Source organism: Perognathus longimembris, chromosome 8 (assembly GCF_023159225.1).
Source record: "Perognathus longimembris pacificus isolate PPM17 chromosome 8, ASM2315922v1, whole genome shotgun sequence".
NCBI classification, from domain to species: domain Eukaryota; kingdom Metazoa; phylum Chordata; class Mammalia; order Rodentia; family Heteromyidae; genus Perognathus; species Perognathus longimembris.
Window position 1 is genome coordinate 29331482 of NC_063168.1, and position 144179 is coordinate 29475660.

General features: G+C 40.8%; 1 protein-coding gene across 3 annotated transcripts; it reads right to left on the reverse strand.

The window, feature by feature from the left end:
- Positions 1-26881: 26881 nt before the first annotated feature.
- Eva1a (eva-1 homolog A, regulator of programmed cell death) lies at positions 26882-80146 on the reverse strand. Of its 3 annotated transcripts, XM_048352823.1 has the most exons (5): positions 79851-80146; positions 70838-70995; positions 46414-46535; positions 44746-44922; positions 26882-28204 (listed from the first exon to the last, which is right to left on the reverse strand). In XM_048352823.1, the coding sequence occupies exons 4-5, from the start codon at positions 44843-44845 to the stop codon at positions 27831-27833; spliced, it is 474 nt and encodes a 157-aa protein (XP_048208780.1). In that variant the 5' UTR covers positions 44846-44922; positions 46414-46535; positions 70838-70995; positions 79851-80146; the 3' UTR covers positions 26882-27830. The 3 variants fall into 3 exon arrangements, with proteins under 3 accessions (XP_048208780.1, XP_048208779.1, XP_048208781.1); XM_048352822.1 differs by lacking the exon at positions 70838-70995; XM_048352824.1 differs by lacking the exons at positions 46414-46535; positions 70838-70995.
- Positions 80147-144179: the final 64033 nt, after the last annotated feature.

A 144179-nucleotide genomic window follows, 5' to 3' on the forward strand; every position in this document is an offset into this window, starting at 1 on the left:
ATTTCGAGTGGTAGGCAATTGCAATTACATAATACAGGGCAAAGGGTCAATTTCAGAAAAATTTCACATTGAACAATGACATTAATACTGAACAATATTAGCAATACTTATTGTATAAAGTTAGTATAGCAACAGATTAATTATTTATATCACTTCATTTTCCCCTTTTCTGTTTTATCAGGAGTCAAATTTTTAACTCCTAAGGGTCCTCAGCCAGGGGCAGGTATTGAGAGTACCAGAGCATGAGAACATTGACAGATACCAATTCTCTCTTTCTTGCTTTCTGTTATATTTTTTACCAAATGCTAAGGTTTCCCTAATAATTCCTGATTGATTGGCATAAAAACCAGCATCCTTTCCCTAAAGCTATGCATAACCCACCTTGATTCATGAGGAGCAAATCCAGCCCTCACCTATTTTGCAGGATGATCTCAGAGAGGGAATCAAGCAGTTACAGACATTTACATGAGGAAGTCTTTCTGGTTTATATTTAGATGATATCATACAAGTCCCTTAACCCCACAGATACATATATTTTTAAATAAGGCTAGGATTTTCTAGGTAAATAAAGAAGGCTTGGCCTGTAACCATCTGTCACAAGTGCAGTCTCTACTCTTGTACACTTGTTACCACTGTTTTCCATGCCTCTAATTTATCCTACCTCATTTTCCAAAAATGACTCTGGTCTCTTGATTTATTTATATATATATATATATATATATGTATGTATGTATGTATATATATATTTTTTTTTATTATCAAACTGAATTACAGAGAGGTTAGTTTCATACATTAGGCATTGGATACATTTCTTGTACTATTTGTTACCTCCTCCCTCATTCCCCCCCCATGAGTTGTTCAGTTCATTTACACCAGTTTTGCAAGTATTGCTTTTGTAGTTGTTTGTCTTTTTTTACCCTGTGTCTCTCGATTTTGGTATTCGCTTCCAATTTCCTAGTTCTAATACCACTATACCCTGTTTCCAATATACTCAGATAAGATACAGAGAAAGTGTAGGTACAACCACAGGAAGGTGATAGAAGAAGATCATCAATAATAGAGGCTACAGTTACATATGGCACGTTGAAAGTAGTTACAACTGTGATATAACAATCATTTCCATAACATGGAGTTCATTTCACTTAGCATTATCTTATGTGTTCATAAGGGTATAGCTATTGGGCTCCTGTGATCCTCTGCTGTGACTTGCCTAAACCTGTGCTAATTACTCCCTATGAGGTAGTGGTCCCTTGATCTTAAAGGGGAGCTGATGGGTGAAGTTCATCCATCTTCTGTAATTTCTTCAGGCTGATTCAGGGGCATTGACCCTACCTAGCCAAGAAGCTATAACCTTAGCCTACTTTACCAAGGGGCTACCAGGATCAGATGTCCATTAGGAGATATACTCCAAACTAGAAATCACATACAACAGTTAACTTTTAACAACTGCACATACCTTTTCTTGAGCTATAGCACTGTAGCCTTTTTAGCACTTGGTTTGCAAAAGCATTTTCCTAACTGGCAGGGGAAACTGATCTCTGATGGCCTTACAATGCCTAAATTACCTGTGCAGGTCTTAGACAGATCTCAGTATGGACGGGATCTCAGATCCACAAGCTTCCTTTCCTGAACAGCTGTGCCAGCTCAAAATTCACTGCCAGTTAGGGCTTTTAGCAGATGCTCTCTTTGACAAGCTTAGTTTGTTGACTACCCACTATTACAGATGACTAGCAAGTTCCTGCCCAATTACTTAGTAGACAGACATGGGCATTAGAAAGGCATACTTACAGACTATTCTCCAATGACCTCCAGGCTCTGATTAACTTTTGAAGGGCCAAACACAAGTGATTCTAGGATCTGACACCATCTCTTCCATCCAAGCAGTGGCTTACTGCCTCTGGATGCTCCATCACTTTTGTCCCAGGAGTGACTTTTCCATGCTGGGATAAATGCACCTTTTGCATTTCCCTTTTTTGGTCGCTGGACTTGAACTCAAGGTCTGAGTGCTGTCTCTCTGCTTACCAGCCCAAGGCTAGCTCTCTGCCACTTTGGGCCTCAAAGCAACTCAGATTCCCAGCACTCTGCTGGCTGATTAAGGACGAAGATTCTCATAGGGACCTTTCTCTGCCTGGGCTGGTTTCACCACAGATTTCAGATCAAGAGTCTGCATATGAGGCCGTATTACTCCAATTAAAAGCAACAGGTGGTCAACACAGAAGTAGTTTTTAAGCATGATCTTAACTGGAACTTATTAAGAGCCAAAGTTACATCTGACAAACTTGTAAGTATCTGTCCTTCTCTGTGGGTCTGCTGGAATCTGTTACAAAAACATATAGGCAAACTGGAATAGCAATGATTGTTTACAATCATTTTGGCAGCCCTAATGTTTCCTTTTTCCTATTTGAACAACTTTATCTCCAAATCCATTCTTGATTATTTTTAGTAACTTCTGCTTTAACAGTTACACTTTAGCTTTCAACTACATTTGAAGAACTCTGAAACCTAGAGGCACTAGGCACAGCCCCTTGCCTCAGGGTGGCTCGTTTTAAAAGGGCTTTTTTTTTTTTTTGCAGTCTGAGTTACTGCCTAGAACACTACTGAACTCAAACGACTGTTTTTCCTCAATGCAAGAATTACAAACACAAGGGAGAGGGGGGAGGGGGGAATGAGGGACGAGGTAACAGTACAAGAAACGTATCCAATGCCTAATGTATGAAACTGTAACCTCTCTGTAATTCAGTTTGATAATAAATATATATATATGAAAGAATTACAAACACAAGGATTCAGACTTAGCATCTTTGCTTTTTTTTTTAAGAAAATACATCCAAATTGCAAAATAGCATAGAAATCATATTGCATCATACAGATAAACTTTTTAATCCTCTTTTAAAGACTTTTCCAATTTTTAATACATTCCAAAGGGCAGTTTTAGAAATACCAAACAAGTCATCTCATTGCCCATTTTACCATCAGGTTTCCAATGTTCATCTGCAAGAAAAAGACAAAGATAGGCCTCCATTGGCCTGTCCTACTAAATGGGCATATAGCCATCTGACTCTTTAGGGCTTGATGAACTGCCTTTGTGCCAGCTTACTCTTTTTCTATGGACCAGCTAAGCTTCACCTTTGCCAGTTTGCCCCCAACCCTGAAGATAGGCACAGAGGCCCATTCTAAGTTTTCTTGTCCTTGCCTCTTGATCTCTCCCTGAGAAACCCAAAGCTGTTCTTTAACAGTGATAAACATGAATATCCAAATTTCTTACATTTAGTCCCAAATTTTTAAATGGTGGAGGGAAATAAATTTCAAATCCCCAATGCCTTTTGCTAAGCCAGATAACTTGATTACAGTGCAAGCAGCCTAACACATTAAGATACCAATATTTTTCAACTTCAAATTAAAGAAATCTTTTATAACTATAATTCCTCTTTATGCAATGCAATAATCCTTTAAAACATTTGGTAATGCCAAAACTTGATGACCTTTAACTTAAACTCACCCATTTTTATATCATACTGACAGTTTTAATCTTGAACATGCTCACACTCACATGCACACATTCACATACATTCATGAAAAATATCTTAAAGTGTGCAAAATAAATATGGGCCGTACATTTTCCAGTGACAAGAGGTATTTGCCAATCTTACTCTTGCTGATGACCAAGATTTAAGACAAAACTTTTAACAAATGACTTTAGCATTCTCTGCCCTCATTTAACAGGGCTTGCGCTCTCTCTCCCTTCTCTCCGGCCATGGATCATCTTGGCCACAGCCAGCAGTTCTGTAATAAACTTTCTCTCCTGCCTGAATACCACGTGGCGTTCTCCTTTACTGGCTTCCTACTTTAAAAACTTAACATATATGGTGCCTCCACATCCACCTCCACCTCCACACCACTTGTCTACCCTGGTGAGTGAAACTGCTGCTGCTCTGGTTCTCTGCTGCTCAGTCCGCCACTTCTGCCCCGTAAGCTCATCCACTCACCAGGCGCCTCCCTCCCGTGCTTTTTGGGTTTTTGCATCACAGTCACACCCAAGCCAGGAAACTGCTATCACGCCTCTTGACAGTGCAATGAGGCCTGCTCGAAATACTTGCACAAATACAGTTTTTGCCACTGCAATGGTAAATGGTTAGAAGTCACTTATATTCAGGCTCTCTTTCTCTCTTTTCCTCTCTTTCTCTTCCTTTTTCTCCCTCTCTCTCTCATCTTCCTGCTTACTTGCCTACTGTATAAAATTCCCAAGTCGTACCATCCTTGTGTGCCTTGCTCACAAAGCTGCCTCTTTTCACAGATCTCTGAAACTGAGGCTTGACCACCAATGTGCTTTTCAGCAAAGATATCTAAAAGTTCTTTTCTCTAGCATTGACCACGTGGTGGATATTGGGTTTAACAGGCATCAGCTCAGGCGCCATTATGCCATGCCACATGTTCTCTATTAGTGTGTTTGTGTCCTTCTGCCACCCCCCCTCAACATGGCATCCCACTGGAGTTTATCAAAATATGGTTTCTCCATTTTATAATCTGAAAATTGATTTTTGCTAGCAAAATTGTTTTTCTAACCAACCACGTAGTTTTAAAATATTGGGCAAAAAAAAAAGTCATTTACTATCGGAATTCCAAAAGAGTCTACTGCTGAAATTCATTTTTGCATGCTGTAAAACCTATGTGCATGGGGCTGGGGATATGGCCTAGTGGCAAGAGAGCTTGCCTCATATACATGAGGCCCTGGGTTCGATTCCCCAGCACCACATATACAGAAAACAGCCAGAAGTGGCGCTGTGGCTCAAGTGGCAGAGTGCAAGCCTTGAGCAAAAGGAAGCCAGGGACAGTGCTCAGGCTCTGAGTCCAAGGCCCAGGATTGGCCAAAAAAAAAACCAAAAACCTATGTGCACAGTGTGTATGTCTGTGTAGATGTCATTTGTTAGTATGTCCATCTAGTTATATATCTGTGCTAAAAGTCATCACATCTACTGAGTTTTGTCATTGCAGAATTCTGGCAAGTATTTGGTCAGTTCTTGACAAGGTACAGGTAAGCTCTAGTCCCCTTGGTCTCCTTGTTGTTTTAATTGGGAATCAAAAAGGGCTTTTGTGGCAAAGACACCTTGGATTGCAGTTTGAAGCCAGCACGGGCTGAAAATCTCTCTCAAACTCCATCTCCCAATTAATCAGCGAAGAGCCAGGCTGGAAGCATGGCTGAAGAGACTTATCTCTTGCCAGCCAAATGCAGGACGTGTAGCTCAAGTGGTAGAGTGCTAGCCTCAAGCAGAAGTGCTCTCAGGGACAGTGCCAAGGCCCTGAGTTCAAACCCCGTGAATGCCAACAGGGGCAAGCCATCCCAGCAACAAGCACTTAGACCCCTGGGACTCAGCTAGTTAGGGAACAAGGATCATGGAGAGGAGTAAGAGGAGAATTATGTCACATCCTAAATGGAGTCACTTTGTCTCACCCTTTCAAAATTAATCAGATCAAGAGATAGTAGATTGTCATCTAATGTCCATGCTTGAGTATAAGAACTGTCCAAGTCATCCAATTTTTAATTTTGTGCCCTAAACCCTTCCTTTTGCCTTAATTTTTTTTTTCCCAGCCCCTGCCTCATGAGACTTCTTCCAGGCTTCATTCAAGGACTGGCATCTACCACCAAGGGACCCTGCTGCTCGCCTTCTCCAGGAGAGGCCACATTTCTGCCTTTTACCCCTAATGTCAATGCCCCTTGCCAGCAGGAAGCAGCCAGAGAGAGTCTTCGTCCTTTTTCATAACTATTAAAAGGCTGGAATGTAAGGTCCTCTCCCTGAGGGCTACAAGTAGATGTCTCCAACCAGTTACCTGGGTAACCTGCAGACCTGGAGGCAGTTACCTCCCCTTTCCCTGAGGTCACATCCTAATTCACCTGGCCACACCCCTTGCCCCTGCCCTAGATATAAGGCAGGGCTGGGTGGGGGTCTCTCTCTCTCTCTCTCTCTCTCCCTCCCTCCCTCCCTCCCTCTCCCTCTCCCTCCCTCCCTCTCTCTCTCTCTCTCTCTCTCTCTCTCTCTCTCTCTCTCTCTCTCTCTCTCTCTCTCCCTTCTCTCCGGCCTTGGATCATCTTGGCCACAGGCCAGCAGTTATAATGCCTGAAAAAAAGCAAAAAAACAAACAACAACAACAAAAAAAAAACAGGGCTTGCTTGTGTTAGCAAGGCATTAGCACACCAAACATTTTTTGGTTGAAGAAAGCTGGGTGGGGGACCCCTGGAGCTAAACTGAGCCCACCCAATACTTGACTCTAGTCTTTAGCCCAATTTTGACTAGAGCATTTTAAATTCTCACTTAAAAAAAAAAAATACCTTCGGTTGGGGAAAGCTGATCCTTAGCCCGCCAGGTAGCCTGACTGTCTTTAGCCAATTTTAACCAGGAGCATTTTACAATTTCAATTTATTCTGAGACTGAGATTAGCCAATGGTATGAACCAGGCCCTCAGCTGCCTGTACCCTTCCAACTGCCTCCTTCCTGGTCCATTGACATGAATAAAAACATCTTTATCCACTTCAGTTGGACTAATGAGGCTTCTCTATAAACTGTTCTCATATTATTTTTAAATAATGTATTTTCATTTAGCTTGTCAAATTTTGGAGATTAGAAGCCAACTTCCTAAAAATGTGTCACTTTGGCACAAGTGTACTTTGAGTTGAATTGAAAAAAAATCAGGTTCCAGAGAAGCTGTGTTGGCTGGGAGTGTAATTTAGTGGTAGAATTAGTGCCTGTTAAACCCAAAGCCCTGGATTTTTCAACACTGAAGAGAGGGAGCAGCTGGAGGAGAGGGACAAGGGGAAGGAAAGGGGGAGGAACAAAAGGAAAGTGGTGATGACATAGAGAGAGGAGGAGAAGTAGGATCAGAGACAGAGGGAAAGCAGGGCTAGGAATGTAGCTCAGTGGTAGAGCACTTGCCTAGTATTCCTGAAGCCCAGAGTTTGATTCCTCAATTAGGGCTAGGGCAAGGGGAAGAAGGAGGAAAAGGAGAAGGGAGAAAAAGGAGGAAGGAGGAAGGAGAGTCCCAGGCTCCAGCCCCAGGGCCGCCTGCAGACCAGATGGAACCAGGCAGCCCTTCCCAAGGGCCTGGAGAGGAGGAGGCAGGACAGGTACTGAAGCCTGGCCTTTCTTGTCTGGCTGCTTCCATGGAGTGAGTCCAGGCTCACCAGGGCGGTGTCTACTTGTCAGCTCACTTCTGCCTCCGGACTGGGTGAGTTGGGGCTTACACTGCACTGGGCGACTTAATCTCTAATCTCGGAAGAACCTGGTTATCAGAGTGGACTGCAGCCCAGGCCTGAGGTTAGACTTTCCCAGATCTCAAGGCAAAGCATTGCATTAAGGGATTATGATGGCACCTAGCTGTTTTCGAGTACTGTGCTTATAGTGTTTGTGAGCATATGTGTGTGGGGTGTGTGTGTGTGTGTGTGTGTGTGTGTGTGTGTGTGTGTGTGTGTGTGGAAGAGAGAGAGAGAGGGAGAGAGAGAGAAAGAGTGTGCCAGTGCCAGTCCTGAGGCTTGCATTTTTTTTGTTTTGTTTTTTTTACATCAAGGCTGGTCCTCTACCACTTGATCTACAGCTCTACTTCCAGCTTTTTGCTTAGATTCTCCCTGAATACTATTGTGATGCCCAAATAAAAGCTTGCTAGGACCAAAGAAGTGGTTCTGTAACTACAGTCCTAAGCCCAGAGACCCAACTCCAAGTGTTTCAAATCAGCTCTGGCTTCTAGCCCCAATCCACCAAATAAAAAAACAAGTACAGAGAAAGACAAGACAGAGAAAGCAGTCCAGGCTCTCCTAAGAAAGACACTAAGTAAACACTTCCACCTATTTTCTAGGTATTGACATGAGTTTTAGGCTTAAGTAGAGGAAGAATGGTATATATAGCTTATCAGTTCTGGTCAACTTGTGGCCTGGTTTTATAATTTCCTCAGGTCAGAATCTGCAAAGAGGTTGTTACTGCTGTCCTCACTAGGGAAGACTATTGGGATCCCATGAGGCAGCTCAGCCCTGTCCTTCCTAGAACCTAAGTGGATCAGAGAGATTCAACAAGATGTAAAAGCTGAGTTAGAGTTAGGGATGCCAAATTTTTATTCTGCCTTCAGTTAACTCATAAGCCCAAGTAAAGAGTCAAGTTTTTTGTTTTTGTTTTTAACTAAAGCAGTTTCTAAGAACTTCTAAATCTTCTCCCTGGTTCCAACATGCCCTCGCTTTCTAATAATTCTCACAGGGCATTGAGGGGAAGACAAGAAGGTTGTATGGGGAAAATGGTCTTTCTCTTCCCACCCACACCTCACTCAAATCCTAGTGGGAATAGCACGAAAACAAATTAGCTGTCTCTTCGCCCTCATCTTGATGAGTGTATATAGCAGAACAGTTGAAGTAGTATTTGATTCAGGCCTCAGTCCTATCTGGAGAGTATGGCCCACAGCCATATTCTCTGATAACCAAGTGTTTCTGTCAGCAGCGGTGGGCAGCATGGTAGCAGAAGTCTCCCAGGGGCTTAGGACAAGGGGAGCCAGAGATTTTCACTCAGGATAAAAGCAGCCTTACCTGCTTTTGTTATATATTTTTTAATGTTTTCACAGCTCTGAGCTCTGTAGGTCACCTTCTGTGACCTAAACATGAAACCTGAGTCTATTCATCAACATCCTCTTCCCTAGTTCCCCAGCCCCCACCAGGAACCCAAGCAGAGAGTGCTGGTGAGCATTTTCTTCCACTGTGGTCTGTGGACCACCTACAGTGGGGGAGACCCTGTCCCATGCCTTGCATTTCTCAATCTCCCTGAAATGCTTGAAGGCACATTCCGTTTTGAGAACTGCTACAGGAGTGCCTGTCCCTTCTTATTGTTTCAAAATTGATTTTCTCATGACCTTTAGTCATTTTTTTTCAATTCTTTTTTTTCTTATTTATTGTCAAAGTTTCATACGTTAGGCATTGGGTACATTTCTTGTACTGTTTGTTACCTCCTCCCTCATTCCCTCTCCCCCACGAGTTGTTCAGTTGGTTTACACCAGTTTTACAAGTATTGCTTTTGTAGTCATTTGCCTTTTTATCCTTTGTCTCTCGATTTTGGTATTCCCTTTCATTTTCCTAGTTCTAATACCAGTATATACAGTTTCCAGTGTACTCAGATGAGATACAGTGATAGTGCGGGTACAACCACAGGAAGAGGATACAAGAGCATCACCAACAATAGAAGTTACGGTTTCACATGGCATGTTGAAAGTAATTACAACAGTGATATAACACTAGTTTCCATAACATGGAGTTCATTTCACTTTAGTCATTTGCTTACCAAAAACTCATGGGCCAGTCAGATAGACAAGGACATGGGACTTGCCTTATGGTTTACCTGTGTATTTCAAGTACTTTATATAGTGTCATTCATTTGGTAGTTGCTGGCTAAATTAATGAAGTGTCTTTTGAATGTTTACTGTGGGCCAGACACTAGGGCTAAGAACTGGGGATACCATAGCACACTAGAAAGGAAAACGTGATTTCAGTGTATAGTTTCTGGTGCTTGGGGAAAGAGAGGTCATTAGCAGAAGGCTAGACTTAGGAACAATTGCAATAGAGCATGAAGAAATTTGTAAGAAATTGTGGTGGCAATAATACCAGGGTTTTCAAGTATGATTCAGGAGGCCACTAAAAAGAGGGACAAGTCTGACACCCTACTTTTTACCACTCAGGGACAGGTAACATCTCCTGTGGGATGTCTCTCAGAGGATGGGGAAAGCATAAAGCAGGATAAGATTCACCACTGGGATAAAAGGAAGTAAGACAGTATATAGAAAAGCTCAAGACTACCTACAGAATAGGGAGACAGGAAGGGAAGGCTGGAATGATTCATTTCTTTTTTTTTTTTTTTTTTTTTTGGCCAGTCCTGGGCCTTGAACTCAGGGCCTGAACACTGTCCCTGGCTTCCTTTTTTGCTCAAGGCTAGCACTCTGCCACTTGAGCCACAGCGCCACTTCTGGCCGTTTTCTGTATATGTGGTGCTGGGGAATTGAACCCATGGCCTCATGTATACGAGGCAAGCTCTCTTGCCACTAGGCCATATCCCCAGCCCCTGGAATGATTCATATTTCAATCTCACAAAGACACAAAACGTTCCTGGTTTTGATTTTTTTTTTTTTTTTTTTGCTGTTTTGTTCTTGTTTTTGCCAGTCCTGGGACTTGAAATCAGGGTCTGGGCTCTGTCCTTGAGCCTCTCTGTGCTTAAGGCTTAGGGCTGTACCACTTGAGCCACTGTGCCACTTCTGGGTTTTTCTATTTATGTGGTACTGCGGAATCAAACCCAGGGACTCATGCATGCTAGGCAAGCACTCCACCACAATGCCACATTTCCAGCCCCATATTGATTGTTTTATCCATATTAATAATCAGTAGAAGCCAGAAAATTAAATAATAGCATCAACATAAAAGGGTGCAGATGGATAGAGCATGGAGAAGTAATTTTCAGAGGTTTACAAGCCACCATGAAGCCAGTATCCAGGCCAGTGGAAAGAAGGGAGACAGAAGATGAAAATTTTATGGCCAGAGATAAAGATGCATGTTGGGCCACCTTCAGGAAGAGAAAGAGCCAGGATTCCCCCTTTGCCTTCATGCTTACACTTCCCTTTTAGCCTGGTTCTTCATTTTCTCATACAAGCAGATTCTGTTCTCTTTATTTTGTTTGTTTGGTTTTGTTTTTTTTGCCAGTCCTAGGGCTTGAACTCAGGGCCTGAGCACTGTCTCTGGTTTCTTTTTGCTCAAGGCTAGCACTCTACCACTTGAGCCACAGCACCACTTCCGGCCTTTTCTATATATGTGGTGCTGAGGAATGGAACCCAGGGCTTCATGTATACGAGATGAGTACTTTACCACTAGGCCATATTCCCAGCCCTGTTCTCTTTATTTTTATTGACCAAGAGAAGTTTAATCTTGCTGCTTCTTTTACTTGATCAGCTACATATCAAAATTCTCCTCTTTTTCCAGTTGGCTACTAGAAATCAGAGCTAAAGTTAAAATAATGAGATTTTCTTAGGCCTTGATTCTGTTTGTTTACTGCTCTTGTGTTTTTTGTTTTGTTTTGTTTTAAGGCTTACTTCTATTTTGACAGCTGCACTACACTTATTTTTATCCGGAAGAACTGTCATAACTTTGGAGGAAGTTTTGATACAAATATAAGTTGTGATTACATAAAACACGTGTGTCCATTTTCTCCTACCCACTCATCCTTTAACTCTCTCAAAGAACTTCTCATGCAATTGCCTCTTCCTATGGCTTTTCCTTAACTTTTATAATAACCTTTTCTTCTTATTCCTTACAAACATACCAGCATACCTGGGGAGCCTTTCTATTCTTCATTTCTATTTGCTAACCTTGCTGTGGCACCCTGCTTGACCCCTAAAGCTCAGCATTTATTGCTTTTCCCTAATTGTGATACCTCCCTGGAGTTTCAGCCACCATAACACACATGCCACTTGATTGCAATTGGAGTCACCTTTCTTTCCAGGGAGAGAAAGCATTCCACCCTCAGGAAGTCAAGCATTCATTAGGGGTAAACTGGAGTATGGTGGGGAGACATAGAAGGACTTAGCTCAGAGATTCTTGTATCCTACCTCCCCAAATCCTGAGTGCTGAAACAAACCTGACCAAGACCAAGATTTCTTCTTTTGTGTGCTTATGTCCTGCTGCTTGGTGAAATGCATGCTCCCTCATTCATAACTAAAGTGTCAAGCATCACTCATCCTGCTATTTGACAATCCTGTCTCCCTAGCCTTTTGAATCTTGAATTAGTGTCACCACAATATTATGATTCATTGTTTTCTCTCTCCAGAGACTGTGGCTGATTCTGTTAAATAGCTCTTCCATTAAGGTGGAGGAGCCAGCCCAGAACACACATATATGTCACATGTCGCCTCAAACCTCCTACTCTGTGGGTGGTCCACATTTTGTTTCTAGCACAGCCTCTGAGAAAGAGGAGAGGAGAGCTAGTCTTGCTTGCCTTTTCCTCAAACTTCATTTCTAGTGAACATCTGTGCTTCCACACATGGGTTATAAGGGTTCTGGCTTCCTTTCCTTTAATTGAAAGTATGCACACTGAATGTTTTCTAAAGGAATGTAATGTATGTAGGCAGTGATATCTTCTGGGTTCTCCACTCTCAAAGCTGAACTTCAGCTGATCCCTGTTTGGCTAATGCAGAGCATGAAAAACATTCATTCATTCATCCAAAACATGTTTGGTGAAGAAGCTCAGTTTTAGAACTGGGAATACAGTGAGAGAGAAGACAGACAACCAAACATGTACACATGGTGTAATTTTGAATAATACTTCATATTGTAAGGAAAATAGGAAAATAATTTTGGATTGGGAAAGGAAATAAACAGAAAATACTTAAGGACTAGGAAAGGGCCTCTCTCAGGAGTATTATTTGAACAGAGATCTAAACCAAATGAGAAATCCTTCCATCTCCCCTTGTCCATGCAGCCATAAATAATCAATTGATGTCACTAGTTTTTTGTTTGTTTGTTTTGATCAAAGCTGTGCAGTCCCCCTTTTAGAACTCTGGACTGCTCTTGGTATTGAGGCTGGTGTTAACATGCCTGATGTAGGTCTATTTTCCATCCTGATTTAAAAATGCCTTCCTTTCCTAAATGAAAGTAGAAAGCATAAAGTGGAAAATTATCTAGGGACAAACTTTTTATCTGTTACTCTTTACAAGAGCAGTGATATAGGCTCTGCTGTCTTCTTCTTTCTGTTGTAGTAAATACAAAGTGTTTGCCTCCTTTTTTAGCCATTGCTTTGTACATTTGGTATTTATAACCAAGCTCTTGAGCCGCTCAAGATCCATCCAGTCATAGTCTCAAGGATATGACAGTTACCTGAGCTAATCAGTTTCAACTACCAGCTTCAAATTGTGGTTGTTGTTATGCCATGGGCATATTTGAAAATTTCAATGTGAATTCCCTATAACTAGGAGGTTTTCCTTGATAACATATTTATAACTTTAAATTTTATCTTTTCTTCCTCTTTTTCCCTCTTCCTCTCCCTCCTCTTCCCCCTGCTTCTCCTGGCCCTCTTTTTCTTCTAACACCTTCTTCTTCTGGAAGTCTTAGAGTTTAAATTCAAGCCTTTGAGACTACTAGGTGGGTGTTCTATCAGTTGAGCTACATCCCTATCACTTTTTAATTATTATTATTTTTCTTTAAGTTATATTTTGGATAGGGTATCATATATTTTTGCTGAAAGCCTCAAGCTCAGCCTCAGACCATGATTTTCATACCTTTTTGCCTTTTGTATAACTGGGATTACAGAATGTACCACCACATTTAACTTGTTTGTTGAGATAGAAATCTCATTAAATTTTTCCCTTGGCTGGCCTCAAGCTGTGGCATAAGTCACTGTGACTGTTCCCCCACTTCTTTTTTCTACCTTTATTTATTGTCTACTGAGTGTCAGTGTTAAAAATGAAAAATATCCATGGGGACTTGCATGATTCTTATATTAATGCCAATAGAGGATAAGCTAAAATTCTATACATGGACGAAGAGACTTATCTTGTCTTCCTATAATTATTTTTAAAGTCATATGACTCTACCAGTCACGATCACCAATGCCTTCCAGTCTCCAATCCAATGTCATTCCTCATTCTGTTTAATTCCTACTTACCCACTAAACCATTGCTTTTATCTCTACTACGTACAACGTACTCTTTGTTCTCTCACATCTTTCTATACATTCTTTCTTGTGAGGATCTTTGTCATTGCTGGAGATTCAGTCTCACTTTCATGTAGTTAAATCTTCTGCACATGTCCCTGGTTACCAACTCACTTCTGAACAACAGGCCACCATTCTTTACGATCACATTCTGGAACCTGTGATCCCAGTTCATGTTCAGTCAAACATTGCATTTATGTCTTTTTGCTTGCACATTACAGAAATATAGTTTCAACTGGATTACATGGGGAAGAAAAGAGGATTCTATTTTCTTATGTAACCAAACCAAAAAGGACTGAGTTAGATGCAAAGACTCAAATAGTTGTTTTCACAAAATCAAACTTCCCTTGTCTTCTTTTCTTCTCCAACCCCTCCTCCGTTTCCTCCTCTTCCTCCTCTTTTCCTCCTCTTTCTCCTGTTTTTCCTCCTTCTCTTCCTCCTCTTTCTCTTCCTCCTCCTCTTCATCTCCACAGCTCAGACATTCTATGACACAGTGTTCATATTATATTTCCCTACGCAGAAGGCTTATCTTCATTGCCTTAGTAAACCCAGGGGAAAGAGAAAACTTGTCTTTTCCAGTAATCCAATCAAAATTCCACAACAGAATTTCACTGGACTGACTTGGAACACTGATCACCTTGTTACTTTGCACACTGACCAGCCTGTTAACCTATCACATGAATGAAAGGTAGAAAAATGCTGACTACTGAAGTCTTAAGTCCTCAGAAACAATGGATAAGACTCAATCACATGAATAGAGAGCGAACAGGCTTAGACTTTCACAGAAAAAAATTAAGAAAAAAGGAAAGGCATGCTGAATAGGCAAAACCAAAAGGTATCAACTCTAATCCTCCTTCTACCAACTTTCTGGTTTCAGTTGGACAAGATAATATATCAAAAAAACCCATGCACACTGAATTTTATCCCTCTGATATCACTGGCTTTATTACTACACTTTATTCCTATCTCAAATGTAGATAACTCAGGTTTCAGCCTTCAGAGCTTTGGAGGTGGCAGGCTCCTCTCCCTTTCTTCATCCACATTCCAATGTCAATCTTCATTTCTACTTAAATTCCACTGACTTCCCAGGACCATTTCTTTTTTCTCTCCCAACTGCCTCTCTCTTCTTGTTGTTAAACCTTCCTGAAGCAGACATTTGCCAGTCTTCAAACCAGTTGTTTTCTAATCCAGACAGACGTTTTGAGGCACAAATAGAGTTGACCATATTTTGGTTCACAAACCTACCATGATTTTCAGGTCTAACAACGAGCTTTTGCTTATTGCTTCTGAAACTTTAACTCTCTAGGCATTAGCTCCAATCTACCTTTTTAGATTCTCCCCCCCTCCAATACTCATACAGAAACCCCATGACCCTAGTCAATGGGAACTACTCTTTGTTCCCATGTCTCTCCACCTCTGTAGGTTTCCCTACAGCTAGGATATACTTGCTCTCCTCTCTGAGCCCAACTCTAAGACCTCTTGTGGCTATTTCATACATGGATTGCTTTGTAGTTGTTAAAACTAACATTGAATAAAGTGAAAGACTGCATCAGACAGCCATTTTCTGCTAACCTTAGGGTATTTCTTACTAGTTTATCTCATAAATGGTGAGCATGTATTATTCACAAAGGGCTTTGGTAAGTAAGAAATAGCCTGGTGTAATGGAAGGACTTGGAAAAAGTTATACTAAGTGAAGTGAGCCAGACCCAAAGAAACATGGACTCTATGGCCTCCCTTATTGGGAATAATTAGTACAGGTTTAGGCAAGCCATAGCAGAGCATCACAAGGCCCAATAGCTATACCCTTAGGAACACATAAGATGATGCTAAGTGAAATGAACTCCATGTTATGGAAACAATTGATATATCACAGTTGTAACTACTTTAAACGTCCTATGTGTATGTGTAGTTTCTATTATTGATGATGTTCTTGTATCACCTTCCTATGGTTGTACCTACACTATCTCTGTAATCTTATCTGAGTATATTGGAAACCGTTTTTACTGGTATTGGAAGTAGGAAATTCAAAGGGAATACCAAATTTGAGAGACACAGGGTAAAAAAAGAGAAATAACTACAAAAGCAATACTTGCAAAACTGTTTGGTGTAAGTGAACTGAACACCTGGGGGGGGGGAGGGAAAGGGGGGAGGGAGGGGGGCATGAGGGACAAGGCAACAAACAGTACAAGAAATGTATCCAATGCCCAACGTATGATACTGTAACCTCTCTGTACATCAGTTTGATAATAAAAATTTGAGAAAAAAAAAAGAAAAAAGAAATAGCCTGGTGTGCTGGGAATAAAAATGTTCAGAGAAAGCTATTCTTTCCAGAAAAGAAAGCAAATACCATCTACATATGTTGTTCTCAAACCAGCACTAGAGGAATTCTACTTAAGGGAAAATATAGCTAATGGATGCATATTTAATTGTATTTATTTGGACTTCCTTTGCATCACAAAGTCTTCATTTATCCTGAAAGTGAATACTTCAAGTAGCAGCAGTGCCCTCCCTTTTTTTCCCCAGCTGCCAGTTCTCTCTTCCTCCTTAAAGGGTCTAGAATTTTTTTTTATCATTCAGTCACCCTATTATTATATTAAACTTTGCAACATAGGTACACACTATGGCATTAATCTTTGTGCCATCCCAACACAGGAAGCACTCAGTAAACACTTATTGAAATGATGCAGTAGAAATTCCTAAAATCTACGCCAAGAGATCTTGGGGGTAAAGAATTATTTTTAATGCTCCACAAACATTCTATTTTTTTCGTAGGTTTTTCTTAAACTATAGAATCTCTAACTAAACTATAGCTCTTATCAGATGTTATCTTGTTTCTTTTCACCAAAAGAAGGCATTTTTCACTGTGAACAACTTGAAATATCCTTGCAGAAAACCACTACACATATTGCAATTAGCCTCACTTCCTTGAATAGCAACAGCAGTGACTACAAAATTACCTGCAGTTTTCAAAATAGCTTTGGGATGTTAAAACCTAACATTTGGTCATTCTTTGAACACATTTGATGGGCATCAACTATTGAATCATGGTGTTGTGTGTTGAGTGCTGAGTAAGACAAATTCACTGACCCTATCCAACGTACAGTTGGGTGGAAGAAGTTTCCTTCCAAACAGCCATTCAGCAGTGAAGCTCAATTAAAAAATTGCCTGCTTTTTCATGGACAAAATGGCAAGACTGATAATCAAGGCTGTTTCACATTCAACTAGGGAACAGCAGTCGTGTGATTCTTCCTATTTTCAAAGATAGGCAAAGGGGAAGAATTGGCATTTGGTTTGTCAAAAAGTCCCTTAGAAACATCTACTCTCTTCCTGGTCCCTAAAAGAAGCCAGGTCTATCACCCTTATATCAAATAGGAGTTGGTGATGACATTGAGAAAAGGGTATGGGTCAATGCATTTGTTTTGAAGTTGATTCACAAAGTTAACAAAAACTGCTCGGACATTTGGGGAGAACTTCTGACAGAAAATTCTGATTTGGGTGCTTTTAAATCATATTGCTCATAGATAATATAAAAACCAATATTTTATTGTTGGTTCAGATTTCTAAGAAAACTTCAGGAATTCTATGCACTAGAATCTTTTAAAGATCTAGAACACAGGTAGAGTTAACGTTAAATTTCAATCCGCATTTTGCATTGAGTTTAAATGAGAAGGAGAAACAGTTTTCAAACTTTGTCCTATAGACCCCTTACTTTCAAGGGATGGTAACCAGTGATCTATAGAAGAGAATTCGAGAAATGTTTTCTTAAGAGATACTAGTCTGTATAGGAAATGATTTCTGGGGCTAAGAATATTATTTTAAGTTTTGTATCTGCAGCAAATAACTGGTTGTCAGAGATACCACTGGGTACAAACAACAGAAAATATAATGAGCAGATCGATTCTTGGTTGGGGTGGAGAGATAAATAGATCTGAACTTAAGAGCAAGTGGGGATAAATATTCTGATTGGAAAGGAAGCCACGTGGTTTATTTGACTGATTAAAAAAGTTATAATATCATGGGACCTCTCCTTTCTGCCAACAGAAATGTCATTAGTTTTCAGTTATATACCTAGATGGATGCCATTGCAAATCTGAGATTAGCTAAAGTAACCATATCTGATCTCCCAGATTTTTCAGACATCCATCTCCCCATGACTTTCACCTACCTGCATTCCACTTTTCAATTCTCTATGCTACTGAGCTTATAAGCAAGCTCTTCCTTGGGGCATTCCCAAATGCTCTCTAAAACCATCATTGGTTTATCATTGCTATATGTTCTATCCTTCGATATTCCTCTCAGTCTTACCTCTTCCTCTTACCCATAGAGCTGACTGTATTTTGAGAGAATCTGTGATAATATTTGTGATTCTTCTACAATCCTAGGAACACAGACAGTGCAAATATTAGTTTCCTATTATTGCTATAGCAAATGACTATACACTTAGCAGCTTAAAATTATTACCTATGTTAAAGATCTTGAGGTCAGAATCTGAAATCTCGTTTCAGATCCTGACCCAGCTGCATTATCTCTGGAGTTGCTAGACAAGGATCTCTTTTCTTGCCTTTTATAGCTTCTAGAGGCTGCCTGTATTCTGGCTCTTGTTTATATCACTCCAATCTCTGCTTCTGTTGTCATACCTTCTCTAACCATGACCTTCCTTTCAGCATCTTTTAAGGACCTTGTAAACCCAAGAATATCTCCACATCTCAAGATCCCTAATTATATCTGCAAAGCACCTTTGATCGTGTAAGGTCACAGATATACTCACAGATTCTAAGAATTTGAATCTGAACATTTCTGGGGGAGGGACACTCTTCAGCATGCCTCAGTTGGGAGGAGGAGATGGAATTCTGTATCCTTTTCTTTTAACTTAATTTTATTTTATTCTTATTTTCTATTGAAATCTCTGGACCATTACTCAGCAGCAGACAGCAAGGATATATTTCTGGGTCCTAGATATGACAAAGTCTGCCTACAAAGTGTAAAAAACCATCATGTATCTCCTTTCTACAAAAAGTTCCTGATTCATAAATGGACAAAAATTTCACCTGGAAATATCCAGATACTTTCCTGAGTGTCCACACCTTTTCTTCCAAAACATATACCAGTGTTGATGTAATATCAGAGTGTAGGACATCAGATACTCCTCATGAAAAGTATAGGTCCAATGGCTACAAAATTGTAGGCTTACAAAGGAAAGTTTATAGTTAATCCCTTCAATCATTTTTGACTATAGAGCTAGTTTTATAATTCTGAGTTTCCATAGACTCTCTAACATGAACTCAGCCTCAGGCCCAGAAAAATCTTTCTTTTTAGAGCCTCAGAGGTTCCTTGTGTTTTTCAAATGAGAGCTGGAAGCAAAGGTTATGTTTGATTTTCCCGTCATTACCATTACAGTCAAGTCTCTGCCTACTATAGAAGGCAATAAAACAAAAAGAGAGCAGATGGCTAAAAGAAACTCTTATACTGTACTTTCTTGGCTTGGGGACTGAATGATTGGTTTTCCCATAAAAGGGGGGAAAACATGTCTGAGGTCAAAGTTCTCAAGCCAGATGAATGAAACGGAGATTTTCTTGAAGGCAGGAGTAACAAGAGGTACAGGAGCAACTGTTTTGGAGACATACAAGGCTCACTCCCAGAGTTTAAATTTTAGAATTTTTCTTTTGTTTGTTCAACCCTTAAATGACTGGAAATTGGTCATCAATGAGATCAATAATAACCATTGTTAAGAAGAAACACCCATTGCTATTAACACTGTAAGATATCTTTAAAACTCCCAGGCTAAATTGAAATTAGAAGATGAAATGAAAATTCTACCAGCTGGTCACATCTTAGTTGATAATAGAAGAAGGCTAGAAAGACTCTACAGAGTAAAGAGACAAAGAAATGGTTAGTAGTAGAAGGAAGTGTAAAGAAATGAATAAGAGAGATGTTCACAGACTTAAGCAATTATCCTTGAAGCTAGGAGGTGGTGACTCATGCCTGTAACCCTAGCTACTCAAGGGGTTGAAATCTCAGGACCACAGTTCAAAGCCAGCCTGGGCAGGAAAGACTCTTGTCTTATTGGATACTCTTATCTCAATTAAGCACCAAGACAGCTGGAAGTGAAACTGTAGCTCAAGTGGTGGAGTACTAACCCTGAGCAAAAGAGCTCAGGGATAGCACCCAGGCCCTGATTTCAAGCCCAGGCACAAAATGAATGAAGAAAAAAAGAAAGAGATAAGGAAAGAAAGAAAGAGAGAGACAGAGAAAGAGAGAGAGAGGAAGGAAGGAGAGGAGAGGAGAGAAGAGGAAGAGGGAGAGGGAGAGGGAGAGGACGAAAGGAAAGGAGAGGAAAGGAGAGGAAAGGAAAGAAAAGGAAAGGAAAGGAAAGGAAAGGAAAGGAAAGGAAAGGAAAGGAAAGGAAAGGAAAGCAAAGCAAAGGAAAGGAAAGGAAAGGAAAGCAAAGGAAAGCAAAGGAAAGGAAGAAAGAAAAGAAATGAAATAAAATGTCCTTGTGAGGTGCCAGACTTTGAAGTCAGGCCCCACCACGTGAACCCCATTTTAGAATCGAACCCTGAGCCAATCAGATTTGTACCTGTGTTCTAATCTTGCTTGCACAGCTGATTGTTGTAACCTTGTTCTTTGCCTTTATAAGCCCTGTGTAATCACAGCTCGGGGCTTCCTCCTAACCTCCGCTGTGTCGGTGGGTAGGACGAGGCCCGAGTTGGCAGCTCGTTAAATAAAGCCTTGCCTTGCTTTTGCATTTCGGAGTGTCTGAATCTCGGTGGTCTTCTTGGGGGTGGTCTTGCAACTTGGCACAACATTTGGGGTTTCGTCCGGGATAGCCCCAGAGACCCCGAGATCCCAGACTCCGAAGGTAAGAAAACAGCGCTGTTTATTTGTCTTGTCCTGTAATTTGTCTGTTTGTCTGTTTTGCTTTTGCTTATACTTGTAGGGCGCGAGTCAGTTTGGTTTTTGGCCGGAACTGACCAGGAGGGCCTCCTAAACGAGACTCAACCCGCCCACCTTGTACTTGGGTCTGCTCCTTCTGCTTATCTGGCAGGAGGTTGTGGGCCAACTTGGGTCCACTCCTCCTGTACCCTGGCAGGAGGTTGTGGGCCAACTTGGGAGATCTCCAACTCGTAACTCGGGTCCACTCCTTCTGCACCCTTGCAGGAGGTTGTGGGCCAACTCAGGTCCATTCCTTCTGCACCCTTGTAGGAGGTTGTGGGCCAGCTTGGGAGATCTCCAACTCGTAGCTTTTCTTAGGCCTGTGTGTTTTCCTCCTTTTGTATTAATTGTTTGTTTCTTGTAGCCTTTTGGACTGAACATCTGATCAGAGCTATGGATAACGTTCTATCTTGAGGACCTCCATCTAGCCCCCTAGACTTGATCCTAGCTCACTGGAGGGAGGTTAAGGAGATAGCTCATTTTTGTGTGTTTTTTTCTTGCACTGTGCCTGACTGACAAACGGATGATGGGGAACGTTCCTTCCACTCCCCTGGACTTGACTTTAGCTCACCGGAAAGATGTACAGGTGACAGTCCACAATCAGTCAATCAGTGAGAATGTCCGCAAAAAAAGAACTCTAGGGGACCCCCACCCAACCTTCTTAAGCAGAAAATTGTTTGGTGCGCTAAAATGTTTTACTAAGACTAAAAATGTTTTACTAAAACTATCAAGCCCTGGAAAATGAAGCTGGAGAATGCTAAAATCATTTGTTAAAGGTTTTTGTCTTAAAATGTACGGCTGATGCTTATTCAGCGCGCTTTAAGATCTTTTGAAAATGTATGTGTGTGTGCATGTGTGAGTGTGAACATGTTCAAGACTGCAGTATGATGCAAAACTAAGTTTAAATTCAAAGGTCTTCATGCCATGCAGTAACTGGGACTGAAGAAAAAAAAAAAAAAAAAAGAGGCTCTTTTGAAACAAGCAGCCCGTAAGCAAAGGGTGGCACCCGGTTTCAGATTGCCTGTGAGCTTCAGTTTTTCCGATGCAGATAAAAGCTAAAATGTTGTGTTAGTGTTGGGTTAGTAAAAAGGCTTTGGAAATCAAGAATACATTTCTAGATAAGAAATTTGGAAGTAAAATTGTCCTAAATAATTATTGCAAAGTGAGAAAAGAATTATGGCTACCAAAATGTTTAATTGCCATTCCAGCTTCTTTGTAGGTTTTTTTGTAACAGTTTCCAGCAGGCCCACAGAGAAGCACAGGTGATTCCTACAAGTTTGTCAAGATCTAATACTGACCCTTAAGTTCCAGGTAAGAGAGCATGCTTAAAAACTACTCCTGTGTGGACCACCTTGTTGCTTATAATTGGAGTAAAGTGGCCCCTTATAAGACTCATTGATCTGAATCTGCGGTTCGAAGCCAGCCCGGGCAAAGAAAGGTCCCTGTGAGAGACTTGTCTCTAATCAGCCAGCAGAGTGCTGGGAACGGAGTGGTGTGGAGCTCAAAAGTGGTACGGTGCTAGTCTTGAGCTGGAGAGCTGAGGGACAGCACTCAGGCCCTGAGTCCAAGTCGAAAGTCACTCCTCCTGGGACAAAAGTGATGGAGCATCCAGAGGCAGTAAGCCACTGCTTGGATGGCAGAGATGGTGTCAGATCCTAGAGTCACTACTGTTGGCCTTTCAAAAGTTAAAGCCGGGAAGTCCTAGAAGAATAGTTCATAAGCATGCCTTTCCAATGCCCATGTCTGTCTACTGGGCAGGAATTTGCCAGTCATCTGTGATAGTGGTTAGTAAGGGGAAGTTTGTCAAATGAGAGAATAGATTAAAATCTCACCCTCCCCCCCGCATTTACTCAAAAGCTCTGATTGGCAGTAAGAATTTTAAGTTGATACATCTGTTTAGGAAAGAAAGCTTGTAGACCTGAGATTGTGTTGTGTCCTTATTGAGATCTGTTAAAGGCCTGTCAGCTTGCCAATGCCCCCAATCAACAGATTAACCACAGTGGAGGGGACCCTGGACGGCATCGCCACTTGGGTTCATTGCTTCCACGCCAGGCCAGCTGACCCCTTTGCCCTGGATGACAACTACCGTGGTGGAACATGGGAGGTCTCCAAGCACCCAACTCAGCCGCTTCGCCTTCGCCTCAAGAAAAGAAAGTTAGACTGAATATTGTTATAATTTTCTTTTTGCCTTCTTTCCTTACTACCCTGGCTAGTGTTAATGTTATTTTGGCAGCTCACTCCAAAGTGAGGTGAATCCTGCAGTCCCTTGGTAAAGTAGACTAAGGTTATAGGTTCCTGGCTAGGTAAGGTCAACGCCCCTGAGTCAGCCTGAAGAAATTACAGAAGATGGATGATCTTCACCCATCAGCCCCCCTTTAAAACCGAGGGACCAGAGTTATTTTCGGATACTACTTTTGGCCCTACTGGCCCATGCCTTACCTCTATATCATCCCCTAGACATGCAAGCCATTGAAATGGACAGAATGGAGCCATGATTGGCTCCCAAGGTACCAAAAAGAAAAAGGGGGAAATGAGGTGCCAGACTTTGAAGTCAGGCCCCACCACGTGAACCCCATTTTAGAATCGAACCCTGAGCCAATCAGATTTGTACCTGTGTTCTAATCTTGCTTGCACAGCTGATTGTTGTAACCTTGTTCTTTGCCTTTATAAGCCCTGTGTAATCACAGCTCGGGGCTTCCTCCTAACCTCCGCTGTGTCGGTGGGTAGGACGAGGCCCGAGTTGGCAGCTCGTTAAATAAAGCCTTGCCTTGCTTTTGCATTTCGGAGTGTCTGAATCTCGGTGGTCTTCTTGGGGGTGGTCTTGCAACTTGGCACAACACTTGTCACAAGCACTGAACATTTGGGACTCTCTGGATTAGCATACTGCAACAGGCCCTTTTATAGAATCTGAGATTTTATTCATTATTTTATTGGTGCTGGGGTTTGAACACTTGATAAGCACATACTTTATCACTTGATATATATCTCTAGCTATCTATTATTAGCTTTATTCGTGATCAATTATTAGCTTTATTAGTTAAAAAATCTTCAGCTAGGGGCAGTGGCATGTTTTGAGGTTCGAGCCACATGGGAGGCTAAGGCAGACAGGGATTGGTGGAAAAAACACAGACTGTCTCAAGAATTTTTAAAAAGAAGAAAAAAAAACCAAAATGAAAGAGGGAGAAAAAGAAAAAGAGAGAAAATAAGGAAGAAAAGAAGACTCATGCCTATAATCCTATCTTCTCAGGAGGCTGAGGATCATGGTTCAAAGCCAGCCAGGGCAGGAATGTCTGTGAAACTCTTATCTCCAATTAACTACCAGAAAACCAGAAGTAGTGCTAGGGCTCAAAGTGGTAGAGTATGAGCCTTGAGCAAAAGCGCTCAGGAACAGCCACAGGCCCCAAGTTCAAACCCTAGAGAAAGAGAAGGAGAAAAGAATGGAGGAAAGAATGGGGGGATAGGAGCGAGGGACAGAAAGAAGGAAAGGAAGAAAACAAAACTTACAAATATGCTACTATGAGGCACATCTTACATTACACCAATAACATTGAGAAAACAGAAGTGAGTCAAACACATTTCAGCTTCTAGTGGCTCAGAGACTAGGACCTAAAAATACATTTCTTTACCTAAAGGTGCAGAAGAAATGATGGGGATACAATAGAAGTGTTTGAGTCAACCTGGAAAATGAAAGACAGTCATATCCCAGGGTAAAAAAAGCAATTCATATTTTATAAACCTAAAAAAGTCATGAATTTTCAAATCTACAGCAATAAAGTAGGATCATGATACACATTTTCAAGAAGACTTAGAAGCACCATCTATCACTGTGAAGGCTGATACTTTTAATACTGGATAAAATGTTGATTAAACAGGTATTTTGAGGAAGAAAGGAATGTATTCCAATCTATAAAGAGTTACATGGGCTGACAATTAGAAGAGTCCACTTTTCAATTTGTGCAATGGCAATATAGTTTGAAAAGATAAAGAAAAACATTAAAAAAAAAACAAGCCTAATTTTGCTCTTCCCGAAGCAGATTAAGAAGAGCAAGTTTCCCTGCTCAGAACATCCTCTTGAGAAGTGTGATGTTGAAGCTATGACAGGGAGGTGGGGAACGGGGAGGTACTCCCCCATTCACTTTACTTCAATAAAAAAGAATGCAAGAGATGCATACTTAGAGTTATTAATAAAGGACAATGGATAAAAATGCTTTATGAATATAAGGTAACTTTTAAGCAGAAGAACATAAAAGCAGTCAAAGGAAATGGTTAGCAAAATAAAATGTTATTTTCTTCCTTACTCTCTGCTCATCCCAAAGACTTGACATATGTTTTCTCTCTTAGGAAATCTAAGATTTCTTGGGCTGGGCTAAGTATTGTCCCTTTTCCCTTAAATTTACATATTACAATATAATATGTAATTTATAATACATTGTGTATAGTTTATAGTATATAATATATTCATATAAGTTATATAGTATAATGTACATATTAATATATAATTTATATATTATTTAATATTATATAATTTATATACAATATACTATATGTATAAAGCATATCATATCCTGTGGGTTATTCTGACTTAGAGAATCCCTTCTGACTTAGAGAATCCCCTCTGAAGTTTTTATATCGATATTACACATGAACAGTGAGTTAGGAATAAACCTGTTTAGATTTAGGAAGTTGCAAACAGAGACTTCAAAGCCCTCCCAAAACCAGAGTCAAAATTTAGGCTCCTTCCATTTTTTGGCTTTAATAGCCTGTAGGTCCTCAAAATGATAGAGAGAAAGAGAGAGAGAGAGAGAGAGAGAGAGAGAGAGAGAGAGAGAGAGAGAGAGAGAGAGGGCAAAGAGACAGACAGGCAGAGACAGAGACAGAGAGACAGACAGAGAGACAGAAAGCCAAGAGACAGACAGAGGCAGAGAAAGAGAGACAGAGAGGCAGAAGAATACAGAGAGACACAGACACAGACAGAGAGACAGATAGAGGATCAGGTGTAGTTTTTATGAGTCAGACAACATTGAACAGGCAAATGTCAATTATATAGACATGCTACAAACACTGTGCAGAACTTGATCACATGGCTACACCTAACTACAAAAATGGCTGGAAAATGGCACCATCTGTGTCCAGGAAAAAGGAGGAAATAAGGTTTGATAAATACATCATAATCTTGACTGTAGACCAACATGCAAGTTTCTGAAAATACAACATGTGACAAACTGTACATCCTATGGGACTCAAGAAGAACAAGAAAGACTCCTTGCTTTTGAGGAACTGGTAAATGGTTTTACAACAATATGGTAAGAACACTGAGCATAACAAGTGAGGTCATGCTGACTTAACAATTTTTTTACTTTCAAGCAAATTTAATTGGGGCCTGAACAACCAGAAGTTATGACTGTGTAAGTTCTAGGATGGCTCTTTTATCCTCTGTAATTGAAAGTGAAATTATGGAAGCAACAGAGACTTCATAGGAGGATGTCTCTTGACTATTCTGTTACTCAATGTACAGAAGAGATTTAACTGGAAAGTTCTGGTGCAGGCAGATATATGAACTAAGTAACTTTCTCCGTCACAAGAGAAGGGAGTCAACAAATCACACTGCTCTCCCTTTTCATCTAGATGATTTTGCTTCTTCCTCACTGATCCATTTCTACATCTGACAGCCTTGTTGGGTCATTCTCTCTTCTTTCCCAACTTTTTCTTTCCATATGGTGGTTGTCATCTTTATTCTTATGGCTTAGGTCCTTAGGTAAATCTCCTACTCCACTTTGTGTGTGTGTGTGTGTGTGTGTGTGCGCGCGCGCACGCACCAGGCTTGAACCTGGGGCCTGAGTGATGTACCAGAGCTGTTTTTCTTTTCTTACCCCTCCCCCCACCCCAAGTCTTCTACTTGAGCCACAGTTCCAGTTCCAGCTTTTCTTTGGTAGTTAATTGGAGGTAAAAGTCTCATGGACATTCCTGCCCAGGATGAATCTGAATGGCAATCCTCAGATCTCAACCTCCTGAGTTGCCAGCATTACAGTCATGAGCCACTGGCACCTGACTATTCCTCTTCTTAACAATAATTCAATTACTTTGCAACCATGACATATAACCTACAGAAAATGAGAAGCTCCCATAATCACACAGGGACCATTTTCTCATTCTAATCCTTGAGGGACCCAGCAAAAGCCATCTCCATCCATATAGAAGGGTCACCTATATTAAACAGAATCAGATACAAAACAAACAACAAGATTTCATGAAACATTTATTTTTTATTCATCCTAATTTTGGCTTTAATCTTTACCTCCCATCTCCATACTTCTTTTGCAAATCAAGACTTTTTTGAAAAAAACAAAATTGGTTAAAACTCATGATTGTCTGGAATCATAATAAACATTTCTTCTCTCCAAAGAGGGAGGGCACACATTTTTTATTTTTATGCAGCATTTTCAAATATGCATGTCTCTGTGTGTGTATGTATATATACATATATACATACATATATACATATATATATACTATATAAAATAAAAGCCCTTCATCCTTAGAGGTTACTAACATTGTCTGATCCACTAATATACTGCCCTAAATACAGTAATTCTATTCATTTTCATGAATGTGGAGGGGACTATATTAAAAAATAGCATTTTAATCCCTGAGGTACCAGTTAAAATGGAGAGGTTGCCATTGCAACATGAGATCTTTAAAAAATTAGTTTTAAATAATAAGCACAGGTCATGCTATCTGAATCACAATCACCTCCATAGCACAGAGTCATTTAGAAAATTGCATTTCCTGGGTTAAGGTCACCCCATCACCCCAGCTTTCATGCTGAGAATTGTTCCTTTTGTAAAGGAATACCACAGCAATGAAGTCTGCACAAACTTCTGAGATCCTCAGAAATTAAGAGAAACCATCCTCCCGGTTCTCCAATCTCCATCCCCATGATTGGCAATGGAAGCAGAACATCATACCAAGTCCTGAAAAGGTTGATGAGCTGATTTGAGTTTTTTGTCTGTTTGTTTTACTTCTCCATAGAAAACAAGTTAAGAAGGAGATCACAGTCCTGGCTAGAATGCCCTGCTATCCTCTGCCACCACCATATGAGTAGAGCTGGGCTCCTTGTGCCCACCATCCTTGCAGGACTTTTCCCTGTCCATGAAGCTTCCAGGGATTTCAGGGGTTGCTGCTGCTCTCCTAGTAGTAGCGGTTCAGGCTCCTGGTGCCAGGTACCTCGGGCTGGCCGTTCATCCAGATCTCCCTGATGATGCGCTCCCGCTCTTCCAGGCGCTGGGCGCGCTCCAGCTCCTCTGCGGAGGTGAACACATTCTTGTTCAAAGTCCTCTCAAAGCGCCTGTGTCTCCGAAGGGAGAGGTCAGATGCGGTGTCCTCGCTGCCATCCTCACTGTCGCTGCTCTCGCTGCTCTCGCGGTCCTGCAGAAACTTGGACCTCCGAGGATGCCGCTGGCAGTCTGTGTGGCAAGAGATTCTCACCACCAAGGCAGCCAAAGTGAGGAGCAGGCCGATGCACACGCCAGAGACAAAGTACAGGGCTGTCCTCTCAGGGTTTTCTGTAGGAAGAGAAGAAGAAAAGATTACAGACATTGCAACTTCACATGCCCAGGCCAAATGGGGTTGTGGTCCAGTGCCTCTCACTAGGCCCCAATTCTTGGATGGTTACCAATACTGTCGCCCCATGTGGCAAACTTCATGTTTCCAAACTGGTATTACTGGTGAACTGATTCTGCAAAGGGTGGTAAGTATATAGGGGACTCTTTTACTTCTTTTGTTTTTCAACTTTGAAATTATTTCCAAATAAATTCAAAGAACAAAAAAAGCACAGTTACTAGCACCTCCCATAGGCAAACCATGATGCTTAGAATATATCTCATGTTTAAGATGTATCTGCCTAAAGACTCTTCACCTGTACCAACATTTTTTGGGGGTGAGGTGGGCTTGTGAATTTCTCAACCAACACTTGAATTACCTTTAATCAATGTGATAGTCAGCTTGCACAAAGCCCCCACCTCCTGGTATTGGTCCCCTACAGGAAGCTATACTCTTCTCTGAAGCACTGGATCTAATGACTTACTCTTGAGAAAAAGAACATAGCAAACACATTGGGCAATTCTAAGCTTTGTTTGCATAAGGCTATATGACTTCATCTTGCTTGTTCTTCCTCCCTTCTTTCCTCTTCTCTCCCTCCCTCCTTTCCTTCTGTTCTACTTGCCCATTCTGAAGAAACCAACTTGCCTGTGAGAGCTGCTCAAGAGGCCCAAGTGTCAAGGAGCTATAAGAATGGATTCCAGCCAACAGTACCAGCAGCCACCTGGGTGAGCCTGGAAGTGAATCATCCCTTGATGAAGCCTTGGGGTGACCACAAGCCCAACTTTGCAGCAAACAGCCCTGTGGGAGATGTGGACTGCAGCTTCATGAGAGTCCTTGAACTAGGGAAGCGAGCTAAGCCAAAGCCGGGTTTCTGAACCACAGAAACAGACATGTAAGTGTGTGTTGTTCTAAGCCACTATGGTTTTGGAGTAGTTTGTACACAGCAATGGAGAACTTAATCACACATGTAAAGCCAGTACTATATAGGTATTTAGGAATGATCTCATCAAGCTTTACTGAAAGAAGAGTAAGTATGGGAGCTTTTCCTTGGTGAGAGAAGAATCTAATTAGTCTGATAAGCAATATGCTTAGTAAGCTCAATAATGGCTCCTGTGAATGAAAGCCTTTGGGCCACAGGTCTGACCCAAGCTGAGAGATTCAAGATGGACTTAGCCAAATTAATTTCCCATATTTGATATTCACTTGTAAATGTGACTCACAGTAATACTGTTTTGTGGTTTAGAAAAATACAAATAGAATCATAGATGATATATATTTGCTTTCTGAATTTAAGAATATGACTTAGATTTTTGTATCTGTGTATTTAGGTCAACAACATATTTAAAAATTGCTATGAAGTAGAGTTTTGTACCATATGTTTACTGAAGTATTTCTTCTCATTCTTAAAAGCAATTGTTCTATTTACAACTCGAGTGAAAACGATGATAAGTGTACATCACCATCCACACCTTTTTTTTGTTGTTGTTTGAGATAGAGTCTCAGACACATTTTGCCTGGGCTGACCTTGAACAGGTATCAGCTATCAAGCCTGGTTTCCAATCATTTTCTTACCAATACTATATAAATTGTTTCTAATTTTTCATATTTACTATCAATACTATAGACAATGTACCAGTATCTCTTTGTACTTGTGGGATCACTTATGTAGGTTTGTTATTTAGAAATGGAATAGTTGGAGCTGGGGATATGGCCTAGTGGCAAGAGTGCTTGCCCCGTATACATGAGGCCCTGGGTTCAATTCCCCAGCACCACATATGCAGAAAATGGCCAGAAGTGGCGCTGTGGCTCAAGTGGCAGAGTGTTAGCCTTGAGCAAAAAGAAGCCAGAGACATGCTCAGGCCCTGAGTCCAGGCCCCAGGACTGGCCAAAAAAATAATAATAATAAAAAATAAATTAAAAAAAAGAAATGGAACAGTTGCCTCAAAGGACGTGGGCATCTTTAAGTTCATGTACTCTAATCTATACAAAATCAAAGGCGCTATCAGTCTAAATAGAACATGTTGAACCAATGGTATTAAAGATTCCCCCCTTTCTCTGAAATCCCGATCAAAATAAGTCAAGTAAATAAACATATATAAATTATAAGAATAAAGAGTTCAGTGGAGAAGAAAGCAGAAGACAAGCACAGTAGGTGAAGTAGTCATTTATGGAAGCAAGTTCAGGCTGTGACTGGATTCTATCCAGATAATACTGGAAAACACTGAGAGAACTGAGGAAACAGGTCAACCCCCTGCCCCCCCCCCATGCTGCAAAGAAGTAAAAAAAGGAGCTCTGGAAACACACGGTGAATGAAGAATCTAAGAAAGGTGGTGGTCAATCTTGATGGCTAACTGGACTGAGAAGTGCCAAGGTAATATTAGTAAAGCACACGTCTGGTTTGCTGTGAAAGTACATCCAAAAAGCATTAAGTAAGGGAGGCTCAGTCTGAATGTTGGCAGCAGCTGTTTATCAAGATAAAATCTTTCCCACTCATGTCTTGGCTTGTCTGCTTTGTTCTAGGGTCTCTAGGAGGAGTCATTTCACTCTAAAACAGGCTTGACTTGTCCTCAGAAACCTACTCTCAGTTGCTGAGTTGGTTTTCTTCAACGTGTGTGTGTGTGTGTGTGTGTGTGTGTGTGTGTGTGTGTGTGTGTGTATGCATGCCAGTACTAGGGCTTGAATTCAGGACCTTGTGCCCTTAGCTTTTGATGCTCTACCACCTGAGACTACATTTCTAGGTTTTTGCTGTTTAATTAGAGATAAGAATCTCTCAGATTTGTCTTCTGCGGCTTTGAGTTTTGATTCTCAGATCTCAGCCTCCTGAGTACCTAGGATTACAGCCATGATTCACTGGCACCTGGCTTGCCAACTGCATTCTAAAGCAGGAATGAAGTAATTGTATTTGACATGACAGCTAGCCAGGGAGCCCATGGTCCTCCTTTCTGTCCACATCCCCATTAAGCTACTGACTTTTCAAATCTCTGTGAGTCTGGAAAGGCCTGAGTATCACCTCACTAATGTGTGCTTTTCTGTAGATAGGTAGTGTTCACAGTAGGAACAATTGCCCATGTGGGAACATGGACACCATTAACTAGGTGCCCCTGGCAATAAGGGAACCAATTCAATGTTTTTCAGTGGGCAGATACTTTATTGTTTCCTACTAGACTTATGTGAGAAGACACCTATGGTGGAGGGATGTGCTCATCCATCCCACACCTCACAATCTTCCCCATTTCACAAGAAGCAGATTAACTTTGCACACTTGAACCTTATTTGCACACTGAGCCTTATTTTTCCCCAGAGTGCAAAAATAGCTACCAAGCAAAATAACTTAGCATATGTTATCAATATCAGGAAGCTAAAGCCTCTAAAGACTGGGTAGTAGTACATCCTATTCTAAGTCTGTTTCCAGTTCTTGGTTGTCAACAGAACAAAAAAAAGGCCTAATCAACTTGTCAGTTGATGGATAATTAAAAATAATTTCTGATGACAGATCACCTTTGTTTTTGGCATAGAACACAAATTTAATTCAAAAACTTGAATAACATTATTAAAATAAGACTTTTGTTCTTTCCTATGTATTTATTGGAAGCAACTTTCTCAACAACTATATGCATAAAAATGAAAACTAGGAATAACATTTTCATTGAATCATTGTGCCTCATCTTGTAATAAGTCACACACACACACACACACACACACACACACACAGAAAGAGAGAGAGAGAGAGAAAGAGAGTCTTACTATGTAGCCTATCCCGGTATGGAACTCATATGATCCTCTTGCTTTGCATCTCAAGACCATACCAAATGGCAGTTAGCAATATTTACCCATGACTATATAAGCTAACAAGGGGACTCATTCATCCCTTTATGAAATCTATTTCCGATAAGCTTTAATTTTATGTTTCAAAATTCCTTTTCTCCTTCCAGTCTCATATAAAACCTTATCTTACACTAATAATCTTTCACTTCAATTTATCCTGTTTCTCTTTTTTTCTCCAGGTGTTGAGCCAATTTTGCCCACATCATTTGTTAAAGAGGTTGTCTTTCTTCTATCCTATTTTTTTTTTGGCTCCCTCATCAAAGATTAGATGACCATAGGTCTGCATGTTCATTTCTGGGTCTTCAGTTCGATTCCATTGGTCCTCAGGCCTGTTTTTGTGCCAGTTCCATGCTGTTTTTATTACTATAGCTTTGTAATGGAGTTAGAAGTTTGGTTTGATATTACTCCAGCACTGTTGTTTGTGCTAAGGATTGTGCTTTTTCTTTTCAGGTCTTTTTATTATCCCATATGAATTTCTGAGTTGCTTCTTCTATTTCACTAAAGAATGATGTTGGGATATTGATGGGTATTGCATTGAATTTGTAGCTAGCTCTTGGCAGTATTGCCATTTTCATGATATTAATCCTCCCTATTCAGGAACATGGGAGGTTTTTCCTTTCTCCTTCTCCACTTCCCCATATCCCAGCTATGTGGGAAGCACAAATTGAAGGCTCTCACCAGGATTGCGCATGGCCATAAATATAAAAACCTATTCAGAAATAAATTACTAAAGCAAAAGGGATGGAAGGATTTGGCTTAAGTGGTAGAGCACCTGCTGTGAGAGCACTGGGCTCTGAGTTCAGACCCCAATACCACCAACAACAACAACAAAAAGAAAGTAAAAATGAAGAAAAGAAAAAGGAGAAGAGTCAAAACAAGAAAATAAAAAGCAAAATAGAATTCTCTTATATTATTTAATGTAGTACTGCTTAAAGTGATATGCTTTGAACTTCACAAAATATTTAATTCTCCATTTTGATAGTATGAAATATTCTAACAAATTTTCTTAGAATTTTATTAAGATCACTTCATTAACATTCTACAGAAGGTTATTACGAAACTTTTCCCTTATGAGAAGAATTTAAGATCATCCTGAATGAGCTGGTTTAGGAAGTATGACTTTGAGCATATAAATTAGAGATAATCAGTAGGGCCTGGCAATAAAAAGATTTTGATTTCTGGCATTGAGTAGATTCGCCCTCTTCAAACTAAAGAGGTTGAGCCAATTATAATCAAGCCATGGCTTTTCTACATGCACAAAAGTGAGGGACAGTCCTGTTTTGAATGTAATACCCTTGAAGGAACAGTCATCAATGGGAGGCTGGCTCTGATCCCATGGACAGGAAAAGGGGGAAGGGGCTCCACTAAAGGAGTGAGTGTAAATCAGCAAATGGAGCCACTGTGACTGACATTTTGTGACCATTTCTTGTGGATGAGCTGTGAGACTAGTTTTTGTTTTCACTTTTGTTGTTGGTGGTGATGGTGATGGTGGTTGTGCGGCCTGGGCACTGTCCCTGCACTCTTTGTTCAAGGCTAGCACTCTTTCATTTTGGCCACAGCTCCACTTCCGGTTTTTGAGTGGTAAATTGCAGTTAAGAGTCTCACGAGGATATGGGCTGACTTTGAATTGAAATCCTCAGATCCCAGCCTCCTGAGTAGCTAGGATTACAGGCATGACCCATCCATCAGTGCCCAGCTGTTCTCTGGGTTTTCTACCATACACCTGGAGAGAATGGAAGCTATAATAGTTCAGAAGGAGACATTAATACAGCAGACCCTAGGTATTAGCAAGTATGTGGTTCCAAGGAGACCACCACTGAGGGGAAAACTAGGATGTTCAGAATGTGTGTGGTTAATTACTCACTAAAATTACTCACTTAGACCCAAACCATACTTATAGTAGGTCTAGGCAGCCATACTTGGAACTTCATGGAGTAGGTTTTATTACTGTTGTACACACTAATACTCTAACAAAAACCAGATCTTATTTCATGCTGTTTCTCTCAAAAACTGCAGATGCTTAATTCATTGCAACTTTCAGTAAAGACACACTGCCTTAAAATGAATGTAAATTTCTCCATTTGTCATTTAAATTAAGCACAATAATTTTACCTTGCTTTGGGGGAAGCACCATTTTCTTTTTGGGAAACATAGAGTCACACAGTTAAAGGGTGAGGAAATACTCAACAGATCACATGATTTAAACACAACTGAAGATAACATGAAACTGACCAAGAGCTTATATATGCCCACTGAGCTATGCAATGTATGCTGGGAGTTTAAAAATCTTGTGGGTTGTTTTTTTTTTAAGTTCTCAAGAGTTCAGGTATCCACTCAAGGAGCAAACCATGTAAGCCTGGAGTGCCATAATTTTACCTGTTTTTCTTGTAGACTTGCCCATGTTTGCTATTAAGATTTTCAGACTAGAAAGTTTCTAGTATAGTCACATTGGCCATATGCTACCACCAGTCTGTAAATGCTGGTCAGTCAAAGTGGAAGAGACTGGACAATTCCTTCACTTCCTAGCCCCATCCCAAGCAGAATCTCCTTTTGCCCCCTTTCCTAACATTAGAATTTAAGAATGTTTAAAAATACAGAGTCAGGCATAGTGGCCCATTCTTATTATGTCAGCACGTGGGAAGTGGAGGAAGGAAGAGTGAATGTTTGAAGCCAACCTGGAGATATACAGTGAATTTAAGGCTAGCCTGAACTACATATTGAGACCTTTTTCTTTAAAAAAAGCCATATACACACATATTCAGGTATACAGATACACATACGACATACATGCTTACATAAAGTAAAGGAGACACACTAAGGGAAGGAAGAGAGGGATGAGAAAAGGACAAAGGAAAGGAGACAGACAGACAGACATATAGATAGTGCTATACATCTTTTGCTGAATTTTTTATAGGTTTTTGAAAAATATCTTCCTGCTGTTCATCTATCTGCTCCCAATGCTACAACTTAGGAAAGTAGGTAAGTGTTACTCTTGTTTAAAAAATGAGCCTTATATGAATGAGACAAGTCTATACTTTTATTAGGAATGGCAACTCTATTCAACAGTAAAGGAAGAAAAATAAATCATACTATCATGTCTCCTGCCCTTACCTCACCTAACTTTTTCTGGGATATTTGGTTTGGTTTTATAAGACAGGGTCTCACTATGTAGCCTGGGTTGGCCTGGAACTCTCAATCCTCTTATCTCAGCCTCCTGAGTGCTTATAGACATGTGTCACCATGTCACAGTACTTACTTTGAAATCATTTCTGAACTCTAGTTTGGAAACTGCTATTCTCATTTTAGCTTAACTAACTCGATCCTATTCCTATCCGATCCTCACTTATTCACATAGTATCCTAGACACAGATTCCTATAGATGCCCAACCATATAGGGCAAGGGGTTTTATCTGGCTTCACTGGGTCCTTGGCAAATATTTGGTACAGCTATCATAGCTGATGTGATTTATATCATGCTTCTTCATCATGTTTATGAAGATATCAAAACTGGAGTCCTGTCGTGGTTGTTTTTGCTCTCTTCTAATCCTTTCTGCTCCAGGTCACTTCCTCTTGGCCAGTGATCCACCCTGGTCTTAACCAAATCCAGACAGCTGTTAATTACCCAGGAAACAAGAGTAGGGAGGGCTATTGTTGGTTGTTTTTTCTTAATAAATAAAAATAAATGTATTACTGTATCTTGTTTCCTGCAGGGTCATTGTTTCACAGTCAGGAAGAGGCCCTATGTGGAGATCCCCAGGCTAATTTCATTTTCACCCTTGGAGGTCAGATGATGCTCAGCAGGTTCTTCGGGAAAGGGCAGCAACAACCAGGCCAGGCCATTTCAGCTGGTCTCCATGAAAAGCTAACATTTCCCCTTTCTGGCTGTCTTGCTGACCCCGGAGCTTTCAGTACTTTAAATGAAAGAGATTAAAATTTTGGGGTTTTTTGTTGTTGTTTTAAATAACAGGGCTTCTATGGAATGAGGGAGGCCTGAGATAGGTCTATGCTGACCTCTTAGGGCATTCTAAGGATGTTTCTTTATGGTATTAGCCCCACTCCATAGAAGAGAGAGGCTCTCACTCACATGTCTGTCCTCTTTGAAGTCCTAGAGAAAACTTCCTCCTCCGTCCATCCTGGACTTGCTACCCCTCTAAAATTGTCTTCACCAGCACAGCTCTAAGGGTACTTGTTGATTTCATTCCCTTTCAAAATCTTGCCTACTATGCAATAAGCACCCCACACGAAAGCTCCCAGTTCCCTACACTTCTCAATCGCTGCTGCTGTGAAAAGGATTGTCCACAATCCTGGCAAAGACTCAAAGATGCTTTATCTATCTGTTCTCTCTTTTCTCTCTCTCTCTCTCTCCTCTTTCTTTCCCCTGTCTCTTTTCCTCTCCCACATTCCCTCTTTCCTCCTTTCTCTTCTTTTCTTCCTTCTCTCCTGCCCTACCTACTTCTTCCCCAGCCTTTATCTGCATGTACTTGCACTGAGAAGAGGCTTCAGCTCTACAGTCTCCCAGAGACACGTGAAGAAGAGAGAGAGAAGAGCCTGTTCAGCTTTCTAATCTGGCTTTTTCACTGCTGAAGTCCATGCAGTCTGATGTTTTCTGAGTCTTCATGGTTGGAAGGAAAGAAGAGCATGATAAATTGGCCCCTCTGATTTAGTCAGCACTTCATGTAATTTTTTTTTTATAATTATTGATATAACTCTTATCTTTTCCACATGTCAGTGAGAAAATTTTAGGGCAGAGCCCATGTGACTCACTGTGGCTAGTCAAAGAATCCAATACAGTGCATTGTTCTTGGTGGGTTTCTCCCAAATAGTTATTAAATTAAATCATGAGTATAAAACTTCTAAAACTTCAGTTGAAAATTTATTCATTTAATATGTGCATCATAGTTTATATAATACATTTGCATATATTTATTTAAAAATTCTCCTATATATTTATTACTTTCTAGTATTACATTAATTACAATTAAAACAGTTCTGGTTAACTACTATGCAGTTGGCACACACTCAAGGAATATTGGTTAAATGAGAAAATATATCAAATTGTTCTCTAAATTTCAGCATTGAAAAAATACCATAAGCAAAGTCAAAAGAAAAATTAAAAGAAATATCTGTAAAATGTATCACAAAGGGCTAATACATAAAGAGTACCTAGAAAGAGCATCAAGAAAAAGGTCAACAATGAAAAAGGAAAACAGATAAAACATAATGAGCAAGACACAAAACAGCAAAAAACAAAACAAAACAAAACAAAAAAATGGCTCTTCTACATATGAAGAAATACTCAAAGTTTAGGCCCTAGTAGTTCAGACCTGTAATCCTAGCTACTGGAGAGACTGAGATGTGAGGATTGTGATTCAAAGCAAGCCCTGGCAGGAAAGACTGTGAGATTCTTATCTCCAATTAACCACCAGAATACCAGAAATGGCGCTGTAATTCAAAGTGGTAGAGTGCCAGCCTTGAGCAAAAGGAGCTTAGAGACAGCACCCAGGCCCTGAGTTCAAGCCCTCTGGCCAAAACAAAAAAATCAAGGTTTGGTGTGCACGTTTCACAAGCCAAATCTGGTCATACTTCTGTTCTCATAAATAAAGTTTTATTTGAACACATACACATTGCCAGTACTTGTTTTTAGGCTGCGAAAGAGCTGTGTTTTAGAACAGAGATGATTTACTCTCTGGCCCATTACAGGAAACATTGAAAACACTGGTAAAGGTGTTTTTTATACATATTTTAAAGAGTAAATTAGTAAAACTCCTTAAATGTCAATTTGTGGATACTTTTCCCTAAGAATTTATATATACTTTAATTTAGTCCAGCAATGTTGTTTTTGAAAATTCTGCAAATGCATTTGCATAGTTATATCACAAACAGTAATTACAGATCTCTTTGTTCACAGAAAATGCCTAAATGTCATTTAGTTTTTGTTTCTGGAGATCAAGTGTCAGCAACCTTTAGCTCTAAAGGGTCAGTCTCTGTTCTAAAAACTCAACTCTGATGCAAGGTAAAAGCAAGCATATTCATATATGAATAGGCATGACTGTCTTTCACATAAAACTTTTAATTATCAGAACAGGGATTTGTCTGGCCAGATTTGGCTTGTGAACAATAGTGCAATAATCTGTGTTGGAAAAGATTTGACCCATTCCCATTAGCCATCTGTAAACAGCTCGTTTAACTGTGGGTGGCCCATCTGTACAACTGAACAGTATACAGTTGTCTAAAAGAAAGATGAACATGTCTGTAGAGTGGCCTAAAATACCTCCAGAATGGGTTGTTCAGTAAAAAAAGAAAAGCATAAAACAATATACTTGAAAAAATGAATTAAAATGTCCAATATGACTGGTATACTGTGTGTGCACAAAATGGGAAAGTTGGAGATCACGAGTCGATATTTCTTTACATCTTCGTGAAGAGCTCTGGATGAGTACAGAGAAGCACAGTGATAGCTTAAGATTGTGAACTATTTACCCAAGCATTAGAAAGAAAAATATGAAGTATTCTTAAGGAAAATGGATGGACCTAGAACAAGTCCGTTAAATGAGGTAAGCCAAGCACAGAGAGGCAAACTGCATGTTTTCTCTCACATGCAGAAGTGAGATCTACAATGATAAATTATACAGTATTATATGCACTCAAACATGGTGAGGATACTCTTAGGAGAGAAACAAACAGATGCAATGCCTATATGTGTCTCTGATCATGCAACATAGTATTTTTTTAAATGAACTCCAGCAAATGGAAACATGAGTTTCTTTTCTTTGTTGCTGTTTTTCTTTTCTTTTCCTTTTGTCTTGTTTGTTCATTTATCTGCTTTTGGGAGGGGGGGACAGAGAAATGGAGAGACAAAAGATGAACAAAAACAGCAAGCATTACTCACTAGACTCTATGTTGAAAATTGACTATACAACTTGTGGGAAGGAATGGGAGGGAAAAACTGGGAGAGGATGAGGGAAGGGGTGACACTGTCCAAGAAGAAATGTACTCATTTCCTGACTTATGTAACTGTAACCTCTCTGTATATCATCTTTATAGTAATAAAAACAAATTTAAAAAGATATTATAAATGATATGGACAGGGAGGCTGCAGTTTTAGATGTCTCGCTACATGTCTGTTTTCCTTGTTATGCTGTGTGGTTATTGAGCCATGTACAGTCATTCCTTGATTTATTAAGCATCTGATAGCTTCTAGGAACTACTAGAGGATATGCTGAGGACATATAGTAGCTAACAAAAGAAACAAAAAAAAATCTCTGCTCCTGGGAGTTTGTTTTCTAGTAGGACAGACAATAACCAACAACTAAATATATTATAAACTAAGTATATTATATGATGTTAAGGGGATGAGGAGAAATAGGGAGGTAAACATGAGGTCTTGGGTGTAAGCAGGTAATAGACTTATGAGCATGAAACTCACTGCAAAGGTGACTTTTTAAGGAAAAACTTAATCCAGGTGACCATATTAAATATTCAGATCATTAAATTACAGTAAGTAATGGCTCCATTTACTCTTTCTAATGACTCTTTTCAAAGTTATTCATGAGGCTATAATTTTTAAATGAGATTATTATCTTCATTACAAAGCACTATGTTCTGGTTCTAATAGCTTGCTTGAAAATAGTTGAAGTAAGAAAAGTTAACTCTATTTTCAAGTGCTGAGAAAAAAGAAAATAAAACCCATGTGGGGAAACATGGAAGGGAAAGAGAACTACTAGTGCTTGCTTTAGGCTCCTAACCTGAAGAGTTCTACTACTTAGAGCTGAAAAAAAATTCTGTTAAATCATACAGAAGTGTTTGGATTTCATCCCATAGATAATGAAGGGGGGCACTGAGGGATTCTGAAAAAGATCAAAAGAACGGCATCATCACAGATGCATCTTGCAAAGAACAGTTTGCTACAAAATGTAGACTATGAAGCAAGACCGAAGACAATGGAAAATGCCATGATGGTAATTCAAGCAGGATAATGAGGCTCCAACTACATCAGTGCTAGAGGGAACATAGAAGGGATACCACCGGCTGTGGGCTGTGTCATGTGTCATGGCCCAACCTTAGCTGGTTGTATAGGGGCAGTGAGCAGCCCTACACAGCTATGCAACAGAAGGAGTACATTTAAGGAGGACAGTATTCTATTCTAGGCTAAAACACATCCAGGACACTTAGATATATAGCTCACAAAGTGAGAGAAGATAGATGGTAACTGTTTAATGTACATACATTATAAATAAAAATCAATATTCCAATAAATCACATTATTTATTGCAAAGTAAAAGCAATGATTTCTAAGAAAAAAATAATAATACAGATATACACCTGTAGAATCCTAGAACTCAGATATAAGTTGCAGCAAAACATGGTGACATTTATATATGAATGTACACCAATACTCAGAATGCACTAAATATGCTCAATGATAGGAGGCTTTATTCACTTAGAAGCACATTATTAATATTTTCAGTTAACATTCACCATGTTCTCATTTTTCACTATATAAACAGTTCTACATAGGGATGTAGAATAGTTCTACACACATACACACATGCACACACAGACACATACACACACACTTTTAACTGCCAAATTACTCTCTTGAGAAGTTGTAACAATTTCTAATTCCACTGAATTAGAAATTCCATGTACAAGTCCTTATCGCCATACACTTTCTCCATGTTTTCATTTTGTATTTATTTGCTAGAATTTAAATTATTTTATGTTTACTTGATATTTTACCTTTTTCCTTTAGCAAACTATTAATTCTAATTCTTTGTTAACTTTTGTGTTAGGATACTTTTATACAAAATTTTAAAAGCTGTTACGTTATTAACTCCAGCACTGCATCGTTAATGTGATATTTTTTTCCCTTTCTTTCTTTATTTTTATTGTGAAGGTGATGTACAGAGGGGTTACAGGTACAGGTAATAAGTACATTTCATTTTGAACAGTGTCACTTCTTTTGTTTTCTCCCAGTTCTTTTTCTCCTTCCACAATGTTTTTTATTTCTTAAAAGTAAAAAACAAAACAAAAACAAACTTTACATTGTTTTACTGGGAACTGATCTCAAGCCCTTGTGCTTGCTAAGTAAATATTGTTAATTACTGGGAAAGTCAGTGAATGAAATGGCTTCTGTGAAGAATGGGAACAAGATGTATCCAGAAGCAAACAGAAAGACTACATAATTATTTGAAGGGCTCAGCTGTAATTGGAGGTCATGAGAGTCTACTGGTTTCAACCTGAAAGCACAACTATATCTGGTAGGTTGGTTGCAGAAGGAAAGTAGCCACCTTTTCTTTTCTTTCTTCTTTTTTTTCACAAGTGTCTATAGTACCTCTTTATTACCAACAGCTGACATTGCCCAGGGCTCAGGGGAAATACATTTAGATCTATTGTGGCATCTGACAGGTATTGAATGGCCACCTTTTCTAGGTGGCTAAATATCTAAATGTCTGTCTAGAGAGAGATTCAGAAACATAAAACAAAACAATCAAAAATTAGAGTCATACAAGCAGCCTAAGTACAATTTAATTGGGGGATTCAAAGCATAGCGTATTTCCACATATTTTTAAATAGCTCCTTTGATATGAACACCATCTGGCCTCCAGAAAAAATCTACAACAAGTAAATAAGCCATCTTAACAGAGAATCAACTTTGAATCAAGAAAGGCAAAGACCAGGGGCTGGGGATATGGCCTAGTGGCAAGAGTGCCTGCCTCATATACATGAGGCCCTGGGTTCGATTCCCCAGCACCACATATACAGAAAATGGCCAGAAGTGGCGCTGTGGCTCAAGTGGCAGAGTGCTAGCCTTGAGCGGGAAGAAGCCAGGGACAGTGCTCAGGCCATGAGTCCAAGCCCCAGGACTGGACAAAAAAAAAAAAAAAAAAAAAAAGAAAGAAAGGCAAAGACCAGGCTGTCAGATTTACATACCTCTAGTTCCCTCTCTCCCATAATATGGTTGATAAATACCTCACGCAGCCCCCAAACACAGTATAAACCCACCCATACACCACACACACACACCCATACACACACACTCACACCACAGAGACACACTCACACCACACAGAGTCAAGATTTATTAAGATAGTTTCATGAAATGCTGAACAAAGGAAGAAGGCAGTTTTGTGTATTAGCAAGTTTGTTGCTAACACAATGGACCACTTTGACAGAATTTCAACTTGTATTACTCAAGCTTCTCAGGGGAAGAGACCCAATAAAGTTCACATACAATTATAAGGAATTTATTAGATGGGTCTACACAATCAGATCTGGGCAGTTCCAGATTGGCTATCCACAGACTAAAGAACAATCCAGAGAAAGTGGGAGGCTCAGAAATAGAGGAGCCATGATGCAGTGTCAGTCAGCAACTGAAGGGCCTGAAAAGCCCTGGTTTAAATCGATATTCAAAGGCCAAAGATATCCATGGGAAATGGCAAAAGCAAGAAGTGCACTTACTTAAGAAATGTGGAGCATGCCTGTTCACAAAATCCAAACAGGAAAGATCAAGCTTTCTCCCACATTTTTGCTCTATCTCGGCCCCCAACCTATTGGATGGTACCACCCATGTTCAATATGAGTCTTTCACTGAGATCATAGAGACACATGACACTCCTCTCTAGAAACATTCCTCAAGATAGACCCAGAAGTTTGCTTTACCCATTTCAGTTGACAACCCAGTCTAGTGAACAACAAAGACAACCATCACACAATTAATATATGGAGAGAAAACAGAAGGGATGAGAGACTCCTCAACAGTTGAAGACAAGATATAGCATAAGGAGATCATAAGAAAACTACAAGACTGGGATATTTACCACAATTTCTAATATCATACTTTGCATCATTAGCTACCCATTTACTATATTTTCTTTGGAAACTATCATTTTTACCTTCCTATTTTAAACTCTGTTATTTATCTATTTTACAATCTTGGGTATTCCCCATTTCACAATCAATAGTCAATCATCAAGGCTATTCCTTAGATCTAAAAAATGCTACTTTAGCCACTCTACTTTCCATTGCCTTCACACTCTTTTCCTCTAAGCCTTCACTTACTTAAAAGAAGCATTCCCTTCCAGCATCCCAAGCAACATTTTAATTCCAGAGTATCGCACAGAAAGACAGAAAGTAGAAGGGGACAGACGAACAGAGCCATGTATCCCTTCAGCCCTGACAAGATCACAGGCACTTGGTAAAACACCAGCCTATTCAATGAGTTGCACATTTAGTAATCACATTCTGGGGTCATGCTAGCTGAAATGGAAAATTGCCAGGGACCTCCTGTGCTGAGCAGAGCTCCAAAGTCCAGCACGCTGTTTGCTCTCACCAGAAATATTTTCTTGCAACAGCTGATGTGCAAGTCTATTTTGAGACCTTGCAAACCCCAGACTGACTCTCATCCCCCATTTTATTTAGAGGATGTTGGGAAACCATTATCTAACCAGTTGTGAAGAGAAGAAGCAAGTTTCAAACATCCCTATTTCAGCTCCAGAGTCCACCATACCTGATACAGACTTGAGAAAAAATACCAGAAATGAAATTCCTTAGAGGTATGGGTATTCAGGAAATGAGCCACCTAGCTCCAGACAATTTTTAAGTGAGGTAAGGAGCTGACCAATAGCCTGGACTTCAATGAGCTTTGAAGGCAGAATCCAGGATGGGTGGGGCATGTGGACTACATTCTGTACTTTACCAAACACAAGAGACAATCCTTTCTCAGGATAATCCCTAGGAACCAACACCCTTCCACCACAGTCACGTTCTCCTCACAAAACAAAAAGCTTCCCTTATTCTCAACATTGACTCAATATGCCATGAGAAAGAGAAACACCAGCTTTTACATTTGAACATCAGAGGGGGAAATAATCATAGAAAATCAGAATACAAAAACCAGCCCTTCCCCAAGGGAAATAAAATCAGAACCTCAATCCCTTTCTTTCCATACAATATTCAGAGACAGCACAGAATGAAACAGAACAAAAGCAAACTATCAAAAATTTAAAACTCACGCAAGCAGCACAAGAGCAAGTTGGGCATCCAAAGCATAGAGTGTATTTCCATGTAAATTTTAGTAGCTTCTCTGATACAAACAGCATTTGATCTCCAAAAATAATCTTGAAGAGAAAGTCAACTATCATAGTAGTCAACTTTGACTCAAGGAAGAAACAAATACCATACTGTCCCTGATCTCCCATACCTTCTGTGGCCCTCTCTCCCAGAAAATTGACTAAAAACTGAAACAGCCCCCAAACACAGTAAACACACACACACACACACACACACACACACACACACACACACACTGAAGCAACCTGTGTGGGGTTGAAACCCACACAGAAATCACCTAGCTGCAGCCTACCATCATCCCCTTCTCTCATCAGAGTTGATGCATTAGGACAGAAGCCACTAGTAGCTCCAGGCTATTTCCATCACCCACTTGTCTGAAAAGAACTCAAACATTTCCATCAAGATAAAGCTCTTATAACCCTTCATCTGCCAAATTCCAGAGAATGCCAAGCATAACTGGCGATCAGAAGACCTTTTTTATCTTAAAATTTGTCAGAGCAGAACCCTTACTATGATTACATACCATTCCCTCCTAGTACAAGACCAGGAAGCAGCCTCGGACCCTGCCCCAGCTCTCAGCCTTGCCCAACCAGTGCCAGATACTTACCCAAGACAAAGGAATAGGCAGCTAGGATATTGCTGAGTAAACTCATGTCTTCGGGCTGTGTGATCCCTGAGTCCGTGTGGAGCCTGATGGTCAGCCTCATGTGGCATCCAGAAGAGAGCTCTTGAAGATGTTTCAGCCAAGGCTGCCTGGCCACTCTCTCTCTCCCTCTCTTCTCTTCTGTTTGGAGACAAAGAGCAGGTGATGAGATACATTCTGTTTCCCAGGTGATTTATTCCAGGTATCCTAGACTCATCCCAAAAGCCAGTCTCCTAAATGCCACCTATTTTTCCCAGCAGGGAACCACTAAGACACCAGGAAAAAGATCCTGTCCAGTTTGTTCAAGTGAGCGTCCTCATTTTCAGGGAGGCAGTAGGGCCTTACATCTGCTTTTCCTGGCCTTTCTCTTTTCCCTATCTCCTACCAACTCCCCACTCTAACATGCCCTCTCCCTTACCTTTCCTAAGACTCACTCCACTGCATTCTCTCAGGTTCACCTTCTTGGTACATCAGGTCTAAATTATCATCACCACAATCACTGCATTCTAACCCCAAATCACAATTTGCTCATCTTCTGCTTTCCTGGGAGCCTACACTGATGACACTTATGTACTTTGCTCACTTTGCCTTGACTATCAGATCAAAAACTGCCCCTTGGCAATGGGTCAGGGGTGGCTATTCCAGAACTACAAAAGCGGTAACTTTGGTAAGCAGTAAGTGTAGCCTGTTCTCATCCCCCCATTCCATGATCCTACCTGTGACAGTGTTGAGACAGTCCATGGGTGTGCACGCATGCACATGCACAAACACATACACATGCACATACACACACACACACACACACACACACACACACACACACAGCCCACAGACTTCCCTGTGGCAGCACCATCCTTCCATGGGGCAGGACAGGGATGGAGATCTATCTCAGTATGAAGGAATGGAACCTTTGCATGGATGTGCACAGCACATTCCTTCTCCAGTATCTTCTTCTGACCCAACTCTACAAAGAGACTTTACAGAGTGGCCCTGAGAGTGGAAGGAGGAAAGTGGCCAAGACTCCAATAATTCACATTTGATGCTGCTAGCAGCTGCAGGGAACTGAGGCACAGGCTGACCAGAGAAGCAGAAGGCTGCCTGTGGTCACAGACATCAGTAATGCTGTTCTAGAAGGTAGAGGGAATGGATTACAGCAGAAAAGATAGCTCTCACTCTGTTAAAGTGCAACAGGCATCATGGAGAAAGAAAATAAGACAAGCAAACTCATAGCTAAGAGAGAAAGGACCTAGAAGTTCTTGGGACAGCCAGTGGCACTGTGTACAAGGAAGGAACCACCTCGCACCAGACTTTTTAAAGTAGGAAAAGAGCTGACCAAAGGCCTGGACTTCCCAGGATGTGTGGCATATGTGGATACATGCTAAACAGCCTAATTGGATATGCTATTCGTTGGCTTTCATTTTACTAGTTCATTGACTAATCTTTGTAGCTTTGAGTCATCTATTTATACTGACTGTAACCACTGGGTGAAAGGTGTGAGATAGAATGTTCCTGATAATAGCTCATTTTCCCCTGTATCAGCAGTGAGAATCTTCTGGCACGTAGGTTCCAGACTGGTGGCTATCTCATTACATAATGCTTAGAGGGTAGTAATATTCTCATTTCTTTAGCTACCTGGGAAGAGTTGTGCTGTCAGGAACAGAGCAGTGCCTGGTAAAGAAAGGTCATCTTTGCTGATACTCGTTTCAGCCAGTGAAAATTCTGAACTTGGTTGGAGCCAGTTGGTTTCTCAGGCCCTGAAAGAAAAAAAAAGTGACACAAAAACCATCACCTACCCAAGAGACCACCTCACATTTTCAATTTGACATCACCAGGAACACAGCAGAGAACACGGGTGGTGTAGACCAGATCCTTGGAAAGACCAAGTCACCTCAGAGACAAAGCCCATTGCTAGAGGAACATGGACTAGCCTGCCAGAAAAACCAACCTCCCAGGTCATAGCAGAAAGGAAGCAAGAGGTAAAAGAACAAAGACATGTGCTTCCTCTTCCTCCTCATCAGCCAAAACATACAAATGCAGCTAGAATGGGATGTGTCAGTCTGGCCCCTCATCAATGAAGTTTGTAAGCCAACCTCTCTGGAGCAGGAAGGGAGGAGATTCAGATGGACTGTGAAATAACGTCTCACACAGCTTTGTGTGGGCATGAAACACCTGGAAATGCTGACATGTGCTTTCTCACAACCTGATCCTTCCATACAGATGACCTCTCTTTAATCCAGCCAGGGTAGGTCTTTTATGCTTCCAACTTTATTGAGGAGTATGTAGGAAGAACAGGATGGATCACAGGGCTCCTGGAGCATGAAACACCTCTGCTCACCATACCATCTTGTCTATTCTACAGCATTTAACTCCTAACTGTTGATACCTTCCTTGATATTAAGCTGCCATTGCATCACAAAGGATTTGCAGCACCTTCTTAGCTCCATTTTTCTTGTCAAGAAATTAAGGACAAAAAAAAGAAAATAAACTTGAGGTACAAGATCATGAACTCACAGTGAAAGCAGGTCTCTGAACTGCCACAGTACACTCATAGAAACCATCAAGAACTGCCTCCAGGATGGTCACTCAGAGCCCGAAGAGCAAATGGCTCCCACACATGAGCTAAGCAGAAGATGTTCATAGTTCTAGAGAAATTACTATGCAAATGGAAACTCCAACTTTTACTAGAGAACTGATAAACACTGCCTATTTCAGACACATGCAACATGCTTGCCTATGTACCAGCTGGCTTCCATTCTTCCAACTCACTGCAGATAATCATTTCCAGGGACACTTTGTAGAGCCTGTCATTACCTAGAAGGTCTACCTTACCTCTGAGGGCTGGCCTCTGAACCTCTTACAGGCAAAGATTATCTTAATTTCTCTCTTCTTTCCTACAATGTCCTACCATAAGTGTCAGAGCAGATGGCCCAGCAACTTTTGAAGGAAGGACTCACACTAAGAAATTCAACTCTCTAATCAGAATCTTCTGTCAATTTCTCACACACCTAGAATCAAAGCAAATGTCCTCTCCAACTTCCCCCTCACTTCTCAACCTCTAGGCTCACTCAGATTTACCATTATCATCTTAGGCGCACTTCCCCCACCAACAGGGCGTGGCCATAACAACTATGGTACCCCCTATTTTCACTTCTGTCCTCCTATCTCCAGGTCTAACCCCCAAGTTATCCCACCCTTCCCTGCTCTCCTGGCTAAGTGCTTCTGAAAAGAAATACCATTTGTGCTTAAATCATTACAAATGTTTGTTGTATAAAGACAACCAGTAATGACACTTGATCTTATGTGCATCTCTGACATCTCATCTCCTTCAATTTTCCTTTTCTAGAGAAAGTATATCATATCTGTCTTTTTTAAAGCTTATTTCTCCAGCATCATTGCTTTTCAGCAGCCCAACTTCCCTGAAAAAACAGAGGTCATTTACTTGAACTTCTCCATATTATCTTGACCTTTCTCCATATTGTCTGTAAGGAGTTATACATGTGTTCCTCATCAAATCACTTCCTTCGTCTTCTATGGGACATGGTTCCATCACCTCCTCCTCACCTCCTCCTGCCATATATACAGAACACACACATGGTATGAGTATACTCACATACACAGAGATAGGTATAGATAGGTGAGTATGTTTTCCTTGATCAAATATTTTCTTATTCTTTCTTGAACTATATTTTATTCTGATCATTTTATCTACTACAAACATCCTTAATTTCCTGCCCTGTCATTTCTTGTTATTCACTCTCCTTTCCTTTACAAACATAGAGAAGCTTACACTTCTTCTTTCCATTGCCCCCATCATTCAATTCTTGGCCTTCAAAAAACTGGCATGTTTGGCCTGATGCTTTGTATCCTGGAGCAGACTACTTTCATATTCCAAGGGAGAACTTACTTTTCTTAAGTTAATACATACTCTTTAAATATCATTAGTTGTAATTTATTTAGCTTATCTAGTTGCTGCTAACAAGGGACTGAGAATGCCCTGAAAGAAGGTCCACATTTTATTCACTTACATGCCCAGTGCCTGATTCATAGTGCTTCCTTTGAATGAGTTAACCTAGAAATTAATAGTGTGGTCAATGAGATTTTCAATCTAGCTTCCTACAATGAAAACAGAATGAAGCAATGCAAATTAAGTGGTGCACAAGAAGTTGGGAAAGAGTAATAAACTCTAATAATGGAGTAGCAATGGGGAGAACTCATAAAAATTGCATAGACAGAGATAACACTCAACTTGAAAGTTGAACTACTGAGTACTAAATTCAATACTAATTATGTTAACAGTTCACATTTACTGAAACTTTCTTCTGCAGCTACACAGTTTACTGAACACTTTGTGAGGAATATTTAAATCTCATAATAGGCCTGTTACTGCTGTTATTTTTCAGATGAGAAAACAGAGATATAAAGACACAAAGATATTCAGCTACACACCAGAGATGTGATTTAAACATAAGCAGCACAACTGCAGTGTCTTAAATTCTAACCTATCTCTCCCAAGAGTAAAGAAAGAGGCCAGAAATAGAAGGAATGGAATGAGTATTTGGCACAATGGGCATTTGGGTAGACACAGTGACTCAAAGAAAGCTGAAATAAGAAAGATGAAGTTGGAATTGAACATTGGAGCATCTACAGTACCTTAAAGAATTTGAACTTTATTTTACAAACAATAAAGAGCATTAACAGTAGGGTGATACAGCCTCTTCTGTTTTTGAGGAAGAAAATGCTGGCCTAAGTGAGGAAGATAGGCTGGAGAAGTCACAGATGGTCTGAAATGTTCATTAGGGGACTGACAAGCCCAGGTAAAGAGTGACAAGTACCAGAAACCAAGGAGATCAAGTAGCTAAAGATGTTAGTAACCCAGAAACTCAACTCAACAAAAGGCATACAAGCACCCAATGAATGCCTCTGTTTCCTAGCCAAAAGATGAGGAAAGGGGAAGCCAATTAAATCAAAACCTTTTTGGACAACTACTCTACTACAGCCAAACCTCATAGAAAAAAAAAGGTGTTCATACCCATACCTATACCCACAGGAGCAAAGCCCAAGTGAAGAACCTAGACTTCTACCTTTGAAAGAATACAAACAAGAAAGACCTAGAATCCCTGCCAGACTGATGTTACAGAAGGATAAGTAGGGAAATGAACTTTTGTCTCAGGTAGCTGGTAATGAGCCATCATTCATTCCATATCAGTAAAGGCTAGGAGGGAAACTTGGGTGTTTTCCCTGTCTTGGTCCCTTTTGAAGGTTTGCATTGCTATAACAGGGTGGGTAATTTATAATGAACAGTAATTCGCCTTATATTTCTTGAGGCTAATAAGGATAATATGAAGGTACTAGCACCTTGAGGAAGGACTTTGTGTTATACTATCCCATGAATTAGGTGGAAGCTCAATAAAGAGTAAGAGACAGGGCTGGGGATATAGCCTAGTGGCAAGAGTGCCCGCCTCGGATACACGAGGCCCTAGGTTCGATTCCCCAGCACCACATATGCAGAAAACGGCCAGAAGCGGCGCTGTGGCTCAAGTGGCAGAGTGCTAGCCTTGAGCGGGAAGAAGCCAGGGACAGTGCTCAGGCCCTGAGTCCAAGGCCCAGGACTGGCAAAAAAAAAAAAAAAAAAAAAAAAAAAAGAGTAAGAGACAAAGAAGATGAACTCATGTTTTATTTAAAAAAAATCCACCCACTCTTTTAATGACATTGATCCAGTCATAACGCAGAATCCTGAAGCAATAATCAACTCTTATTAGGCCCCACATTCCAGTGCTGGCATATTAGGGATTGAATTTCTAACACATGAACTTTGGGGACACATTAAATCCACAAAGTACCCTGACCCAGAAATAACAGGTACCCCAACCTTGAGGAGGTAGATCTTCTGGAGAGTGAGGATACTCACAAACACTGTGGCTACAAGCCTCACATGGGATCCAGAACTCCCATTCTCATCCAGAAGCAATGAGAGGCCAACCAACAGATGCCAGCACCACAATAACAGAGAAGGTAAAATCATCTGGCAGGATTTTTGAACATCAATGGTAAAAAATGTTTTTGTGACCAACTGTGAAGATGTGTGAAACAAATGGAAACCACTGAAGTCTCAGCAAAGAAACAGTCTCAGGAAAAATCAACAACTAGAAAATATAAAGAAAAAGTAAAATGGCATAATTTTTAAAATAGGAAACACTGAGTAAATAAACTCTGCAAAATGGATTGGACATAGGAAACCATCAGTGACCTGACAGAACAGAAATTGTCAACAGAAAAACCAACTGAAAGAAAAAAAATAAGCCTAGAGAATTTTAGAATGAGGGCAAAATACACACACACACACACACACACACACACACACACACACACACACACACACACACACACCGAAAAAAAATACATTAAACTAAACATAACATCATAGTCCAGAAGAGGAACAAATAGAGTAACAAACAAAAACAGCTCTTGTAATAACCTGGGATGGGGGGGGGGGGCGAGAAGCCCCACCCCATGTTGTTATCATTGCCATGACCCATTGTGGAGTGTAAGAGGGGATCCCGCCCCACCTTGAGGGGACTGGAACCCCCCTCCGCCCCCCCCTCCCGCCACACACACACCGAAGGCAGCTGGAGGATATAAGAGGGCTGGATTTCAGGGGAAAGGGAGAGGAGGCGCGGAGAAAGCAAGGTGCCAGGAAGTGCCTCGTGGAGCTGAGCAGTCCCCGGGTTCCCCTTAGGCCCGAGGGGAGCCCGGGCCTGTGGACAGGAGAGCCAGAGCCTGGGCCTGCGGAGGGAGGAGGCCCAAGTCCTGGGCCTGCAGAGAATGGAGGCTGGAGTGGCCTAGGTCTGGGCTGGAAGAGAGCTGAGGCCTTCAGAGCCAAGGCCTGTTGAAAGCTAGAGGCCTGAGGAGAGCCGACAGAGGAGCAGAGCAGAGCCAAGAAGAGCCTGAGGCCTGCGGTGGGGCCTGGAGCCCGAGGTCTGTGGGAAAGTCCGAAGCCTGGTGTCGGCTGGAGCCAGAGCGGACACGGAGAGGGCGGAGTGGAGTGGACAGGGAGCAGACACAGAGAGGAGGCCCTAGGAGAGCCGAAGCCTGAGGAGAGCTGAGGCCCACAGAGAGCCACGTGGAAAGTGGAGTCCCTCAGAGAGGAGAGAGTTCTATGAAGAATAGAGGCCTGTGGAGAACAGGAGGCCTGCAGAGAAGCCTGTGGAAAGGAAGAAAGGAAAGAAACTGCCCCCTGGATGCTGCAACTGCTCCTAGCTCTGGGGTAGCCTGTGGCAAGGCAGTTGCAAACTGACTAATAAAACTCATTTGTCACCTTTAACAGTGCTTGGTGGATTTTCTCGCTCCCCAGAATACAACAGCTCTAAAAATTCCAAATGTTATACATGAGGTAACACTGACCCATCTGCATCATACTTGTAAACTGACATGTTGAAAATATTGAATTGAAACCCCTTTGTATCCTTTTTATATCTTCTTATTAAAAAGTAACATATGGCGAGAGGAAAGATGGCGCCGAAAGAATAGTGAGGAACCCCGACTCGCACCAACTGAATAGCGAGCTGGGAACTACAACACCCAACACCCCACCAAGAACCCAGCAAAACCAGCACCCAGAAGCAGTGGAGAAACGCAGGAAAACAAAAAGGAGCAAAAAAGAAGAACCGAAAACCTACACGGAGCCGGAGATTCACCGGGGCACCCTCCCCCCACCAGCCGACCCTGGCCCAAACAGGGTCAGGCTGGGAAAGGGGAACCCGGCGATCGGCAGACAGGTTGCCAGGAGCGCAGAATCCATATAGCGGGAGACCCCACGGACACAAGGCAGGGTGCGGACCAAGACACACCGGCAGCGACGAGAAGTTCGGGTCCACACCGGATTCGGACAAGGGAACCCAGTGCGGCAGAAAGAGGGAACCGGGGAAGCCACCACAACACTTCGCCAACCCCTGGAGGGCCAACGGCTGCGCGGGACACACACACAAAGCAGCAAAAGTGAGTCCCCCATAATCCCTTCCCCCAACGGGAGACCCAAGCCCGACAAAGAAGCTATAGCTCCCTCCCTCCCCCTCCCCACTCCCGTGGGAACAAAGATCTTCCAAATCAGGCGGGAAGCTCCCATCAGGCGCTGGGAAGCCAGTCTAGCAGGGGAAGGGCGGAACAGCCCCAAGCCCCCAAAGGTTCCTGAACTGGCAGAACCAGCCCCGTCCCCTTCCCAACAGGGGCCGGGGGACGGCCAGCAGGGCAAGCCCCACCCGAGGCGCCTGGACCTTGTGGACTCTTACAACTAAAATCACAGGCGCTGGTGGGCAATACCAGCCCAGCAGGGTCACCTGAACCTGATCACGTCCCCCCCTCTCGCAGCGGAGGCGAGGTCTGAGGGTGCCAAGCCACACCCGGACAGTTGATCCCACTGGGCCCCACACATACTGCCTCCCCCCCCCAATGGACTCGCGGGAGGGCGCAAGCACAACCCAACAACCAGAGCTCGCTCTGGGAGGCAGACCCCGCTAAAGTGCCTGTTGTAGGCGTCTCACAGTGCACAGGAGGGCGGGGCCCCGGCGAAAGCGCCCGCTCTGGTAGGCGTGCCCTGCACTGGTGGGCGGGGCCACAGCGACAGCACCTGCTGCCGTGGACACGCCTACACAGAAGGGAGGGAAGACCTACACACACCTCCAGATGCGCAAATCACAAAGAAACATAACTCAGTTCATCAAAGGACAAGCCACCTCGCCAGCTCCAAAAAGCAGCTCGACTGAAGAGGAGATGGAGAATAAAAAAGCAAATGAGGCCATGTTAACAGGAATGATCGAAAGCGTCAGAAATGAAATCAGAAAACAATTCCAGGAGTTTAGAGCGGAAATCTGGAAGGACACCCAGGAAGCTAAGAAAGAAATGGAAGCAAAACTGGATACAATGCAAGCCTCGTTTAAAGAAATGGAAGCAAAAATGGATACAATGCAAGCCGCCTTTAAAGAAAATCTCCACACCCTGAGAATTGAAATGCATGAAAAAATAGATTTAAAATACAACTCTTTAAAGGAAGAAATTTCCACGATCAGAGCTGATATGACAACCATGAATAGCTCTCTGACATCCATAAACTCCGCAATTGAAACCATAACACAAAGAGTTGACCATATGGAATCCAGAATCTCTCGCCTGGACGATGAAGCAGCTGACAACAACCAGAAAATGACCACACTCCAAGAAAAGGTGAAGCTTCAGGGAAGATTAATCCAGGAACTAATGGACAAAGACAAGAGATATAATCTGCGCATAATTGGAATAGAAGAAGGAGCCGAATATCAGAGCAGAGGGCTTAACCATGTCCTCAATAAAGTTATTGCAGAAAACTTCCCCAATCTCACAGGGGACCCCATCCAGGTAACCGAAGCCTATAGGACACCTGGCAGGCCAGACCCCAGGAAAACCACCCCAAGGCACATAATATTCAAGACTACAGACCTCAAGATTAAAGAGCAAATTCTGAATTCAGCCAAAGCGAAGAAGGAAACTTTTTTCAATGGGAAGAGGATTCGAATAACATCCGACTTATCCACACAAACTTACCAAGCTCGAAGTGAGTGGAAGAACACTATCCAAGTACTTCAGAATAACAATTTACAACCTCGGATCAAATATCCAGCGAAACTGGAGTTCACATTTGAAGGGAGAACCAGATCTTTCCACACCAAAGAGGAGCTAAAGGAGTATGTGAATAAAAAACCAGCCCTACAGCGAATATTAAGAGGGGAAGCCCACCCAACAGAGATCGTAAAAGACACACAGACAGAATCAGAAAGAAACTTCAATAGCCAAAGTCCAGCAGAAAGACCAGCTCACTAAAGACAAGAAGAAAAAAAAAAAAAAAAACCAGGAAAAAACAGCCCAACAAGAAAATGGAAGGAGAAAAAACACCCTTATCCTTGATCTCTTTAAATATAAATGGCTTAAACTCCCCGATTAAGAGGAGCAGACTGGCAGAATGGATCCGCAAACAAAAAGTTGACATCTGCTGTCTATAAGAGACCCACCTTACAGCAAGGGACAAAAACAGGCTTCGAATGAAAGGATGGACCAAGATCTACCAAGCAAATGCACCCACCAAAACGGCAGGTGTAGCCATTCTGATCTCAGACAAGCTGGACTTCTCTTTAAAGTCCACTCAAAAAGACAAAGAAGGACACTACATATTAATACAAGGAAAAATCCAGAATCAAGACATCACGGTGATAAATGTATACTCACCGAACAAAAGAGGCCCGACATATGTCAAGCAAATTCTCACAGAATTACAGAGCAAGATAGATGCAAACACAATCATAGTGGGTGACTTTAATACTCCTCTCTCTCCAAGAGACAGATCCAACACCCAGAGGATTAGTAAGGGAGCTGAGGACCTAAATAACACCATTTCCCAAATGGATCTAACAGACCTATATAGAACCTTCCACCCTACAGAGACCCAATACACCTTCTTTTCAGCAGCCCATGGATCATATTCCAAAATAGACCACGTCATAGCCCACACAAAGAACCTCAGCAAATACAAAAGTATTGACATCATCCCATGTATTATATCTGATCACAGTGGATTAAAGGTAACCCTCAACAACAAAGGATACCACAGAGCCTATACACACTCTTGGAGGCTAAACCCCACGCTGCTATCCAACACTTGGGCCACAGACCAAATTAAAGATGAAATCAAGGAATCCATAAGCCACAATGACAAAGAAAACACATCACAAAGAAACCTATGGGACACAGCTAAGGCAGTACTGAGGGGCAAGATCATTGCACTCAGTACCCACATTAAAAGAATGGAAGCAGAGCAGGTGAATACCCTCACGATGAAACTAAAACAACTGGAGAAACAAGAAATGACAGAATCTAAAACGACTAGGAGGGGAGAGATTACAAAGATTAAAGAAGAGATAAATCTGATTGAAAATAGAAAGACCATTCAACAAATAAATAAGACTAAAAGCTGGTTCTTTGAGAAAATAAACAAAATTGACAGGCCCCTTGCAAGACTCACAAAAAAAAGAAGAGAAGAGACTCATATTCGTAAAATCAGGGACTCCACAGGAAAAATTACGACAAGTACACACGATATTCAAACAATCATAAGGAGCTATTTCCAAAACCTCTACTCAGCAAAAAACAATAATTTTACAGAAATGGATCAATTCTTAGAGAAGTACAAACTGCCCAAACTGAACCAAGAAGAAATAAATCAACTAAATAAACCAATAACTTACAGTGAGATACAAGAGGTAATCAAGAACCTCCCTACTAAGAAAAGCCCAGGCCCAGATGGATTCACCAATGAATTCTACAAAACCTTTAGTGAGGAGCTAATTCCAATACTCCTCAAACTCTTCCGCGAAATAGAAACGGAGGGAGAAATACCAAACTCATTCTATGAAGCTAATATCATACTCATCCCCAAACCAGGCAAAGATCCAACAAAAAAAGAGAACTACAGACCAATATCACTAATGAACACAGATGCAAAGCTTCTCAATAAAATATTAGCTAACAGGATCCAGAAACTGATTAAGAATATCATACATCATGACCAAGTAGGCTTCATCCCTCAGTCACAAGGATGGTTCAACATCCGTAAATCAATCAATGTAATTCACCACATAAACAGAACTAAAATCAAGAATCACATTGTTATCTCAGTTGATGCCCAAAAAGCCTTCGACAAAATACAACATCCATACCTATTAAAAGCTGTGGAGAGAACAGGAATAGATGGAACATTCCTCAAAACAATAAAAGCCATATACAACAGACCAACTGCTAATATCATATTAAATGGAGAGAAACTTAAATCATTCCCCCTAAACACAGGAACAAGACAAGGATGCCCACTCTCCCCACTTCTGTTCAACATAGTGCTGGAATCCCTAGCCATAGCAATAAGGCAAGAGGAGGACATCAAAGGGATCCACGTCGGCAAGGAAGAAATCAAGTTATCCCTATTCGCAGACGACATGATCTTATATCTCAAGGACCCAAAAAACTCAGTACCCAAACTCCTACATCTAATAAACCAATTTGGCAAAGTAGCAGGATACAAAATCAATCCACAAAAGTCAGCAGCTTTTCTGTACACCAGCAATAGACAAACAGAAAAGGAAATTATGGAAACAATTCCATTTACAGTAGCCAAAAAAAGAATAAAGTACCTAGGGATCAACTTAACCAAGGACGTGACGGACCTATTCAATGAAAACTACAAAAATCTAATAAGGGAAATCAAAGAAGACACAAGGAGATGGAAAGACCTCCCATGCTCATGGGTAGGCAGAATCAATATAGTGAAAATGGCCATATTGCCCAAATTGTTATACAAATTCAATGCAATACCAATCAAAATCCCAGCCACATTCTTCACTGAAATAGAGAAACCAGTCCATAATTTCATATGGAACAGCAAAAAACCTAGAATAGCCAAAGCAATTCTAGGCAAAAAACATAGTGCAGGAGGTATCACCATACCAGACTTCAAGCTCTACTACAAGGCCATCATAACAAAAACAGCATGGTATTGGTATAAAAACAGATCGGAAGACCAGTGGATTAGAATTGAAGACCCAGAAATAAAACTGTACTCTTACAGCCAACTGATATTCGACAAAGGAGCTAAAGACATACAATGGAATAAACATAGCCTCTTCAACTACTGGTGCTGGGAGAACTGGGCAGCCATATGCAGAAAACTCAAAGTAGACCCAAGCCTATCACCATGCACCAAGATCAACTCAAAATGGATCAAGGACCTCAACATCAGACCTGAATCCTTGAAACTACTGAAGGACAGAGTAGGAAAGACACTAGAACTTATAGGCACAGGAAGGAACTTCCTGAATAGAGTCCCAGGGGCACAACAAATAGGGGAAAGACTCAACAAATGGGACTACTACAAATTAAAAAGTTTCTGCACAGCTAAGGTCATAGCCACCAAAATAGAAAGACAGCCAACGATATGGGAAAGGATATTTACCAGCACAGCAACAGACAAAGGCCTGATATCTGTCATCTACAGAGAACTCAAAAAACTAAGCCCCTCCAAGCCCAATAAACCTATTAGGAAATGGGCAAAAGAGCTAAAGAGAGACTTCACAAGAGAAGATATAAAAATGGCAAAGAAACACATGAGGAAATGCTCAACATCCCTGCTAGTAAAGGAAATGCAAATAAAAACAACCCTGAGATACCACCTCACCCCAGTTAGAATGGCCTATACTCTGAACTCAGGAAACAACAAATGCTGGAGGGGATGTGGGGAAAGAGGAACCCTTCTCCATTGTTGGTGGGAGTGCAAATTAGTACAACCACTTTGGAGAACAGTATGGAGGTTTCTCAAAAAGCTCAATATAGACCTACCCTATGACCCAGCCATACCACTCCTAGGCATCTATCCTAAACAGCAAAACCCAAGATATCAAAAGGACATTTGTACTTCCATGTTTATTGCGGCACAATTCACAATAGCCAAAATTTGGAAACAACCCAGATGCCCCTCCACAGATGAATGGATCCAAAAAATATGGTACTTATACACAATGGAATACTACATAGCGATTAGGAATGGTGAAATATTGTTATTCGCAGGGAAATGGTCAGAACTCGAACAAATAATGTTGAGCGAGACAAGCCTAGAACACAGAAAACAAAGGGGCATGATCTCCCTGATATATGACTGTTAACAAAGGGAGAAGGAGAGACAGTAGAGACCAAGTCTGTGAACACTGTATATGTGCTTGATACATTGTATATTGCATATGGGTCTACCTGACCTAGACAAGGGATGGAAAAACAGGTTGTAAGATATCACAAGAAATGTACACACTGCCCTACTATGTAACTGTACCCTCGTTGCACAACACCTTGTAAAAAAATTTTTTTTGCTTAATTAATAATAAAAAAATTAAAAAAAAAAAAAGTAACATATGCCGGATACTGGTGGCACACACATATAATCCCAGCTACTCTGGAAGCTGAGATCTGGGGATCAAGATTCAAAGCCAGTCCAGGAAGGAAAGTCCATGAGACTGTTATCTCCAATTAGCCACCAGAAAACTGGCACTTGGTTCAAGTAGTAGAGCAGTAGTCTTGAGCTTGAAGAGCTCAGGGATAGTGCTCAAGCCCAGAGTTCAAGCCCCATGAATGACAAAAAAGTAATAAAAATAAGTTACAAAAAATTCCAAATTGGAAGAGAAACATAAACCCACAGATACAATAGATGAGTAAACTTCAGACAGGGTAAATCCAAAGAATTCAATGCCAAGACTTGAAACCAGAAATTGAAAAAAAACCATATTGAACGTAGTCTGAGAATAATGATACCTTAGCTATAGGGAAAAGCCAATTCAAACACAGAAAATTTCTTATTAGATATCAGGGAGACCAACACATTAGAGGTATATTTCAGATGATGAAAGAAAAAGATTCATCAACCAACAATACATATTCTGTAAAAAAACACCTTTCAAGAATAAAGGTAAATAAATATGTGCTCAGATGAAGGAAGCCTAAGAAAACTAGTCATTGGTGAACCTGTTCTACAAGAATAACTAAAAGAAGTCTTCTAAACAGAAAAAAAAGAAAAAATGTATTATAAGGAAGGATGAAAGAAAAAACATGGGTAAATAGAATAAGCTTTCCTTTTCTTTATGAATTTTCTAAACTATATTTAACAGTTGAAACAAAAGAATGAACATTTTTAATGTGATTCTAATTGTATGGGAAGAAAATATCTACAATAATTTAATTATAATTGAAGAAAAATGAAACATTTAAAAGAAGGTAAACTTCTTATACTTTATTTAGACTGGTTAAAAAACACCAATAGGCTGGGCTATAGTTGAATACATAAAGTGATACCTAAAACAACTGCTAAGGAAACTAAACAAGGAAGTGACACTGTGGCAAAAGTAGTAGTATTTGCCTTGTTATGAAGAGTTCAAAGAGTTCATGAACAGTGCCCAAGCCCAGAGTTCAAGCCCCAAGACTGACAAAAAAAAGAAAGAAAGAAGAAACAGAAAATTAAGCAAAAGAGACACTCTCAAAAACACTACAGACAAATCAAAATAAAATTGGGGAAAGTAATCCAAAAAAGGCCAGAAATAGAAAATAAGGAAAGGTAAAAATAAAATGAACAGAAACAGAGGCAAGGGAGGTAGAGTTAAGCCCAATCATCTCAATCATTCCATTAAATGTCAAAAATCTAAATGAGCCAATTAAAGGTACATTGGCATAGTAGATGAAAAAACTTTTCCCAACTATATGCTAACTTCAAGTCTAATAACATGGGCAAGTTTCAATAAAAATAATGAAAATTAATTAATGAAAGTAAGACATGATGATAAAGTAAACTTCAAAGCAATGAATACTATAAGAGATTCTTTGAAAATACCTATAAATTTAATAAAACTGGTAAGACTAACAAAAAAGGTAAAAAGACAAATTACCAATATTGTGAATAAAACTGAAAATATCTTTTAAAGATTTTCAGATTTATAAAGGATCATAAGGATATACTAGGGAAAAATGTTATATAAATTTGACATTTTAAACAAATTTGATCAGTTCCTTAAAAAACATAAAGTACTACTATAACTCACCCAATATAACAGAGATGATTCAATTAATTCTATAATTACTAAGAAACTGAGTTCCCAATTTAACTTCTCCCTCATCTCTAGACCAAATTGTTTTGTTAGAAAACTCTATAAGTACTTAAAGCATTAACAATCTCTTCTAGAAAGTTAGAAAAAGGACTACTTCTTAATTCATGTCAGGAATCTCGCATGACCTTGATGCCCATCCTAGACAATGACAGCACAAAATTCAGAAAACTCAAAATCCTCAGGGACACAGACATAAAAATCCTTAACACAATGTCAGCAAATAGGATTTGACAGCATATAAAAAAGACTTTTTTATGACATGTCTATGGTAGGACTTATTCCAAGGATATAAGGCTTATTCATTATGCAAAAATCCATCAATGTAACCAACCATATTAATAGATAGAAGAAGAAAAGTCATATTAATTGATGCTCCCAGCTTTGAATACTAAGTCCAAAGAGCCCAACTCTGCCAAGAGTTGGTCCCTTGGCTGAAACACATCCTGGGAGATGACATGAGAACCAGAGGGATTGCATGGCAGACTGGACACCAAAAAGTAATTGGGGATTGGTTGGGGTCCCCTGGAAACTACATTAATCCTTTCCGTGGTTGTGTCCCTGATGACCGGAGGACCTCCCACTAGGCCAATCTTTTAAAGATTCCAATGCCTCCCACATTACTGGAGTCTAAGCCTCCAACACATGAACCCTTGGGAGACAAACCACATCCAAACCGTAGCAGTGCTTAATAAATGTAATTATAATTTTGACATGCCAGTGTTATATGACAGCATTCAGAAGAATATTTTCTCACCACTTTATAAATGAATAGATAGAAACACAAGCTGGGGCTCATGCCACGTGGACTTTGCCAAGAATGCTCATTTTATTTCTTTTCCAAATGAGAAGGGTATCTGAAAATGTGAGTAGCAGCCCCATCCTAACATTTCATTGTACAAAGCAAATGTTGAGTTTCCACAGCTGCTGGTTTCAGCTTACCCAGAGGAATAGTTGTAGTGAAATATTAATCTCTGAGAAAGCCACACTGGGATAAGATTGCATAGTAATTCAAGCAGCATGTGCAAAATTTATTTAGTGTTTGGCTGGGAATGGTTTTAATTATGTGACGTTTTTAGAATGAGAAGAAAGTGATGGAAGATGTTTGACTAAATCTGTGATGGAGGCTCTAGATGCTCCCAGACTTCTCTCCAGTTTCTGTTTATTTCTGCAGTCCCCAAGCCATAAACATGAAGGAAGCTCTCATGGGTCTAGATGAGAACACTGTCAGAGCCAAGATACAGTCATTAGCAAAAGTAGTCAGGACAGGAGACACAAGCATCTGCTATCCAGAGCCCCCAGGTGTGGCACACAGGCCAGGTGTCCTGTCCCAAGTTCCTACAACCAGGGTAGGGACAGAAGGGTAATAACAATCCAAAGGAATGTTGAAAACCCAAGATGTAGAAGGTAAGATGCTATCATTCAAGGTCTCAAGTGAATGTAAAGTGCTTGGTGTGTGTGTTTTGCTCCAGCTGTTCCACTGGGCTTGAAGCTCTTTAAAAATAAGACCTAACCTCAGATTCTCCTTTATGGAGGAAGCATAAGGAGACCCAAGAACATTGAGTTTGGACAATTTGTAAGAAATATAAAGAATTTATAGGGAATGACTTTGGGAAGATTATCTTGGAATCCTATTGTGACTTTAAAGCAACAATTAAAGGTGTTTGGGAGTTATCAGTACAAATATGGAAATAGATGAAATCATCTGAGAATAAACATCAGATCTGAGGAGAAAGCCTGTGGCCTTGGGAAACTCAGCCTGAAGGTATCAGTTGGAATCTAAAGAAACTACCATGAAAACTGGCAGGTTACAGTTCTACTGATTGGAAGAAACCACAACATTCAAATCACCCCAGACATGAAAAGAATTTAACCATATTAGCAAGTGTCTGAAAAACTCTTACCAAACCCTATATGATTTTCCTTCTAGAACTGCAGTAGTATAGGACATACTAGTAGACAATGTGGACCTTTGATTCAAGACAATAAAGGCCATCCACTTGCTTTACATTTTTCCTAACCGACTTCCTTTAGCAAAGGCACCATTTACTACCAAAGGCCTCCCAATCCCTGTTTCCCTGTGACATCTACAGATGTGAAGAACTAACAGAAATATGAAGATACAAATGGAAAAGGAAGCATCATATTCTTTTCTGTATTGGCCTTCTAGTTCCACAAGTGTCCTGTAGGGACAATGTATTGATTGAAACTAGAACCTAAGCAAATAGAGCTAAGGAACTCAAGGGGGGGGGGGGGGATCAAAACCCATGTCTACAGGTAGTCTGCAAGCCTAGGACAGCCTCTAACCCCAAGATGGAGGAAACAGAAGCTCTGAACCAGGGATGTGAGACATAGGGACGGTGTACAGGTAGACAGCTCCCACCTGAGACCTTCTTGATCATTCTTTTCCAGAGGGAGCTACTCCTAAAGTCATGCAAAACTTGCTCTGTCTGATTCAATTCAATAGAAGGCATACAAATTGTTGAGCACCCCAGAGGTGTAAACCCTAAGCTGGGCAGACATTCATCTGATTGCAACAAAGAAGTCTTTCCAAGCCAGCTCTGCTAAATGTCCCAACTGAGACTACTATTGTCTTATACCTTCCTCCCATGCAAATAAGGTCAATTTATTTTGTTTCAAGGGCTCTCCAAACATTTGATCCAAGTTACATTTTAAAACATTTAAAAAACTGTAAATAGACACACTGGAGTATTGGAGTAAATAATCACAGACCCCATGGGTTTATAAATGACAGATTAAGAGATTTATAGCCACTGCATATTAAAGATTCTACTACTCAACCAATGAATGCATTAGAAAGCATGTAGCTGTATCATGAATTGGGAAATCTGTAATTCCATAAAGGTCTTTCCACAGCTTGGAGCCAGGCAAGTCTTTTCATGCTGTAGAACTCTACAAGCAAGAACACCATCACCACACTGGTTTCCAAGTGTCATGTTCAATTAAAATGTCAGGTGAGGCTCAAAGGATCTCCTGAGTACATGCTTTATAAAGATATAAACATCTCATATCACCATATAAAAAAGACATATGTACCCTACAATAATGGGTGACCAGCTGTAAGTATGACTGTAGCTTTTATTTAAATCTTACATTGATCAACAGACTTTCAATACCTGAACAAAATGGACTCTAATGCAGGGCCCACACTATTAGGTCCTCTGTGACCCACAATGTCTGATATTTGGGCTCAATATGCCCAATTAATCAATATTTTCTGTTAAAGACTTGAAGAGTGTAACTAAAGAAGAACAAATATTGAAGTTTCTCATTTAAAAAAAAAAATAGGATAGTTGGGCACTGGTGGCTCATGCCTGCAATCCTCTCTAGTCAGATGGCTGAGATCTGAGGATCATGATTCAAAGCTACCCTAGGCAGGTAGGGCCCTGAGACTCTTATCTCCAATAAACTACTCAGAAAAAATGGGAAGTGGCACTGTGGCTCAAGTGGTAAAGCACTAGCCTTGAGCAAAAGAAGCCCAGGGACAATTCCAAGGCTCTGAGCTCAAGCCCCAGGACTGACACAAAAAGGAATTGGGTAAGGGCTAAAAGCCTGGATCAAGTGCTAGAGCATATGACTAGCAAACATATGGTCCTAAGTTCAAATTGCTTTGTCAAAAAATAATGACAATTAACATCTTTTAATGATCTAAGCTGGAAAAGTATATTTTGCCAAGAAAAGTTATAACTTGGTAGGAGAGCTTATTCATCCACTACTTTTGGTTAAATCCCTTAAAACTAAGGATTGCAAATATTGTTACATGGTATTAGTAAGTCAAAATTAAAACCAAATTTCCCATATTCTTTCAAGTTTTGGGATTGTTTGAATCAAAATAGCTTGAATCTACAAGGTACTCTGTTAAAAGCACTATCACTCTCAATGTTTAGTTGTCACTTTTCTCCAGGCGATAGAGCCAATGCACAATACAGGGGTGCACTTGATAGTAAGAGTGCAATAGGCAGTATTCCAACTTTCATGTTCCAACTTCATATTCAAATCAACACTCGTTGTTCTCATTAATGGACCACATATAATCATCTAGAATTGTCAAGCAAATAATATGCATAATATAACAAAGTGTTGATTTCTTCCATTCAACTTACTGATACTCCATATAATATTTCATTGAGTTCTAATGCCAGAATGTATTTGAAAGGCATTATGCCACTGAATTCATGGGAGAAGAGCAATACATTAAGCAGAAAAGAAACATGTCTTTTTGAGAGTAAGTATGCTTCAAGTATAGTGCCAGGTCTTATAAACTTGGAGCTCAAAATCATACTTGTTGAATTTATTAAGAAAGCATGATTTGGGTGAAAATGGAGCTTTGAAAATAGGGAAAAGGAGAAAGCCATGATGGAAATCCTGCCTTCCTAGGAAGACTCTCTTCCTGCAAACCAATGAGGTAATGGCCAGTGGACGCTATGTGTGGTCACTGATTAGAGACAGCATTGCTGAGTAAGCATGAGGGGTGAGGTCTCTAGAGTTGGAGAAAAAAAATAGTGACCAGACATGTGATAAAGGGGAGGGAGGCCAAGGGGAAAGTGCAGTGTGGAGAACATTAGTAGATCCACAAACAAGACTCATTTGTCCACTTGTCCGAAGTGGACACCTACAATACTCTAGGGAAGGAGAGGCTATTACCAAAGGGATCTAAGAGGAAGCCAAGGGAAAGGAGCTATGGTTGGTATCCTGAAAAGAAGTGGTCATAGGGGCTGGAGATATGGCCTAGTGGCAAGAGTGCCTGCCTCATATACATGAGGCCCTGGGTTCGATTCCCCAGCACCACATATACAGAAAACGGCCAGAAGGGGCGCTGTGGCTCAAGTGGCAGAGTGCTAGCCTTGAGCAAAAGGAAGCCAGGGACAGTGCTCAGGCCCTGAGTCCAAGCCCCAGGACTGGCCAAAAAAAAAAAAAAAAAAAAAAAAAAAAAGTGGTCATAGAAATGATTCTTAAAGAAGGAGTAAGAGTTAATTAAGTAGGTGACAGTTGAGGAGTAGATAGGGGAGTGACAGTTGAGGAGTAGATAGGGGACACATCCCAGCTAATCATTTTCTTTGGACAGACATGATGTCAAGAACTATATACTTGGAAACAAGTAAAGCACAAAGGGAAAGGAACAGCAAAAATGGAACTGTTGAGGGGACTGGACCCAGTCATGAGAGGGCCTAGTGTAAGAGATCTCAGGTATAGGGAGCTAAGGAGGGTGTTAAGCTGGGAGCTGCACAGTTAAGACTTGCACACAGTACTGCTTGATTCAATTCCTTTACACAATTGTTCATGTGGCATCCTCATATGAACTCTTCAAGAGCCAAAACTGCCTGTTTCATCTTTTCACCTTTATATTCTTGGAGCTTAAGGCAGTACTTGGATTGAAACAGGAAGCCAACACATTACATGGACTAACAAATAAAGGGGGGAAATGCAAAGCAGGTAAAGGACAGGGCACAAGGAAGAAGCAGCAAGCAGGGACTAGACAACACTAGCAAGACTGATTAGTTAGGACAGGAAAACCATCTGACAGAGAAAAATTAAATGATAAGCAAATAAAAACAGAATATCCTTATCCCAAGCATCACAAACAGGAAGTAGACAGAAAACAACCACAGATGAAGTAGACATCTTGAAGTGGAGGTAGGCTGAGACCCACTCAGGCACCTTAGTTTGAGGAATTTCTTGCATTCTTCTTAGAAAAGAATTCAGTTATGGGTTGAATTGTTTCACCCTCTCCCTACCCCCAAAACAATATGGTAAAATCTTCATCTCCAATACCTCCAAACATGACAATATTCGGAAGGCCATCTTTGAAAACTTTAGTTGAGTCATAGCCCAGTGCCATGATGCCTTCCTTGTCCATACTCTTAATATATATACACATGCATGTGCGCGTGCGCACACACACACACACACACACACACACACACACTATGAGGGGAGCACTGTAAATGCAGGTGTGAGTTGTGAGTTTTGCTGCATTTCCTTGGAAACCTCTAACAGTTTTGCAGACTAAATGAAAGTCTAGTCTTGTCCCTCTAAAGACTAATTGAGAACCTTAGTGGGTTGGAGGGGTCTTAGAAGTGACAAAGAGCTGGGCAACAGTGGCTCACAACTGTAATCCTCACTACTTAGGAGGCTGAGATCTGAGGATCACTATTCAAAGCCAGCCTGGGCAGGAAAGTCCATGAGTCTCTGATTTCTAATTACACATCAAAAAGCCAGAAGTAGCGTTGTGGTTCAAGTGATACAGCACTAGCCTTGAGTAAAAATATTCAGAAACAATGCCTAGACCCTGAGTTCATGCCCCAGGACCAACACAAAAAGCAGGGGGAGATAAAGAGGAAAAGGGGAAGGAGAGTACTGTACAGACTCAGAGATGAGGATTCATGCTACCTCCACCAGGCTCTGGCTCCAGATTCCAGTTAAATATCTATTTACAACCCATAGAATTTGGAGCAAATGAGTTATTCCTAAACTTGAGTTTGGGAAAGGAGATAAAAACTTTTTATTCTTATGGATTCTTAAGAATTATGTCTAATAATGATGAGATAAACTCTGAAATGCACCAAACACAGTCTCTGGTGACCAGCAAATGACCTTCTGGAAAATGCATGTTATTCTCAGTTCAGGCACCAAACGAACATAATTGTTTCTTCTTTAACTAGAAAGATCCAGCCACAAATCATTAAAGAAACAACTAGATATAATTCTATCACCCTGTCATGGAGTCTCATCATTCTTACCTTGACAGCATCACAAACCATTTCTCCCCATTGTCTGTTTCTAACTTTCCAAGAACTAATGTGTGTGTGTGTATGTGTGTGCGTGTATGTGTGTGTGTGCATGTGCAAGCATGTACCAGTACTGGGGCCTGGGCCACTGTCCAGACTTTCTCACTCTAGGCTAATGCTCTACTACTTCAGTGAGCCACAGCTTGTTTGCTGTTATTTGGAGATAAGAATTTCTTGGATTTGGGCTGGGAATATGGCCTAGTGGCAAGAGTGCTTGCCTCATATACATGAAACCCTGGGTTCATTTCCCTAGCACCACATATATAGAAAATGGCCAGAAGTGGCGCTGTGGCTCAAGTGGCAGAGTGCTAGCCTTGAGCAAAAAGAAGCCAGGGACAGTGCTTAGGCCCTGAGTCCAAGGCCCCGGACTGGCCAAAAGAAAACAATCTCTTGGATTTGTCTGCCCAGTTTGGCTTTGAACAGTGATCCTTACATCTTAGCCTCCTGAGGAGATAAACTACAGACGTGAGTTACTGGTGCCCAGCTTAGTTCCTCCAAACTAAAACATGAGCTCCTGAGCTTTCTGCTTTTCTCCTCTCTCCATCTTCTAATCCAGTCTTCATTGAACCACAGGAATTATCATTCTGGAGCAGGGGCTAGTCAATCATAGCTCACAGGCAATCCAACTACTGTTTGTTTCTGTATAAAGCTTTATTGGAAACAGCCAGGCTCATTCATGCATGTACCATCTACGGCTGATCTTGCACTACAGTGACAGAGATGAGTAGCTGAGACAAAAACTATATGAACCACAAAGCTTAGAAAATGTATTTTCTAGCCCTTTACAGAACATTTTCCAGCCCAATAGTAACTTGCCACTCCTTCCAGTGACTTGTTTCTCATCCCCAAACTATGAATTATGTTAACTGGCCTAGCTCATCTCTTTCCAGTGTGGCATAACCTCTATCCTTGCTGAGAAGAGTCCTCTCAAACACAGTAGGTTCTCCCCACTGAATATACCACTGCTCCCCATTCTACTAGAAAACTTCTACCTATTCAAAACTCTTCTTAAATGTCCCTTTCAGAAGGAGGAAATGATGAAAAGGGTAGTTAACTCCTTTGTACAACTACTTAAAGATGATGTATATATATATATATATATATCTAATATACATATAATATATATATATATTAAAGTCCGTCAAAAGAAGCTTCTAGAACTGCCCTCTTGGTCCTTTCCAAGAGTCAGCACCTATTCTTATCACTGTGTATGTTTTTCCAAATAAACAGTATGTTCCATGCATTAACCAGAGGTCTACACATCTGTCTACTTCCCTCAAAACACATGGCCTGTTTATCTGATTTGGGGAGGAGAAGGGGAAGCACCGAAATGGAGAGACCAAAAGTGAAACAATTCAGCAGAGATACTCACTAAAGGCTATGTTGGAAACGAACTATACAACTTTGGGGATCAGGGGAATCGGGAAGTGAAAACTGGGAGAAAATGAGGGAGGGAATTACACTGTTCAAAAAGAAATGTACCTATTATCTGACATCTGTTACTATAACCCCTTTGTATGTGATCTTTATAATAAAATTAAAATTAAAAAAACACATGACCTATACTGACTTCTCCCTCATTGCCTCTGAAACTATCCTGCTCATAACCATCATAGCACTTCCTATAATTTGCTCTCATGTTCTTATCTGTGTATTTATTTCTCTAATGTCTATCACCCAACATCTTAGTTCCAAGAAGACAAGAACTAAAACTAATGAATTACAACAACTTTCTCATCATCCAGTCTGGAGCAAGCTATCTAGAAATTGTTCAGATTTTGGAATGATTAAATGAATGGCCAAATGAAAAGCAGAAAACCAAACAAAATAAAAAACAAAATTACTTTTACAAATGAATCAAATGCATGTGAATGAATCCAAGGTATCAAAGCCATTACTTTCACCTGCTTCCTAGACCCTCTGGAGCATCACAGTTCAAAAGGGTACATGGACAAAAGCATTGCTGATTGCTTGGGTATGGATAACTGAAGTCCATAAGCAGCACCCTGTTCCCATTCTTAGAACAAGTTTGGCATGTGATCCAAGATCTTTCCTGTGGCAGAAAATTCAGTCCTGGAAGACCTGGAATCAAGCCAGATATAGGATTATGTCTCTTCAATTGAGTTGAGCAATAGAGTACCCTAACCACATCTTCCTGGAGAAGGGTGTCCTTCACTGTTGCCTTCTGAGACAAATAAGATCAAGGCACCAGTAGCTCCTTTTCTGTCCTAAGAGTGTCTTGTCTGTCCATCATACTTACACATAGCCAAAAACACTCTGTATAAGATCATATCCAAGCAAGAGGCCAAGCAAGAGATGGGGGACGAAGGGGACCACAGGAACCTCCAAGCTTGAAATATGACTCTTGAAAGATGCCCTGTTCACGTTTCCTAATGCTCAAAACCTTCAGATCAAGCAAATAATTCAGCTAAACTGCTGAAAACTTATACACACCCCGAGGCCATTTCCTGTGTGGCCTTTCTGATTGAAGACAGTGTCTCACTGGGAGAGCTCCATCCATAAAGGCTTTCTGTGAAGGTATGTGCATTTCATTGAGATGTTTCCAAGATCAGACAAAATGCCATTTCAGCCAAGTCATATTTATGTGGTTGGCAGCCAAACCCTAATTCTAGTCCCGAGCCTCAGGGATGTCAGCACTAGGAATCAAGGCAAAGCTGAATTTCTTGTTTAAGTCATTTTAGCCCTCTGTGGTATCTGCCTGTGGTCTGAATAAAAGTATCCTAGACATTAAAGCTTAAAAGACTGTCTTTGCCTCTGGTAAAAACAAATCATTTCAGAGCCTGTTGGACCTGAATTCTCTGTGCCTGCTCAAGACATTTGAATGGAAATGCTAATCATTTTTACTATTGGAAACTTAAGCAGACCTGGGTGCTGGTGGCTCAGTTCTATAATCCTAGCTACTCAGAAAGCTGAGATTTGAGGCTCAATCGTGGTTCAGAGCCAGCCCAGACAGGAAAGTCTATGAGACTCTCATTTCTAATTAACCAACAACAGTCATGAAGGAAGCTGGGAATGAAGTTGGGGTTGAAGTGGTAGAGCATCAGCATCTACCACTCAGGTAAGGATAGCCCTGAGTTCAGACCCCAGTACCAGCAAAAATAAAAACAAACAAATAAAAAATACTTAAATGGCAGCAGCTACATCATCCATTCAAAGGGGATGGTGACCCCAGCCAATCTGTTTACATTATATTTCCTACAAAATAACAAGCAACTTTGTTTCCTCCCACGAATTTGCTATCATGCCCGTGTCCCTTCCCACTGCTCAGCAGACCAGGTATCTCATATCTATGCCAAAGCTGGTGGCCACTCCCAACAAGTTCTAGTACATTCTGTTCCCTTTCCTTCCCCTTCAAGACCTGTACCACCCATCATTCTCACCTCCCTCAGATCTGCGTAGTAGATACCAGTTCTCCATGCTGGGCATGAAGCCTTAGCACATTATATTATCTCAGAAACTCTGATGAAAGCAAATTCAGTGGGTAATACATTATACATTAACCTGAGAGTGTCTCACTTCAACAAATGATGATGCATCACTGGGCACTGTATGAAAGTTTCTCTGTTCCACCTATTAGTGGCTAGAGATTTGAAGCACTGACCTAGCACCTCTTCAGTGATGTGCAGCTCTACACATGGCAGCATCCAGAACATGGGAAAAAATATTAAAGGACTCTATGGAAAGGAAAATGAACATCGTGGGTAAGCAGCTCTCCAGGGCCTCTGTGTGTAAATACAAGCAGAGCTTCTCTTCTCTAAACAGTGTCTCTACCTAATCCCACAGCAGTCTCTCCCTTCTGACTTCCATTGTCAAACTCTGGAAATGGTCCACTATGCCAAGTATCTCTACTTCCTCAGCTTCTATTCATTGACTAGTCACATTTCTCTCAAACTCTCCTTCCTAAAGCTTCAAGAACTTCATAATTGCTGCATCTATGGGTATTTTAGAGCATGTGGCGTTGCGCATGATCCACTGCTGTTAATCCATCCCACCTGGAAACTCTCTTCCTCCGCTTTACAGTCTCCCACTTCCTCCTTCTCTCTGTAAGTCACCTCCACATGTGGCCTTCACTAAGTCTTCTCCTTCCCCAGAAGTAAAATATGTTGCACCTGAGGAGTCCACACTCAAAGTAATCTGGCACATGACCAGATCCTGAAGTTGGGCTAAAATCCAATCATTAGTTACCACTAATAACTGTGGACCTTATGTAGATTATTTATCACTCATGTACCTCAGTTTACTGAGCTATGAAACAGGTGCAACAGTAGTCCCTCTGGTGATGGTTCTTGAGAAGATCAATACATGTGAGTATTTAGAACACACAGTACACACTCAGTACTACCCACTGTAATTCCTCTTCTCATACTCTGTAACTCTCCTGGTCAACTCCTCCTTACCATGACTTCATTACATCTTGTTAAAATTGGCCTCATCTTTAGACCTCTATACTAAATGTCAAACCTATGAAAGCATCTGCCCACAGACACCTCTCCCTGACTGGCCGTGAGTCTTTAAATGCGGCATGTCTAAAACTGAGCTCATCACCTTCTCTTGACCTGCTTCTCCCCTCCTCTTCCTTTGCTTCTCCTGTGCCATCCCTTCTCCTAATGAATGGGCCTACTATATCTTTACCTTAGCTGTCTAGGCCAAAATGTTGTAGTCATCATCTTAGTCTTTTGCCCCTCCCTGACTCCCCCATACAACCAGCCATAAAATCATATTGACTTTATTACCCAAGTATTTCTTGAATCTGTGTCCAATTCTCCAGCCCTAGTCAGAACCTCATTATCTCTCACTTGGATGATAGAAACACTAGTAAAACATACTGGCTACTATTAACACATACCAATTATGGACAAAACACTGCACTAGACATTTCATCTACTTCATCACTCATAACCCTGACCACCAGTCACACTGTATGATCCATGAGGGAGGAATTAAGAGTACTTGTTTTCAGAGACGATAGGGTCTCAGAGACATTGACTATACAGCCCATGTTACACATCGATCGTACAAAGCAGGAACATAGTCTGAGGTACAGCTAACTCCAAACCCCAGGCCTTCACTCCCCATACAACAGCATCAGGGTCTTCTGCCATCTGTCTTTTTCTTCTGTCTTGTCTCCTCTGTACAGAACCCTGCGGTGACTCCCTAGTGCCTCCAAAGTTAAGAATCTTCATTCAGCAAAGCCCTTCCTAATGTGGTTATTTGCTTCTTTGCAAACTCACACTCTTGCTTTCCAGCCACACCTATCTATCTTCCCCCTTTTCTCTCTGGTCCAGAAGTCCATGTCTCACTCTCCTGAGTACATGTGTCCTCCTAGGCCTGCTGGCTAACTATGGAAGCTGAGTTGAAGTGCTCCTCCTCTGGGCACTCAGAACTACTAGTGATCACCTCTAGCACTGCATTTGAGGACAATACAACTGCAGTCATTTGGGTGTGTTCCTCAGAATGACTGTGTTGGAAAGTTAATCCCCACAGTCACATGTTAATGGTATTTGCAGGTGGGGCCTTTGGAAGACAATTTGGATTAGATGAGGTCATAAGTGTAGGACTCCTACACCTGAATTTGTGGCTTGAGATCCAAAATAGCATACTTGCTCTGTCTGTACATATTGATGCCCTTCACCATGTTATGATCCAGCAGGAAAAGCCCTAAGTAGATGCCAAGCTGGGATATCAGAACCGTGAACCAAATAAAACTCTTTTCCTTATAAAATACCCAGTCTTTGGTATCCCTTTGTAGCAACAGAAAATGGAGCAAGACAACATTCATTGGCTGGACACCTGCTGTTTGCCACAGTTCATGGTAGGCAATGGTGATCTGGGAATCAACCAGGCATAGGCTCTGATTCCAGAGAACTTATTGAAGAGTCATGCCTCTGATTCTTTGTCTGCCCTGGATCGCTGAGATCTTTTGGAAAAAATAAAAAGACAAAAACTTGATCATCTCTATGTTCCCAGGGATTAGGTATCAGCAAATAGTGGCAGACTAAGCTGAGAAAACACACCAAGGCTACCAGGCAGTCTCTGTTAGCACAAAGGGTCCCCCACAGGGACATTACTCATTTTCATGTGTGTCTTGTTGAGACCAAATGTCTAAGTCATTAGTTTCCAAATTTTCATGAGATTCTCAGGGTGAGCATCTAAAAGTGAACTATTCCTGTCCTGCGGGACTACCCAACAATCAAGTGGCAGTGCTGAGTCCCAACACTCCTTCCACCCACCACCAGGTTCACTGTCCAGTCGCAGAGCAAAAGAGAGTGACTGTCTGAGGTTGCTCAGAGGAGAGGCCCTCAGGGAAGGGGCCCTAGGAAAGAACACACATGACCGTACTTATCCTTTCACCTGGGCTCCTGTGGACTGTCTTGTCCTGACAAGGGGAGTGGGCAGGAGGACAGACAGCAGTGCTTGGATAGGTGCCTAGAGGAAAACCAGCATTTCCCAGCTCTCTGTAATCACAGGGCCCTAACCGGGAAAAAGATCCCTAAAGTCTGTCCCCTATAGAAACTGTCCTGAGTGACAGGCAAGAGGGCCCAGGGCAAAGGAGAGAAGCTTCACTTAGAGCAGGTGTTTTGTAAATTCCCTTGTTTTCCTCCCAAGTTTATGGTGGCTTCTTGGTGGTGCTGTATTTCCACCTCTTCTGGCTTTGGAGGACAAAGTACAGACTTTCTTGGTGATCAAAGAAGGGGCAAAAGGAGAGAGAGTCACTGAACTCCAGAGTAGAGAGTTTGGAACTATAGGCACAGCTGCCAACATTTGGCAGGGCAGAGGAAAAAGGGAGAACAGGAGGAAGAGGCCATTCCCATTCTGACCTCACAGCTCACACTCTTGTACCTCTTTTTGAAAATAGAATTTTCTAACCTTAGAGGGGGTTTGTGAGAATTAATGTCTCAAAGGCATCTAAAGCCCTTAACACAAAACTGGCACCAGTGGAAGGAGATAACTATAGTCATCAGCTACTGAAAACCATCATGAGACCATTTCTTTGAAGCAAGATAGATGGGCCCCAGAAGAGGGCACTCTTCACCTACTCCCTCACCTCTTCCTCCTTACTTCTTCTCTCTCACCTCTGACTAGTCTGAGTCTGTTCTTCATGTCTCTGCATCTTGTTTTTATGGCATTAGTTCACTGGGCTAAACTGTCTGTCTTCTTGTCTATCTCCGCATTTAGGCTATGAACATCTGGAAGGTGGTGGATTCATTCACCCATCTCTCACACACTGCTTCCATGTGCCCATAGCTAAGAGGTGACTAAAGTGTCAGTAAAGTATCTATCTAAAAGGTTGAGTTATATGTTAGTGGAAAAGCACTTGTCTGGCATCTACAAGGTCTTATGTTTGATCCCCAGCACAGGAGTGTGGGAGGGATCAAGTCTGGAGATGACTTGTAGAAGACCCTATGTCAACTGTCCAATCAGCAAGCACATGTGTCTGCCATTTATGGGGGGCTCTGTGCAATGGACACCATAAAAGTCCTTCTCTGAGAAGGAGAGTAATGAGAACACAATTCTCAACACACCCATTGGTCTTGATGGCAGCTGACCTACCTAGTCACAGGATGGTTTTTAGGTTAAAAAAAACACTGGAGTATCAAAGTCAGCCTCTCTTATGTGTTTCTGTCTATTGCTCTGTATCTCTCTCTCTTTCCTGTTCTCCTTCCTTACCCCACTCCCTGCTCTAAAAGTAATTGTTCCAAAACTCAGACTCTTAGAGAGCCCTGAATATAGTTTATCAGGCAGGGCTTTTAAAAGAAAACAAAACAACCATACACAGCCATCAAGCTTAGCTTTGTTTTGGCTGTGGCCTCTTTGCTTACAGGAGACAGTCTACTTCCCTCACTCTAGTCCACTGCTCCAGGAGGAAACAAAGCCAGCAGAGACAGAAGGCACAGCCACCATTCAGCATACCTGAGCTGCACAAGCCCTCTACATTGTCTCCCAACAGTACTGGAGCAGAAAGCTGGACTGCTGAAATGTCAGTACCCTCCCCAGATGCATCTCCAGGCCTCTAGTCCCCACCACATATCTACCACATCTATTTCATAACGCTCTTTACAATCTACCATGCCCTGTGTTCACCAGTCCTCACAAACCCTGCAAGCTGCTCCTTATGTGTAAGGCCTGGCTGAAATACCCCTGCAGGTGCCTTATCCTCACTCACCTAGTGGTGTGGTGGCTGGTTCCTTTGAGCACCCAGTTCTCTGCTCAGATTTCCTATTCTACTGGTAACCGTCAAATGGTCTGTTCACATGTCCATCATATGCCATGCACTGTGACCTGGACGATACAGGCCATTCCTTCTTTGTCTTGGTGTTCCCAGTATTCAGTATCTAGCTTTCTTTGCACCTGGGGTCCAAACCAGAGGTAACTTCAAAATTCCAACATTCCTCTAGTCTGAGACCTAAGTGCCCTTTATTGCACCCAACAGAATTCACATGAAGAACATAGCCTGAGGTGCATCCATGTGGATCTCCCCAAAGCCAGAAGCCAGCTACATTAGAGAAGCTATCCACAGTGGCAGCCTATGAAGTGTGACAAGTCTGAAGACTAGGCATCAAGCCTAGTATCCCACCCTACCACCTGAACTGGTTATCATATCGGCAAGCCTATAAAAGTATCGTGATGCCCAAGGATCTTGAGCCTGGCTTTTTTTTACCCCAGTCTTTAACAGTCTAGAGGGCTTTGTTTTTTCAGATCAGGCAGGTGGTGACCTAGGAAAGGGGATAAAGCCAGTAGATGCAAGGTTCTGGGGCTTTAAGAGGAAGGCAAGTTATAGGAGACCTTCAGGGTCCCAGATGGACAATGAACAAGAAAGTTTTCACCCTGCTCTACCTCATAAAACAGTTCTCACTGGAATTGTTCTGCCATGCTAGGCCTTGCACATACCAGGTGACCTCATCCCGTTGAAGTTTTAGGAACAATCTGCCAAAAGAAACAAACTCAGGGGGAATACAGCTGTGTAGTACAGCTGTAGAGGAAGCCAAACTACACAAAAGCACAGGTTGTTGTGCAAGGCAGCCTGACCTATGGACCAAGTGGTCCAAAGACTAGCAAGGAAGGAGTTCAGCGTTCAAAGCTACAGCTGCTCTAGGGGAAATTCCAAGATGGTGAAGCCATCAGCTGCAACCTGGTATCTGATGTCATGCACAATTTACAGGGGGGTCGCAACCAGTTCAAACCTGGTTTTCCAATAACACGTATCACCATTAAACTTTCTCAACAAGATTTACCTTTAGTAGGTAAATGTTCTTCCTAATTCTTGGAGAGTGGTTGTGCTCTAAATCTCAACAAGTATAAAGTGAGAGAGATAGTGGGTGTCATTTATTCATTTATCCTCTGTTCATTGATTTCATCATGATTCATATGCAAGTTGCACAGGGCAAAGACCACATGCTCAGCAAAGACAAAACTGGGGTCACAGAGTTCCTATCCCTATGTCTACAACTATCTCTTCCAGACAGCGGTGTTGACTTCACCCCTCCTCCACTTCCTATCTTCCCCTTCAAACTCCTCTGATCTGTTCTAGCCATGACCAAGTACACTGATGCTTCGTTTAACATCAAAGTTAATGATGCTGATCCAGTACTGTGACTCAGGCCCACCCCAAAACCTTGTCCTTCTGTGGCTGTAGGTAAGTCAAGGACAAAAGGAAAGAAACAAAAATTACAAAAAATAAATGCATCATCTTAGATCACAGGTAAAAAACTCAATGGATTTCAGATTCCATTAATGTACTCCATAGGCAATCAGTTCACCTGTGCTGGGCACTCAGTATATGTCCAGCACTGGACCAAGTCCTTTACCTGCATAGTATAAAGTTCTGATATTCAGATGTCTGTGTGAATGCTGGCCCTGTGAAATAATGAGATGTGTGTCATTGAGCAAACTGCTAAACCGCTCTGTGATTCTTAATCTGGTAAGAAGGGAATACCAGAGCTAACATTAAAGAGACATTATAAATTAAGAAAAAAAAACCACCCCAAAAATAATACCTCACAATCTACTAAGGTTGAATCATATGATAGCTTAACTTTAACAATTATTTTCCCATTAGTTTATCACACTCATGGTCTGCAGAGAAAGCTAACTATTTTTCTTCACACTGTTCATATTCTACCAACTTTGAGAGACTGTGTCTCCTTGCTCAATGTCACAAAGCAACAGGTGCCAAAGCTGGGATTTTCATTATGAGTACAGCACAATGAGAGAGAGTACAGCGCAATGCAGAGACCACGGAACAGATGAACAAGAGGTCCCTATAGGATGCAATAAATAATTCAAGGAAGATAGTGAAAAAAGTAAATGGGCACAGGTTGGACAGGAGGGAGCAACAGAGCTATCTTAGGAACTGAAAAATTTCTCATCCCAAAGGGGTCTCGAGTCCTAGATTCCAAAGAATGATGGGAGCATTTGCCAACCAAGGAGGAAAAAAGGGCATTCCAAGAAGTAAGGACCCAGAATACTAAAAAAGCAGTGAGGTAGGATAGGGTGAGAACACAAAGAAAGTGGCAGAAGGTGAGGTAGGGCAGGTGAATTGGGTCTGAGCCAATTCAGGACAGGTCACAGGTTAGCTTTTATTATGTAAAGACTATTCCCCATACTTACTCATACACAAAGGGGCCTACTTTTTAATGCTTGTAAACCTGTAGCTCTTCAGCAATGGGAGGACCAACAAAGATTAGAGGCTTCATGGCAGTATGACCCATTGTGGATTTAGCAACAGAATTCTGGCTCAGGGGCAGATGGTCACATGGTGCAAGAGAGGGGCTGGTATAAGTAGAGCAGAGAAAAAGATAAGAGAAATAACAGCACTGCTTATATACCACTAAGCCAGAGTTCCTAAGCACTAGTAACATAAGTGCCTTGGGGTGAGGCTGTCCTTCTAATATGGGATGTTTAACAGCAGCCCTGGTCTCCTTCAAACAGAGTAGCCTCCTTCCCCTCTTATATGGTGACCAAAAATGACGGCAGACATTAGCAGATGTCTGGAGGTGGGAAGCAAACTCAAACCCCTTGTTGATTTAAGCTTTAAATCTAAACTCCATTTTTAATTTAAACTCTGCCATCCCTGGCCAATAAACTTAGCTTCTTTTCAGAGAGGAGAGCCTCAAAGCAGCCCTCTGTCACAAAATTAGAAATCTGATGATTGACTAGAGGGGATAAATGCATGAGATTCAAATGTTAAATCTTCAGTGTTGGCTCCTTCGCCACAAAGACAGTAAGCACTAGAAAACAGTTTGGATTTGAATAGAATCCAGATGCATTTGCTGTAAAAGGAAAAGGCCTTCCCTGTTGTATAAGCAGGAGGTGGCTGATTCTTGCTCACACTGAACTTAAGAAACCCAGTGTAGGGCTAGATGGTCAATATGCGGTCAACTGGGATCCAGACTCTGCCTGGGCACTTTGCAAACGGTGTGGCCTTGAGAACTCAGGAAACTCTTCATATTTCATTTTGTCCTTTTGTAAAACAGACTTGATGTGGAAGCCTAGGCACTGAGTTAAGGGCAAACTGATGACTTAGCACCATGTGGTAGCACTTCATCTCTATGATAATCTTTCTCATTACCTCCATGCCCATTATCGAGCTTGAGTTCTTTCCCACTCCCACACCGTTCTTTGAGACCCCTCAGGTGAGCGGTATGGGCTCTGACTGCTCCCCTCTCTATAAACAAAGTGTACCTGGGCTGGGAATATGGCCTAGTGACAAGAGTGCTTGCCTTGAAGCCCTGGTTTCGCTTCCTCAGAAAAAAAAAAAAAAATATATATATATATAAAAATATATATATATATATATATATACATATATATATATATATATATAAAGAAAAAGGCCAAAAGTGGCTCTGTGGCTCAAGTGGCAGAGTGCTAGCCTTGAGCAAAAAGAAGCCAGGGACAGTGCTCAGGCCATGAGTTCAAGCTCCAGGACTGGCAAAAAAAAAAAAAAAGGCGGGGGGGGGGGGGGGGGGGGCGGGGGGGAGGAGTATCCCATCTAGACTTTAGGGGGCGCCAACAGCTTTGCCATTCCGCACTCCACTGGTCTCAGGGTCTTGGGGGTCGACAAATGGGTGCAAACTGCTTAGAGCCTCCGAAATGAGCCAGGTAAATAGTTCAACGTGTGCCAAGAGCATTTCGGGGCAGATGAGCTCCTGGCCCGAGGTCAAAGCCGGACACTGGCGCGGACCGGCCGGCTCAACCTTGCTCCTGGAGGATAGAGACGCCCAGATTTGGATAAGGACCCACTCTAGAAACCAGGCTGCAGAGGCCCATGTCTAAGAGTTGTCTGATCCAATAAAAGTAGCGTGTGGAGCAGAGGAAGCAAAAGGAAACTAGGAGGAAATGGAACTATTTTTAAAAAGAAAACCATAAGGGATCCCCGGGGAAATACAGCCTACACCTGGGCAGAGGTTCGGGAACAAAGCAGCGGCTTCAGGTCAGAAGTGCCCTGAGCGTCTCCGAAGAGCAGCGGGCCCGGCTTGGAAAGTCGGGTGCCCCGCGCCTTGGGCGCGCGCTCCGGGGCGCCGCTTACCTTCACCGGGACCTCCGAGCGCGCACTTCCGGGGGTACGTGGGGCCGAGTTGGGGAACCCCGCGCCGATCACCCACAGGACGACGTGACCAAGTGCTGATCGCGAGTTTGAGTTGGCACCGACGCCTCGGAGAGAAAACCCGGCGGCCTTTCTGGGGTCAGGACTGAACTGGGGGCCTCGGGTCTCGGCTTTGGCGTTCAAGGGCGATCGCGCCGAATCCTCGAAACGTTAGTGGAGTTCGAATGAGTGGGAGGAAAAAGCTGTCTCATTTCCTTAGGCCTTCCCAGCTCCTCCACCCCTTCGTCTCTGAACCTGCCCTCCCTCTCTCCCGCCCCCTTCCCCAGCCCCAGTGGGCGCCCTCAAGATGTGAAACCTGAAAGGCTGCCGGCCTTGTGCTGCGCCTCCCTCTGCTCCAAGTTAGTTCTAGCTCCCAACTCCGTCCCGCCTCCCCGCGCTTCTGACTGTCCCCAGGGCCCGGAGGTTCCCGGTTAGGCAGCCCTGCACCCTGTCCTGGATTTCCAGCCTGACCCCCTGCCGCGAGGATCCCACATTGAAAAGCATACCTCCCAGCCCCAGCCTACATCCATCCTCTCATTCCTGCCCTGTCCCCAGCTTTGAGCCTGTATTAAAACAGTCGTCCAGACAGGAAATAACCACTTACTTTGTTAAGTTTGATCGACTTTATTTTCTCCTATGAAAAGTTTAAAGCTTGATGCATAATCTTGATGGAATGCACATTTTTTTATCGGAGAGAGCTGAAGTCTTTGTTTGGCCTTACTCCCTTGGGTTGGAGGATTTTGTTTGTTAAATTCAACAAGTGTTTATTGAGCGTCTGATAGGCGCTGAGCTGGGTGCTGGACATGCTGAAGTGAACTAGGTCATTTTGTTCCTTAGACAATCGTCACCGGTGGTTAGTGCAGGCCAAACAGGGATCTAGAGATGCAGGGATCGCTAAGACCGGGGCCAAAGAGCGGAAGAGCCTTCTGTGGAATGAACAAAGTCTAGGTAGAGGCAGGAAAGAATGAGAAAACCCCATCAGAAGGCAGTCTAGTAAGTGGCAGAGACAGGGTGATACGTAATGGTGAGGAACACGGAAGGGACCCATCACTGCCAGCCCAACAAGAAAGGGTAGGAGCTGCCTGGAGCGATGGAATGGAATCAGTCCACAAGATTGGATTTCCTGGGATGCCGGCCTAGGGTGGAGATGAAGTGGAATTACAGGAAAGATTCCCCCAGGAGCTGGCCGAAGTAATTTGTGACCAGATTCTCAGAGCACTTCCAGAGTTGCACCTGGAAGTATGGTCCAAGGATGGGGCAATACTCATACCACACAGGAGCTCATTAGTAATGGAGATCCTTCGCCTCCCATGGCCTGCTGAATCAGAATCTGCATTCTAACAAAATGTGAATAACTGTGACAACAAGTTACACTAATTCTATTAGACCATGAATCTCAGACTGTATTTTAAAAACACCTGGGAGGCTTTATAAACCAGTAGGAGGTCCCAGCCTTCCTCCCCCCCCCAAAAAAAAGAAAATACTTCTTTAATTGGAATGAGATAGAGCTACCATTATTCTGAAATGGTCATCAATCACATCATCTATCTACTGCCTAGGCTAAGAACCACTGTTCTAGACTTATTAAAGAGGTATTTCATTTACCCATGAGGTAACATTTTTTCAGAGAGAAAAGTAATGCTCATGTGTAAAAACAGAGACACAAGTTATCACACTCTTACCTGGTGGCAGCTGGCCTGGGAGAAAGGGCCTTTATTTCCAAAACACATAAGGAACCAGGTCCTAGCATCCGAAAGCCCGTAGGTTACTATCTATTTTAACTTGGGCAAGTGTTCCTCTCTCAGGCAGACAAGTTTTCCTATCTGTATAAAGAACAAACATTTGACTGACTCTGAGTTCCACACCCCATCTGCAAGCTGCTCTCATCAGCACTCCTGCTATCTGACCAGCTGTATCAGCAGGCAGTTCTGACGTTTCCTGATGTAATGTAGTATGTGTGGCTGCCTGGAACACAGCATACATGGATTCCACTGATCACGGGTTTGTATCTGGAGCACAGGGCGACACACATAACTGGCACTCAGTAAATGTATAGGGAATGGAGGAAGACATGAATACAATACAGTTGCCAATAAGTGAGTATAGACCTTCTCATGAGACTACTTGTTTTGTAGTGACTATTTGGCCCTCATCCAGAACCTATTCATTTGTATCCCAGTTTGTAGAAAAGATATAAGCTGTACTGTGACTTGGTCAAGCTTTGGATATAAACCAATTGTGACTACTAAGAATTGACAATATTTATTGAACAATTAGAACATGCCAATCATTGACCTTCTTATCAATATTGCCTCATTTCATAAAAACAAAGCAGAAACTGTTGGACTCCTGCTCTTCAATGGCTTTTAGGAATCATGGGTATGGAGGAACTAAAGTTGCCATCTAGAGCAGCAGGATATAGGCACATCCATTGCTAAGCAAAAAACCCTATTGGGGTTACTCTGGGTCAGCCTCCATCCTTTCATGAAACTTTAGGGATGTAAGTGCTCCAGATTCTACAGAAATATATGCTTATGGAGGCTAAGTCAGAGGATTGGCAGGCTTTATCTTTGCCTAGCTACACCAGGCCCTGGGTTCTTTCCCTACTGCACTGCAAGGAAAGAAACAAAAGATAACAACACAACCTGTAATCCCCTTAGGAGGTGAAGGCAAAATGATTGTGAGCTTGAGGCTAGCCTGAGTTACACAGCAAGACCTGGGTCAATAAATAAATAAATAAAGCTCTAGTCACTTCCTGGTAGTATGGGTGTACATGTGTGTGCCTACATAAGCTGCCTTTAATGAGCACCTTAGACAACAAGCCTTGTGCCAGGCCTGTTCACACCTTTTCTTTTAGTCTATATTGCCATCTAATGGATTATGTACTCTTAATCTCTCATTTTACAAGTCTGAAAATTGAGGCAACATGAGGTGAGATCTATTTACACATGAAGGCCAGGTTTTTTAAATGGTTCATTTGCCTGCCAGTGTTGCCCACATCTACCTTCAGCCCTGCCTACATCCCTCCCTTGTTTCACAGCTCACTCACTAATGATGCCACGTCATCAGAACTCTTTAGGTCTAATTTTTTTCTTCAAATTTTCCTTGATGGTATGACATGTCATAGCCCAAAAGGAGAATAGATTAGATAATCGACGGCCTGTTAAGGGGCATTGAAAACACTGGGGGGATTTACACTAAAATGAGAGAGTCCAGCCAAATGTGTGTAGCTCATACCTATACTCAAGAGGCTGATATCCAAGAATCATGGTTCAAAGCCAGCCTGGGAAAGAAGGAAAGGCCATAAGACTTCTATGTTCAATTAACCACCGGAAAACAGGAAGCAGAGCTGTGGCTCAAAATGGTAGTTATTAGTGAAAAATCTCAGCACAGTACCAGGCCCTAAGTTCAAGCCCCACAACCCAGAGAGAGAGAGAGAGAGAGAGAGAGAGAGAGAGAGAGAGAGAGAGAGAGAGAGAGAGAGATGCACCAGTTTTTTATTGTTGTGGAAAGGAATCACAGAAATAGAAGAACAGAGGACGAACTAATGCAACAATGATAACTCACTGGACACTATGTTGGAAATGAACTTAACAAAGGGGGAGGGGAGTGGGGAATGTACTCATAAAAAGAAATGTACTTGTTATCTTACGTTTGTAACTATACTCCCTCCCCATTCATCACCTTTACAATAAGTAATAAGAAAATAAAAATAATAGCATTAAACATCATTTAAGACTTACTTTTACATGTGAGAAAGGGACACTTAGTCCTTGTGCCAGACCATGGAAGATATGCAATAGCTTTGTGAGACATCTCCATCCCAGGGCTTCACAGGGTCTTCTGGGCTGGCCTTAAAGACAGTTGTGGTCTGGAAACACAAGTTGGGGTTGGGATGCACCAAATGAGCCCAAAGGGCAGAGGAGAAGGGAATCTGTATGTACCCTGTACAGCTTCACTTCTAACAGAAGGGAGGACTTAGAAGAGGAAAAGGATTCATGCTGGGAAACCAGGATCTGAAGCAAGTCTTGACTCAGGGATGAGATCTGAGGCTGTCAGCATAAGAAGCTTTTCTGATATGGACAGGTGAGTCCAGCAGAAGGGGCTTTCCTGCAGAGTGCAAAGATCATGGACAACAACCTTGCTGCATACTAAGCCCTCTCCCCAGGAGTGTTCTCATCACACAATGAGCTCTAGGCCAGAGACCACAGTCTCCAAGGGGAGACTTTTAGAAAACAACCAGAAAAACTCTTTTGCCAGAATGTAATGTGTGCAGTCACTAGGACAATCACATTTATAGGAAAAGCAGACAAAACCCCAGGTCCTTGAAGTCAGTCCTTCTCCCAGACTGAACAGTAGTGGCCTGAATCCTCTTGGGTCACATCACAGATTGGAAGTTATAAACAGTAAAATGTTCAATCAAATATCAATCTCTACAAGTGAACATTCAAATCATGCCCCTCTCTGCTCCCCAGTCCCTGGGCTTGACTGCTTTGGGTGAGCAAATCATCCCCACAGAGTGAAGGGTAGGAAGTCTGGTTCCAGTGTAGGAAAGTACAAATGATTGAAACCAGAATCAGTGCTTGCTTCTCCGATGGCATTGCTATTTACAAGAAGCCTTCAAACTTCCAGCTCTTATTAATTCCAGAAGTAGTAAATGATATCCAGGAGTGGTGGGAGCAAGGAAGTCATGTAAATGGAATAATGAAACACAAAGGAAATTGCTTCACGGCCCATAGAAAAGCTAATGGATGTACAGACAGAGACACCACTGTGTCACAACTAATGATGTCACTTTAGGAAAACTAGGTGACTGAGTTGTTCTTTTCTTGTTTTTTCTTTCCTCTTCTTTTTTTTTTTAATGCTTAGCCCTACATTCATTTCATTTCTATCCATTTTGGCAAAAGTGAGCTTGAAAAGAAAATGTACACTTGTGTTAGATGTTACTTTGGAGAAAGGATAACCAACATCTCTCTTTCTCTCTCTCTCTCTCTCTCTCTCTCTCTCTCTCTCTCTCTCTCTTCTCCATTTTTTAACCCATGGACTCATTTTTGCCATTGCATTTCATGGCAAAGTAGTGATATTTCTGTTAAATCTCATGGGCAGTCATTAACCAGGTGGCATTTAAAGCATTCATTCCACATTAGCTTGTGAAAGGGAAGCCCATGATTTAAGTGTTACCTACTAACACCTCTTAGACAGCAAAGGCTGAAGAGTACAACATCCATTGTTCATAGTTCTTCCAGCAACTTTTTAGAAGGTCTGAGGGATTCCTTTAATCTGCAAATAAATCAATAATATAGTGACCTCTCTCTGAGGTTCTAGTTTCCAAATATAGATGACCAAATTCCAAAAAAGAACAACCCAAGTTCTTGAGCCTTTGTCTTCCTTTCCCAGATGTGAACATTTACCCAGACAGAAGACTATGAAGGGATATAGAGAGCACCATTCAGTTGTCAAAAAGGACTTTTAGTGGAACTAAAACTTCCGAAGACTATATAGCTACCAAGCTAAATCCCCACTATATTCTAATTAGATTCCCCCATTTTAAGAAGCAATGTTCTCCAGAAGGATGAAATAGTGAGGAAACAACATCAACTAAGCATCACCTTTATATACTCTGTTTCAGAGTTCAAGCTTATCTCATTGAATTATTTGCCAGTCAGAAGAGTAGGGATCTGAATTCTCTTGATCCAACCACTTTATCTTGTGAGGGATAATAGAGTAAAAATAAAAATATTTCTCTAGCCTGCTGCTGCCCAACATGGCATGATTTCTGATTAATGATAGGTTTTAAATCAAAACATATTGACCAGTTAGACCATAAACAGAGCTTAGTATAATTTTCTTCTTCTTTTTTTACCTTCTGTATTTTCTTTCAGGAAAGTCTCTTACTCTGGCTGACACCTCCTCTATTTTCTTTCATCTTGTCTAACAAGGTTAAATAAGCAGAAGCAGAAGTTTAATAACTCATCCATATAAAACAAGCTGTTTCCAACAACAGGAAGTTGCTATAAAAATGAGAGTATTCAGTGATAAATAATGATACAATGGACTATGAAACATCTAGAAAAGTTGCTACTATTTAATTTGTTAAGAAAATACAAGCTAGGTCCCCAGTCATAATATGCATTGCCTCATAAAGTTGTTAATAAGATAAATATTTATGTCTCATACCATTGACTCTCATTATAAAATTGAAAACCCACTGTATTTTCATCCCATGACCTAGTTGTTTTTTTTAATCACCCATCATATGTAGAAAACAATGCATATCTAGAGCAAAAGGAAACAGCAGAGCTTGGAATATAGTATAAATCAGGACTGAACTAGATCCTTGGAACAACATAACTGACCTAAACACTTAGCCCTGATTCAGAGTCCTATTCATTACAAGGCTACCTGCAGGCTCTCAAATTCCTCAAGGATGGATTTCCTATAACTGTGAAAGGTCCAGGCTGGAGAAAGGAATAAAGTGATTTGGTCTGAAAAAAATAAATGGTCAACCAAAGGACTGAGAAGAAAATGTACCAAACTCTTAATTTCCTTTAAGAATATACATTAAGCAGAAGAGAAGATGGTAAAAGTTCCACCATGTATGCATGTCATCAGTATTCTGATTTCATCAAGTTTGTTGTAGAAAGTTAGTTTTAGACCGTGGTGTCCTGATGAATGGCGTGATAGATCTCATGAAACGTCTGCTATAGCAATGCATTTATGACCCCAGTATTCAAATTTGAATGATTTCTATTCCTAAACTAGTATCTACAACCAGCAACTGGCCAGCCTCCTGTGTGTGCAAGTCAAACTGAGCTCTTGTCTGAGTTCCACATCTACGTGTATATGTGTTCAGGAATCTGAGATGTTTATCTAAGAGAAGATGAGGTCATAAATAAATGGCTGTTTCATTTGGTTCACCAAAGGAAAAGCAGTCCTGAAATGAGCAAGTGGGATTACTATATTTATAAGGTATTATGCAATGAGACATTCATGTCATTTTCAGTGGTTTACTCAAATTTCCAACTTGAAATGAGATGTACAGGCATCAGAGCTTCCACTCAGATCAGTAGCTTCAAACACCTTAAGCACAAGAGAATTTGGTTGGGGGTGAGGTAGGGGTTCTATCTTCCCAGTGCTTCAAGCCCCTGCTTGCCAGACCTCTCCTTTTCAGCTCCACTTCCTCTTTCCTCATCTTTAATCATTCCTGTGCCTACCTCCTTGTCCCCAGCTTTGAACATGCCTGAACCTCCCCTATCATTTATAACATGTTTCAGCTACTATGGAAAACTGTACAGAAGTTCCTCAAAAGGCTAAAAATAGAACCTCCATATGATCCAAAAATCTTCCTTGGGAAAATTACCCCAAAGGTTTGAAATCAGTTTGTCAAAAAGAATGAGCTTTCCCATGCATATGGCAGCAATGTTCACAAGAGCCAAGTTACAGTATCTATCAGTGGATAGGTGGGTAAAGTAAATAGACTACATATACAAAATGGATTCAATTCTTAACAAATAAATAATGTCATTAGCTACAGTGTGGCTAAAATTCAAGGACATTATGCTAAATGAAATAAACCAGACACAGAAGAATATGAAGGGAGGTAGAGAGCACCATTCAAATTCTTAACATGCTTATGCTCATGTGGACTCTAAGATAACTTACACTCAGAAAGTATAATGGTAACTATGGGGTCTAGAGGCTGGGAAGATGGGATATGATGGTCAAAGTGTGCATAATATTAGGAAAGAGGATAAGTTTTTTTTAAGTTCTAGTGCCTGATCTGATATGATTAAATATAGCTAATAATAATCAAAATTTCTAAGAGTAAATTTCAAATATTTGCACCAAAAAATAAAATAGATAGATAACCAGACACTGGTGGCTCATGCCTATAATCTTAGAGACCTGAGGATAGAGTTTCAAAGCCAGCCCTAACTAGAAAGCCTATGAGATTCTTAAGTCCAATTAACTACCCCTCCCCCTCCCCCAAACTGGAAGTGGATCTATGACTGAAGTGGTAAAGCACTAACCAGATTTGAGTGAAAAAACCTCAGGAATAGTACCCAGGCCCTGAAGTCAAGCCCCGTGATTGGCATACATATACACACACAAACAAAAAACAAATAAGAAAAAACAGATAAACATTTGAGGTGTTGGACATGTTAATTTGCTTGATTTAAGTACCCCACTTACCTCACATGCTTTCATAAATCATAATACCTAGAACCTCCTAATGCATTCAATTCTATAGTGATATAAAAATAAGTAAATGAAAATTAAATAAAAGATGATTGCAAATTACAAAAAAATAGACTTTCCATGTTCTGGATTAATTTCTAGATTTTTTTGTGTCTTTATTTTTTTAATAACTAACTTTCTCAGACAATTGGATGTTTTCATTATCTTTATTTTTCTTAACATCCATAATCATTAGCTCTGGATTTTGTCCTCAAATTCTGCTGGAACAGACATAATTAATGTTACCAGTGGGTGCCTCTGTGCTTATGTTCTGACCTGACTGCAGTATTGGCACCATCAGCCACATGTTTCTTCACACTCTCTCTTTTCATCCTCACGTCCCTACCTCTGAGATTCCCTCTTACTTTGGCAATCTTCTTGCATTGGCTTTGCTTCATAACCAATGCTTCTATTCCTATCACTGAAATACCTGCAGGATAACGAGACTCCTTAGCACAAATGCAAAGCCCTTCAGGGTTGGCCTCTACCTGCCTCTCCCACCTCTCCAGTAACAACCTGTCCTATGCTTCAGCCATGTCAACCTCTTCTCAACCTCCCAAATACGTCAAGTTATTTCACGCTCTGTACCTTTGTACAGAGTGTTCTTGACTCCACCCGCATCCTCCTGAGGAATTCCAGCTCATCTTTCAAGACTCAGAACAAAGGTGAAGAATTCTGAGCAGCCTTCTCTGCCCTGCCTTGGTGGTGATCCCCATTGCGTCCCCAGTGTCTGACAGATCTGCATTGTAGAGCCATGCACTGTGCCTTCTCTCCTAAATCGAAGCTCTGTGACATTAGTAGGTGCTTATCCATATCAGTGAGCCCAGAGATTGGCACAGCACCTACCACATGATTAAAATATAAGAGACACCTTAACTTTTCTGAATTAATGTTCCCTGAGCTTTCTACTCTGTAGAGAAAATGTAGTGTCAGTCATTATGGGGGAATGCCCTCTAGAGTTGCATGAAAGCTGATGGCGACCCTCTACTGACAGAATACTTAAGAGGTCCGTCCAGATGTCTGTGGGTATGGAGAACACTCCCAGCTTATTATCCTGGTTATCCAGCTTATTATCCTGTGGCTCCTGCATGGAGCCACACAAAGCAAGTTCACCTGGGGCTTGAGCTTGGGGAATTATTTTACAAGCACACTCAAGTGATCATGTTTTCTGGACACTCCCAATGGTTTCCTTCTTTTTTTTCAGGGATGCTCTTAGCATCCAAATCAGGCTGTGGAACCTTAGCAATGCACAATGCCAATCTCATCTCAGATCAGAGCTTCCCAATTTTCCTCAAACACATAACCCACTAAAACAGAAATGGAGAAATATCTCCCATTGGAAAGTCAGTTTTCTACAGCCAAGAAAAGAAACGAATGAACATCTCAGTAAGTTATTCTACTGTTGAACCATCCATAAGGTCATGTAACTACCCCCTTAAATACAGAAATATCCCTGAAAAGCATGAATGGAATTCCTCATGCCAAGAAAGACATCTCCATCTGACAGTCTAATCCTCTTTTGCTCATTCTGAATCTGAAGAGAAAGAGAGATCTGAAATGCCTGGGGTCCTCAGACTGTAGCCCAGGGACACCGCTCACATGGCAAGTTTATCTGAGTTGCTGACTTGAGTTGCTGACCCAGGGCATTCACAGCAGCTGCGCTATAAGAACACTGAGGGCATGCATGGCTGGGAGAAGACAGGAGAGAGAAGCTACAGGTCAGGAGCTGAGTGGCAGCCAAATCCTATGGGATGAAGCAAACACCGATGTAATCCTTTCAGGAAAACAAGTATTACTGCAGAGGAGAAAGCTGCCAATGTAACTTTGTTCCAAGAATAAATAGCACATTTTCCCTCAGTGTTTGCTTTTCTCTCTTTGATCCCCTCAAAACCCTCTGGAAATGCCTGGCCAGCAATTTTTCTCCCCTCTGAGGCTAGGGGAAAAGGAAGTGTTTGCTTGAGCTTCTTCAAATGAAGGTAGAAGTAGGGGCTTTGGGGCAGTGCTGGAGCCATGAGGCCTGTGGGAGCCCAGAACTCCAGATGTTTTAGTGAAGTTTAATCACCACAAATATGCCACAGTGTTTCCAAACATGCTGTCATGGTGCCCAGAAGCTATTTAAAAAGGAATTATAATGGATAGGGTCTATTTGACCAAAGCCACCCGGAGTCTTGGGAGCTGGAAAATAAGAAACAAAAGGCAAAGCTTGAGTGGGTTAATGTTTAGCTTTGGTCCCAGGCGAAGTAAATGCCTGCACACAGCGAGACCAACGAGAGCATGCCCTCACCAAGGGAGTTTACGGTTCAAGTGATCTAGAAACCACAGACTCTAGTTACTCACATAGTTTTCCTTCTTTTCCCAGAGCTTCATTTCAAGGGAGCTGTGGTTAAGGCAAAGGTGAAAATATATAAAGGCCTTGGCACGAGACAGATCTGCCTTCAGTTTTGTTTCTCCCTCTTCCTAATGATTCTAAGAAATCGGCTTTAGCATCTGTCACTGGGAATAATAATACTCAATTTCTAAGATGATGATAGATACATAAATACTTAATATCATGCTTCACTCTAAATTTTTAGTAACAGCCAATTCCCTTAAACCACACCTCCTGAAGCACATCATGCAAACCAGAAAATGCTATGCAATGGCTAGGTGAAAAGCCAGGTTTATGTAGAAGTCAAGAAATACAAAATTCACTCAATGGAATGTGACATTGGAAATGAAGATTCAAACCTAGTGCGTCAAATAACAGGCACAGGTGATATCATTAAACTTCACATGAGACCCTAACAATATCCTCATCAGTTGTAAAGGTCCCCCAAAGGGTAGAGGTATCTAAGGAAAAGCTTAGTTGAAAAGGCTAGTTTTGTTCTGGATAGAAAGGCAAGAAAAAACTGGGTGTGTTTGGGGGAAAGCTAACAGACTTACCAGAGGACTTTAGGTAGATACTTGGAGAGGGAATTGGAAAATGGGGTGGATTAAAAATAATGGCAAATTCACTGTCAATCTCATCATTGAGACGACAGGAGAGTGTGTCTCTTCGTGAGACATCACTGAGCTGGCTCAGTGATGGTATAAGGAATGGAATGCAGTAGATGTAGATCTGTGTCAATGTCCAAGTCCATTCTCAGTTCTTAGAACTGAATTGAATAGAGTAATTTACACTGAACAGTTGTGGTGTGTCACACAGCATGGTGAAAAGCAGAAGGGAACCCTACTTCATTGTTGGTGGGAATGTAAACTGGTTCAGCCACTCTGGAAAGTGGTATGGAGATTCCTCAGAAGGCTAAACATAGAGTTCCCCTATGACCCAGCAGCCCCACTTTTGGGCATCTACCCAAAAGACCACAAACAAGAACACACTAACTCCACCAGCACAACAATGTTCATCGCAGCACAATTTGTCATAGCTAAAATATGGAACCAACCCATATGCCCCTCAATGTTAGGTTTTTAAAGTAGGTAGCTGGTAAAGGAGAACGCCACGCGGTATTCAGGCAGGAGAGAACAGAACGTTTATTACCGAACTGCTGGCCTGTGGCCAAGATAATCCATGGCTGGAGAGAAGGGAGAGAGAGAGAGAGCGCGCGACCCCCACCCAGCCCTGCTTTATTTAGGGCAGGGGCAAGGGGTGTGGCCAGGTGGATTAGGAGGTGACCTCAGGGAAAGGGGAGGTAACTGCCTCCAGGTCTGCAGGTTACCCAGGTAACTGGGTGGAGACTTAATGAGGTGGGGGCATCTGCATGTAGCCCTCAGGGAGAGGACCTAACACTCAGTAGATGAATGGATCAGGAAAATGTGGTACATATACACAATGGAATTTTATGCCTCTATCAGACAGAATGACATTGCCCCATTCATGAGGAAACGGAAGAACTTGGAAAAAATTATACTAAGTGAAGTGAGCCAGATCCAAAGAAACATGGACTCTATTGTCTCCCTTATAGGGAATAATTAGCACAGGTTTAGGCTAGTCACAGCAGAGGATCACAAGAGCCTAATAGCTATGCCCCTATGAACGCATAAGATGATGCTAAGTGAAATGAACTCCATATTATGGAAATGAGTGTTTTATCACTGCTGTAATTATTTTCAACACACTATGTGAAACTGTAGCTTCTTTGATTGATGATTTTCTTGTATCCCTTCCTGTGGTTGTACTCACGCTATCACTGTATCTCATCTGAATATACTGGATACTGTATATACTGGTATTAGAACTAGGGAAGTGAAAGGGAATATCAAAATCAAGAGACAAAGGATAAAAAGACAAATGACTCCAAAAGCAATACTTGCAAAACCATTTGATGTAAACCAACTGAACAACTCATGGGAGGAGAGGAAAAGGGGGAGGGGGAATGAGGGAGGAGGTAACAGTACAAGAAATGTACTCAAGGCCTAATGTATGAAACTGTAACCTCTCTATACATCAATTTGACAATAAAATAAATTTTTTTTAAAGAAGAAGGCATAAACAGCCTGGGTTTTATAATAAAGCCACTCCCATCATAACCCATTAATCCATTGATCTGGTAGCTAATCCATGAATGGATTAATCCATTCAAGGTAGAACTCTCAATACTCAATCACTGCCAAGGCTTTTTTCCTTCAAATATCATTAACCTAGGGTTTTGAGGATTAAGCTTCTAACACAGGAATTGAGGGGAACATTTTGTAACCACGAGATTCCTTCTCTATCCCTACCCCAAATTTATGTCCTTCTTACATGTGAAAGAATCTTTTCTCCCAATGGCTTCCAAGTCTTATTCCTGCACCAACTTACAAGTCCTAAAGCTAGTTCTTGCTCACATGACAATCAGGTTTGTACTGGTTGTTGGTGGTAGGCCCCAGTTTTTATCAGTTGGGCCTCTCTAGATGGCTGATTACATGTCCTCATGGATTGACAGTGGTGTTCCCCAGGAGCAAGCTTGGCAAAAGGCCAGGCCCAAAGTTACAATACCTTTTATTTTTTAATTAGTGTATATTAATTTTACAAAGTGATACTTTTATGCATGTATATATCTGATCATATTCATCACCTCCATATAATGCCTCTTGAGATTTAGCCTTAGAAGTCATGCACCAACCCTTCCCTTCAATAGGTGCAAGGGACCCCTGGGTTCCTGTGGGAGAGGGCTACACAAAATCATAGATAGCAGAAAGTAACTATCATTGGGGGCCATCTTGGAAGCTCCTCAATATGCTCCAAATGCAATATGGTTTAAAAGCATGATGTTTGTGTCTGTAGGGCTAAAGGACAAAGGATGAAGAGGCCATTTGTGATGATCCTAGCTTGCACCTAACATAAAGAGGTTCTGAACTACTTGCTTAGGAGCTGTTTCAAATATCAAACTTCAGGGAACTCTCACTATGTATCTTAGCTAGAAGCTCTGAAGTGGTTCTTGAGGATTCACTCCTATCTATTTCAGCTGCCTAAAACACAAAAGAGAGTCCTCCACAAGAGAGTACACTGGAAGTGCTATGAGCCTTGTATTGGCTTTCCTGTCTCCAAGACCCTCTGGAATTATGTCTTCTGCCTGCTACTCTCAGCAAAATACCTCCTATAGACCAAAACTACACTGTAATCTCAGAGGGAAGGGGATTCTGAAGAATACCACTCTTGGCCTTTTTTGGTGGTGTGGAGAATCCATGGGATTAAATGGTGGTAATGTTGCATTGAGCCTGGATAATCCATCATTCGGGTGTGAGAAATTTATGCAAATGAAACATGTAAAATATTACAGCCATTTTGGCTTGCAATGATTGCTTCTGCTCCAAAGATAATAATGAACTGCAGGAAGAAATAGGTAAGATTGGACATGTTCCTCTGCCCCATAAAAAGAAATATTTCAGTGAATGGGGAATTGGAGCTCTGAAGCTATAGATTTAGAAACGAAAGCAAGAATCAGAATTCTTTTCCATTGGGAATTTCAAATCCAGAAAGATGATGAAATTGGAAAGCATCCTTGATCTGAAAAAATAACAGCATTGAGTTCAATCTTTGAAAGCTTCCTAAAAGTTTAGAATACGGGCTAAAATTGTAATTTGTTAAGGTTCCTATGCCCTATTGTAAGCCTGAAAAAGATAAAGGGCTTCCATGTATTATATTCTCATTAAATCCACTACTTCCTTACAATAGTTTCATCGTTTTTTTACTAAATCCTCAGGTTATTTTATTAGATTTATCAACATCTTTTTATTTTAACAACATGATGATTTGCTTATTGTTTCTTCTGCTCAGTTCTTCCTTATGAGTTTATATCTTTTCTTCTTGCTAAAGTATATCCTTTAGTAAATCTTCAAGGACCTACAAAAGGCAAATCCTGATGCCTTTAATTTTTATGCAAGTATCTCATTTTACCCCCCTGGAAAAGAATTAAAGTATCAAATGTTAGGCTGACAGTGATACTGTTTCATATTTTGGAAGATATTTGGTCATAGCATTTATTGTTTCTAATAAAACGGTTTTTGTCAGTTAATTGCTTGTTTCCTTCTCTCTATTAAGCTTTTAAATTTTCTCTTTATACTTCATGCTTAACAGGCCTCATTAATGTGTCTGGTTTTGAGTTTATTTCAGAACTCTGTGTTTATATAGATGTAAAATTCATCCTTTCCTTGTTTCTAACATTCTGTTATGATAACTTATACAATCAAGTTTTCATAGATGCTGCTTCCATCATTTTATGCTGTTTTAATCTGTTTGATTTGTGTTGGAATGCTTTGGTTACCATCCATGTCATCTCATTTTTAAAACTCTAGCTCTTCTATTAATCAGGATTCAAAGAAACAAAACCATCAGCAGACACAGACAAATGAGATGCTATTAGTAGGAAAATTGTCCTTCTAGATTATAGGGACTGAGAAGTCCCACAGTAGGCTGTCTATATTCTGGAGACTTTAAGATTCCAGCAGCATTATCCAGTTTAAGTCCACAAATCTCAGAATTAAGGGTCACTTGTTCAAGTAAATGAGATCCAAGAAGGAATAATCAGGGATTCTATGTTCCAAAAGCAGGAAAAGAGTGGGAGAAGAAGAGTAAGAATCGGGAGATGAAGAGGGAGAGAGGGAACACTCACTCATTCAACTTGTCCACGCTCCAAGAATGGACTTGGAGATGTGAATTACAATGAAAGTAACATTTTACTAGTAAAGGCAATCTTTCAAGATCAAGTGTCTGGTGGGCAGAGACAGCCAACGTAGTTACAGCAAACATTTCATCTTGCTAGTATGCAGACCCTCCTCTACATATTTCTCATTGTACAATTTTTCCGGATGTCACTAAAGTTTCATTGTTGTCTATTGAGAAATTTTGACACATGCACCTCTTGGGATTGGTTGACTTTTAAAAGTAGGCATTGGTTGTCTCCACCTTCCTTTGTAATGGTGGAAAGGCTTTTCAGAGTGTGTAGTTTTGGGTGTGCATCTAGTTTTTACTTACTTTTTCCTCTTTTCATTGTGCCACAGTTCCTCCATTATTTGGCTCCCCTTTAATGTACTGTTTGCTTAGGGATTTTCCAGATGTAGCAACTGTATGGTTTCCATTATAAACTCAGAGATGGGTCAGACACCTAGCTCTGAAAATAGACCATCAGGTATAATATATAATATATACATTATATATTACATGTAATATATAATATGCATTATATATTATTAATACATATATTTGAAAGAGAGAGAGAAGGAGGGAGAGGGAGGGAGAGAGAGAGAGAGTGAGAGAGAGGAACCAGTAACAAGACAGGCCCTTCAAAGGCAGGGACATACTCATCACCTAACAGTCTATTTAACTATGAACTCTTCAATGATTTAATGTACTGAGGAAGTTAGCATACTTATGAGCCGTTCTCCTCTAGTAGCTCCACCAGCTGGGAACCAAACATTCAATACATGAATGCCTTTGGAGACATTTTACATACAAACTATACGGTAGATATATTTATTCCTTACACAATTCAGTAGTGGTATTCTTCTAAGCTCCCATATTAGAGATCAGGAAGTTGAGATGCATAATGATAATGGAAGAAAAGCCACTCTTCTAGAGAAGAGATTATGACAGAGAAGTGTGAATGGACCCAAAGGAGGAAATATAAGATACTTGTCTGGGCTGGGAATATGGCCTAGTGGCAAGAGTGCTTGTCTTGTATACATGAAGACCTAGGTTTGAATCCTCAGCACCACATATATATTGAAATGGCCAGAAGTGGCACTGTGGCTCAAGCGGCAGAGTGCTAGCCTTGAGAAAGAAAAAAAAAATGCTTGTCAAAATATTTTTTATTAAATTATCTATAAATTATATGTGTTCCTAATCAAAGTCTCAAGAAAAGTTTTTATTGAAATGGACAAATTGAATCTAGATTGCTTATAGAAGAACACAATATAGAGCCAGGATAATTCTGGAAAGGAGAACAGAAATGAAGAATTTGATCTAAAAGTGATATAGTCTTAATATAATATAAAATAGTAAAGGCAGAAAGCAAATAAGAAAGCAACCTTACATATGAAACTGTAATCCCTCTGTACATCACTTTGACAATAAATAAGTAATTATTCAGAAAAAAAAGAATGGTTAAAGAATTAGCAGAAGAATAACAATGATGAACAATTGAATTGGAAGAATTGGTACTATTAAAATGAACATACCACCCAAAGGGGGAAAAAAAGAAAGCAACAACCTGGAGATGGACAAATTGCTCAGTGGAATAGAATAAATAACCCATAAATGATTCCTGCTACAAGAGTTTAGGTATAAAGCAGATGAGGCAGTGCAAATTCTTAGGGGAAAAACAGAGCATTTGTTAAATAGAGCTTGATTTCAATATGAAAATTCTCATAGCTGAAAAATACCACTGAATCATCATCTCACCTCATTTCTCTCTCTCTCTCTCTCTCTCTCTCTCTCTCTCTCTCTCTCTCTCTCTCTCTCTCTCTCTCTCTCTCTCTCTCTCTCTATTCCTCTCTTTTTCTTTTGCCAATCCTGGCCCTTGGACTCAGGGACTCACTATCCCTGGTTTCTTTTTGCTCAAGGCTAGCACTCTACCTCTTGATCCACAGCGCCACTTTCGGCTTTTTCTGTTTATATGGTGCTGAGGAATCAAACTCGGGGCTTCCTAAATGCTAGGCAAGCATCTACAGCTAAGCCACATTCCCAGCTCTGATCTAATTTCTTTAAAAACAAAATCTATTGGTCCCTGAAAGGAAGCAACTTTTAAACAAGATATAGAACAGCAGAAATTATAAAGGCTAAAATAGTTTGACAATATCAAAGCTGAAAAAAAAAGCTCTAAAAGCTCATTATCTTGTATAAAAACATTTTTTAGAAAAAAAGACCAAGTGTGTTGGGAGGGATGGATGAGAAAGTTGAAAGGGGTGACATTGATCAAGACTCATTGTACTTATAAACTGCTTTATTGAATGGCAAAAAAAAAAAAAAGGAAAAAGGACAAGCAACACAATTGGAAGACATTTTACATTTTTTCGTGTAATTAAATTAATAAAAAAATTAGTATCGGGAAAAGATTTCTTTTTATAAAATAAGATAATGCAGCAGGAAACAGAGACAAGTGTTTACACTCACAGAAGATAAATGGATAATTAGCATATGCAAATACTAGTAACAGGAAAAATGAAGTGTAAAATAGTACTGTTCCACTTAGCATTTCTCAATAGGACAAAATCTAAAAGTCAAATGTATTCCTTTCAGCCAGGATGAAGGAAAACAAGAGTTGTCAAACACTGCAAATAGAAGTAGAATTTTGTACAACCACTTTGGAGTTCTGTTTTATAGTATTTGGAAGCCAGAATTTGGCAAGTTAGCAATTCCAGGACTAGGTTAATTACTCAGATGTCCTACATCTATCCTCTAGAAGACTCAGTAGTGTTCATTTCCGCTCTGTTTATAATTATAGAACAGTGACCATTCTAATGTCCGTCAGAAGAAAAACAGGAAAGTATTGGTATACATACATACATATGTATGTATATACATGAATATATATTAATTAAAATGACTGAACTATATTTTATATATCAACAAAAACAAATTTTGACAATATAATATTGAGTGGAAAACTCACCTAATATAAAGGCTCTGTGTGTATGCCATATGACAGCATTTACATATATTTTTCAAAAAAAAGAGTTTAGGATCATATGATGAATATATGACAGTCCTTGCCACTAGGGAGAGCAGGTGAATAGACATGGGGAGGTAAGCAAAGGAGAATTGAAGTGTATTGTGGTGCTTTATTTCCTTAAAAGGAAACTAGTGTAAATATGATAAGGTGTTGTCATTTATTTTTGGATCTGTTGTAACAAATTGAAAATTTATATTTCCCCTAAATCACATACTAAAAACCAATATCCATAGGTGGGGGCACTTGGAGGTGACTTGGTCATAACACAGAGCTCCTACACATGGGATTTGTGTCTCCCATGGCATGGATCTGAAATGTCCCACAAGGCCTATGTGTTAAAAGGCTTGGTCTCCAGTGTTGAATCCTCACAATTGAGGATTGTGGAGTCTTTGGAAAGTGGGGACTGGTGGAAGGCCTTAGGTCTTTGCCCTTGAAGAGGATATTAGGACCCTGCCTCACTTTCTCTTTACTCTCTGACTACTATGAAGCAAATAGGCCTTCTCTGCTACATAGGTCCACTATGACACACAATACTACCCATGCACAAAGAAACTGGGTCAAACAATTACAGACTGAAACCTCTGAAACTGTGATCTGGAATAATAAACTTTTCCTTCTTTTGAATTGATTGATTGTCTCTGGCATTTCGTCACAGTGATGGAAAATTAACACAATATCCTTATACAAGATACTCCCGGGTCTGGGAATGTGGCTTAGTAGTAGAGTGCTTGCCTACCATGCATGAAGCCCTGGGTTCGATTCCTCAGCACCACACTAATAGAAAAGGCCAGAAGAGGCACTGTGGCTCAAGAGGTAGAGTGCTAGCCTTGAGCAAAAAGCAGCCAGGGACAGTGCTCAGACCCTGAGTCCATGCCCCAGGATTGGCAATAAAATAAAATAAAATAAAAGATACTCTGTATTCCTTCTGCCATATGAAGACACAATGAGAGGTCAGAAGAAGGCCTGCAACTCTACCATCACCTTCATCTTTGAATTCCCAGCCTCCAAAATTGTGAAAAAAAATGTGTTTCTATTGTTCATAAGCCACCTAGTCTATTGAATTTTGTTATAGCACACAACAGAGACAGGAAGATACACTTACATAACGAAGAGTTATTGCCCTTTAGATGAGAGCATATATATCCATGAAAATGCTTAATATTTTCTCTTGTTTTAAGATGTGCTAAGAGTGACACAGAATAGCATCAAACACATGGAGTTGGTCAGATAGCCTCAAGTTCTGCAAGAGTTGTACTGAATGCTACCAACCCCTTCAGCTGCCTTTGCCTTCACAGTCCCCCTCACTCATATTCGGAGGATTGAAATTTCAACTCCTTGATATATAAGGATCTAGTTTTAGTTTGTTGCAGGTGTTGAACCCATTTTGCCAGCACCATTTGTTAAACAGGCTATCTTTCTTCCATCCTATTTTTTTAGCTGCTTTATCAAAGATTAAGTAGCCATAGTTCTGTGGGTTCATTTCTGGGTCTTTAATTCTGTTCCATTGGTCTTCAGGCCTGTTCCAGTGCCAATACCAAGCTGTTTTTATTACTATAGCTTTATAGTACAGCTTGAAGTTGGGTATTGTAATTCCTCCAGCACTGTTCTTTCTGCTTAGGATTGTTTTTTGCTATTCTAGGTCTTTTATTGTTCCATATGAATTTCTGGATTGCTTCCTCTATTTCATTTTTAAAAAATGGTGTTGGGATATTAATGGGTATTGCATTGAATTTGTAGATAGCCTTTGGCAATATTGCCATTTTGACTATATTAATCCTCCCAATCCAGGAGCATGGGAGGTTTTTCCATTTCCTTAGTTCTGACTTAATTTTGTCTTTCATGTTTTTAAAGTTCTCATCATAGAGGTCTTTCACTTCTTTAGTTAAGGTTATTCCTAGGTATTTTATGTTTTTTGAAGTTATTGCAAAAGGAGTTGCTTTCCTGATTTTGGCCTCAGTCTTCGGGTCATTAGCATATAGAAAGGCTGTTGATTTTTGAGGGTTTATTTTATATCCTGCTACTTTGCCAAAGTTTTGGATCAGCTCTAGTAGTTTGGGAGTAGAGTCTATGGGGTTCTTTAGGTATAGGATCATATCATCTGTGAAGAGAGAAAGTTTAACTTCATCGATTCTATTTGGATCCCCTTTATGTTTTCTTCTTGCCTAATTGCTCTGGCTAGGAATTCTAGTACTATGTTGAAGAGGAGTGGGGAGAGCGGACATCTGTGCCTTGCTCCTGATTTTAAAGGGAATGGCTTTAGCTTTTCACCATTTAGAATTATGCTTGCTGTTGGTTAGTCATAAACTGCCTTTATTATATTCAAGAGTGTTCCCTGCACTATCATTGTATCTTATCTGAGTACATTGAATACTGTATATACTGGTATTAGAGCTAGGAAAGTGAAAGGGAATATCAAAATCGAGAGACAAAGGATAAAAAGACAAACGACTCCAAAAGCAATACTTGCAAAATCATTTGGTGTAAACCAACTAACAACTCATGTGAGGAGAGGGAAGGGGGAGGGGAGGGGGGAATAAGGGAGGAGGTAACAAACAGTACAAGAAATGTACCCAAGGCCTAACATATGAAACGTAACCTCTCTGTACATCACTTTGACAATAAATAAGAAAAAAAAAAGAAAGTTCAACCCCTTGAAAACACCTAGACAAACTTGACCAGCACTGCACACAAGAGAAGTCCAAGCATTTCATAATATTTGTAGCTATCCTGAATCTTGAATTAGAACATGTGTGCACCTAGCTTAACTCAAGATTTATAAGGAGGACTTATTTTCAACTGCAAATGCTCAGCCTCAAGGATTTTCATTATGAAGGCTGGATGGTTTTTCAATATCTTTCTATACTGAACTCTAACTCTAATTGTGCTGGTGTGGTAAACTGATAGCAGCTAGTAACAATCCCAAATCAATATTGAAGGACACTTAGGAGATGATCAAGAAAATCGACCTTAATTCTCAAGAAGTAGAGACTGGTAAAATAGTATGTATATTTTCAAATGGGAAAATGTGGATCACATTTATATGGTAATCAGAAAGACAAGAATGTACTAGTGATTATGAAACTGGAAATATGAATGACAGGTAACAGTCACAGTGGTTAAGCATATGAGTGTTCAAAAAGACAGCTCTGCCCTTGAAAAGAAATATGACCTTGAAATTTTACTTAACTTCTCTTGGCCTTAGATTCCATTTCTGCAAAATGGAGATATTAATACCTACTGCATAGAATTTTTGTGATGATTCAAAGGAGTAATGAATGGAAGGCATTCAGCCTTGAGCTTACACAAAACAGTTATTCAATGAAAGCTGATTATGATGACTGATAAGCAATGAGAGATAATTCAATGATTATTAGAGACCTGGAAAGATTTATCAATAGGATAGTGTCATTTAGAATAGAATAGAATGTCATTTATAATTTATTTGGTAGTGAAATTTAAATAAATTAATAAATGAAACAAATAACCTCAGCCATAATCTGTCTTAGTTTGCACAAATATTTAGAAGATTCTCTTATTCTATTACATGTTTGTGTTAAAGGATGAATCTTTAATTCTGTAAATAATCATCCTGGACCATTAATTCTATATCAGTTTTGAGGAAGCGTAGGTGTTTTGACTAGGTGCTGCCTTGCTTAAAATGCTTATAATGCATAGAGTGTTTTGAGAGTTCATAGTAAGAACTGAAGTTATCTTGTCAAACTAGGGCAATCTGTATTTTGATGCACAGGATAATTGTTTAATTTTTGAACAGCTCTCCTGAAAAAAAAAATTTTTTTTTTTTTGGCCAGTCCTGGGCCTTGGACTCAGGGCCTGAGCACCAACCCTGGCTTCTTCCCGCTCAAGGCTAGCACTCTGCCACCTGAGCCACAGCGCCCCTTCTGGCCGTTTTCCATATACGTGGTGCTGGGGAATCGAACAGAGAGCTTCATGTGTAGGAGGCAAGCACTCTTGCCACTAGGCCATATTCCCAGCCCTCCTGAAAAAACTTTTTAATTAGGTTTAAATTCTCCTTAAGAAATTAAAGTAGTTAAAAGTATTTTATTTCTTCAGGGAGTGAGATTTTGTTGGGTTAAAGTGAGCATGGGCAAGCCTCGAACCACCATAATGCCTACCATTTCTACTCCTCCCTTCCAGAGAGAATCCCTGGGTTGTGATGGAGTAGATTAAGGAATTTTATTTAAATGCACATACTTGTGAGTCCACAGAGATACAGCTGTTCAGGAAGTACTGGAGTCATGGGTGATGTCAAAGGCCAAGAGCTGAAGACAGAAGCCAGATGTAGTGGGAAGAGGTAGTGGAAATTCTAATTTGCTTCAGGATGGTGAGACTTTGGAAGGGCAGTGTTCAGTTCTAAGACAAACACCACCAATGAAGTTCTCTTGGGCTGCAAGCAATCAAGGCTGTGGAAGCTTGCCAAATTTCACATAGGAGTCATATTATATGAGAAATCGGATCATAAAGGGAAACCTCAGGGGACTCAGAATGGCCACACTGAAGAAAAAGAAATATATATAAAAACATGATAATTACATAGAAATAATTTAAGGAGAAAGGAATGGAGGCATTATAGCTCAAGAATTCACTCATGACAAAGGTCCCATTTATGAGAGAATGTAAAACAAAGGCATTGGATCCAATGGATGCAAAGGCCCAAAAAATGTAAACATCAAACTAGCCACCTTGGTACATGCCTTGAATGCCAGCACAAGGGAGCAGGGGGAAATCTGCCTTGGGAAAACAAAACAAAGCAGAAGGAAAAGATAATGTATACTGAATCTTGTGGAGTTTAAATCTAGTCCTAGGCAGTTTCCTACACAAATATAGCAAAGTAATTTTAAAAGCTGTGTATACAAAGATGTTCATTACATCACTCAGTGTACCAATGAGAAGAGGGAAACAAAAATTTCAAAACTGTAAGAGTTATAACATATGAAACTGTAACCTCTCTGTACATCACTTTTATAATAAAAACTTAAAAAAATGTAAGAGTTGTTAAATTATGGTACATAATCATGATTAGATGGCTCATGTCATTAAAGATATTTATGATTTTAATATTATCATGAAGAAAGGTTAGGATATAACATAAAATTTAAAAGTTGGAAACAAATCCAAATTGTAGCCCTAACTGCTATGCTACTTGTGAAGAGAGCAAAATGAGAAAAAAATGAACTTCCAAACTAATATACATTTTCTATGGGTTTTCCTTTCCTCTGTTTTCCAATAATTATATAATGTTATTATAATCAGAAAAAAAACCATTAAAATATATCATTTCATAAATAGTTTGTAGGTCAAAAATCTTTTTTGTTTCCCTCCAGGCTTTGACTGGTTATAAAAGACTGAAAATAAAAATATCACAAAAAGTAACTCATGTGGTTCTTTTAAAAACATGGACTATGGCTAAATCCATTAATGCTAGGAAGAAACTGTTTCTGCGTTTTTTAGCAGTGGCTTAGAGGCAAAAGGGCCAGCAAGACAGAGGAGTGTGCCAAAGATATCTCAACTGGAGATGAGTGAACTATATACAAGGAAGGAAAACAACACCAGAATGGGAAGGTTTATGATCTGTCCTAGACCTTGGAAAAATAAACTAAAATTATGTTGCAGTGCAGACAAATGTTCATAAAACAAATGTGGCAACCATCCAAGCTGAAAAGCATATAGTTAAGGATGGAATTTATCCAGATTAAAGATTTAAGTCTCATTACCAAAACTGCTTCATGCAGCCATCAAATGCAGAGCAAGAAAATCTGAGTCAGAAAGCTGTAATGCCACCGGCAAAACAGAACACAAAGCATGCACTTATGGAAGAGCTTTCGTGGGTGAGCCAGTCAATTTTGCCCCTTAAGAGATCTTCACAGAGTGCTAATAAACACAGAGCCTTGGTCACAAATGAGAGAGAGGGTTGGTGGTCGGGGGGAGAACCATTTCATTTATGGGGCCAGAAGTGGTCTGGCCCAAAGACAGCAACATCTATGTTCCAAGGTAGTGGGTACTTAGAAATCCCAATGCCTAGGCAGAGGCCATCTATGAGTCAGAAAGTTTCCAAAAGTTCCCCATCCAGCTGGGCATTTCACTGTTCTTGTGATGAGCCACATATGTGTGTCGACTAAATGTAAGTATTACTGTTTGTTGGCAAGATACATGGATTTTTTTTGTAGGTCCAATACCATAGCAAATCAAAACATATTTTACTAAATGTTGTTTTTACAAAACTAGACTTGGCCTAGCTTTGGTCCTGTTGAAGAAATGGTCTTAGCAGGCTTTCGTCAAAACTATAGATCCAAAGTTTAGTCTACATAAACAAATCCTTGCCTTAGACCTTTATGACTCTTTCTTGTGAATACAGTACAATTTCTACTCAAACATTTCTGCAGTTAGAGAAACTGTTTGACAGTTTTGAATATTCTGATGTTTTGACTTTAAAAACAGCCATAGAAACTTTAAAAAAATTGGAATATATATTTGGAAAAAATCTGGAACTCTTGTCTAACTTTTTTTCCATAAAATATCTGAATTTTTTTTTACAAATCTGTATTTCCCAGTAAGCTCAAAACAGTTGGATAGAGAAATATTTGCTCAGTGTGGATCTGAATAATTACACATTTTTCAAGAAATTAGAGGTTCTCTTGACTTTCTTCCCTATAGATTCAAGGTTGATGTATTTCATTATCATTACCTCACTTAAAAACATAAAATTCTTTGAGTCACTGGGAGGCTGATAAATGAGTTCTATGGCATTGACTTACTCCTCCAAATCCTTCATCTAAGAACAAAATTCAAAAACCTGCTCTGCCTGGCATGATGGTGAACATACATAATCCTAACACTCCAGAGGTTAGTACAGGAGGATCATGAGTTCAAAGCTAGCCTGCTCTACACAGGCAGACTTTGTCTCAAGAAAAAGCCACAAACCTTCTCTGACTACAAAAAACAATAAACTTCTGTCACCTTCTTCAAGTAACTGAAGAAGAATCTCTCAAACCAGCAATGGTAATAATAATCATGATAGTAATAAATAAATAATAATATCTAGCCATACTTACTTTATCTATCCAGTAGTATAGACAAATAACTATTCTTCACAGAAGAAAATTTCTGAATAGAAGATAAAGCTTGTGTCATCCCCTTCTTTTCTGTTGACATTAATGTAAATGTCAGTTCTACTTTTAATTGTAGTGACTCATCTGTATGCAGATGTAAATTATTTTTCTAAGGCATTTTGTACATTACTAGGGTAGAGAACAAATGAACACATTAACTGAAAATCGCTCAGTTAGATACAGAGTTGATCCGTTTGATATTTTTCCCTCCATTTCTTGGGTAGAATTAGAAAATAGAGGTCCTGGTCTCCTTAAAGTGATTAAAAGATAAAGGAGAAATGAATAGCTGCTTGCAGGGTCCTCAGCCCAGGAGCAGAATTTGCCTGCCCACCTGTGGTAAGCCTAGCTAAGAAGTTGCAAGGGCACATATTTGTAATGGGCATGAGCAACTTAAAAAATATTGCCCCTGAGCCACAAGCCACAAGCCAAGGCTGCTTTGTGATTTACAATCTGCTTATTTGCACCTAACTCAGCCAGGTTTGCTAAGAGGACAGATTTGTTCTCAGAGGATTCATTAGTGACTAGCAGCTGTAGAAGTGTTACAACTTGAAAATCAACTGGGACATGAGTATGTAAATTCTATCTAAACACAATGAATACATGTGGCTCGGAAATTGGGTTGGGATGGGGTGTGGGGATGGCATTGGGGAAATTCCAGTAGACAATACTATCTGAGACAGATGTGAAGATAGATCCCCACTCCCTTATCTGTGTTCCTTCCTTGTGTTTATTCTTTTTAGCTTAAATAATGAACTCAGCACAGATATGATTGGAAGAGAACCCTACATTGTGCAGACAAATGTTACATTCTTCCTGTATTCTCTCTTGCTTAAAAGAATTATAAGTGTATTAGAATGAAGACTGCAATATGAATTAGATAAGATGACTTCTAACCTCAGGTGCAAGAGAATTTACAGATAACTGTGATTTAACTCCATAGCAGCACACTTGTCTGGTTTGCATGAAGGTTCAATCCTTGGCACCCTAAAGAAAAAAGATGATCAACAGATTACACATGTCAAACTCTCCCTTTACCCCAAATTCTTTAAAAAAAAAAAAAAAGCTCACTTTGAAAAACAAGATGTACCCTCAGTGAGCTAGAAATCATAGAAAAATCACTAAAGCATAGATACAGATAAGATTAAATCCACAAATGGAATGTACCCATAAGAAGCAACAAACTGTGAAGCTAATGCTAGGTGCAGCCTTCTAGGAAGGAGCTGTTCCCTATAGACCCCGAAACCCCAGAATCATGAATAGATTTCTCATTTATAAGTCATTTGTAGGGCTGGGGGTGTGGCTTAAGTGGTAGAGAATATTAGAAATGCTTGCCTATCAAGGGTGAAGTCCTGGGTCCAATCCTTAGTAACACACACATACACAAACACACACACACACACACACACACACACACACACACTCTGAAGCTCCACTGTTAGAGCCACCAGATGTGTAGAAGCATTTCTTTGCCCCCACCTTTCCATTTCCCCACACCTCTTGGATCAGGAAGCAAAGGAGCTGTCTACACTTAGAGATGAGCCATGAGTGTGAATGTTTGGACAGAGAATAGTTTGTTTCCCTAGGCAATTTTATTTTATTTTTTTGCCAGTCCTCTGGGCCTGAGCTTTTTTGTACTCAAGGCAAATGCTCTTCCACATGAGCCACAGTATCACTTGTGTTTTTTGAGTAGTTATTGGAGCTAAGAGTTTCATCGAGTTTCCTGCTCTGGCTGGCTTCGAACCATGATCCTCAGATCTCAGCCTCCTGAGTAGCTAGGATTACAGGCGTGAGCTGCCAGCCATGGGCTAAGAATTTAACTATCAAAGAAACAAGTGAAATAGGTGTCCTCAACTGGCCCCTCCCAAGGCTTACAACACACAAGGTAGTTCAAGTACAGCAGAGTGGAATGCCTCCCTCTCCCATGTCTCAGGCCTATTCTAGGCATGCATGCAAGCAAACAATGCACATATACTTCTTAACAGGAAAAACAAATAAAAAGGATCATTAATAATCATTAATCATTTAATCTTCATAAAATAGCATTAGGTATTGCTATTTTATAAAGACACTCAAACTCAGGGAATAGAAAACAACCTTGCTAATGGAGAAACAAGGGAATGAGGCAAGAAGAAAATGAACCACAAGACAAAGTAAAAGGAGATATTCAGAGAAAATATTTTCCAATATATATACAAAATATTCCTGGCACCTGGAAGGCTGAAGTAGGAGCATCCAGAGTCTAAGCCAGCCTAGACCTACATAACAAGACTTTAATTGAAGAAAAGTGGAGGAGGGAAAGAAGAGAAAAGAGGAATAAGGGGAGGGGGAGAGAGGTAGGAAAGAAAGGAGGGGGAACAGAAGGAGAAAATGGAAATGGGAAGTGATTCTAAAGCAATAATTTATAGAAATGAAAAGTTGCAATAGTTTATTTACTCTCTCCACCTAGACAAATTAAAATGATATACTTTTATCATTGAGATAAAAGTTGCTTAAACTGATGGATGGGAAAATGACTGTTCTTATAGGTTTCTCATATATTTCAGCCTCTTTGGAGGGAGATCATAACATATTTATTAAATTAATTTCAACTTGAAAGAAATAAAGACTCTTAGGGCCTTGGGCAGAGGGATGTGTAGAACAGAGGGTAACATGATCAATGCAGGGTACGTTTATATATGGAACTATCACAATAAGATCATTCACTTATGTCATTAATACATGATAAATAATAAAAAGAAACTGAAGTTTTAGATCTCTTAACAAAGCTTTTCTATCTCCATAGAAATATTCACATAAGTGCAAAAAGTCAGATATATGTATAATCATTCTTACCACATTATTTTTAATAACAAAATCTTGGAAATAGCCTTAAGTCCTCTAATGAACTACATGACAGAAAACAGAAAGGTTGACAGTATATAAAATTCATTTACAATATGTTATTAGGTGAAAAAAAGCATTTCCCAGAATAATATGTAAAATAAATTGCTTATATGAAAAAATTAAAAATATAAAACATTACATAATTCCAGTTGTGTGTGTGTGCACGCATTCAAAATGTAAGATGATGCTAAGTGAAATGGACTCCACATTATGGAAACAAGTGCTATATCATTGTTGTAATTATTTTCAACATGCCATGTGAAACCATAAAAAAAAGACAGCATCCCCTTCACATCTTGTTGCTAATGGAAAACCATATACATTTAAAGTATAAGTATTTTGAAAGTAAATGTCAGAAATTGAAGGTTACATCAAAATGCAAGATGAAACACAAAACAGATCATGAAGTTAACATTGCCAGAGATACTACACAAAATTTAATATAGAAACATACTCAATTAATCTGATTGTAACTGCAAGATAGATATGGAACTAATCAAATAATGATACAAGATGAAATAAGTGGAAAAAAGAAGAAGGTGGGAGGAAGAAAGGGAGGGGCGAGGGGCAGGGGAGGGGATGAAACCCTTTTAACTATAATTTGAAAATAAGCATTAAGCCCTTTGGAAAAAAATACACATATAACTAACAACTCACCCTTGGAGAAGAGCATGATTTTAGTGTTATTTTTAATATTTAAGTTATTCATTAACAGAATATATATTTGATAAAATCTTTTCAATTCAGAAACTAAATTACCAATCTAGTAAGAACATAATTATCTGACAAGTGAATAAACAAAAATCACCACCTATGCTACCAACACAGGAAGCACCGTGACTATTTTTGCAAAAAAGAGGAAAACAAGCAGTTCCTCAGTTGGCCTTCCTCCCCCAAGAAAATAGTAGTTGGTGAGAAGTTGCAGATGGGCCACATGTTGTCTAGGAAATGATGCAGTGTTTCCTCTCTCAGTACTGGAAGCCCCACTGTCTCAACTACATATGAGAGAACTTACTCAGTGAAGAGCGTTCACGTAGAGTGTGCATCACTTCATGCACCAGGCAATTACATCACTGGGCAAAGAGCACAGAATGAACTTCCACAAACCTAGATATCTAAACTCTGAAAAACAGCGTGTGTGTGTGTGTGTGTGTGTGTGTGTGTGTGTGTGTGTGTGTGTGTATTACCTATTAAATGCTTTGAGTAAAACTAAGACATATGTATACTCACTAGTTCAGGTCTACATACAGTCAGAATCATTTTTTATCACATCTTCTACCTGCACATCTAGTCTAACTAACAGACCTTATCATCTCCTAGAAAATGCCTTCTTGTGGAATCCTACCTGAGAGGTCTATTTGGGGCAGTTTCCTAGTTAACATTTTTAAAAATAAGAACTATAGTCTAAAATGATTATAAGAAGTCTAGTGAATACATAAAGCAGTTGTTAATTATCATTAGAAAATATTTTGTGCCTTACAAACTTGTATTGCTATGCTTTTATATTGTGAGTGGCATAGCAGGTCCTGTTGTTTACAACAGGATCACCATAAACACATGAGTAAATCATTGAGTTATGATGGCATGATGGTTGCATCACTGGGGGGGCAGTCAATATTCTGTTCCATTATGATGCTACAGTGGTACACTGTGTATTTTTCACCAAAACATTGTGTGGTACACCCTATCTGAAAGTAGAAAACAACATGCATTTCACAGACAAAGAGATTATCTCCAACCCCTGGCTTTTCAGAAAAATTACAAGACAGCCCTTTAAAAAGACAATGGCCTAATAAAAAGGTAATATTTCACAAAGTTTAAAAAAAACACTTTTAAGTAGAATTGTCTTTTAGCTTATGCCTCAGTGTTCATAATTATGAATCCCAAGTAGTAGGTATTATTACTCAAAAAGCCATTATTATTCAACCAGTAACATCGTGTTCTCCACACTTAATGGGTGTTTTGAGACTTCTGACAGGCCCTTAGGAAGTTTAGTGGAAAAGTGTTTATTCATATAAGAATGGGGATAGAATGTTGTGATTAGTAAGTCTTTAAAGTAGAAAAAAAAATCCTAAACTGGTGGAGGCTTCCAAGTGAAAAGCCTACAATCTCTGACTTGATAGTCAGTCTGGACCAGATTGTGCCGCAATAATAAACAGCTTAAGATAGGAGCTGTTTTCCTAGGAATTAGACATGTAATCAGTAGTTTTAAAATCCTCAGGGAGGGGAGAGAGGCTAGAAGTTGAGTTTAATCATTGGTGGTCAGTGATCTGATCAATCATGCCTATGCAATGAAACTTCCAGAAGACTCCTAAGCTTTCAGGTTAGATGTGCTGTAATTCCACGTGGACAGAGGCTCCTGTGTTCAAGACCCTCCCCAAATTTTGACAATCTATATGTTTCATCTCGCTGTTCATTGGCATCCTGTATAATAAACAAGTGTAAGGATAGCTTTCCCTGAGCTTAGTAAATTGTTCTAGCAAGTGATTGAAACTTGAGTGGGAAAGGGATTGTGAAAAACACTTCTTTGTAGCCATGTCAACAGGAGTTCCAGTAAGTTGGGTATCTAACACTTGTGGCTGGCACCTGAATGACAGCAGTCTATGGAAACAAGCTCTGAAAGCCCAGGGGTTTGATTCTGTGAAGAACTGCCAGAACTGAATTGAATTGTAGGACACCCAGTAAGTTTTAGAGAATCAGAAGATTGGGTATCAAATAGAAACAAAGAAATAAACAAAACCACCAACCTGACACCCACTACAGATTCTCATGATCATGAAGTTCAATGGCTGTTGCTGAAAACCGTTAGCCATACAATTGTCCTTTGGCAGGAATGCCCTACCTTCTGAGTACATAGACCACTGAGACTGTTGAGTGACTCAGACACAGAGGGAACCAATGAGCACCAATAAATAAAAACACCAACAAAATAACACCTATTACATATTACTTGTTCTGCTTGAAAAAATAATAGTTATTGTAAAAGTGATATACAGTTACATAAGTCAGGTAAACAGTACATTTCTTTTTGGAAAATGTCAGCCTTTCCCTTGTTCTCTCCCAGTTTCCCCCCTCATTCCCACGCATACATTGTATAGTTCATTTTCAACATAGTTTGTTCTGCTTTTTATTACTGTGTGGAAAACTATCACCAGACACCAGTGACTTAACCTAGCAACACACATTTAATTTGCTCATAAGTCTGCAATTGGAGGAGTTTCCATTTCCAACTGAGAACAGAAGAGGGTTTTGTTTGTTTCTGTTTTGCTTTCTGAGACAGAATCTTGATAGTCCATGCTAGCCTATACTGGTGGCCCCTCAGCCTTCCAAGTGCTGGGATGACATCTATGCACCATCATGCCTGGCACTGCATGAGTCTGAATGGAGCTGGATATGTGGCAGGTGATTCCAAAATGCTGTCAGCAGAAGTGTTGCACTGCTTATGTCTCCACAAAGCTACCTGGGCTTTCTCGTGGCATGGTATCTGGGGCCAAACATCCTTGTGCTCAGAGCAGGAAGTGGAAACTGCTAGCTCCTTAAAGACTGAGCCCAGAAGGTAACATGGTACTCTTCACATAGGCTAAGTAGCTTCAGAACTTGCCCAAATTCAGGACAGGGATACAGTTCCTACCTCTCCCTGGGAGAAAGATTAAAGAACTGAGACCATCTTGATTCGGCCATCTCTCTATTCTGCCTTGCAGGCTTCAGGTTTTTCACTTAGGAAACTGAAGATTCAAACTGGTTTACCTTTGAAGTCTCTGCCAATCCCTGAAGGCTAGTTCTGAGGTATAATTTTTTGTAGTATTGAGTATTGAACCCAGAGCTTTGTACATGCTATGCACATTGTACTACTAAGCTATATCCCTATCCCTTTTTTTGAGAAAAGATCTTAATAAGTTGCCTCCAACTTGGCCTCCAATTTACCATCCTCTTGCCTTAGCTTTCTGAGTAGCTGGAAGTACAGGTGTGGATCACCACAATCTGTACCTATCTCTGATGGATAATCCACTGGCTGACAAACAAGGCTAGTATGTGAGGCCATGCTTTTTTATAACACTGAACACCGCCAGACAGACATACAGAGCTCAGAGGACAGCTGGGTCCCAAGTCACACAGGCACCTCTGCATTTTACTCTATCCTCATAACTGCTTTTCTCCACAAAGCCAACGCCTTATTCTCATTCCTGCAACCTGATGGCAGCTTCCCTGTGGGCTCTCTGACTATACCATTCCTGCCCTATCTCTTGGGTCATAATTCACACAAGTGGATAAAAAATTTCAACAAGGGCCCAGCAAAGCTGGCAAGTTGAGTGAAGGGGTTCAGGAGTGGACTCTCAATGCAGACAGTCTGGGCTCAAACACTCCCAACACCATGTTCTGATAATGAGGCTTTGTGCAGAATGACTTCTTTTTTTATGCCAGTCCTGGGCCTTGGACTCAGGGCCTGAGCACTGCATCTGGCTTCTTTTTTGCTCAAGGCTAGAACTCTACCACTTGAGCCACAGCACCACTTCTGGCTTTTTCCATATATGGGGTGCTGAGGAATCGAACCCAGGGCTTCATGTACATGAGGCAAGCACTTTACCACTCGGCCATATTCCCAGCCCCATGACTTCATTTTTTAAAGTTTCTTTAAAGTTTGTTGTTGTTTTCTTGTTTATAAAATGATGAAGTAAATAGCCCTCCCTCATGGAATTGTTGCAAATGTTACTGAAGATAATGCGGATAAAGCACTGAGTACAGAACCTAATCTATGACAGGAACTTGATGAATATTAGCCATTGTTTTTTTGTTATAAGGCAATGGTCACTCTGCCTGTTGTTTCTCCTGTGTCTTGCTGGAGCAAGCTGTGAGAGGTATGGGACTTCCGTTCTATAGTAGGCATGGACACTGACCACTGATGTCCCCATAGGTGAAAGGGATGGGTGGTTACGATGAGTGTCTCTCTCCTCCTGTGCATTCAACATATAACATTGGTCAATCATAGATGATCCTACAGGGGACAAAAGTGTCCTGGAAGAACAAAAGCCCTTGCAAGTTTTTGTTGAATATCTACACGAGCCTCTTGGATGATGGAGCTCTACATAAAAACAAATATGCAATATGATGCTGTTAGGCTTCTTGCCTTCCTGGACAGCATCTCCTATTCTACTCCACTTGAAAGGCATGCATTTCCAAGGCTCAGACACCCATGACTGACCCATTCTAGTCTACTTTCACCTCTGTTTCACATTTGGGAATCTGCGAATTTTTGATACCTGGAAGCCAGCTAGGCAGGCTCTCAGGGTAGAGGTGTGGGACTGGAAGGGAAAGACTGCACATGTAACACATCACTTGTGCATGCAGGAGTCTTGATGGTGCACTACACAGAGCTATTAAAAAACAGCCAGTCTATTTCTGAAGAAACACAAAATACAAACAACTTGGCCTTGTTTTCTTCATCAGTGCAGTTCTGGAGTGCTGAGTTTATGGAAGTGACTGCCCCATCATCTTGTAACAGGCCTGCTGACTTCTCCAAGGGATGCCTGCAGCATTCCAAGTCTCCCTGCATAGGAGGAAATAAAAAGCAAGTGTGAGGAGAGAAGGGAAGATGTGAAAACATCATATTTTAACATGGAAAATACATAGCTTAGGACATGAGTGGATGAAGGTCAGCTCTCAGGAAAGGATGGACAATAATTAGGAAAGGCTGGACACAGACCAGTTCTGTCATAGTTGTATGCACAGGCTTCTCACAGACAGACACACTGAAGCCTTCCTTCTCAATTAGTTCCTGCGTGGGATCTCTAAGCATGACTTTCCTTAAGGGTTCTTTCTCAGGGCACTCACTTCCTTGCTGAGATTGTCCCATGCCATGATGCCTAGCTTAACAAGACTGAACAAGGTAAGCAGCCAGGCCTCTGCTCAAGCCCTGCCCTCACCTATCCAGAGACTTCCTGAGTTCCTTCATGTTAAAGTTCCTGACACCTTCTAGAGTCATAGTTCAAACTGGTTTGGATTGAGTTGTAGTCCCCTTTCATGAAGTGATATTGAAATCTTAACCTTTAGTACCTGTAAATGTGACTTTGAAAATCATGAAAATAGGGTTAGGTTTGCAAAGCCAGACAGGAAGAAGTGAGCAAGAGTTAACCCGATATAACCAGCATCCTTTTAAGAACAGAGAGAGACACCATGTGAAGACCAGGAAGCAGCAGGAAGAATACATGTGAAGAGAGAGGCAGACCCTGGAGTGATGCTGCAATGAGCCAAGGGCAAGCAAGCAAAGATTTTCAGCCTCTAACAGAAGCGAGTAAGAGGCAATGAAGGAAGAAGACAGGATATTCCTCTACCAGTTGCGGAAGTCAGTATGGCCCTGGCAAAAACCTGGTTTGAACTTCTGGTTCTCAGAGCTGTGGAAGAATCATTTCCTCTTGGTTTAAACCAACCAGTTTATATAACCTCATGGACCCAAACCAAGTCCAGTGTTTGCATTTTCCCCCAGACTAAGTTCCCTTCCAGCATTTCTTGTTATAAAAAATAAGCCATCAAACTAAAATTTAAGAATCACTTAACTCCCTCCCCTTTCTTCCCCCAACCTAGCCATCCATCACATACTCATGTTAACCTCTCTTATACTTTACCCATCCCGCCTCCATTGAGTCATTGATTCAGCCTGACAACATCACTAGTAGATAGTAGTCACCTCCTTTGTGCGGTGCTCCTGGCTAATTTCCTTTCTCTGACATCATGTGGCCCCATCCTAACCCATCCTTGGATTTCCAGCATGATCTAGAATACCTCAAACCACATCTCTGTCTTCTGTATTTCCTTCTGACTATATTCCAAATAAACTCTAAACTTGTGAGCATTGCCTGTGGTTCCTCCATAAATGGTTTGGATTGAGAAGAGCTGCCTCCCATTTATAATCTTTCATACACTCCTTTCCCCAACCTTAAAATATATGCTTCAGCAAAAACTATATCTTTTTTAGGTTTTTAGGCTTTTTCATGAGCCTGTACCCCTAAAAGACCTGGTCTTTGTGCAAGACACACCACTCCCTCCTCTTATTTTCCTGGTAACTGTCTATACCTCCTTCAGGACATTGATTAAATGTTTCCCCACTTGTGAAACCTTCCAGACTTTCCCCAGGCAGTGTTGAGTAAGTTCCTTCTGGCATCTGATAATAATTATCTTCTTGTATTATAATGGGGCTGTTCACATGCCTGCCTTTCCCACATACCATTTTGAAGACAGACCATGTATTCTTTGTATAGCTAAAGTTTGGCATTTGTTCACATACTTCTTTTGCTTATTGATTTCAACAAATGTGCATTGTATTGAGCACCTACAATGAGCTTGACAAGGCACCAAGAAACATTAAGGCCCTCTTGGAACTTACAGTTAGTCAAGCCGTCAGGTAATAAAACTAGAGTGAACACAGGGTGGCATTGGAGACTAGCAATGGCACTGAAAAGTAAGTAGAGGTGCTGTGGGAATGGGTGCCAAGTTGTTTGCAGCTACCTCAGAGATTCTTGTGGGAAGTGAGATCAGCATGTATAAGAGGGCAACCTAGTGTCAAGAACCAGGATTCCTGGTTCTGTAAGTCTGAAGATCAGAAGAGAAAGGACAGAGCCTAGAGAAAGGCTGCTGCTGCCTGTTGAGCTCACAGTCCAGTCCATTAGAAAGGACAGACTTTATTCTGTGGACCAACAAATCATAGGCATGTTACTTTGTCCTTTTTTCCACTTAAGATTACCTTTATCCAATTGGACCAACAAATCATAGGCATGTTACTTTGTCCTTTTTTCCACTTAAGATTACCTTTATCCAATTGCTTTTAATGTAAAAAAAGTCTTGTAACAAGTAAAAGCAGCAAAGAAATGGAAACCAAAAGTTGCTTCTATATCCCTCTTTCATTTTGACATCCTGAGAGAGTTGATGCTGTTAAATCACACTCCTCTGAGTTGGGATCAATGAACTCATGCAAAGAATAGGCATGTGCATTGGGTTTTATTTGCTTCTTCTACAATTTGTACAAAACTAGGATCACAGTTTACACATTTTTTCCACAAAAGAGTAGTACTTTCACTTTAGCATCTTCTCATGTAAGGAAATGACAGCAGCAGATGACTCATGCACTTTTCTTTATGAGAGCTACAGCACATCTCCAGCATGTGTATTTGTCACCTTACTTCTGAGGGATAAACCTGTCATGCCCAGTGGTTTACCATAGTGACGGCGCCTTTGTGGGCACCCTTGAAGATATATTCCTAAGTATGAGGTTTTTATGTCTACTACAATGACTGCCCACAGTGGGATTGTTGAGCTAATGAATATGCATTTTGAACCTTAGTAGACATCACTAGAATGATTATTCTTCCCTGGGAGGTTTTAGAAATTCACACTTTCACCACCACAGCACCAAAGTGTTCACTCCCCTGTGCTCTCTTGAACATAAAATGTTGTCTGCCTTTTAATGTTTGCCAATCTGATGAATAAATAGCTATATGTCCCTTGCTCTGAATAACCCTTCTTTTCTCCATTTAAATTTTGGTTTTCTCATCATTTTGATGTTGACCTTCCCCTTCCCTAATTCAGATAAATGTATATACAATACCCAGGGTACCAAAATCAAATACAGTGACAACAGGGGGTAAATTATAGGAAAGAAAAAAATAATTTCACATAGTACATTAAAAATAACAACAACAATGAAAAACCTCTTGTTTCCACATCTTGGAGTTCATTTTGCTTAGCATCATCTTACATAAAAGGACAAAGGACAAAGGGCAAACCAATGCAACAATGATACAAGACACTATGCTCAAAATTAATACAACTTAGGGGGGGAGGTTGGAGAGAGTGAAAGTGGGAGAAAAATGAGGGAAAGGGTAATAAGTTTGACAAAAAATGTACTCACTATCATACGTATGTAACTGTAACCCCTCTGTACGTCATGTTGACAATAAAATTTAAATAAATAAAGAAATCTTGATTTTCTCATCTGTAAATTGCCTCTGTTATTCCCACATTCTTACTACTTTTACCATTTGTTACCAATTTATATGATCTTTGAGTACAATCAGTGTAAGACTTTTAAAATATATCCTGTACATCAGTTATATAAAAATCAGGAACTGAATTTATGGCCTCATGCACCCTAGCAAGCATTTCACCATTGGAACCATGTCCCAAGACTAAAAGTATCCGTCTATTTATTAATTTATACTTAGATCTTTAACTCAAGTTCATCTGGAATTCTTTTTGACATATGGCCCGAGATGGTATCCTACTTCACATTTTTACCCAGTTAATAAAGTCAACCCCATTTCTTAAATCAATCATAATTTTCCCATTGAATTAAGATGTCATCCTTACCTAATATTAGGTATATAAACACAATGTTCATTTTCAATTTTTAACATTTCAAATTTAAATGCCATTTCTTCATGTGCCAACACATTTTTATGATAATCACTACCTTAAATGCTAATATTTAGCAAGACTAATGTCCCTACTTCCTTATTCAGAACTATATATCGAAACCTACAAAGCCATATTACAACACCCAGCCATAATTACATTTTTAAATTAAGTTAATCTGGTTTTTCAAAGAGGAAGTGATTAAGAGTTTTGCCTAATCCTGGCTGGCTGCCTGAATGAATGCTAGGTCATACACCAGAGTCACCCAGGCTCCCTATGTGCCCAGGCTCCCTATGTGCACAGGCTCACCTTTCAGTTCTTGCACCCACTTTGACGCCAGTTCCCCAGAATCCTTTTCTTTGTTGCAATTCCCTCCTTTCTCTCAAGTCCTCAGAATGGCTTCACCCAGATTCTACAGTGCCTTCTACCTATTGCTTTTCTCTGACAGCTTGTCCTAGCTTTACTCTTGGGATTGCACTCTTGTAGCTTTCCTCCTCTTTCTGCCCCTGCTAGCTGTGAGCACAATGGGACAGTGGTCCAAGACTCCTCACTACTAACTATCTCTCTGCATTTCTGCAGCTGCTCATGAGAAGTCTGTGTAGAGGCTCCAGCACAGGCCCCACTGCCGGCAGATGTTTCTTTTTCTTTTTTTTTTTTTTTTGCCAGTCCTGGGCTTGAACTCAGGGCCTGAGCACTGTCCCTGGCTTCTTTTTGCTCAAGGCTAGCACTCTGCCACTTGAGCCACAGCACCACTTCTGGCCATTTTCTGTATATGTGGTGCTGGGGAATTGAACCCAGGGCCTCATGTATATGAGGCAAGCACTCTTGCCACTAGGCCATATCCCCAGCCCCCAGATGTTTCTTTTCAGACCACCCTTTGGCTCTTTCCCTGGATCACCCTCCTGGTGCTCCCTGAGGAGGAACTGGCTTTGGTTTCCTCCCTCAGGCACTGGCAATGCTTAGAAAAAGATACAGCCAGAATCCCTTAAAATCTATATATTGAAATCTAACTTAAATGTCTTCAGGGTGGTCCCTCCTGTAGTACAACAGGTATCCTCAGTTTTCTACAGAGATAGGCACACACGAGGAGGGCATCCTATGAAGATGAAGGCAAGATTAAGCGGATGCTTCAAAAGCCAAAGAATGCCATGCCCTGCCAGAAAACTGCCAGAGTCTGTCTCAGAGCCCTCAGAAGGATCCAACCCTACTGATACCTTAATCTTGGACATTCAGCCCTCAATTCTGCAAAGGAATACATTCCTGCTATTCATCCACATCAGACTTGCGATATTTTGTTATAACATCTCTAGGAAACTAAAACAGCCAACTAAATGTGCATGAAAGTAGAATGATCCCCACCTATGCTCTTCTCTCTGATCTCTGCTAGTCCCAATTAGGGCAAAGCCTACAACAAACTTCTAAATGAGACTTTTTGCTTCATGAACAATTCTTTCAAATCACCTAGTGCAGCTATTCATGTTTCTCATTGCTACCCACAGCCTGGTTGTCCCTCTCACATACACAAAAGCAGGCTTAGGGTTTCTTCTTGTCAGTGGACGAGGTTATACTCAAACTTCAGAATTCAGCAGGAAACAAGTGGTTAGCAAGTGGATGTGCAAACCCAATGTGACACTCTGAGGTTTCCATGACTTGTTCTGTACTGTCCCTTCCCCACTGGCTGTCTTCCCTTGCCACACAGGACTCTTCAAGCTGCTGAAATGCACAGAGATGACCTATGGACATCCAGTACGACCTCCAGATGATACCATGCTCTACTCCCTATTTCCCAGCAAACACTCCATCTTCTCTTCTGGATGTAAAAACTCTTCAGGCCCAACTGCCCCCAGCACCTGATTCAACAAGGCAGCTTAAGGAGCCTTCATTACCTAGAGGAGCATCTAAGAATGGAGTTAGCACTGAGTCATCAAGAGCTTTACTCTTCCCATATGGAAGCTATATCTTTCTCATTGTTTGAATCTCAAAGGCCCAAGCATCAAGCACCACAGCAAGGCTTCCAAGTCCTCTCCCATTGCTTCTCCCTCCTGGCAGCTCTTTACTGTTAGCTTCATAGAAAGTGGTTTAACCCACCTCTGGCAGGTTACCTTGCAATTCACCATCAGACTCCCCCACCCCTCACCCCCAAACCCACCAAAGCTTCAGACAGAACTCAAATGGAAAACCTTCCTAGCACTTAAGGGTAGAGCTTCTCCCTTTCATTTTTGAAAGTACCTTGAAGCAATGGTCCCAAGGAAGGCATGCAAAGGGAGGGAAAACACAAAGAGAGAAAGGAAACCTAAGGCCTCTGCATTACTATGTTCTAGAAACTTCCACATGTGTGAAATACACTGGAGTGGTCAGCTGCCAAAGTTGGGGAGAAACTTGGAGAGATACTGGGGACTTGGGAACGGAAATGGTAAGAAAAATTCCCTGAACTCTGGCCCAACTTGGCTCTTAAAAAGAACCCCACCACTCATTAACGGGACCTTAAAATCTGCTAAGTGAAAAAGAAAAATAAATGAGCTCATTAAATCCGGAAGAAGGGAAGACCTGGAGGCTTAAGCAAGGAAATTCCCAACACCCATTTATAAAAAACAAGGGGTTGTTGGGTACAATTAGACTTCCAGCCAAGAGTAAGGGGTTGGCTTCAAATGAGGGGTTGAGTCATCTGTACCGCTTTTAGGGTTTGGCCATTTCCAGCTCTGCAAATAGGCTCTGTTCATCCAGCAGCCAGGCTTGCTCTGTGGTTTACCAGTTCAAGTGGTCCATGTCTCTCATCAAACATGTGGGCCAATCAGTTGGGAAATAAAGTGGGAAGCTCCAGGAGCATTCATTCTTGAGAGAATTATGACTTCAACCAGACTGTGGTAGCTAACTACCCATGACAAATACAGCCTCAGGTTTGGCTTAATAAAGGTTGTTCATCATTCTGTATCCATTCTGCCCACTCCATCATCCATCACCCAGCCACAGAGGGCTATCTAGGAGCTAGTTCCATGCTTCATGTTGACTTGCTAGTGTATTCCTTTTCTCTGTCCAAGTTCCTGGCTCCTAGCTCTAGTTTCACCCTCTGGTCTGAATCCACATTGGTTTAGCAGTTCTGTAGATTCTCTTTGGATCTCTTGAATCATGGGAATTCTAATCATTGCAGATATCAGCTTTGAACTTTCCTTCCCCCTTTCTTTGTTTTAATATCAGGGCTTGAACTTGGGGCCTTACACTTTTACTCCACATTCGTGCTTACAACTGGAGCTCAACCACTTGAGCCATACCAATCTACCAGTCTGCTAGTTAACTGGAGATAGAATCTCTTGGACTTTTCTGCCTAGAGTACCCTTGAATCATGATCCTCAAGGTTTCAGCTTTTCTGAGTAGCTAGGATTACAGTCTTGAGCCACTGGCACCTGACATCAAAATGCCCCTCCCACTGTGGCAGCCCAGGCCTACATAATGCCTGTGGCTCTGAAAATGAGTGAGGCCTGCTATCCTGATGCATGGTCCAAGACAAACTAAAGGCACAGGAGAGAGTCCTCAACTAAGTGTTTTTGGGGAATCCTTCGGGAATGAAAGCCTTCTTCAGAAGAGGTGTGTGAGCGTGTGTGTGTGTGTGTGTGTGTGTGTGTGTGTGTGTGTGTGTGTTAAGCGACCCCCAGGCAGAGCAAAAGTGAACACAGAAGAACAGTTGGGATGAAGGTACACAGATGTGAAAGAAAATGACAGTATCCCAACAGCCAAGGTTTGCTCTGTGTGTTTTGCTCACCAACTGGCTCTCTTTTCCCTCTTGAGGACTCTATGAGAGAACTTAATAACTGACTTATCAGCAAAGATATCTTGTTTGTCTATACTTGAAACTTTACAGGGAATCCTGCACTATGACAACCTCCATCCCTAACTCCTTGGTTTCTGTCATCTTCTTTCAACTTTGGCACCATTCTCAAGAGGCTACCTCTAATTATGGGAAGAGAATGTATTCTACAGTCCTAAGATCTTGAAACCCAACACTACAAATTACTAGCTGTGTGACACTACACTGTTTATTTAACCTCTCTAAGCCACACTTTCCTCATCTACAAAATGGGCATAATAACATCTACTTAATAAAGGAGTCTTAAGTATTAGAAATAACATTTACAAGCCAGGTGTTGATGGCTCATGCCTGTAATTCTAGCTTCTCAAGAGGTTCAGGGGATCACAGATCAAAGTCATCCCAGAAAAGTCTGAAGGACTCCAATTCCTAAGTAACCAGCAAGAAGCTAGGTTGGAGCTGTGCCTCAAGTTATAGAGTACCAGCTGAGCAAGCAAGTTGAACAATCCAGAGGCCCTGAGTTCAAACCCTGGTACTGGCAAAAAGGAAATAACATTTACAGAATGTGCTGCCCATAGCCATGTTCAGATGACAGTTACCACCACTAATTGTGATCTGTGTCGCTTCACCCTGAGTGCCCGCTGCTCCCTTTGGAGTTTGGCTCTTCCTTAGTGGCCTAACAGCCAGACATGTTGTCACTTCCACAGAAACACAGGTCCCTTCTAGACATCTCCATGGAGTGTACCCTTTGTTCTTAGAAGCTTTAAAAAAAACCCAAATTGTCATGCATGAGCAAGCCCTTAGAATCCAGAGTGGCTCCCTTCACAGTCAGAGGGGTCAAGCTGCTACACGAATTTCAAATATGCTCAAGGTCAAAGCTATGACTATCCTAGATTTTAAAGCATGTTCAACACATTTTTGTTTGTTTTTTACTCTGAGGCAGGTTGACTTACAAGTGAGATGCTTGAAAAAGATTTAAAAATTAAATTTGTTGTCATCTTCTCTGGTTAAAAAAATAATAATGTGCCAAGGACATGGCCTTGTTGGACAGGAATGGCAAACCAACTAACCCTTCATAACCCTTCATGAGGTGGATGGCATTGGGAGGGAAATAGAGGGAGCCTCCTGGAGTCCCCTCAGTAATCACAGAAGTCTAAATGAACACCACTGCCCACCACCCCAGTCCCATGTGCCCAGCAGGAGAGTGGATAACTGGACCCTTTGTGTGTGGGGTTCAAAACAGGATCTCTGGGGTTCCCAGGAGGCTGTGCTGCCCAGGCTCCTGGGACCAGCTGGCACCTAGACAACCACTGTGAAAGGAAGCTGACCCTGGAGCTCAGCTGAGCTGCAACCTCGTGAGCCCCAAGGGAGGGGCATGGAGGACACTCCTGGCCAAGGTGAAGGCTGAGGGAATGGGGTCATCCTCCTGGGAGAACTTGAGGGTTGTGAGCAGACACAGACAAAAGCCGCATTGTGGAAAAATGAAGGGCCGTCGCACAGCGCCACCTCGTGGCAGTGACAGGTGACATGCAAAACACCTCTGTCTCTCTCTAGCTCCCCTGACTTTCTTGAACAGGTGAAAGGAAAGGCTCAAGGAGAAGCAAGTTTTCTGAAAACAGAGCACATGGGTGCTACTTGCCATGCAATTGGAAAAGCAAGAGGACAGGTCCGCACTTGCAGCTCAAGTATGTGAACCATCCCTTACCACTATAGTGGATGGCATCCAACCTGAATGGTCTAAAGACTACTTCAGCACCAGGAATGTCGTGTCCCAGGTGAAGGGCAGGCATGGCTGAATGCAAGATAGCTCACAATAGGCCAGATTCACAAAGGAAGTTTCTAGAGCTGTTTCTGGTTCTGAGTACTGATCTGCATGAATATACAGGGAGGAGAGAGAGCTGAAAAGCTGTGAAATGATTTCTTAGGAGGCCATTGTCACCAAGTCCCCCCTTCATCTCTGATGAGTGAGGGGGAGGGCTACCTCCTTCCTGGAAGCCTAGGGAAGGGGCTTGTGGGGAAGAGGTCTTTGTGGCAAGAAGTCATGTCTGGTGCTCCATAGGCAGAGTGTACAGGAAATGGGTGCCTCACTCACACTAAGCAGCTTGGGCAGCAGAGGGGATGTGCCACTATCCAAGAATTCTTCAAAACAAGGATATGTATTTCCTGGACCATACGATGTAGAAGAGCCAGGCCAGAGCAATTTTCAGTCCTACTGAGCATATAACCTAGTGAAATTTGGTGCAAAGTGGGTCATCATCCATCCTGGGACTTGAGGTAGAGGATAACAGAAGCCACAGGAGGCACTGTCCTCATCACAGGTACTGTGGTCAGAGTGATTGTCAGGGAGGATTATCAGGGCATCTCTGAAGAGCTCAGAAACAGCCCAGTAAAGTCCACTAAATATTTCTGACGGGCAAGGAGGCTACATCAGACACTGTAGGAGACACTGCCCTTGCTAGGCAGCCTGCTGGCATGGAAACACAAATAGTTCCCACAACATTGCTATTACTTGAATGTGAGCAGAAAAGGCAAATATTTAGGCCTAATATTTCTCAGAAGAATGATGGGAGACCAAAACTATAGATGTGCTTTAGTCATGACTCCTTGGAGGTAGTTTGATTTGAAAGTTGCAATATATGTGACTGTTAGGAGTTAGATCTCAAGTGTCCCTCTGAAGCCCATGTTGTCAAAGATTTGGTCACCAGCCTGTAGTAATACTGGGAGCCAGTGGAACTTCTCAGGGGTGGGGCCAGATAGGAAGAAGTTAGGTGACTGGCAGGGGGTGGGTAGATGCCTTAAAAACCCCTCTGTGCTTTTATACATGCATTATTGAATGTGTTTCCACAGGTGACTGTCGCAAGATATTTTGAATGAGGTCCTCACAGGTAACAGATACATATGTCCTTTCAGTGTCCTACATGCCAGCAATGCACCTGACATGAAGGAGGCACTCAGAAAACTGGGCGATGGGCTGAAGAAAGAGGAAGGCATGGAAGCAGCAGCCAAGCTACGCTGATTTCAAGGTCACACTGCTGGAACTGGCATGTGTGTACTTGTACTAAGTATTCATATTTATGTGGAATTCAGAGAACTTCATAGTGTTACATTATATAATTACACCACACATCTGCCCATATAACTTTAATTTTCCAAGAAAAAAAAATCACTTGATGTTTTTTCAGGGTTCTATTGCATTTCATGTAACTCAGCCTCAGCTGGATGCAGACTCTTGCCACCCTCCCCCTTCTCCACCTGCTCCTGGGGGCCATGTCAGTGTGCTCTGAGACCTCACTGCATCCAGCCCATTTCTACTTGGCAAAGCTCCAGAAGGTATTTCTGCTTATTTATTTTTCTCACAAAATGCTCAGATTAGCTTTCAAAATCGCAGTTAAGCCTAAAGCAAATACATTACAAGAAGGGAAAGGACAGATCACTGAATAACCATTACCTGTTTTGTCCTCGGCTGCTTCTCTCTTGGCTTGCTTGGCACAACTTCACAGTCATTCAGTCACTGGCTTGAATCTCCAGCCCTGGGGCCTCAGCCAAATGAAGTGTGGAGTAGCCACAAGATTTCACAGTCAGTGGACATTACAACTGCTGCTGGTGGAGCAGGGTCACTAGCAGAAGAGACGAAAACATTCATTACATTTTGTTTCAGGCTGATGTATACTAGATATGATCATGCAAGGAGAGGGGCTGGAAATACATAAATGAAAATGTTTGGGGGTTTTCCCTTCATTCTATAATGTTTTTAATTTAAAGTAATAAACTGAAATTATTTGAAAACTGGTCATTTAAAAAGTTTAACATAAAACATAAAAGATTAAATACATGTATGTTAATATGCTCATCACAATTCACCCTTACAAGGTGCTAGAGTTTGGGTGAGTAGGATGAGTGTCACCATATGTTACTTGGCAAAGAGCCATCACCATTTCCAGACCAAGCGCAACTGTTTCACTCTCCTGCTCATGTCTGTGTAAGATACTGTTCCCGAGGGTTCTCTTAGCGTTTTGTAGCCCCCTGTAGTTCAGCAACCACCCTACAGTATTGTAATGGTTTTCCCACACAAAGTAGAGTCTACTTTTTGGTGCTAAGATTGAACCCAGGACTTCATGAGGCCAAACCCACCATCTACCACTGACCCACATATCCTTTTGTTGTTGTTGTTTCCAGTTCTGGGGCTTGAACTCAGGGCCTGAACATTGTCCCTAGGCTTTTTTTTTTTTTTGCTCTACCACTTGAGCTACAGTGCCACTTCCGGCCTTTTCTGTTTATGAGGTACTGAGGAATCAAACCCAGGGATTCATGAATGTTACGCAAGTATTCTAACACTAAGCCACATCCCCAGCCCCCCACTAAATCATTTTAAGGAAGTTATTCAACTCCTTGTTCTTAGGTCCATTGGCTGCTTGACCCCACAAATACAGTGATATATGATCCTGGGCCCCTCTCTAAACCACAGTATTCTCATCATTAAAATGGGAGTAAATGAGCCCTTCCCTAGAGTAGCTGTAAGGATTAAATGAGCACATTGTGCATTGATAAGAGCTAAGAGACAGTGGTGCTCATAGAAGGCATATGTGTAATGATCAATCCTGGAGTGTGCACCTCGTCTTTCTTCTTCCAGCCCATGTCCTGTGCTGTTTGCTGGTACGACAGAAAGGTTATTTTTAAAGTGATTTTTTTCATACAAGCAACAAAGAAGTCATGCACTGCTGGCTCATTCCTGTAATCCTAGCTACTGAGAAGTAAGGCTGAGAGTCTGAGAAGTAAGGATCACAGTTTGACACAAGCCAGGACAGGCAAGTTCATGACACAATTCTCTCCAAATAACCAGTGAAAACCAGAAGTGGAAGTTAGGTCTAAGTGGTAGAGTGCCAGCCTTGAGTGAAAAAAAACTAATGGAGAGTAGCTGGAACCCTGAGTTCAAGCTCCAGTACCAGTAGAGAGAAATGGAGACAAAAAAAGAGACAAAGAGACAGAAAAAAGCAGAGTGGAATAGAGAGGACTGTGTGCATACGGTTTGGTTTTGTTGTGTTATATGAAAATCTGGTGTCACTTGAACTGCCACTCGTTCTGCTGGGGGTGTCCTCAGAAGGCTGCCTAATTAGCCAAACTCTGTCCTCTCGATTCCTGCTTTGAGAGGACACTGAAAGTACACTGGTCCTCTCAGTCACTGCACAGTATGCTTTCAGTAACATAACTTTAATTTTGGTTAGTTTCAATAGAAAGCTTTCTTTGTGTATCTCAGCACAGCATTACAGAGTTTTAAACCAATTTCTATCAGATTGGGAACACAATGTTTTATAATTTCATGTCTTAACTTCAGATACACATAGTTATGACAAATGATAATTACTTGGGCCTTAGTATAGTCAAACAACTCTAACTATTGTGCTATACTTACTCATTACATCTTCACAATACTTATGGAAGATTAGTGCTCTTCTTTCTGCACTTTTCTAATATGGAAGCTGAGACTGAAAGAGGTTAAGTGAAATGTGCAGGGTCACAAAGCACAACATATAAGCTCTAATACCATGGCTCTCAAGCCTGCATATTCATCCCTATACTACAGGTATGAAAGAAAGAACACAAGGCAGAGAGGAGAGACTGTACTCATTTCCTGGCATGGAGAATTTCCATTATAAAATGAGCACATACCGGTTATAGGACATATTGAAAGCAAAACAGAAGAAAAGGAAGTCCTTAGATCCACCAACCACCAACCAGCAGCAACATTCCTGATTGGCTCATAGTACCCAGTAGGAGAAGATGGAGCAATCATACACTCAATAAAGCTATCACTTGATGTTCCAGCGATAGTAAAATAACTATATATGCCAGTCGCTGGTATCTCACACCTATGAACTCAGCTACTCAGTAGGGTGAGATCTCTGATCAAGACACATTGTTTTTGAATATTGCTTTGCTCAATGGCAACTCCTTTGTACAACTACTTAAAGATAATAAAAACAATTTTTAAAAGAAGGCTTAGATGTGAGTATTGAGGTTTGAAGCCAGTCTGAGCAGAAAAATCCCTGAGACTCTTGTTTGCAATGAAATGGCAAAAAAAAAAAAAAATCCAACCAACCAACCAAACAAAAAATGCCCAGAAATAGAGCTGTAACGCAAGTAGTACAACATCAGCTTGAGTGAAAAAAAGCTAAGCAAGAATGCCCTGGCCCTGAGTTCAAGTCCCAGTATCAGCACATAATAGAGAAATAAGAAAGGAAGGAAGGAAAGTAGGAAGAAAGGAGGGAAGGAAGGGGAAGCAAGGAAGGAAGGAAGGAAGGAAGGAAGGAAGGAAGGAAGGAAGGAAGGAAGGAAGGAAGGAAGGAAAGAAGGAAGGAAGGAAAGAAGGAAAGAAGGAAGGAAGGAAGGAAGGAAGGAAGGAAGGAAGGAAGGAAGGAAGGACAAACTTATGACAAGAAGAGTGTTGTTGGGCAAAAGTCTACAGTCTATTAAAATTTTAGCTAAACTGTACTAAACAAGGATCTATTCATTACCATGTCCCTGTTTACATCCTTACAGTGCTCTGAAACTTTCTCTGATGCCTTCTCTTCCTGGAAACACTGCAAGTTTTGTCACAGTCCCATACGAAGCATTTCTTTTCTGGGATGCTGATACTTCAAAATGCCCTCAAATATAAATGTGGGCTTGTGAAGTCACTAGAAATGTTGGGAGTCTAATGTACACAGTACTGTGATCATTCTTCACAAAGTCCAGACTCATCACTGTGCTTCAAGGTGCTATGTGTTTGCTTTTGGTTCATTCATTCATTTCTCCATTCCAAGTCATTACTTTGGGTGAGGCACTTACCCCTCAAAGGCCTAGTAATAGAAAAGCTCAACATTAAATGCTGATGATATTGTACAGATAAGAACTATACAAAAGACTCTGAAGGAAGAGCACAAGCAGCTGTGAGAAAGAGATAGACTTGCATGGGAGCTAGATTAGACAAGAAGGTAAGGCCTCAAAAATGAGGAGTGAGGCACATATGGCCCACCCCCCCTACCTGTAGCCATGTGCTGTCTTGCACTCCTCTGGACTCTGCCAGCAAGAAACTCATTACCAGATGTAGACCCTCGACCTCGCATACCCAGAATCATGAGCCATAGTAAACATCTATCTTTATGATTTAAAAAAGGAAGGACAAAGACTCAAAGATTGATAGAAGTTCTTCTGGACAGAAGGAGCAGTCAGTAAGACTAATAACAAGGTTTTAAAAATATATATGTAAGATAGGTGCTGCTCATGTCTGTAATCCTAACTACTCAGGAGGCTGAGCTCTGAGGATCAAGGTTCAAAGCCAGCCCAGGCAGAAAAGTCTGTGAGACTCTAGTAAACTACTCAGAAAAGGCCGGACGTGGCACAAGTGGCAGAGCACTAGCCTTGAGCAAAAGAGGCTCAGGGACGATGCCCAGATCCTGAGTTCAAGCCCCAGGACCAGCAACACACACACACACACACACACACACACACACACACACGTAAACATATACAGGGTCATAGTAATATTAATACAAACATGTTAACTAAAATATGGTATGTGCAGTGGAAGATTCCTATGTTGTAACTCCTTTGACTAACTTACAGTTTAACAAAATGAGCACCAGGAACTTGGAACATGGAGAAAGGAAGGGTGAACAAATCCAGTTATAATAGTCAATATACATATGTGAAAATGGAATTACAGTAGGCAAATTGAGGGGCTGGATGGGGTTAGGAGAAATGGGGGAGAATAATGGATAATGTGACATTGATCAAGATGCATTATAATTATGCATTGACATGTTGAATCAAAACCTCTATTTAAGGACAATAAAAAAGAACAAAACATGGCTATCAAGAAAGGGGCCTTTTCCAGAGGAGTATCTGAAATAATTGCCAAAGGCAGACATCGGGTGGGGCAGGTCTACAAAATTTGGAATTACTGTCTAACTGCAAGAAACAGTCAGTAAAAGGATTTGTGCAAAAGAAATAACAGGCCAAAGAAAACACCAGCCTTGCCCTCAAGGAATTCATAATGCTGTAATTAGATTAGGAACTCCAGAAACTTTAATTAGGCTCCAGTCAAACAATGAGAACACAGAACTCATGCTAATGCATTACTAGAGAGCTGGGAAAATGCAATTGTGCTGACACTGACTTCTGAGAATTCCCTGTTCTGTTCTAGCCATAGCCTTCCCTGGTGAAGATCAGGAGAGAGCCAGGCAGGGAACACTTGTATTCTGGCACAAATTGGAGCAGAATAAATAGAATAGAGTGTCCAAATAGGGGAAAGGTTCGCTTTAAGTTTAAATAAGCATAGATTATTTCTTATCATCATAAATTAGCTTTCTCTTTTCAGTGATTGTGATTGAGATTAAGAAACTTCAGGAGATATTCATTATTTTCTCTTTAATTTTATTTTTCATAGTGATGTTTGGCATTTGACATTACCTCTGTTCTCTTAGGCCATGAGGTATAAAGTCTACAGCCCATTGGGTCAAATCTGTCCCTACATGTTTTTACACACTCCATGTATATTGTCTACTGTCTTGTCTTTTCTGTGTGGTGATGCATTGAGATTGAGGGCCTCAGTGACTCTGAAGGTACTGCCTTTCCCAGGGTTATTTCAATACAAAACACCCAAATTGAGAGCCCATAACCGCTACTACCTCCTCTATTGGACTGTCACACTTCAATACTCTGTCCATCTGCCCAAGGCCAGGTATCAGAAACTAGGGAAAGCACTTAGACCCTGGAGCGTACCGAAATTAGTGACACTAACTATATGCTAATCCTGCTTATGCTACCCTGCCTGGTCTTTCCCATAGAGATCACTTTTTTCTTCTCTCCCACTGAACAAACCATCCATGTGGTCCCCTATAGTTGACATACTACCTTCTTTGGGGAATTGTGGGTAACAAGCTATCTTTGTGATGGCAATGGTCTTCTGATCTGTTGCCTTACTAGACCTTGAATCTTCAGTTTATTCACAATAATGTATTGCTTGTTTATCGGTTTATAAATATGTTTTCTGAGATTCCACCTCATCACAGTAAGAATGTCCATTATCAGGAAAAGTAATAACAAATGCTGGAGGGGAAGTGGACAAAATGGAATCCTACTACATTGTTGGTGGGAATGTAAACTTGTTCAACCACTCTGGAAAGCAGTATGAAGCTTCCTCAGAAGGCTAAACATAGAGCTCCCCTACGACCCAGCACACTTTTGGGCATCTACCCAAAAGATTACAAGCAAGACTACACTAAAGCCACCAGCACAACTATGTTCATCTCAGTACAATTTGTCGTTGCTAAAATATGGAACCAACCCAGATGCCCCTCAGTAGATGAGTGGATCAGGAAAATGTGTTACATATACACAATGGAATTCTATTTCTCTATCAGAAAGAATGACACTGTTCCATTCGTAGGGAAATGGAAGGACTTGGAAAAAAAATCATACTAAGTGAAGTGAGCCATACCCAAAGAAACATGGATTCTATGGTTTCCTTCATAGGGAATAATTAGTACATGTATAGGATAGTTGTAGCATAGATCACAATAACTCAATAGCTATGCTGTATGAACACATAAAATGATGCGAAGTGAAATGAACTCCAAGTTATAGAATCAAGTAGTATATCATTGTTGTAGTTATTTTCAACATGCCATGTGAATCCCTACCCTTTTTTCCCTCTCCTATTCCCCTCCTGTGGTTTTACCCCTGTTACCACTGTAATTAATCTTAGTACCATGGATACTGTATACTAGTATTGGAACTAGGGAAGGGAAAGGGAATACCAAAGTCGAGAGACAAAGGATAAAAAGACAAACTATTTCAATAGCAATACTTACAAAACCACTTGGTGTAAACCAACTGTACAACTCATGGCGGGGGGAGAAAATGGGAAGGGGGGAGGGGAGAAAATGAGGGAGGATGTAACAAGTTGGATAAGAAATATACTTACCTTACATATGAAACTGTAACCCCTCTGCACTTCCCTTTGACAATAAATAAGAAAAAAAATATGTTTTAAGTCAGGGTCATGCTTTGCATAGCAGGCTGGCCTTGCACTCAATATGGAGTTTAGGCTTGTCTCAAATTTATGACCCTCTTTCCTTAGTCTTCCAAGTGCAGGAATTACAGACTTGAGCCACCATACCTAGTTAATGTACAATATTTTAAAACACTATGAACTGAACATAATATTATACACCTATAGTCTTAGCTATTCAAGAAGCTGGAGTAGGAGGATGGCTTTAGCCTAGGAGTCAAGGCTAGCCTAGAAACATAGCAAGGCCCTGTTTATATAAAGCACCATGAACTAAGAATGTATTTTCAATTCTTAAATCATCAAAAAAAATTTGAAAAAAATAGTTAATGTCACATCAAAATTATGTAAAATTTATATTTTATTGGAACTTAGTCACACTTATTCCTTTGCATACATGAAGTGTGTGGCTGCAAACACAGAGTTCCTTAGCTTTAATAGAGAGGTTAGGCATCCGAATATATTTATTATCTTTACAGAAGTAATTTGCTGACACCTGCCTAAGCTACAGAACATGTGTGTTATTGTATTTGCTCATTTAGGTATAAATGTGTACCTATTGCTCTCTGTTTGTATGGTATACTGCCACTTGCAGCCTGAAAGCTTCTGAAACTCTAGGTCTAGCTGTCTTTTTTGACTCTATCCCAAATAACTGAGCTTCTAGTATCTTGATTCAATCACAAATATTAGAGTCTCTATTGAATTTTTAAAATGATCATCACTAAGAAGAATATTTTACACTGTGACTCAACACACCCATGTGAGTAACACGGATTTCATGCAACATTACTCATCCATAAAATGTGTGAGTCACTTCAATTGTCGCTGTACTTTTAAAATTTATTTTTAAATATAACAGTCAGAATCTACTCATGTTATAGCCCACTCATGGATTGATGTTCCCATGACAATAATCCTGAATATAACAGATACAAATCAAAACATAGGAAATGTTTTATTTTTCTGGAAAACATAGTAAAGAAGACAAAGATAGAAACAGATTATAGGAATAAGCACAAGGGATAAATATAAGCTTTAAAGATGTGTGCTAGAAGAAGAGAGAAAGGGGAGGGTTTTCTTTTTGAGATATTGTAAGACTTGAACTTAGTCTTGGGAGATGGTAAAAAAATTCCAGGTAAAAAGCAAGAAAAGGCCATAAGTCACTCATGCCAGGTGACATGTGGATGGTAGGAAGTCTGCAAGGTTAAAATCTAGTTCTTATCCAACAATGCTTTATTTCCATTTCCTAGCATGCTGCTTGCCTAGTTTAATGTTCACTAATTTTCATGGTTCCACATAGTAGTTGCCTCAAGACCTAATTGGACCCAATGCTGACTCTAAAGATAAATGTGATGGATGGAAGTGCCAGTATGGCACAAGTGGTAGAGCACCAGTCTTGAGTGGAAAAAGCCAACTAGAACACAAGTCCTTAAGTTCAAGACCTAGCTCTCTCTCTCTCGCTCTCTCTCTCTCTCTCTCTTTCTCTCTCCCTCTCTCACACACACACAGAGGAATAAATTTGATTTTTTATGTTCTATTTGTTTATACCACTCGTAGCTTCTTTGAGGTCTTTTCTCTAAATTCACAAAGCGAATGTGAACTCCCATGCCCTCTCCAGTATTCCTGAAGAGTCTTCATAGTTTCATTGTCTCTGAGGCCTCATGTTTACACCTGGCATTTTTTCTAAAGACTGGTAATCTACCACTTGAGCCAGATTTCCACTTGGGGCTTTTTGGTGGTGAATCTTTTTGTTTTTAAATTCTACATGTGTGACATTACATAGTATTTGTCTTCCTGGGCCTGTATTCTTCCAATAACAAACCATGTCTAGTTCCACCCACATTGCTATAAATGACAGGATCTTATTTTGGCTGAATAATACTCCATTGTGTACTTATACCACATATTCTTTATCTACTCATCAGCTGGTAGGCACTACAGATCTTTCTATTTCTTGCTGAATTGTGTGCTAACTCTACTTTTACATTTTTGAGTAGGATCCTAACTGCTTTTCATAATAGCCATTCTAATTTATATTTCCACCAAATATGTTCAACTGTTCTCTTGTCCCCCCACATGTTTGCCAGCACTTATTATCTTCAGGCTTTTTTTTAATTATAGCCATCGTTACTGATATTCTCTTCACCATTACCCAGAAACAAGAGAGCCAGCTGGTCAAACTGAAACCTCTTTAACAAACTGATCATTCTTGTTTTTAGTTGATTTTCTCAGAGATTTTCCCACAGCTTCGGAAAGCTGACAAACACACTACACTATGTAGGTGTAGAAGTTCCATGATGGGTATAGGTTCTGGACTCAAGATTTAGTTGGGAAGATTTGAGATGGTTCCAGGGGTTCTACTTTTGTCCTTAACATACTTGAGTCTTGGACCAAAATTTAACCACTTTCTAACACTATATGTAAGAGGAGGGTTTGGTATTTAGAATGGCATTTCATGCATATAGACTACAAGAAAGAATGAAGGAAAGAAAGAGAGAGAGAGAGGGAGGGAGGGAGGGAGGGAGGGAGGGAGGGAGAGAAGGAGGGAGGGAAGGAAGGAAGGAAGGAAGGAAGGAAGGAAGGAAGGAAGGAAGGAAGGAAGGAAAGTAAAAGTGAAAAAAATCATATAACACCAGAACTGATGGGGACAAATGCACAATTGTCCTTCCCCAAATACTAATAACATCCCTGTCAAAAAACATTTGAAAGAGGAAGGAACATTACTAAATTCCTTCTACAAAGCCAATATAACCCTGATACAAAACTGAATAAGGACACAACGAAAAAAGAAAACAGACAAATTTCACAATAGAAAAATTCTCAGTAAAATACTGGCAAACCAAAATTATCAGCACATTAAAAAGATCACATACCAGGATCAAGTTGGCTTCATTTGAAGAATGCAATGATGGTTTGACATATGCTAATCAATGAACATACTAGAGCATATAAGCAGACTTGAGATTTAAAAAATCACATGATCATCTTGATAGATGAAAAACAGTTTTTTTTACAAAATCCAGTATCCCTTTGTGATAAAATTTCTAATGAAACTAGGAAAAGAATAAATGCACTTCAATATGTGATATGTATGTATATACGTGTGACAAAACAATATCCAATCTTACACTGAGGAAAAACAAAATATTTTCTCTAAAATTAGAAGTGAGCAAAGTATGTCTACTCTCTGTATACTTGGCTAGCAAATTGCTTTCTAGAGCAATAAGTGAAGAGAAAGAAAAGACGTACAAATAGAAAAGAAAAGTAGATAAATTATGCATAGTTATAGGTGATACAATTGTATACTAAAAAGCCCCTAAAAACTCTATTTAAAAAAACTTAGATCAGATAAAAATAAAAACTTCAACAAAGTACCAGAATATTAAATCAACATACAAAAAATCAGTAGCATTTCCATGTACCAATAATATATATGTTGTGAGAAAATTACAAAAAGAATCCCATTCACAATAGCAGAAAAAATCTAGGGATAAATGGAAGGAGATAAAGTATCTCTAAAACAAAAATTATAAAACATCAAAGAAGTTGAAGAAGACACCAGACCTCCAATATTTATGAAATATAGACCTACCATATGATCCTGCCATAGCACTTTTGTGCATATATGTGAAGGAATGTAAGTCAGTATGGTGAGATCCTGAAAATGTTTAAGTTTTTCTTTCTTTTAAAAAATCATTGTAAAGGTGATGTACAGAGGTTACAGTTACGTAACTCAGGTAATGAGTACATTTCTTTTCTAACAATATCACACCCCTCCCTCATTTTCTCCCAGTTTTTACCCTCCCATCCCCTCTTCCCCCCAAGTTGTATAGTTTATTTCCAACATAATGCCTACTGAGTATCACTGTGGAAATGGCTCACCCTTTGTCCTACTGTTTCTGGGCTTCCCTTCCCCTCCCCAAATCAGATAAACTTATATGCAAGACAAAGAATACAGATAGAACAGAATGACAAAAGAAAAAAGAACTGTAAGCAGTACAGTGAAAAACATCTTGCTTCCATTTCTTGGAGCTCTGCATATGTTTATAGAAGCCCTGTTCACAATTGCTGAACTAGGGAATTATTCTTTGGATTTCATTACAACAAATGGAATCTTTACCCATCATTTATGAATCAACAAAAGTAAATGAGATTATATATGCAAACATTCCTATTTATATAAGTTCAATTTGTATAGATATGTGTCTATACACATATGCATATATATGCATACATGTGCAAATATATATGTATGTGTGCACATATGGAGTATTATTCAGCCATATTTGAGAATGAAATTATGTAGTTTGCAAAAAATGGGAAGAAATAGATGGTCATGTTCAACAAAGTGGACTTCCAAAAACCAAATATTACATACTTTCTCTCATGTGGCATCTAGACATAAAAAAGAAACAGCAGTACATGAAAGTAGAAGGAGGATTGAGGGAAGTTACACCAGAGGGAGAGAGGTAAGATACAAGGAAGGGTGGCAGGATGGAGAATACAGTTTAAGTACATTGCTTGTATGTAAGAAAGTGTCATGATGGAATCCATTACACGTATAAATAACATATTTTAGTAAAAAAAAAAAAAGAAATCTTATAGGAAAGACTGGCAAGGAAGGTATTGCAAATTTTCTGCAGAATGATCAGCACTGAACTAGAGCATGGGCAAAGGCTCAACCAAGGCCAGTTGTAAAGGATGTTTATGAACTCAGTCAACAGGACTTGGTCTTGGTGGGATGATCTAAGGTATAAAAGAAGCAGGACACAAAGAAGAGCCTCACACCTGTGGTTTAGGCAGATGAGTGTGGGGCACGCCTTGCCTCATTAAGAGGCAATTAGCTGGCCCCGCCTGTTTTCCCAGCCCTGGGGCGGCTGGCTGTTACACCACAACACTGTTGAGGTGGTTAGCCCCGCCTGCCTTCCAGGTTCCACGGTTCTAGCTGGCCCCACCTCCCAGCCTTGGGACCACTTGTAGCAAGATGGCGGCACAGCAGAGAGGGATGCAAAAGTAACCAGTGGTCAATGGTTAGTGCTCAGACTATGACTTGTAGATTAGAAACCTCTCTTGTTCTTAGCTAAACTCCTTAGTCTCATTTAGGACAGTAATTTTTCTATTTTGATCCTGCTAAACTATACTTTAGGGTTTCCTTCTACTGGCTGGGCGACAGCCTTTCTTTCTTCTCTGAAGGCGCTCTGCATTCGGGAACCTCCTGGTGTAATGTTACATATTCAATTTGAAGACCCATCTTCTCTTTCCACTTCAAAATATGGGAAAAACCCATGATTTCAGATAAATCACTTGGCTGGATCACTCGTAGAGGGCCCAAAGGGAGGGTCACTTTTATGCTGAACGGGGATGATTAGAGCACATTTGCAGCTTCATGACATTTATTTTTCTCTAAGAAGGTCTCAGTTTTCCAAACAACTACAAGTTTCTTACCACCTGCATCTTATTTTCCAGGGCATCTTTTAAACTTCAGATTCCTATACTTCAGCCTAGACCTAGTCAATCTCATCTCTCAGGGTGGTTTAGGAATCTCAAATTTAAACGCACACCCAAGTTTCAGATTATTAAGAACATGAAAATTGAGAACCATTATTACAGGCTGAGAATGTTTATAATAAACATCTTAACAACTTCCCTTATTAAATTCAGTATCAAAATATCAGAGAAGCATAAGGAAGGATTCTTTCTCCTTGTTTTTAACCAGGAAAACAAAACAAAACAAAACATTTCTTTGTAATCTCAGCCAGTAGGTCAATCTATGAAACAGATAGGACCAGCACTGCTCTGGCTGGGGTGGAAAGAGTGTTAGTTGTTGTTCTAGATGTTGATGTTTGCCTTTAGCAAAGTTTCTTCTCTAAAAAGCTCACATTAGGGGATTTCATAGTTTGGTTTTGAATTGCTCAGTTAGTTGAGTGGAAGGGACATTGAACAGGTTATTAAATTCAGTGATCTTTCTATAGTTTTGGGAGGACAGTATCTAACACAGAGAATCCTCTCAGGCATAGTTTTGACCTGCGGACACTTCCTAGGTGGCTGGGTGCTGAGGTCCATCAGTTGGGACCCTCAGCTTCTGTCTCTCCTAGGAAGGAGAAATCAGATATTTGCTGGGTTAGTCACTTTTGTATCACTGTGACCAAAATATCTGATGGACTAAGAGATTTATTTTGGCTGATAGTTTCAGAGTTCAATCCACAGCCCTTGGCTGCATTGATTCTGGCGAGACAGAAAACTGCAGAGATGATAATGTGGTAGTTTAGCTTCTTCACTTCAGGTGGCAGAAAGCAGAGACAGGAAGAGACGTGAATCAAGTAGAACCTTCTAAGTCGGTTACATCCTTGGTGGTCTATTGCTTCCAACTAAGGCATCTCCTAAACTTTCCAGTACCTCCCCAAATTACAACACCAGTTGGAGACCAAATATTCAACATGCCCTTAGGGATGTTTCATATTTGCACTCTAACAATAGCCTTAATGGACTGCTATTTCGATTTCTACCACTTGAAAAATTATTCCAGTACACAATTCTGTCACACACATACATACCCCAAGAGATCTGATGGTGTCTAATTTCTTGTATAACCACTGTTTTATGTTACATTTCAAAGTCACAAATTTTTTTTTAACAATTTCAAGGCATATAAATACAGTAGGCTTGTTAACCACTAAACAATGTAGGAATCCTTGAGGGCAAACTCCTACATTAACATACCTTCAAAGTATCTTTTCCTTTTATTTTTAGCTAAAACTATATGACCAAAGGCATTCCTGTCTATCTGTACAACACAAACTGAACATGCACAGAGGTGTTCCCATCCACCCTTTAACTTTGAACACCTCCTGTTCCATGATCATGAACTATTCATGCCCAGTAATGTACCTGGCACCTTTTCTTCTTGAACTGTGACTTTAAAGTGAGCATGCTCAGGAATGTGCCAGCCTCTGAAGTGCTTCTTATGTAAATATGTTATAAGTTTCCCTAATAAAACCTGCATGCTCCATTTGTTGGGGGTGGGGAGAAGTATTGCTTTGCAAATAAATGTCATACTGTCTTTGACTGCTGGAGATAATGTCTTCCTTTACTCATCTTTCTTGGTTATGCTTGTTTTGGCTTTGCTCTCACCAGAATGCAAACCCAATGTGTTCAGTTAGTTTCCTTCCAAGTGTGGCATATAGATCAAGCAACTCTATTTTCCTGTTGGTTTAATTTTAAATGATAATGTGGGGGTTTAGTTAGCAAGAGCTTTAAAAGTGCACACAGGAACCACCAAATTAATAATCATAGCAAATGCTTGGTTAGTTTCCATACAGCCTTCTGGTGTTCTACAAAAAACACTTGTCTGAGATTTCCCTTGGTTTGATTTCCTGGGGGTAGGAAGTAATTATACTCATTCTCTATCTGAGTTGCCAGCCTAGTAGCAACTCAATCCATATTCAATAAATTGAGCAGAGGAAAGAGTGGTTAATCATGAATACACAATGAAAGTAATAAGACTGGAAACACTATAGAGCTTGAAGCCAGGGTTCTCAGACCTGAGGGTGTGCGTTTGCTGAGATCTATCCTAATTTGAATCCACTTTTGTGACTTGCTAAAATGAAACAGCATACTGGGAAAGATGCAAGAGCTTAGAAACAGACAATCTTAAATGGGCTCTGTCACAAAACTCACTACATTTACCTATGATCTATGGGAAGGAGAGACATGGAAAAATGGAGGAATGGAGGCTGGCTTGCTAAGTGACCCATCCTAACATAATAATCTCAATCACAAGGAGTGAGTCCAGAAGTATATGGCAGTCTTCAACTAGCCAGAACAACTGTGTCACAGTTTCAAAAATACTATCACCTAAATTTATTTTTTCTTTGTCAGTCCTTGGCTTGAACTCAGCGCCTCAGCACTCTCCCTGAGCTTCTTTTGCTCAAGGCTAGTAATCTACCACTTGAACTACAGCACCACTTCCGGCCTTTTCTATTTATGTGATACTGAGGAATTGAACCCAGGGCTTCATGCATGCTAGGCAAGCACTTTACCACTAAGCCACATTCCCAGCCCTATCACCTAAATTTCTAATGTGTCTCGACCACCTGCTTGTTAATCTGGCTCAACTCTGGATCCCAATTTTACAGCTAAGCCACTTTTACTTTCTGGGCTATGTAAGCAGGAGGTAGGTTTCTTGTTGTTACGGGATCTGAGGGAGGGGAATCTCTGTCCCTCCAAGAGTCCACCATTCAGAGACAGTCTCAAGCAAAAAGATGGATCTATTGGGGAAGCAAAAAGTGAACTGACTGGCCAGGGACGCAACACAGACTTGGGAGCTGAACTGCAACAGCGAAAAGCAGTCTGACCAGCCAGGGACACAGTACAAACTTGGGAGCTGCCACCGTGACCCCGAGCAGCCCTCAAGTTGGGGTTTATAAAGGTAAAAGCATAGCACAGATGTAGGGGGTTGACACAGAGGGTAGAGCAAGCAACAAAGTTAAGCAAGCCATTTACAGAAGCACAATTTTGGGGTCAGGTTGACCTAATCTACTCCCCCCAACATTTCCTACTATGTTTCCCTAATCAAGATGGAGTCAGATGTGCTCCCTACAACACTTGTCACTGTTATTATTAACTACTTTTACTGTAGTATTGTTGGGGAAGATATGCTTTCATGGTCAATTGAGCTCTACATCCTGGTACTCTTTCTAAAGACCAGTTTCTGTCCACAGCCTTCTACTTTTGCTGACACATCCAGAGTCATTTCCCTTCTCTCTCTGGCTGCCACTTCTCTGAATTCTTGACATTCTGGCATGTCCTCTAGTTGTTGCTGTTTTGCAGTGGTTCCCCTTTCTCTCCTATCCACAGTCTGTTCCATGTGGCCTCATCCCATAGTTGCAGCAGCTGCAGACTCTTCTCAGTGCTGTCTCCTGAGTTCCAGACACTTCCATGTTTAGAACGATTTCTTGGCTCAGATTTTCCACAGCATCCTCCACCTATGCCCAAAATGCATTCCTGCTCTCCCAGTCTCAGCAGATACTGCCTCCTCCACCCAGGTCTCAGGGAGGAAACCAGCAGCTTCCCAAATGCCCTGCCACCAACCAGTTCTTGTTGGTTCTTGCTTCTCAAAACTCACGTGTACTGCCACTTCTCATTCACTACACGTTGGTACTTGTATCTGGAACATGGTCACATGTCTGTCATCTTTCTGGATGCTTGTCCCTGCCACTGAAATCACCTCCTTAAACTTCAGCTACAGCCTATTTCCACCCTGCTGTATCAGGGAACTTTGTGGCATGCACACCTATCCTTGCCACTCTTTCAAAAAAGGTTCAGAACACTTGTCATTACCTTCATCCTTTTGTTTTAAGAAAACAGACTAACCTCCCACCTTTATTTTCTGCTTAGGTAACATGCAAATGGAGACAATCCAATTTCCTGATTTCATGAGTGCTTCACTGGAAGATCATCTGTTATTTAAGTGCTGTGAAAAGTAGGAGACAGGAATCACTGCAGAGCCCACTAGGGGATGTGGTCCATGAAGTTGGCCTACTGTGTTCCTCCACTGTCTTCCAGGGGCCATGGCCTGCTATGTTCTGATGGAGAGTCAGTAGAGGAAGAGACACATCTAAAGAAACATTGTGACCTTCCGATTTCTTTTGGTACTAAAACCATGTGTAAAGCATTTTGAAAGTTTTTGCTACTGGTTTTAAATATATATGAATTGCTCAAAGCAGTAACTGACATGCTTGTTGATGAATAGCCAAAGTCTGTATAACTGCCAAGGGTTGAATGCAGTACTCTGCATCTGTCTTTTCACTGAAGTCACTTGGGAACATTATTCTCTGACCTCTTCTAGTTAATCCTCATCTCTTCTGACTTGCCCCATTAAACCCACTAAACATATATCTCCCAGGTCCAGTTCAATTCTCCTTTTGGGAAGGTTTCCAGGCTACACAGATCTGGGGAAAATGCTCTCCCATGTGATAGAATGGCCTGTAGTGCACACATGCCCCAGCCCTGGCCACTCTGTATTATAATGCTGCCTTCAAGTACATTATTTTTCAATGTTCATCTGCATGACTAGCTCATAGTAGACAAGTGATATTTGCTAACTGTGTGACAGACCCCGGACATGTCCTGTGGGGCCTTTGATGAGGTATTGCTCTCTTGTGAACCTCATTGTGTCTGTCAGTTTTCCTCACTGTGACAAAATACATGCAAAAAATCACTGAAAAGAGAAAGGGTGTATTATGGCTCACTATCCAGATATTTCAGTCCATGATTGGCTCAGTCCTTTGCTGTGGGCCTGAGGTGAGCCAGACGCCCTGGCAGCTGTAATGTATGGCACAAAACTTCTTACCATAGGGCAGCCAGAAAATCAGAAAACCAGGCAGACCTTGTATTGATGCTCTAAGGTTTCTCTGCAGAGTGTCTTCTGCAGTGTTTGGAGAATACAAAGCATTCAATTATAAAAAGACAAACACTGAAAGGGAAAGCTAGACCAGATCTCTCAGGTCCAGCTTTGCTTTGTGGTGCTGTGTCCAGGAGAGGGCAGAGTTGCATATCAATTCTGTGCAAAGCCTTCCACAGCCCCCTGGTGCCATGCTTTCCAGATAGCTAACAAATATATTTTTCCCCAGACTTCTAGATAAAATATTTCTATAAAAATAAAGGCTATTCGTTTGGGGTTTTGTTTTCTAAAGAAAAAATGAATACTAGAAAGTGGGAACATGATTTGAGATAAGGCAATGAAGGGGACACACAAGTGGAGGGAGGCAGGGAGAGCAAATGCAGTCATTATATTTACTGTATGTATTTTAATGTAACAATTTAGCTGTGTAGCCTGAGGAGGATGGGTGGGGGAAAGTGAAGAGCAATGAAATGGTGGCATTGATTGAGAAGCATTATACTCATAACCTGGCATATGGAATTGTAACCTGTTTGTACAATATTTCACTTAAAAATCATTATATCATAAGCATTACAAATAGATTTTTATGATGGTTTCTCTGTGAATTGGTCTTACTTTCTGTCACTGTAGTATATGAATACCAATACAGCTTTTTACTCATTTTGTGAAGAAAACTGTGTAAAGAAACTAAGAACTTCACAGTCCATGAGTTCATGTGTGGAAAAACAAAGGTGGATTGTTTTCTCATATAAAGCCAAAATTTCCTGTTACAGCAAATGTAGATGGAAGGATAGAAAGCAGATTCCCTGAGCCACACCCTCAGTCTATGCCTCATTAGTTAGTCATGGTAGCTCTAGGGAGGCCTCAGAAATAACTTGGCATACAAGAGAAACAAGCTGCAGGGCAGGAAGTCTTTTTAGTGTAAGACTTCAGAAGGGAAGGAAGGTTGAAGCTCTCCTGATGTTTAGAATCTATTACACTTATTTGGGATTATAAAACTCACAGCAGGGGCTGGGGATATGGCCTAGTGGCAAGAGAGCTTGCCTCGTATACATGAGGCCCTGGGTTCGATTCCCCAGCACCACATATACAGAAAACGGCCAGAAGTGGTGCTGTGGCTCAAGTGGCAGAGTGCTATTCTTGAGCAAAAGGAAGCCAGGGACAGTGCTCAGGCCCAGGACTGGCCAAAAAAAAAAAAAAAAGAAAGGAAAAACTCACAGTAGCCTTTTTTTTTTTTTTTTTTTTGGCCAGTCCTGGGCCTTGGACTCAGGGCCTGAGCACTGTCCCTGGCTTCTTCCCGCTCAAGGCTAGCACTCTGCCACTTGAGCCACAGCGCCGCTTCTGGCCGTTTCCTGTATATGTGGTGCTGGGGAATCAAACCTAGGGCCTCGTGTATCTGAGGCAGGCACTCTTGCCACTAGGCTATATCCCCAGCCCTCACAGTAGCCTTTTGAGTCAGCCTCTACCCCATTCACATGACCAAGACCCTCCAATGAAAAAGAAAGAAAAAGAAAACCCAGGTACAGAGCCCTAAGTCTTTTTCCATCATGATCCAAAATAAGAATGAATCAGCTTGTATTCCAGGATTCCATGGGCCCTGAGATCACATGGTGATCTGTATAAGGTTTGCTGAAAGGAGACTGCCACATGGTTCAGGCAGAAAATAATTTATTAGGGGAAGAGCATACTGCCTGTCTGCACAAGATGCAGGCATGCAGGGGGTACACGGGGATGCAGGGGAAAGGAAAGGAAAGGGAAAGGGAAAAGGGAGAGGAGCAAGGAGCAGAACTAATGATTAATTATATAGGGAAAGGGCAGGAAGGAGGTGTGGCCTCAGCAATGACCTACCACTATGCCCCTCCTGCCTTACCTGGGGACTTCTGGGGAAGGAGCCACATGTGCACCATGGGAGAGCTTACTGGGATACTTATGGGCACATTCAACATTTCCATGGAAAACTTATTAAGAAGATAAGAAATTTAACTATTTCCATTTTTATGTAATTGGTAACAGGTCAGCTCATATTTTTCTCCTTATTTATTCAAAGTAAAGAGAAGAGCTGGGCAGTAGGGGCTGGAGAATTGGACAATGAAACCAGCTTATCTTTGCTTCTTTCTGGCTTAGTCATTTTCATAATTCTACATGTTATGTAAAACCAAGAGTAATACAAGCAATTATTGTCCACAGAAAGTATTTGGTGGAATGCAACAGCCATCCCATTGTATGTATTTGTCAGTTTATTT

Excerpts from the sequence above, each read along its gene's own strand:
- Eva1a (XM_048352824.1), bottom strand. The coding sequence starts at position 44,845 with ATGAGGCTGACCATCAGGCTCCACACGGACTCAGGGATCACACAGCCC. Across the intron at positions 28,205-44,745 it reads TGCCTATTCCTTTGTCTTGG|AAAACCCTGAGAGGACAGCC; the intron begins GTAAGTATCTGG and ends CTCTTCCTACAG.